The sequence below is a fragment of the Anolis sagrei genome, chromosome 2 (genome assembly GCF_037176765.1).
Source record: "Anolis sagrei isolate rAnoSag1 chromosome 2, rAnoSag1.mat, whole genome shotgun sequence".
NCBI classification, from domain to species: Eukaryota; Metazoa; Chordata; class Lepidosauria; order Squamata; family Dactyloidae; genus Anolis; species Anolis sagrei.
Window position 1 is genome coordinate 196,986,005 of NC_090022.1, and position 144,179 is coordinate 197,130,183.

The window sequence follows — 144,179 nt, forward strand, 5'->3', positions numbered from 1 at the left end:
TCCACAATAGATATGCAGAGAATTAGTTAAGACAAACCAATTCCTCGGTCATTCCAGACACAGGGTCATTTCAGAGCAAATCCCCCATGTATCAGAAGCACGTTGGCTACCTCTCACTTAATTGTCCAATAACCATAGAAAGCTTAAAGTATTTAGAAAGATATAATAACGTTATTGTTACTGTACATTGTACAATAAAGGGAAATGCTTTCTTCAACACTCATAACAAAAAACAACATACCCATCCCTTCATACTTCAACCATCAACCACCATTTCAGAAGGAAGGTCTGTTTCTGTGAATGGGTTGCTCCCCTTCCTGCATAAGGCATGCCTGCTGAGCATCTCAATCTTCTTTGAAGAAGAATAAATAAATGAAGAAGAATAAATAACTTGGCAAGTGGGCAGCTGAAGAGTGGCAGGATCATGGTGTGGAATAGAGAAAGGGAAGGGAGAGGAGAGAAAGGAGTGGGGGGGGGGACTAGAAGGGGAGGGGAAGGGAAGGGAAGGGGGAAGGGGAGGGGGGAGTGAAGGAGAAAGGGAGGAAGAAGGGACAGGGAAGGGAATGGGGAAGGGGAAAGAGGAGAGGAAGGGTAGGGAAAGGAGGGACAGGAGAAACAGAAAGGAAGAGAGGAAGGAAGAAGGAAAGAAAAGGTGAAAAGAATAATAGAAAGCAAACGATATGGAAAAAGACAGAGAAAAAGAAAAGAAAGAGAAAGAGAAAACAAAGGAGAAGACCAAAAGATCAGGAAAAAAGAAAAAGTGAATAGAGAAGGGCAAAGAGAGGAGAGAAATCGGAGAGAGAAGAGACAGAAAGAAGGGGAAAGAGTTAAGAGACGGGAGACAGATGAGTCAGATGTGTGAGGTATGTGAGATGTGTATAGTGTGTGATGAGAAAGAGATAAAAAAATAGGAAAAAATAGAAAGAAAGATTTATAAAGAAAAAAGAGAAAAGAGAAAAGTGATATGGTAAGGGTAATATGAAATGGGCAATGTGTGTGAGGTGTGCATGTGTGGTGTGTAATGTGCGATTTGTCTGGTATATGAAGTGTGTGTACTGTGTATGTGATATGTGTTCTGGGCAATATGCGTGTTCTGTGTGAAGGGTGTGATATGAAATGGGCAATACGAAATGGGCAAAATGTGTGAGACATGTGTGATGTGTGATGTGTGTGGTTTGTCTGGTGTATGAGGTGTGTGTATTACGTGTGATCCAAGATGTGTGTTCTGTGTGATAAAAATGTTCTTTGTGATGTGTGTGGTGTGTCATATATGGGGAGATGTGGAATGGGAGGGGGGAAGGAGGAGGGAGGGAGGAAGAAAGGGAAGGGAGGGAAGGGATAAAGGTTAGGGAGGGGAGGGGGAGGAGAAGGGAGGGGAGAAGAGAGGGGAGGGGGAGGAGGCGGAGGGCATGGAGGAGGGGGATTGGAGTGAGAGGGAAAAGGAAGGTGAGGGGAGGTGAAGGGGGAGAGGAAAGAGACTCAAAAGGAAAGAAAAAGAGATGGATGGAGCAGGATTGAACATACAGACTTTTGTATTAAAAAAAAAACAGAAAAAGAGAGGGCAATTCAGCCTGCCTTCCTTCAACCAGGCCTTCCACTCTCATCTCAAGATGTTTTGGGTTGAGTTCTGTCAATGACTGGCCAATACTGTGATTTCCTGGCAACCCATCAGGAAGAAGGCAAAATGCCTTGGCATAGTGTTTCTCTTGATTTCCAGTGATTCTATCTGGCTCCCACATCTGGTCTTGTCTCCTTTTGTCTCTGCATATTCACGTTTCAAAGTCTTTGCCACAGAGATCACAGCCAAAAGGCTTGAAGGTAGGAAGTTTCCGGCTGGGGTTGATGCAGCTGAAACCCTGGCTGAAATCTTTGCCATATCCCAACACTTGTGAGGCTTTTTACCTGAGGATAATGATAAGAAGGACATCACATGACACAAGACAGCTTCATCGGCTTGGTGAAGTACCCAATTTTGGGCCAAGATCTAAAATATTACACCTGTTGCATACCATCTAGCTCCCTTCCCAGATCAGAAGTCCAGCAGGGAATAGGAGTTGAAGACCCCCATGCCAGGAACCCAGCCACACTAATTCAAACTGTTTTAATGAATCAGAGAAGGAAATGCAAAAACTCCAAAAAGACTTCTAGAACAAACTTTGTAGTGTGCTGCATTTGACTCACCTAAGGAACCACTACTGAGGAATCGGGCAGCCAATGAGCTCTGAATCCAGTTTGGAGCCACCTGCATCCTTCTCCTTGTCTTTGGGATTTGAAGCCGGTATTGGGTGTAAAAGAAAAGAAAAAGTCAGTAGAGACATCCTGTCATCCTTCAACCATGGCCTTCTGCTTTCATTCCAAGACTGTTTGAGTAGGGTTCTGCCAAAAACTGGCCAACAAACTATGATTTCTTGTTTAATGAGAATGTGTACCCATTTCGTATTAAGAAAAGGAAATATTTTGTCAATTATGTTTTGATGAACCACGCACAGTGGCCATAGAATGAACAACACAAGAATCAAGTGTAGTACATATGAAGTGTAAAAGGAAAATATCCAACCTTGGTTATGCAGTAGGGCTGGGCGGTTTCGTTCGTTAATTTCGTAATTCGTTATTGATTCGTATTTAAATTAGCTTACGATCCGATATTGAGCCATGCAGGAGCAACTAAAAATCGAAACGAATTTTTCAATTTATTTCATAATTGTTTCGTAATTGGTTCGAAATCGTTTCGAAATTGTTTTGTTATTATTTCCGTATGTCTGGTGCAAGTTTTATAGTTGTTTGTTTTATCAGTGATAAAAAATAAATTATCACACCAACAGTCAACAACAGAGGGAGAGGGAAGCTTCAGAAGTTCCCCCTGTCCCATTTGGAGGTTTTTTTAGTGTATTGCGCAATCGCGTCCGCCATTAATGAATCAATTCTAAATTTACCAAATTTCGTAAATAACGAAAAAATTTTAAAGAAAAATTCGGAATTCTTTTAAAAAACGAAACGCAATGGACCCCCTAAAAACGAAACAAGTTTAGAAACAAATTTTTCCGTTGTTACCCAGGCCTATTATGCAGTAAAAGATTTTTTTTTTAAGTTTATATATGTATGAAACTGTTATACGGGGTTGCTTTATTCCTGGTTTGCTAGTAAAACTGAATTACTTTGTTGCCAAAAGGTGCATGTTTAAAAGTGTGTCACCAACATGAAAAGGCTGGAAAGCTCTAGCTCGGTGGTTTTCAACCTTCCTAATGCCGTGACCCCTTAATACAGTTCCTCATGTTCTGGCGACCCCCAGCCATAAACTTATTTTCATTGCTGTAACTGTAATTTTGCTATTGTTGTGAATTATAATGTAAATATCTGATATGCAGGATGTATTTGCATTTACTGGACCAAATACCCAATACAGAAATACCCAATACATCCAAATTTGAATACTGGGGTTGGGTGGGATTGATTTTATCATTTGAGAGTTGTAGTTGCTGGGATTTATAGTTGACCTACAATCAAAGAGCTTTCTGAACTCCACCAATGATGGAACTGAACCAAACTTGGCACACCGAACTCCCATGATCAACAGAAAATACTGGAAGGGTTTGGTGGGCATTGCCCTTGAGTTTTGGAGTTGTAGTTCATCTACATCCAGAGAGCACTGTGGACTCAAACAATGATGGATCTGGACCAAAATTGACATGAATACTCATTATGCCTAAATGTGAACACTGGTGGAGTTTGGGGACAATAGACCTTGACATTTGGAAGTTGTAGTTGCTGGGATTTATCGTTAACCTACAGTCAAAGAGCATTCTGAACCCCACTAACAATAGAATTGGGCCAAACTTCCCACACGGAACCCCCATGACCAATAGAAAATACTGTGTTTTCTGATGGTCTTTGGCGACCCCTCTGACACCGTGTCACAACCCCCAGGTTGAGAAATGCTTCACTGCATATTCTTTACAGAAACAAACTTTGAAACAAACAGACATGGAATACCTGACAAAGGTGCACATCCCACCTAAACTCTTCCCACAACGCATTTGTTGTTATATTTTACTCTTTTTTGCTTTTCCTTGTGTTAAAATTCTTATCCGTAAGACCATCTTTTTATAACATCCCTTACTCGCTAACTGTTCAGTCTTTGTGAATCTGAAACAGAATTGGATAGAGAGAATTACAGTGGTGAATCATGTTTTTTAAAAAATATTCCTCTATTTTTGAACTGACACTTGTCTTAAAAAAGAAAAGCAATATTTGTGAAATGTTTTAAAATGTTTCCCATTTTCTGTAGTTATCTCTATCCAATTCTGTACCTTCAATACTTTTATCTTTTGCCACCCCTCAGTTTGTTTTCTGATCATTTTTTAACTTCTTAGCAGATTCAAAATAACTGAGTTTCATAAGGCATCAGATTTATTGTCTGGTTCTGTGCTGGGAGCAACTTTTGTTGAGCTGTACAGCTAGAATCCCTGGTGGTGAATTCTTGCCTTGAACCTGGACTCTTGCTGGGTTGACTACACTTTCCTTGTACCTTGACTCTTCCTGGATTTCACTATGCTTTAGAAGACCGTTTGGATTTGACAATACTGTTTGGCCTGAACCCTGAACTGTACGCTGACTATTCCTGTATTTCAGGGACATTTTTTCTTTGTGTAATGAGGTTTAATGCCCTTATCAGGATTCCTGTCTAATTGACAAGACATAACTACTTCCAATATTTCCAAAACACCCAGTTTTTATATGAGGTTAATCGCTCATCCATCACTTTTTTCAAAAAATATGTTCGGTTTTCCAATGGCGCATACGCTCTAACAATTAGAATTCTTGTCCCCTGAACATGAGTTTTCATGCCGACCTTCCTAACATGTTGGTTTTAAAAGACTGTATTTCTCCATGTAAAGTTCACCACCATTCAAACCCCTTGGGGGGGGGAGCCCAGCAGCCGTCCACGAGTATGCAGGGTGTGTCAGGATCAGTGCTGAAGACAACAATGAAGGGCCTCTCTGCCTGGGATCTGAGTCTGTAGCAGTGCTGGATCAGCAAGCAGATCTTTTAAATACTAGCTCTGAAGAGGTGATCCTGGAGCTTCAAGAGAATCAGATGGATGATTCAGGGCAGGATCAGGAACCCCCAAAGGAAGAACCAGAGTTAAGTATCCCAGCTCAGCTGCAGTTGAGAACCGAGTGTATTCAGCTGAGAAGATCTATTAGGTTGGCTCAGCAAAGAGCCAACAGGTGAGACCACTTGGGAAAGTGGCATAAAGAGATGAAGGCTGGACTTGTTCTGTGCTGGGAGCAATTTTTGCTAAACTGCAAAATGTATGTCGGAAAACCTTTTTTCTTTGTGTAATAGTCCTCTTAACATTTCTCACCTAAATGAAATCTTCCTCTGCTTTGGTTTGTTAGTCGAGAATTTGAAATTTTTCCATTTTCTTAAAATCTGGTTGGGATATCTTTCATCATCAAAGGGGAAAGTGTTTGATTTTTATTATTAAACTAGCTTGGGGACCCGGCAGTGCTCAGGTTGAGAAAGGCATTGTTTGTTTTTTGAAGTTTAGTTATATCAGTTTGGTAATGTCTAACGCTATTTATTAGAAAAAAGCCAGTCTTTCCTTTTTTTTCTTCTTTTTTTAATGAATGCTCCCAATAGAAAATGTATAAGGATGTGGGTGAACTACAGTTCCTAGAATCGAGAGTCAATCCTTCCCAAACCCTGCCATTATTAAAAGTTTGCCATGTTGGGTCTGTGTGCCAAGTGTAGTCGAGATCCGATATCAGCTGGGTTCATTGATATCTATATGAGGGTGAACTACAACTCCCAGATTCCCAGGGCAATCAACCATAAACCCAGCCAGTAATCACAGTTGCCCATGTTGGTTCTGTGTGCAAAGTTTGGTTCAGATCTGTCGTCAGCTGGCTTCACTGGTGTACAGATAAGGTTGAACTACAACTCACAGATTCCCAGGGCAATCATTCCCAAACCCTGCTAGTATGCACAGTTTTCCATGTTGGGTTTGTGTGTCAAGTTTGGTCCAGATCCATTGTTGGCTGGGTTCACAGTGCTCTCTGAATGTAGCTGAACTCCAACTCCAATAAATCAAGATCAATTTCCCCAAACCTGATCATGGGGTCCAGGTCTATTATTGAAGGGATTCATAGTGTTCTGCCTTCATGCACAGTGAATTACAACTTTCATCCTGTTGAGTCAGTCCCTCAAACCCCTCCAGTCTGTTCAGTTGCTGATCAACCCCGCTGTGTTGGCTGTGTGTCACAGAAAATGGGAGGAAAGGGTTAAGAGAGAGCCAGTGGGTACTTCCGGTGGGACGGCATGGCGGCAGGAGTGCCTTGCTGAAGCTCTTCGGCAAGGACCCTCGGAGAGTGGCCGGGTAGAGCGAGTAGCTCCCCTCTTCAGCCGGATCGAGAGCTGAAGGTACGCGAAACCAGTTGGATCACCCGAAGACCCCAAAAGCCGCTATCCCCTCAAGGGTGGGGGCAGAAGGGGTCCGGGAAGAAATCCACTGGTAGCGGGCTACCCCGTGGGAAGCAGGGGGAAACCGCTGCAAGAACCTTCGCCACCCCCCACCAAACTAAGAACGAAGAACAAAGAAGACAATCTGCTATCAATAACCCCCTACAATGGAGGGGGGTAAGTAAGTAAAATCTTAGTTTTTCTGACCCCGAGTTGGAACAAGGAGACTAAGAACCGGGGCAAAGTCACTCGGCGCATCGGCTCCAAATTCATAAAGCAATAGATACCAAAGAAACAAGTAATATTATAGAGGTATCTGACCAATTTGACTGATTGGATGAATTTGAAGAAATTAAAGTGTGCAGAAGAAAATTATAAAATCTAATAATTAAAAGAATTTATCCCTCCGGAACCTCCGAAACCCCCTCCCCTCTACCCCCCTAAACCCTTCTGAGATAACTTGCAATTTATTAAATTAAAGAATACCTCATACGGAACGCCCTCGCTGAATACTAATGTAAAGAGAGTAAAAGAAAACAATTCGACCTTGGCGCCATGTTGTTTTGACTTCCCCTGCTGCCTTCTTGTAAACAATAAGGATTAGAGAGCCGAAGAAAGGAAGTGACGAGCCGGAAGAGCAGCAGACTAAGAAGCACGCTCAGAGAATTTGCGGCAGGTCGGAAGGAATTGTTGTTACACCAGAAGGGCGGAAGTGAGGCACTAAGGGCGGAAGAGAGAATTCCGCCATTGTGAGGAAGGGCGGAAGAGATTGAAATAAAGAAGGTACATTTAATACATTTAATACATTCAACGGGGGAAGAAGGAGGAAGGAGGGAGAAGGGGGCAGGAGAAAGATCGGAGGGAAAGGAAGACGTGAGGCCAGGAAAGGCACGAAGACGGAACGACCCAGCGGACCCAGTGGAGAAGTGATGGAGGAGCAACAGCAGAAGAAGGACAGGTGGAGACAACAGAAGACATTGGAGGCGAATTAGTAAAGAGAGAACGACGGAAAAGAAGATCAAAGTTAAGATCTGAAGAACTGCTTAACTAACTATCTGAATATTGAGTATCATTAATTCCAATTAGCATAATTTCAATTAATTAATGGATAATTGATTTTCTTTTCTTTTTTTAAAGTAATTAATTAGTAATTAAGTAATTAATTGGAGGAATAATCAACTCATAAAGAATTAATTTTAACAGCTCATTCTCTCTATTGACATACCTATTTAACTTACAAAGAATTAATTTTGTCTGGATTTGGCTCAGATTAATTTGAAGAAATTAATTTACTATCAAATTGGCTGACTTTAGAATTTAGATTATAAGCATTATTAAATTAAATTGAATTTTTATACCTACAATTATTTACAATGGCAACACCAAAAGTGAAGCAGGACACAGTTACAAAAATAAAACAAGACTTGAAGATTGACCAATCACTTCTACAAAGAAGGAACTCCCAGGGCTCACAGGAACCAAGCTTGAAGGATGTCGTGAAAGAAATCCAAAATCTAGCACTGGCACAAACCAACTTACAAACATCGTTTGAAGCAGGAATTAAAGATTTAAAGGAGAAGCAGGAAAAGCACCATAAAGATATCCAAAATAAATTTGATGAATTAAAAATGGAATTAAAAAATGAATTAAAGAAGGAAATCAAGGAAGAAATGAGTAAAGTAGACAAAGATATGTCCACGATGAAACAGGAGATAAAGGAACTAAAAGTGAAAACAAAAGAGAAGGAAAAGATGCAAAAGAACTTAGAGGAGAAGATATCTACGTGGGATAAACAAAGACAGAAAATGGAAAAAAATCAAGAAAGACTAGAACTGAAAGACCTGGAAAACCAGCTCCGCTTAAGGAATTTAGAAGAAAATCCAAATGAGGATATTAGAAAAATTACTCTAGAAATTTTGGCAACTGCATTAAAAAGCCCGATAGATGTTTTGGAGAAGGAAGTGGATCAAATCTATCGTATATCTACTACATACTCTAGAAAGAACAAAACCCCCAGAGATGTGATCGTCAAATTCCTTCGGAAACGGACAAGGGATGAGGTGCTCCAAATCAATAGTAAAATTCCTCTGCAGTATAATGGATCAAAAGTGGTGGTGTTAAAAGAATTCCCACAATCGACCTTGATGAAACGTAGACAGTATTTCTTTCTTACCGACGAGCTGAAGAAAAGAAACCTGAGATTCAGATGGGAGAAATCGGAAGGCATAATGACAACTTTCAAGGATCAAAAATACTGGCTGACGTCAGTAGAGAAAGCGCAGGATTTCTACGACAGCCTGATGAAGGATCAGCAGCCCGACAAACCAAAAAATAAATCTCCGAAACCGCAAAGAAAATTTGCTGCTGAAACAACTACAATAAAGATGGCCACTAGTCCGAAAAAGGGCAAAGGCAGTAAGAGAGCAAGATTTAACTCTCCGGATTATGATATTGCTGGAACGGATGATGAAGAATCTTCTAATCCCGACGAAGAGAGAGATGACCCTGGTTTGAATATAGACGATACAACTAATGGCAATTAAACAACAAATAAAAATACTTTCTCTGAACGTGAATGGTCTTAATTCTCCTAATAAAAGGAAACTGCTATTTAACAGATTAAAAAGGGAAAAGTATGACATTGTGGCTTTGCAGGAAACTCATATCATGCACAAACATATTGCTCACTTAACTAACAAGAAACTGGGTAAAACTTATTGTTCCTCTTTTGAAAAAAAGAAAAGGGGTGTTGCCCTATACATCAATGAAACATTACAATCTGATTTTACTTTTAAGGATGTAGAAGGTAGAATTGTGGCAGCAACAATTGCATCCGGCAATCAAAAGATTCTAATATGTAACATTTATGCTCCCAATGGCCCTAAATCACAATTTGTGGAGATTCTTAGAGGAAAATTGGATGAAGTGGAATTTGATGATCTTATACTCCTGGGAGATTTTAATGGAATACTTAATAGTCAATTGGACAAAACAAAAGTCCCAAAAAAAGGAGCTAAGGGCAAGACTAGTATCTTGCCAAAAAAACTGATTGATTTAAAGGAGGATCAGATGCTAGAGGATGTATGGAGATGGAAGAATCCGGTAAGGAAAGATTACACATTTTATTCCCACAGACACCAATCGTGGTCAAGAATAGATATGTGTTGGGCAACTAAAAATATTGTCACAAAGGTTTGGGACATAAATATTTTACCAAGAGACATTTCAGATCATGCACCTCTAGAAATTATTCTGAATAAAAAAAAATAACAGGAAGATGGAGACTAAATGAAAATTTAATGAAAAAAGAATCTGATATAACAAACTATAAAAAGATTATTAATACGTACATGGAATTAAACAATACCCCCGGAGTGCATCACAACATAATTTGGGATGCCGCAAAAGCTGTCCTGAGAGGTCACTTCATCCAACATAATGCAAGAAACTACAGATTCAGACAGAAGGACCGACGGGAAATACTAAATAAATTAAAAATGAAAGAAAATGAATTGAAGAATAAACCAGGGAACTAAGTAATCTTGAAAAAAATTGAAATCCTACAACAGAAAATACGTAACATAGAAGTAGAGGAACAAGCTAAACAACTAAAGTTTTTAAGACAATATCAGTTTGAAAATGCGAATAAAGCAGGCAAATGGTTGTCTAAACAAGTTCGGAAAAAGAAGCAGGCACAGAGGATAGTTAAAATTAAAACTGAGGAAAAAGAGATAACGACTGATAAAGAAATTTTAAAGGAGTTCAAAGAATATTATGAAAAACTTTATATGGGCGATAAAATCCCAAAAGAGGATATTGCAGAATACTTAGGTAAATTTAAAATTCCTAAGATTACAGAGTCTCAAAGAGAGGATCTAAATAGAGAAATTACAGAGGAGGAGGTGGAAGCTGCTATAAGGAAAATGGACGCAAATAAAGCGCCGGGTCCGGATGGATTCTCCGCAGGTTACTATAAGACCTTTAAAAAAGAACTCATGCCGTCTTTACGAACGGTGATGAATGGGGTACTCCAAGGCCAGGGAATTCCAGAGACATGGAACTCTGCGGAAATAATTGTTATCCATAAAGAACAAACAGACTCTTCGGACGTACGAAACTATAGGCCAATTTCACTGTTAAATGTGGATTACAAAATATTCACAAATATTTTGGCCCAAAGACTAAAAACTTTTTTAAGCAGTTGGATTGGAGAGGAACAGGTCGGTTTCCTACCCAAGAGAAATATGAAAGACAATTTGAGAATTGTTATTGACATGATTGAATATTTTGAGGCAAATCCCCAAAAAGAGGTGGCTTTCCTTGCCATCGACACAGAAAAAGCATTTGATAATCTTAATTGGGGTTTCTTCAAGATTTTAATGAAAGAAATGGACTTGGGATACCAATTTATCACAGCAATTGAAGAAATTTATAAGAATCAGAAGGCTAAAGTACAAATAAATGGTCAAATATCTGAGGAATTCTTAATTGGAAAAGGATCCAGACAAGGCTGCCCTATCTCCCCCTTGATTTTTATAATGTCATTAGAAATTTTGTTAAAAAATCTAAAGGAAGATGGAAATATTAAAGGGGTTAAAATTGGAAAACAGGAATTTAAGACAAGAGCATATGCTGATGATATAATTGGGATAATAGAAAATCCACGAGATAATATCAAAAATTGGTTAAATATGATTGAAAAATTTGGTAAGCTGGCCGGCTTTAAACTGAATAAACAAAAAACAACTATTTTAACGAAAAACATGTCGAAAGAAAAGCAAGCAGAGTTAAAGAAAGTTTCGGGCCTCACTGTAGTAAATAAGATGAAATACCTGGGTATTTGGATTACCTCAAAAAATGCTCAACTCCTTACGAACAACTATGAGAGACTCTGGAAGGAGATTCAAAAAGACTTGGGGAGATGGAAATATATAAATTTATCTCTTATGGGAAGAATCGCACTGATTAAAATGTCAGTCCTCCCAAAATTGCTTTATCTGTTCCAAAATATACCAATAATCAGGAACACTAAGAAATTTAACGAATGGACAAGAGACCTTATGAAATTTATCTGGAAAGGAAAAAAACCAAGAATAAAATACCAAGTTCTAACTGATAAAAAGACAAGAGGAGGGTTTGGTTTTCCTAATTTTAAACTTTACCACGAAGCATGTGCTCTAATCTGGTTAAAGGACTGGGTGGCACCGAAAAGAGAGAACCTTCTTACACTAGAAGGCCATGACCTACGTGTAGGATGGCACGCATATATTTGGTATGGAAGAGAACAGAAGGAAAGAATTTTTGGGAACCATTTCATTCGGTCATCATTAATCAGAATTTGGGACAGATATAAAAAGCATTTTTATTCTAAAACCCCTCTTTGGATTTCTCCAATGGAAGCCAAACAGAGAAGACTGTTGGGATGGACAACCTGGCCTACCTATAAAGAACTCTTAAAAAATGGCTCAACGGAATTAAAATCCCAAGCAGAAGTAAATCAGAGTTTCCCAAAAATAACGTGGTTACATTACTTACAAATAAAGGAACAATATAACCAGGATATAAAACAGGGTTTTCAAATAAAAGAAGTCTTCTGGGATAATTTTTTGAAAACAGAAACGAAAAGTATAACAAAGTTATATGATAAACTATTAGAATGGTCTACGGAGACTGAAACTATAAAAAGTTGTATGATAAAATGGGCAGAAAATTTTAAAAGACCAGTAGCCTTGTGTGACTGGGAACTAATGTGGAAGAAAAAACTTAAGTACACCTATGCAATGGATTTAAAGGAAAATTGGTTGAAAATGTTTCATAGGTGGTACATGACTCCAGTAAAGTTAAACTGTATGTATAAGAATGTATCCAAAGCTTGTTGGAAATGTGACGAACATGATGGGACCTTCTTTCACTTATGGTGGAGCTGTTTAGAATCACAGAAATATTGGAAAAACATATATGAAGAAATGCAACGTATTTTTAACAAGAAATTTCCAAGAAAACCCGAATATTATTTATTGGGAATTGTGGATAATGATATAAAATTAGATGCGAATGAAGATATTTTGTTTATATATCTGACGACAGCCGCTAGAATTGTCTTTGCCAAAACCTGGAAACAGAAAGAAATACCGGAAAAGATTCACTGGGCAAATAAAATAAATGAAATCAAGGACATGGACAAGTTAACGTTTTTATTAAAAAAAAGAACACAGGTAATATGATCAAAGAGACAAATTGGTCAATAATTGATGATTATATGGACAGAAGATATAAAGAACTATAATGGAGACCGAAGTTACTAGAAGGATATAAAATAGATTTTTTTATATCTTTTTTCTTCTTTTTTTCACAACAGTTAAAATGAAAGAAAGTTTTTGATACAACCGGTTTCAGAAGGAAGTCCTTTTTTTTTTTAATTTATTTTTTATCACCCTTCTTTCTTTTTTTGGACATTTGGGGTGTTTTGTTTTGTTCTTTCCTCTTTTCTTCTTTTATCTTTTATGCGCGTGGGATTTTCGCAACTTTCCTACTTTTCTATCTCCTCACATTATTCCCCCACTTTCGCTGTTATTCTATAAAATTCAATAAAAATTCTTTTTTAAAAAAACCCTGTGTTGGCTGTGTGTCATAGAAAATGGGAGGAAAGGGTTAAGAGAGAGCCAGTGGGTGGGGTCATGCAAATTCCACACAAGGACCCCTGGGATGCCTGCCTGTGGTGGAGGAAGCACATCAAATCTAGGATGAAATTGTCCCCGAATGAATGCATTCCTTGAGTGGTTAGTGTTTGGGGAGGACATTAGCAGCATTTGGGCTACATGTTCCTGGTGCTCACTATAACCTGCAGTGTCAGTTGAGGGAGTGCCTTTGAAGGCTTCTCAGCACCTAGAACTATAGCTTGCTTGTGGAGGTGGGAGGCTGTCTGTGTGAGTAGACACTTTGGCCACATACGCAGATACACATTTTTCACTTTTATTATGGGTATAGATCAGGCCCGTAGCCAGGATTTCGTTTCGGGGGGGGGGGGGCTAAAAAAATTTTCAGGGGGGTTTTCTGGGGGGCTGAGTTTCGGGGGGGGCTGAGTCTGAGGGAAAGAGGGTCTAGCCTAGCAAACCTTTTGTATCATTACCCCAATACCCCCATGCATATGGGATATATTGAGTATGGTGATCAGATCATGATATGAATAAACATAAGTTTAAATAATGCACCAATAAGGCCTTTTCGCGAACCACCATGAAAATTTTAGGGGGGGGGGGGCTGAAGCCCCCCGAGCCCCCCCCCCCCCCCCCCCCCGGCTACATGCCTGGTATAGATAGATTACAATGCTCTGGATTCAGTTTACCAAATGCTATTGAATGTATTTTTGGACCATAAGTGATTGAGATTCCATCCAAAAATCCAGGAAGCAGTGAGATGTCTATATAAATAAAAATGTAATGTTCATTTGCCACCTCTAGAGAAAAAACTTCAAATTTCTCAACCATAGGCACATTCTATACTAATTATATATCAGTATTAAAATGCCAGAAACATTTTACATCACAATTTTCAGTAACCTTTTCACACTTAAGATGTCAACCGTTACTTGCATGTGGCAGATTATTCTTCTACCATAGATTCCAATGTGTCATTACAAACACTTTATCGTGACATATTAAAAGATTTTATATTTATTGATTTTAATGCAAACTAATTCACAACAGAATAATCAAAATTCTGAAAGAAAAAAGTGTGTATATATAACGGCGCTCCATGCAGTCATGCTGGCCACATGACCTTGGAGGTGTCTACGGACAACGCTGGCTCTTCGGCTTAGAAATGGAGATGAGCACCACACCTCAGAGTCAGACAGGACTGGACTTATTTATTGATTTTAATAAAAACTAGTTCACAACAGAATAATCAGCATTCTGAAAGAAAAAAGAAATATATATACATATGTAATATAAATGTGTAGTCAAACTTAAACTAAACTAAAGCTCTAACATATTTCTGTACTATTATGCAAAACTATTGCACTTAAAACAACCTAACTAATCACCAACTATAGCACAAAAACTCTTGCCCCCACTCTAAATGTAATGCAAAATACAACAATTAAAACATATTAATCTACCATTTCAGAGATAGCATAATTATTTATATTATTACATGATAAGATTTCCTATTGGTCAAAATGTACACAAATTGTTTCTAATTGTTACATATTTTCTTTTAAATTACCATAAAAACTAAATTGTATATCTTTACCCCACATTTTCCCCATATGTCCATTTGTTCAAAATTATAGGCCCACCTTATATGTACTATTTTACAGATTCATTATTTGTTGGATTAGGACTCTGAGAGGTCCTAACAAATATCTAGTAATGTATCTTATATCAGATTTAAGGAGAAAAGCCAGATATTCCAAGACTGCAGGTTTCTAGGAGGAGCAATGTCAGTCTTATAATTGTCTTAATTGAGTATTTTCAAACAGTACCTAGTGATCCTTAATAGTAATTAATTCTGGTGATTTATTGGTCATACGTGCATTTATTTAGATGTGGAGAGAGATGTCTTCTCTGCCCTCTGCTGCTCTTTTTTCATGCTATGAAGTGCTGTGTCTGATGTTCATGATGTGAGCATACATTACTTTTATGATGCAAGTATACATTTTTTCAGTTTAGGATTGGTTAATATTAATATAATAGAGTGTGCAGAAGGAAACACAGACATCCAGATGCCAAGAAGTAGTCCTAGAACTCTCCCAGTCTTATTCATATTATTAAGGAAGTCAGCATAAACGATCAGAGCAATGAAATCTATGAAGTAGAAGAAAAACCAGAACAACAAAAAGGCCATGACTTTAATGTGGACCTGAGTGCTGAGGTCCTTAACACCAACAGGGGCGGCCCGTCCATTACTCGAAGTAAGCGGTGGCGGAATACTTTTTTTGCTAGGGGGCGCTGTTCTGTCCTTAGGCCACGCCTCCTCCTGCAGGCCCCATGCGCCCTCCACAGCCGCCTTCTAATGGAGAAGCGCAGGCCCCGCCCACTAGGCGAGAGGGAAGTCCTCCCTCCCTCCCTCCACGTGCTGCCAGGAGGGAGGGAGGCAGCCAGCCAGCCAGCCAGGCTCTTTCTTTCGCTTTCCCTTTCCTTCCCTGCAGCTGAGCCTGGACCCCTCTCAGGGCAGCAAGGAGGCCTGGTCAAAAGGTACTGCAAATGTCATCTTCTGTCCATGCCTCCCCCAAACCCCTCTAGTATTTGGTAATAATGGAAGTCCTATATGCCAAGCTTGGTTCAATTCTATTGTTGGTGGAGCTCAGAATGTTCTTTGGTGCTTGGTAAACTGCAATTCCCAAATGTCAGGGTCTATTTTTCCCAACCCCCTCTCCAGTATTTTCTGTTAGTCATGAAAGTCCTGTATGCCAAGTTTGGTTCAGTTCTATTATTGGTGGAGTTCAGAATGCTCTTTGGTGCTTGGTGAAGCATTCTCACCTGATGTTTCACCCACATCTATGGCAGGCATCCTCAAGAGGCTGTGAGGTCTGTTTGTAACTAGGCAAGTGGGGTTTGTATATCTGTGGAATGTCCAGGGTGGGAAAAAGAACTCATGTCTGCTTGAGGTAAGTGTGAATGTTGCAATTGGTCATCTTGATGAGTATTTAATGGCCTTGCAGCTTCGAAGCCGAGCTAGTTGCTGCCCAGGAATCCTTTGTTGGGAGCGGTTAACTGGCCCTGATTGCTTTATGTCAGGAATTCCCCCCCTTTTTTAGTGTTGCTCTTTATTTATTGTTCTGATTTTAGAGGGTTATTTTAGAGGGTACTGGTAGCCAGATTTTGGGCGAGGGGCGAGCGAGGCATTCTCTCCTGACGTTTTGCCTGCATCTATGGCAAGCAGCATCCTCAGAGGTAGTGAAGTCTATATTTATAAGGGTTTATATTTATGTGGAATAATGACCAGGGTGGGACAAAGGACTCTTGTCTGCTGGAGCGAGGTGTGAATGTTTCAACTGACCACCTTGATTAGCATTTGATGGCCTGGCAGTGCCTGGAGCAATCTTTTGTTGAGAGGTGATTAGATGTCCCTGATTGGGTTGTTGTAGGTTTTTTCAGGCCATATGGCCATGGCCTAGAGGCATTTTCTCCTGACTTTTCGCCTGCATCTATGGCGAGCGAGAGGGGCGAGTGAGGCATTCTCTCCTGACGTTTTGCCTGCATCTATGGCAAGCAGCATCCTCAGAGGTAGTGAAGTCTATATTTATAAGGGTTTATATTTATGTGGAATAATGACCAGGGTGGGACAAAGGACTCTTGTCTGCTGGAGCGAGGTGTGAATGTTTCAACTGACCACCTTGATTAGCATTTGATGGCCTGGCAGTGCCTGGAGCAATCTTTTGTTGAGAGGTGATTAGATGTCCCTGATTGGGTTGTTGTAGGTTTTTTCAGGCCATATGGCCATGGCCTAGAGGCATTTTCTCCTGACTTTTCGCCTGCATCTATGGCGAGCGAGAGGGGCGAGCGAGGCATTCTCTCCTGACGTTTTGCCTGCATCTATGGCAAGCAGCATCCTCAGAGGTAGTGAAGTCTATATTTATAAGGGTTTATATTTATGTGGAATAATGACCAGGGTGGGACAAAGGACTCTTGTCTGCTGGAGCGAGGTGTGAATGTTTCAACTGACCACCTTGATTAGCATTTGATGGCCTGGCAGTGCCTGGAGCAATCTTTTGTTGAGAGGTGATTAGATGTCCCTGATTGGGTTGTTGTAGGTTTTTTCAGGCCATATGGCCATGGCCTAGAGGCATTTTCTCCTGACTTTTCGCCTGCATCTATGGCGAGCGAGAGGGGCGAGCGAGGCATTCTCTCCTGACGTTTTGCCTGCATCTATGGCAAGCAGCATCCTCAGAGGTAGTGAAGTCTATATTTATAAGGGTTTATATTTATGTGGAATAATGACCAGGGTGGGACAAAGGACTCTTGTCTGCTGGAGCGAGGTGTGAATGTTTCAACTGACCACCTTGATTAGCATTTGATGGCCTGGCAGTGCCTGGAGCAATCTTTTGTTGAGAGGTGATTACAGATGTCCCTGATTGGGTTGTTGTAGGTTTTTTCAGGCCATATGGCCATGGCCTAGAGGCATTTTCTCCTGACTTTTCGCCTGCATCTATGGCGAGTGAGAGGGGCGAGCGAGCGGCGAGCGAGAGGGGCGAGCGAGGCATTCTCTCCTGACGTTTTGCCTGCATCTATGGCAAGCATCCTCTACTAGTGAGGTCTGTTGGAAGTAGGAAAAGGGGTTTATATATTTATGTGGAATAATGACCAGGGTGGGACAAAGGACTCTTGTCTGCTGGAGCGAGGTGTGAATGTTTCAACTGACCACCTTGATTAGCATTTGATGGCCTGGCAGTGCCTGGAGCAATCTTTTGTTGAGAGGTGATTAGATGTCCCTGATTGGGTTGTTGTAGGTTTTTTCAGGCCATATGGCCATGGCCTAGAGGCATTTTCTCCTGACTTTTCGCCTGCATCTATGGCGAGCGAGAGGGGCGAGCGAGGCATTCTCTCCTGACGTTTTGCCTGCATCTATGGCAAGCAGCATCCTCAGAGGTAGTGAAGTCTATATTTATAAGGATTTATATTTATGTGGAATAATGACCAGGGTGGGACAAAGGACTCTTGTCTGCTGGAGCGAGGTGTGAATGTTTCAACTGACCACCTTGATTAGCATTTGATGGCCTGGCAGTGCCTGGAGCAATCTTTTGTTGAGAGGTGATTAGATGTCCCTGATTGGGTTGTTGTAGGTTTTTTCAGGCCATATGGCCATGGCCTAGAGGCATTTTCTCCTGACTTTTCGCCTGCATCTATGGCGAGTGAGAGGGGTGAGCGAGCGGCGAGCGAGAGGGGCGAGCGAGGCATTCTCTCCTGACGTTTTGCCTGCATCTATGGCAAGCATCCTCTACTAGTGAGGTCTGTTGGAAGTAGGAAAAGGGGTTTATATATTTATGTGGAATAATGACCAGGGTGGGACAAAGGACTCTTGTCTGCTGGAGCGAGGTGTGAATGTTTCAACTGACCACCTTGATTAGAGGGCCCGCCAGAGTGCGTGCCTGCCTTCTCTCCTTAATAATAATTTTAATTTCTCCTCCCTATTCTACTAAATTAATAATTAAATTTTTTTTTAAAATGTATTTTATTAAATTTCCAACAAAGGAATAATAAAGGAAAAAATACAACGAAAGAGTGAGAACAATAAATTTTTTCCAAAAAGTTCGGAACGAAAAGGAGAAAGAAAGAAGAAGAAAAAGAAAGAGAAAAAAAAAAAAACACAAAAAAAAAAACCCACACACACAAACAATAAAGAACCTATCCTACTAAATAAAATTTGACTTCCATTTCACACTTCGGTTTTTTGAACATTCCTTCACTAGTGTTATTCCCTATTCCTCTTGTACTCTTATTCTTTTATCATACTCGTCAAAGAGGGTCCAATCTGTCCTCTTTATCAACTTGCCAGTATTCTTTTTCAAATAGTAAGTTAAAGTATCCATGTCTCTTATTTCTCTTAATTTCTCCAACCATATGTCAATCCCTGGGATTTTTTCCTGTTTCCAAACACTAGCAAAAGTAATTCTTGCCGCAGTTGTCATGTAAGTAAACAGCCTGTCTTCATTATCATTTAATTGTAAATCATGGTCCGTGAAGCCTAGTAAATAATATTCAGGTTTCTTTTTGTAGGATTTCTTCAAAATTTTTTGAGATTCCGCATGGATTTGAGACCAATATTTTGTGGTTTCCTTACAGGTCCACCACATATGGTAAAAGGAGCCTATTTGTTGGCATCCCTTCCAACACCTGTTTGACATATTACTATACATATGGGCCAATTTTTCAGGTGTAATATACCATCTGTGGAACATCTTTATCCAATTTTCTTTCAAGTCTATTGCATATGTATATTTCAATTTCCTGTTCCACATTTGTTCCCACTCTTTAAAGAGAATGGGTCTCCTTATATTTTCAGCCCACTTGATCATACAATCTTTTACTTGTTCCGTTTCTGTAGCCCATGATAGTAGTTTTCGGTATAAAGCAGTTATTATTTTCTTTTTCATATTCAATATTTTGTCCCAGAAGGTTTCCTCGAATTCAAAACCTATTTTTCTATCTTGTTTATAGAAGTCTTTCAGTTGAAGATAATGTAGCCAAGTAAGGCTTTTATATTTTTGTTTTATTTGTTCAAATGACTTGATCTCATCAGACCCTTTAATCAATATATCTCTATAAGTGGGCCATTCTCTCCATCCTAGTAGTCTTCTTTGATGAGCTTCCGTTGAGGATACCCATAGAGGTGTTTTTTTATAAAAGTAATCTTTATATTTCTGCCAGACCCGCAATAACGATGATCTAACGAAGTGGTTGCCAAAATTCTTTTCTTTAGATTCTCTCTCATACCATACGTATGCGTGCCATCCGACTCGCAAGTCAAAACCCTCTAAATTTAGACATTGTTCCTTATCTAGAGTCATCCATTCCTTAATCCAAAGAAGAGCGCATGCATCATGATAGATTTTTAGGTCCGGGAAATCCAAGCCTCCTCTTGTCTTGCTATCTATCAAATTCAAGTATTTTATTCTAGGCTTTTTCCCGGCCCACACAAATTTTAGTACTTCCTTGTTCCACTTTTTAAAAAGAGTTTGTCCTCTAACAATCGGGATATTCTGAAATAGAAATAGTAGTCTTGGCAAAATATTCATTTTAATCAGAGAAATTCTCCCCAAAAGGGAGAGCTTTAGAAATCTCCATTTTTCTAAATCTTTTTGGATCTTCGTCCAAGTCATTTCGTAATTATTCTTTAACAGTTGGCTATTTTTTGCTGTGATCCAGATTCCCAGATATTTCATCTTCTTTACTATCTCCAAGCCTGTGCTCTCATAAATTTTTAACTGTTTCGCCTCCTTTACATTCTTTGTTATAATTTTTGATTTTCCTTTATTCAACTTGAAGCCTGCGACCTTTCCATATTCATTAAGTTTTCTCAACCAATATTGGGCATTCTTTACTGGGTCTTCCACAATACCCAACAAATCGTCCGCAAAAGCTCTTATTTTAAACTCGTGTTTTCCAACTCTAGCCCCCTTTATGTTATCATCCTCTTTAATTTCTCTCATCAATGGCTCCAAGGCCATTATAAAAATGAGTGGAGAGAGGGGGCATCCTTGTCTAGTTCCTTTGGTTATAGGAAATTCTTCCGTCAATTGACCATTGATCCTTAGCTTTCCTTTTTGTGAGCTGTATATTGCATTGATTGCATTATTAAAATTTGTTCCCATGTCCAATTCTTGAATCAATAATTTAAGGAAGTCCCAGTTTAAATTGTCAAAAGCTTTTTCAGCATCAATAAACAATAGAGCAAGCTCCTTTTGATGATTAGATTCGTAATACTCCAATAGGTCTATAACCGTACGAACATTATCTTTCATTGACCTCATCGGGAGGAATCCTGATTGCTCCTCTCCAATCCAATCCTTCAAAAATTCTTTGAGTCTTGTTGCAAGGATATTTGCAAAAATCTTATAATCAACATTTAACAAGGAGATAGGTCTATAATTTTTGATCTCAGTTTCCAAAGTCCCCTCTTTATGTATCAGAACAACTTCCGCCTCGTTCCATGTATCTGGGATTTTTTGAGATAACAATGCCTCGTTTAAAACCTTTCTCATTAAAGGTATTAATGATTGTTTAAAAGTCTTATAGAAGCCAGCTGAAAATCCATCTGGTCCTGGTGCCTTGTCAGCATCCATTTTACTTATTGCTTGCTCTATCTCTTCCACCGTTATTTCTCTATTCAGCTTCTCCCTAATTTCGTCTGAAACCTTTTGAAATTTTCTTTCACCTATATATTTCGTAATCTCTTCTTTATCAATATTTTCCTTTGCATAGAGTTGTTCATAAAATTTCTTAAACTCCTCGATTATTTCTGTGTCTTTAGTTAACACCTTCTCTCTAATTTGGATTCTTGTTATATGTCTAGATTGTTTCTTCTTCCTAACTTGTCTTGCGAGCCACTTTCCGCTTCTATTAGCATTCTCAAATGTTTGTTGTTTCAAAAATTTCAGTTGTCTAGCCTGGTATTCCAGATCTAGCTCATCTCTTTCTTGTCTTAACCTTTTTAATTCCTTAATCAGACTTTTCTTATCCGGTTTTTTCTTCAATTCGTTTTCCTTTAATTCTATTTTATTCATTAAATCTCTCCTCTTTCTGTTTCTCTCCTTGTTTCTCCTTGCCCCCTGTCGGATCAAATGACCTCTAATTACTGCTTTCAATGCATCCCACACAATTTGCGGCTTCGTTTCCTCTATGTCATTAAAATTTAAATATTCCAAAATGTGTTTCTTAAAAATTTCTCTGTCCTCCTGCTTTTTAACTGAATTCTCATCAAATCTCCATTTCCCCCGTTGTTTCTTATGGTTTATTATTACTTCTAATGGGCAATGATCAGATAAGTCTCTTGGAAGTATATTTATTTGTGAAATCTTAGTAGATAATTGTCGTGTAACCCATGCCATGTCAATTCTTGACCAAGTCTGGTGTCTAAATGAGTAGAAGGTATAATCGCGTTTTTCTTGGTTTCTACTTCTCCAAACATCCTCTATATCGAATTCCTTTTGAAGGTCGAAAAATTTTTGGGGTAGCCTAGAGTTACCCCCTTTCCTTTTCTTTAGACTTTTATCCATTTGATTATTCATTACTCCATTGAAATCCCCAATTAACATAAGTTCGTCAAAATCCGTTTCCTTAAGTCTGGAATTCAGGTATTCTGCGAAATTGGCCTTTGAATCGTTTGGTGCATAGATATTACAGATCAAAATTTTGACATTTCCCATTATTATTTTAACTGCTAAACATCTTCCCTCTAAATCTTTAAATGCCAATTCTGATGGTATATTTTCTTTTACATATGTCACCACACCCCTTTTTTTCTTTTCATAAGATGAATAATATGTTTGTCCTAATTTTTTATTTGTTAAATAGGCCACGTGTTTATGAGAAATATGGGTTTCCTGTAGCGTAATGATGTCATAATTTAATCTTCTTAATTTATCAAATACCTTTTTGCGCTTCTGGGGAGAATTCAGACCATTGATGTTATTTGAAAAAAATTTTATTTGTGATTCTTCCATTTTAGTCATTTTTATCCAAGTCCAATCCTAGGTCACCAATATCCAATTGCGCTAAACCAATGGCCATTTCATCAGAGCCACAGGCCCCTTCGCTTAAATCCTGAAGGGGTGTTTTCCGACTTTCGTAGTTTTTAGTAGGGGAGCCGTAGCTTTTTGGAGAGAGATGTCTAGCTTTCTTGGGTTGATTACCTTGGCTAGGGGTTATGTCTTTTCTTTCTCCTTTTCTGTCTCTTGGTAAATCTTCATCCTCTTGATCTGTCATCAGATTTTCATAAAATTTCTTCGCTTTCTGTTCTGAAGTAAGCCAAAATCTTTCTTCCTTGTACGTCACCATCACCCCTTCTCCTCTCTCCCATCTAAACCTGATTCCACGTTTCTTTAATTCGTCTGTTAGGAAATAATACTTCCTTCTTCTATTTAATGTCGCTTGGGGGAATTCTTTAAGTACTGCAATTTTCGTTTCTTTGTAAAAAATTGGGTCTTTGTTACTCCTGTACAGAACGTCATCTCTTGTTGTTCGTCTTGTGAACTGTACAATCACATCTCTCGATGTCTTATTCCTCCTAGCGTAAAGAGATGAAATTCTGTAGATCTGGTCCACTTCCTGTTCGACCTCATCCTCTTCACAACTCAGATTCCTTGCCAGCAGTTCTATCATTATTTTCCTAATGTCCTCATTCTTTTCTTCTATAATGTTTTGAAAGCGTAATTGGTAATCCATTTGTCTCTGAAGAGTTTTTTCCTGTTCTAATTCTAATTTCTCATTTTGCTTTTCCAAACCTTTTATCTTCTTCAATATCTGAGATTGGACTTCTTCATTCTTCTCCTTACTACTCTTCAATTCTTTCACCTCCCCATAGAGGTGGGTAATATCCTTTTTCATTTGTGCATATTCCTCTTTCATCTCTGTCTTCAATTTCTTAAATTCCTCTGTCATAGCTTTATAGTTTGCTTCTTGTTTATTAAAATATTCTTCTTGCTTGTCTGTCATCTCTTTCTTTAAAGCTTTTATTTCTTTCAGTATATTCTCCATTTTTGGATTAATGTCTAGTGATCCTCGTCTGGCGTAGGTGCGTATATCTCTTTCTTTCTCTGTGTTCCCTTTAGCTGTCATCTGTCAATTATCTTCCAAGTTATCAAGCATCCAAATAATCAATATGTCCCAATAATCAATACCTTACAATTAACTTCATAGATTCATAAAACTGATCTTACCAAGTAATTAATTCATAAGTCCAACTTAACATAGGGTCAATTCATAGCTCAAAGGGGGGTATGGGTATGTAAATATATAAATTTTATACTATCATTATCATTAATGTTAATTAAGAAAATATTTTTTAAGGAAAGAGAAAAGAGAATCAATTTAAATTTTAAAAGAGAGATTAAAAAAAATTTCTCTAATTAATAGATTACTCAATAAGGCTCACGTAATAAATTTGGATATAATATATAAATCAATCAGTTCATTTGTTCTAGTCTCAAATTAAATATAATGAATTAAGTCTGTTATTTTATATTTAAAATAGTCCTCTCAACTGAAATGTTATAATTCTTCTTTCTCCGTATTAAATTCTTGCAGTCCCAAAATCTGCCACCAGATGTCACCTTCGGTCAATCTGTTCTCTCCCAAAATTTCGTCTGCTTCTCCTCCTCGCTCTCTTCTATTTATTCATCTGCTTCTCTTCCTGGTTGCGTCTACTTCTCATCCTCGTTCCTCACTTGGATCGTCTACTTCTCCTCCTCGCTCCTCACTTGGATCGTCTGCTTCTCTTCCTCGCTCCACACTTGATTCGTCTACTTCTCGTCCCCGCTTTAAATTTATTTATCCATTTCGTGCCTTTCTTGCCTCTCTGCAGCGTCTTTTCTCTATGGCCTTTGGAGCTTCAGTTTCCTGTTTCTTATTTCCGTTCTTCCACTTCCGCCCTTATGTAAGTCCCTTTGGAACACTTCCGCCCTTAGGCTACGGTCTCCACGTCTTCTCTGCGTCCCACAGTCACCTCCTTCTCTGACCTCACTTCCTCTCCCTGGCTTTCCACAGATTGTTTATAGAGAAGGGCGGCTTGTAGACCAAACAGTATGGCTCCAAGGTCAAGTGAGAATACTTTCTTTCTTTTTTAAGGCCTCTGGTTTTAATCTCTTAATTGTTTCTTCTGTAGTACTTTTAATTATTCTAACAATCCTTTAGCATACATTAAGCTATTTATGCTGCTTCTATTTATTTGGCTGTTCCTCCCTTTTTTTTTTCTTTCTTATTTTCGTTATCTTTCCACCTCCCAGGTCTCGCAATTCTCCACCCGCCCTCGTATATCTTCTTCTTTCCTTCAATTACAGCCCCTTCCCTTCCCGCTTCAGCGGCGGGGGGGGGGGGATAAGTCTCTTTTTGTTCCTTCTCTTACTCGCTTCTCTTTGTATAGCTTCTTCGCTCCAAAATCCACAGTATAAAAGTTAAGGATTTCTCCTAGTTACCTTGCGTGAAATCTTCTTAAGGGGATTTCACCCCTCCCGTAGGTTTCTTGTATTCTTTTCTTGTATAAAAATGGGATGGATGCGGTTAGGCGAGCCGATAGCCGCGGCTCGCTCCCTGCGGGGCGGATGTCCTTCCCGATATGGTGTGGACCCTCTTGACCCCCCCTCCTTGAGGGAAGGAAGATCGTCGGGGTCTACACACCAAATTCGGGTTCACAACACCCTTGCGCTCGATCCGGCATAGAGTGCGGGGTGTTTCGCACCCCTGAAACCGCCCCCACGCAGGTCCGTCACCAAGAGCTCCCTCTTAGCGCGGCTGTCCCGCCGCCATTACCCACCGGAAGCCCCCATTAATTAATAATTAAATTTTAAAAATATTGAAAAAATATTGAAAAAATATTGAAAAAAAAGGGCGCCATCTTTACAAAATGTTTCGAAATTTCGTAAATACCGAACTTTTTTTTTGAAAATTTTGTAATTATTTTAAATATCGAAACAAAAAAAAACCCCAATTACAAAACGATTTTAGAAACAAATTTTTGCGTTGTTACCCAGGCCTAATAGATAGATAGATAGATAGATTTTGTAAGGAAGATGAGACTGGCTATGATTCTACTAAGAGACGAAGCGGATTTTTATGTAGTTTGTATTTGTCGTATAGTTATATGTTGTTGATACTGGCCTTTGTAACTGTCTTTTTATGTGTACTGTACACCGCCATGAGTCGCCCGTAAGGGCTGAGAATGGCGGTTAATAAGTGCATCAAATAAATAAATAAATAAAATAAATAGATAGTGATTGGTTTTTGGGGGGGGGGGCGCCAAAATACTGTTTGCTTACCATTGAAAATTACCTAGGGCCGCCTCTGAACACCAACACCACTTTTCTTGAGATTTCTTGTGTGTCTCCACAGAGAGACAAGCAAAAGAATGGATGCAATTGTACTTACACACAAATTTATGACATAAAAAGAAAATTGCATGGGAAGAAAAATAATGAGAGCGATGACATAAACATCTCTTCGGCTGGCATTTTCCGGCAGAGTCTCTGTCAGATTGTACCACTTTGTGTGTCCAAAATAATCAACAAGTGAAGGAAGACAAGAGACTGTGAAAATGGCTACGGACAGTCCAAGCAGCCTGGGTGCAAGCACATTGATCCTTGCTTTCAGCCAGAGGAAGAGGGGGTTGGCAAAGTTGGCAACCTTTACACAATAGAAAACACTCAGCCACGTGGCACACCAGTTGCTGATCGTGTTGAAAAACATCCACCAAAAGAAAATAACATCCCCCAAGAAAAGCTGTAAATTAATATTTAGAGTGAAGTACAAAATGTGGTATATCAGAAAACCCAACTGCATAATAAACCTGGAGGAACTCAGGCTGGTCAGAAGGAAATCACAAGGGATCATCTTCCTGTTTTGGAACCATTGGTGTCCATTCACAACTATAATAAATCCATTTTCCAAAATACCAATAAAAGACACAATTTCAAAAATGGTCAAAAAAATGATTTCAACTATAGGCATTTTGATTATTGTTACTGCTGCTTTCTGGAAAGGAAATATCGCGTTGTATTCTCTAGGCTTCTACTGGATGTCTGTTAGAGAACACTGCTCTTTAGTTCATTTGCAACAATGAAATAATAGAGATCACTGCTGTTTAGTTCATTTGAAACAGTCAAATCATACTATGGAGTTCAATGCAAAACTCAGGAAAATTGTGTTACTAAACATGCAACCTGGCATCATGTGACTGATAGGACATAACCATTTTTCCAGGTAAACAACTTGGTTATTTGTAGACTAGTATCATTTATCTTAAGAAAAAGTAGATTGAGATGAATAGGTTAAATTATTTATCTTTGGTAATTGTTTTTATGCCAGGGTGATCACTAAAACACAGTCTGTGTACACTCCAGCGCACATCAAATATGTAAGGGTGTGTCAAAAGTTACCCACACTCTAGAATTTATTTTAATCAACTTTCAGAAAAGACAAATACATCATTTTTACATAATCTCCCTGTTTTCAGAACATTCTGTCTATCTGTCAACAAGCTTTCATTTTCCCTTATTAAAAATGTTTTAGGCTGAGCTGATGAAGAAGTGAAGACAGTGGTGCAACCGTCTCGCTAGGACTCTCATCCTGAATGACTCTGGATTCCATCTGATATCATTGCTAGTTGACTCTTCATCATGACAGGAAATTCAATAAACTATCATTGGAGAGTTGTCAGTCTTTTTGTTGATCCATCTCTCAGAAAGGCATGTGGTGTAGGAATTGCCAGTGAGGCTATGATGGGCATTATGGTTTGGCTCCAGTGGATACTATGGCGTTAGCCCAGAGTGCACAATGGGTGCTTGAAGGTGATGACCATTTCACTGGGTGTTATGAGGATGAGGCTGGTTTGAGGTATGGGAGATATTTCCCACTGATAGCCATGATCTTATCAAGAGATGCAGGGGAAAAATCCAGGTGATACGATGTAAGTTCATTATGTGCTCCCCCCCCCCCCCCCGCCCCCATATCTACCAGTCAATTGTGAGGGGATTATAAAATTTAAGGAATCATTTCCTGGGGTCTGGATAGAATTGTAGACAACATTCCAGGGTCAATTCATAAAGGGATTACTACAGGGCAAAGGCATGCACACTCGTATTCCTAATGGAGCTGTGTTTATAAGTTCATATAATGTATATATAGGCCACTAGTGGTCTAAGGCCATCTAATGACAAGATCCTCTTCTGGGTGACATGCCAGTTTGGTTCTGAATATAATTTCAGACTGCCAGAGTATATCTCTTATTGGTATTATTTCTATTACTTCAGAAATATATATTGGACATTCTCTGCCATGCTTGGTGAGAGTATACTAAACCAGATAGGCCAGGATCGAGAAGTCAAATAAAGGATGCAAAGTCAAATAAAGGATGCAAATAAATAAAGCAATTTACTTCAAAATGTACAAGCATAAACATACAGAGAAATATGTCTTAAGAAGGGCTCGACAACATTATTAGCTCACTATCTGAGACCACTAGCTGGACACACACAGATATGCTGTCCTGCTCTCCTTTTTAGGAAGCATTTTACCTAATATTCAGAATGCGAGCAGCCATTTCTTTCAGTTTGGGATTAGTCAATATTAATATAATGCAGTGTGTGGAAGGAAATGAAGTTGCCAAAATATCAATTATAAATGATTCAGGACTATTAGGCTTAAAATCATTAGTTGCTCCAATTATTAAAGCAGTGAGAAATGCAAGGTAAAAAAAGATATAAGAGAGCACCACTATTATGACATTCATGTGAACCTGAGTGCTGATGTCTTTACTACCTAGACCACTTTTTTTCAGATTCCTTGTGTGCTTCCATAATGAGGCAAGCAAAAAAGTGGATGCAATTATACTTATGCAAATATTTATGGAAGTATAAGACAGCTGCAGATGAAATGCATATTTCTTATAAGGCTCATTTTGGCTGACATTCACTGGTAAGATTACAGTCAAGTTGCCATCCCTTATTTGTCCAAGATATTTAATGACTGAAGGAACACAGAAGATACTGGAAATGACTATTGACAATCCAAGCAGCCTGGGCACAAGCTTGTTGATCCTTGGCTTCAGCCAGAGGAAGAGGCAGTTGGTAAAGTTAGCAACCTTCACACAGTAGAAAACACTTAGCCATGAGGCAGACCAAAGGCTGGCCAAATTCATAAAAGTCCAGATAATCGTTCCATATGCAATTTTTTGAGAAGGCAGACACCTCTCTGTGGAGGTGAAATCCAGAATATAGCTCATGGATTTCAACCACAGCATCATAAATCTGGAGGCACTTAAATTAATTAAGAGGAAATCACAAGGCAAAATCTTTCTTTTTTGAAGCCATTGGTGACCTTGAACAACTGTGATAAATCCATTTCCTAAAAGGCCAACTATGTTTCCAATTATTGTGATGCTCCACATAAGGATATGAAGTGGAGAAGTTGAGTTGCAATCCATTCTTGATGTTGACTAGGAAAAAAAGCTGAGAAGATTTATCTATTTGTGATTTTCCTTTTTCCTCTGGTATCCAACACAGAAAACCTTGCTTTTGAGCTTCTTAAATAACTAGAACAATGAAAATACTATGGAAAACAATGCAAATTGTAGGAGGATTCTGTTATTAATGGCCCAATCAATTGTCAGTGATGAAGAGGAAGCTGAAATAATTCCAAAATAACTTCTCATGTTTAACATGAATCTCCTTGCCCTTGGAACATCTATTTATTTTTCTCCCATTAGATAACACAATAGTAATACATTTCTACAGCATAAAAGACAATACTTTAAGCTGAACACACAAATGGATGGAGCAACATAAAAGCTTTAATCTTTCCTTAGGAAAGGTGTTTCTACAGTGTCATAGCGACATCAAGTGTGCCCCTAATTTTAGTCCAGACTTTACAATGCATCACCTTTGATGACCCCTTTAAAGTTTGGGATAAATCAAACTTTGTTTGTTTGTTTATTTACCATATTTATATCCTACCCTATCTCACACCCAAGGTGGACTCATGCTGCTTTCAGAAATGATCAAAAGATTATTTCAACTATAGGCATATTGGTGACCATTACTGCTGCTTTCTGGGGAAATTCACTGAAAGGAAATATCGAGTTGTACTCTCTAGGCTTCTGCGGATGTCTGTTAGGGAACACTGCTCTTTAATTCATTTGAAACAGTCAAATAATGCTGCAGAGTTCAGTGCAAAACTCAGGAGGATTGTGTTATTAATTACACAGCCTGGTATCATGTGGTCGATATGAAATAACTATTTTTCCAGGCAAACAACTTCAGTTATTTGTGGATTTGTATCATTTATCTTAAGAAAAAGTTGATTGAGATGAATAGGTTTAATTATTTATCTTTGGTTATTCTTTGTTATGCCAGGGTGATCACTAAAACACAATCTATGTACACTGCATTGCTCATCCAATACAAAAGGGTGAGTCAAAAATTTCCCACACTCTGCCTGTACAATTATTTTTCAGAAAAGACATTTTAAATGAAATCTCCCTTCTTTTCAATATATTTTTTCTGTCAACAAGTTTTTGTTTTCCCTTATAAAAAATGTATTAGACTAAGCTGCGACAACAAAGATGAAGAACCTTCTTTTTCTACCCCCCCCCCCCCTCCATCTCCCCGAAGGGACTTGGGGTGGCTTACATGGGGCCCAAGCCCAGGCAGAATACAATTAAAATAAAGCAATAACAATTAAAACAGCATAAAACAACATAACAAAAATAGCTAGGAACGACAATAACAGCAGACTAATTTTGGAGGGGGGAGGAAAACCACTATGTGAACTAGTTAAAGTGGTTTAGTAAGGTAGATAACAATGTATTAAGGCAGGGGTCCTCAAACTAAGGCCCGGGGGCCGGATGTGGCCCTCCAAGATCATTTACCCGGCCCTCGCTCAGGGTCAACCTAAGTCTGAAATGACTTGAAAGCACCTATAGACCAATCTCCCTGTTGTGCCACCTCTACAAAGTTCTGGAGAGATTTATTTTGCATAGAATTACGGAAAAAATAGACCCATGTATGATTCCACAGCAAGCTGGCTTCAGGAAAGGGAAAAGCTGCACATCGCAAGTGCTGAACCTGACTCAGCACATAGAAAATGACTTTGAAAGGCAGAAGATCACAGGAGCTGTTTTCATAGACCTGTCAGCAGCTTATGATACTGTAAACCACTGCCTCCTCCCGAGAAAAATGTATAATATCACAAAGGACTATCACCTCACTCGCCTCATAGGAAACCTGCTAAAAACAGGAGCTTTTTTGTTGAGTTTCAGGGCCAGAGAAGCAGATGGCGGAAACAGAAGAATGGTCTGCCTCAGGGGAGCATGTTTGCTCCATCCATGTTCAACATTTACACAAATGACCAGCCACTGCCAGAAGGAATGGAGAGCTTCATTTATGCTGATGATCGTGCCATTTCTGCTCAAGCAGGGAGCTTTGAGATGGTTGAACAGAAGCTCTCTGAAGCTCTAGGTGCTCTTACTGCCTACTACAGGGAAAACCAGTTGATCCCTAATCCATCTAAAACACAGACGTGTGCTTTTCATCTCAAGAACAGACAAGCATCCCGAGCTCTGAGGATTACCTGGGAAGGAATCCCACTGAAGCATTGCAGCACACCCAAATACCTGGGAGTCACTCTGGACCGTGTTCTGACCTACAAGAAGCACTGCCTGAATATCAAGCAAAAAGTGGGTGCTAGAAACAATATCATACGAAAGCTGACTGGCACAACCTGGGGATCACAGCCAGACACAGTGAAGACATCTGCCCTTGCGGTATGCTACTCTGCTGCTGAATATGCATGCCCAGTGTGGAACACATATCACCATGCTAAAACAGTGGATTTGGCTCTGAATGAGACATGCCGCATTATCACGGGGTGTTTGCGCACTACACCACTGGAGAAATTACACTGTTTAGCCGGTATTGCACCACCTGACATCCTCCGAGAAGTAGCAGCCAATAGTGAAAGGACCAAGGCAGTGACATTCCAGCTCACCCCGTTTGGGTATCAGCCAGCATGTCAATGACTTAAATCAAGAAATAGTTTTCTAAAATCTACAGAGACACTCGCTGGAACACCCCAGAAAGCAAGAGTCCAAAAGTGGCAGGCTCAAACCCAGAACCTCAATCAATGGCTGATACCAAATGAGAGACTCCCCCCTGGGCACACAGAAAACTGGGCAACTTGGAAGGCACTGAACAGACTGTGCTCTGGCATCACGAGATGCAGAGCCAACCTTAAGAAATGGCGCTACAAAGTGGAGTCCATGACATGCGAGTTTGGAGAAGAGCAAACTACAGATCACCTGCTGCAATGCAACCTGAGCCCTACTACATGCACAGTGGAGGACCTTCTTGCGGCAACACCAGAAGCACTCCAAGTGGCCAGATACTGGTCAAAGGACATTTAATGAACTACCAAGTTTGCAAACTTTGTGTTTTGTCTGTCTGTTTGTTTGTTTGTTTTGTTAAAAATGTAATACAACTGTTTGGTTGCCCCTGACACGATAAATAAATAAATTGGAATCTATTATAGAAGAATGATTTGCCACATGCAAATAATTGTTGGCATCTTAAGTGTAAAAAGGTTGCTGAAAATTCTGATGTAAAATGTTTCTTGGATTTTAATACTGATATATAATTCATATAGAACGTTCCTATGGATGAGAAAAAGGAAGTTTTTTCTCTAGAGGTGGCAATCTTTGGGGACAGAGGAATTTAAGCAAAAAAGGAAAACAAAAATTGACATTAAGTAGCCTGTTTATCCAATGATACATTATTGATATCTGGGTTATTGGATGGAATCTGAATCACTTATAGTCCAAAAATACATTCAGTTGCATCTGGTAAACTTTGAATCCAGAGCATCGTAATTTAATAATAAAGAATTAAACACTCATTGCCCTTTGATGATGAAGAACCTCCCAACCAGTATGGTAAGAAAATGGCAAATTATAAATTACAAATTATTGACTAACAAACCAAAGCAGAGGAAGATTTTATTTAGGTGAGAGATGTTCAAAGGACTATTAGGTAAAGAAAAAAAATTGCCTGAAATAGAAATCAGAGCTGGCTGGGACTGGGGCTCTTCCTTTCTTACCACCAAGGATGGAGGAGCCCCAGATGGGTCCAGTTTGTTTGTTTTGTGAGATGACCTTGACAGTCTTGGTTCTCTGGGAGGGGGAGGTGTCCTCTCCTCCCTGCCTCCCACCCTATCAAGAACTTATACAGGAATTCCTGCTCAATATTCACAATGTCAGTTAGTCCAGAATCATACATGGTTATCCATTCTCAGACGCAAGGCACAGGAATAGTCAGGATACAGTCCGGGGTTCAAGCCAAGCCGTATCACAATAAAAGCCCTGGTAGACAATGCAAACAGGATCTGCAAACCCCTTCTTCTCCAGTGTGAACCCAACCACTTAAGCTGGACTCTACAGGCCAGGAGCTACTCTGCGACAGACATCAGAAGAGCTGCAACACCACGAACAAGCCACGAGAGTAAAGACAAAGATCCACCTGGAAGAAAAGTGTTCTTACCATACATCAAGGGAACTACTGACTGATTGGGAAAGCTAATGAAGAAACACAACCTATAAACAATCTACAGCCATATCAAGAAAATTTAACAAATGCTACATTCAGCAAAGGATAAGAGGGATCCTCTAACAGAAGACTACCATATACCATGTAATTGGTGGTCTACATAGGGACCACCAAGTGCAGCGCCCAGACACAAATCAAAGAACATGAAAGGCACTGCAGACTAAGCCAATTAGGGAAGTCCGCTATAGCACAGCACTTGATGAACCAACCTGGACACAAAATATTATTTGAGAACACAGAAAATCTAGACCACTCTGACAACCATAATGTCAGACTACACAGAAAAGCCATTGACATCCACAAGCATGTGAACAATTTCAACAAAAAAGAGAAAACCATGAAAATGAACAAAATCTTGTTACCAATATTAAAAAACCACCAGAATAAAGACAGTAAATAATGTACACTATCAGAATGGGAAGAGATTTGGACAAGGAAGCTAAAATTTACATATTCAATTGAATTCAAAGAAACTGGTATAAGTTATTCTATAGGTGGTACTTAACACCAGCACAGTTAGCTAAATTTAATAAAGGAAGAACGGATGGGAAAAGTTGGAAGTGTGGCAAACATACAGGAAACTTTATCCACATGTGGAGGAAATGTAAGAAAGTCAAGAGCTTCTGGCATCAGATCTAAAAAGAAATGTGACTTTAAACCTGAATATTTTGTTAGGTATTACAAATTTTGGTATGGATAAGAACACAAATAAAATATTGTTCTATTTAATAACAGCAGCGAGAATAAAATTAGCCCAGTTATAGAAATCCCAAGAGACCCCCACGATAGAACAATGAATTCTGAAAACCTTAGACATTATGAATATGGACTTACTTACCCAAAGACTAACACAAAGCAATGTTAAAACTAATACAACGAATTGGGAAAAAATTCTTAGAATTCCTAGAAAAGGAAAACAAAGGAATCCACATCCTTAAGCTGTGAAAGAAATGAGAGAATGCATCTCTACCAGACCGAAGACATAAGGATAAGAAGAGAAAAAAGACTCAAAGTCTGAGGAATAAGATGATTTACGCTGACCCTGTGTGACCTGGAAGTTTCTTGGGGTTTCTTTGTTCCTTCTTTCCCCCCCCCCTTTTTTTCCTTTTTTTTTGTTTTTTCCCCTCTCCTTGCTTTTCTCCCCTTTGCAACTTTCCTGAGCACATTGTTCCCCCACTTTTTATGTATCCATATCACTTTTTTATCTCAATATCCACCAATATTCTTTCCAATTATGCTCCACTCCTGTGAGCAAATTTTATTCTCAATAAAAATACTTTAAAAAATAAAATAATGTACATCACTGAAAAACAGGGAACTCCAGACGGTTAACAATCAAATTGCCAGTTAACACCCCTCAAACAAAGGATATCTTCAGGCAATAACAGTGAGGCTATCTCTATGCAGATACACTCACTGATTGACTTTGCAACTTCCTGGCTACTCGATGCTATTCAAGCTTGCTAACTGCAACATGCACACTTGCTTTACACAGACAAATGTTCTTCCTCTCATCCTGGACATTCCACAGATATATATATACTAGCTGTGCCCTGCCACGCATTGCTGTGGCCTATAGTAAAACTTATCAAAGTTGAGGTAGATATCTGGACTATTATGAAAGAGAGGTACCTACCTATTCCTTCCCCCTTTTCCTCCCCCTTTCTCTCCTTTCTTCCTTGTCTACCTCTTTCTTTCTTTCACTACTTGGTTTCATCCTTCTCTCTTTCCTTCATTCCCTCCTCCTTTCTTCCTTTGCCTTTCTTCCCTCCCTGTTTGCTTCCTTCTTTCACTTTTTATTTCCTTTTATTTTACCACCATCATAACAATAACAATAATGCAATGCATTGCCTCTGGGACCTGACACCTCTCCCATTCCCCCTAAAAGGGTCTCAGAGGAACAATAGCATAATAATAATAATAGAAATAACAACCTTTACCCGCCACGTGTTGCTGTGGCCAATCTTCCCTCTTTCTCTCCTTCTTTCCCTCCTTCCTTCCTTCCTTCCTTCCTTCCTTCCCTCCCATCTTTCCTTCTCCTCTTCTTTCTCTATCTCTTTCCTTCCTTCCCCCTTTTTCTTTCTTTTCTGCTGTCTCTCTTTTCTTTCCTTCCATCTTTCCTTTTCTTTCCTTTTCTTCTTCCTTCTTTCTCTAACTTTCCTTCCTTCCCCCTTTTTCTTTACCTCCCTTTCTCTTTCTTCCTTCTTTCCTTCCTGTCTTTCCTAGATTTTGACAGGGCGGGAAGGGGCGGGGTGGGGTTTGGAGGGGGCGTGAAGTAAAAGGAGGAAAGATTGGGCTGGGGGAGTGATGGAGCGTGGGGTTGTGTGTGTGTGTGCAGCGGCAGGGGGAGTGATGGAGCGTGGGGTAGCGTGTGTGTGTGCGGCGGCGGGGGGGAGTGATGGAGCGTGGGGTTGTGTGTGTGTGTGTGCAGCGGCGGGGGAGTGGGGTTGCGTGTGTGCGTGCGGCGGCGGGGGGAGTGATGGAGCGTGGGGTTGCGTGTGTGTGTGCGGCGGCGGGGGAGTGGGGTTGCGTGTGTGCGTGTGGCAGCGGGGGGAGTGATGGAGTGTGGGGTTGTGTGTGTGTGTGTGCGGCAGGGGTGTGTGTGTGTGCGGGAAGCAGCGTGGCGGGGCTTGGAGTGGGCATGGTTTTCGCAGAGGGAACGTTGGCCGGAAGGGCATGTGCGTGCGCCAGGGAACTTGCGGCTGGGTGCCAATGCGCATGCTCAGTTGTTTTGCCGTTTTGTGAGTGTGTTGTTGTGTTGTTTTTCATTTTGAGTAGATACGTTTGTACCTTGTGGGTTGTGTTATGTGCACGGGAATTTTGGTTAAGTTTCGTTGGGGTTTTTTTTAGGGTTTTTTTGCCGTTTTGAGTGTGTTGTTGTGTTGTTTTTCATTTTGAGTAATATGTTTGTACCTTGTGGGTTGTGTTATGAGCATGGGAATTCTGGTTAAGTTCCGTTGGTTTTTTTTAGAGTTTTATCCTTTTGCCGTTTTGTGAGTGTGTTGTTGTGTTGTTTTTCATTTTGAGTAGATATGTTTGTACCGTGTGGGTTGTGTTATGGGCATGGGAATTTTGGTTAAGTTTCGTTGGGGGATTTTTGAGTTTTCTTGTTTTGCCGTTTTGTGAGTGTGTTGTTGTGTTGTTTTTCATTTTGAGTAGATATGTTTGTACCTTGTGGGTTGTGTTATGGGCATGGGAATTTTGGTTAAGTTTCGTTGGGGGCTTTTTGAGTTTTGTTTTTTTGCCATTTTGAGTGTGTTGTGTTTTTTTTCATTTTGAGTAGATATGTTTGTACCTTGTGGGTTGTGTTATGAGCATGGGAATTTTGGTTAAGTTTCATTGGGTTTTTTTTGAGTTTTATTCTTTTGCCGTTTTGTGAGTGTGTTGTTGTGTTGTTTTTCATTTTGAGTAGATATGTTTGTACCTTGTGGGTTGTGTTATGGGCATGGGAATTTTGGTTAAGTTTCGTTGGGGGATTTTTGAGTTGTGTTGTTTTGCCGTTTTGTGAGTGTGTTGTTGTGTTGTTTTTCATTTTGCGTAGATATGTTTGTACCTTGTGGGTTGTGTTATGGGCATGGGAATTTTGGTTAAGTTTCGTTGGGGGATTTTTGAGTTTTGTTCTTTTGCCGTTTTGTGAGTGTGTTGTTGTGTTGTTTTTCATTTTGAGTAGATATGTTTGTACCTTGTGGGTTGTGTTATGGGCATGGGAATTTTGGTTAAGTTTCATTGGGGGATTTTTGAGTTGTGTTGTTTTGCCGTTTTGTGAGTGTGTTGTTGTGTTGTTTTTCATTTTGAGTAGATATGTTTGTACCTTGTGGGTTGTGTTATGGGCATGGGAATTTTGGTTAAGTTTCGTTGGGGGATTTTTGAGTTGTGTTGTTTTGCCGTTTTGTGAGTGTGTTGTTGTGTTGTTTTTCATTTTGAGTAGATATGTTTTTACCTTGTGGGTTGTGTTATGGGCATGGAAATTTTGGTTAATTTTCATTGGGGGGTTTTTGAGTTTTGTTTCCTCGTTGGATGCCCTTAACAAATTTATATATATAGATGATTAGATTTCCTATTGCTCAAAATGTACATAAATTGTTTCCAATTGTTACATATTTTCTTTTAAATTACCATTCAAACTAAATTGTATATCTTTACCCCACATTTTCCCCCTACGTCCATTTGTTCAAAATTATAGGCCCACCTTATATGTACTCTTTTACAGATTCATTATTTGTTGGATTAGGACTCTGGTGGGTACTAACAAATATCTAGTATGTATCTTATATCAGATTTAAGGAGAAAAGCCAGACATTCCGAGAGTGCAGGTTTCTGGGAGGAGCAATGTCAGTCTTATAATTGTATTAATTGTGTACCACCGTCCCTAGTGATCCTTAATAGTAATTAATTCTGGTGATTGATTGGTGATCTAGATGTGGAATGTCTTCACTGCGCTCTGCTGCCCTTTTTTCATACTATGAATCATTGTGTCTAACGTTCACGATGTGAGCATACATAATTTTTATGATGCAAGTATACATTTTTTTCAGTTTAGGATTGGTTAATATTAATATAATAGAGTGTGCAGAAGGAAACGCAGACATCCAGATGCCAAGAAGTAGTCCTAGAACTCTCCCAGTCTTATTCATATTATTAAGGAAGTCAGCATAAATGATCAGAGCAATGAAATCTATGAAGTAGAAGAAAAACCAGAACAACAAAAATGCCATGACTTTAATGTGGACCTGAGTGCTGAAGTCCTTAACACCAACACCGCTTTTCTTGAGATTTCTTGTGTGTCTCCACAAAGAGACAAGCAGAAGAATGGATGCAATTGTACTTACACACAAATTTATGACATAAAAAGAAAATTGCATGGGAAGAAAAATAATGAGAGCAATGTCATAAATATCTATTTGGCTGGCATTTTCCGGCAGAGTCTCTGTCAGATTGTACCACTTTGTGTGTCCAAAATAATCAACAAGTGAAGGAAGACAAGAGACTGTGAAAATGGCTACGGACAGTCCAAGCAGCCTGGGTGCAAGCACATTGATCCTTGCTTTCAGCCAGAGGAAGAGGGGGTTGGCAACGTTGGCAACCTTTACACAATAGAAAACACTCAGCCACGTGGCACACCAGTTGCTGATCGTGTTGAAAAACATCCACCAAAAGAAAATAACATCCCCCAAGAAAAGCTGTAAATTAATATTTAGAGTGAAGTACAAAATGTGGTATATCAGAAAACCCAACTGAATGATAAACCTGGAGGAACTCAGGCTGGTCAGAAGGAAATCACAAGGGATCATCTTCCTGTTTTGGAACCATTGGTGTCCATTCACAACTATAATAAATCCATTTTCCAAAATACCAATAAAAGACACAATTTCAAAAATGGTCAAAAAATGATTTCAACTATAGGCATTTTGATGATTGCTACTGCTGCTTTTTGGGGAAATGAAGTGAAAGGAAATATCGCATTGTATTCTCTAGGCTTCTGCTGGATGTCTGATAGAAAACACTGCTCTTTAGTTCATTTGCAACAATGAAATAATAGAGATCACTGCTGTTTAGTTCATTTGAAACAGTCAAATCATGCTATAGAGTTCAATGCAAAACTCAGGAAAATTGTGTTACTAAACATGCAACCTGGCATCATGTGACTGATATGAAATAACCGTTTTTCCAGGTAAACAACTTGGTTATTTGTAGACTAGTATCATTTATCTTAAGAAAAAGTAGATTGAGATGAATAGGTTTAATCATTTATCTTCGGTTATTCTTTTTTATGCCATGGTGATCACTAAAACACAGTCTGTGTACACTCCAGTGCACATCCAATAGATAAGGGTAAGTCAAAAGTTATGTGTACCCTAGAATTTATTTTAATCAACTTTCAGAAAAGACAAATACATCACTTTTTACATAATCTTTCTTTCAGTACATTCTGTCTATCTGTCAACAAGCTTTCATTTTCTCTTATTAAAAATGTTTTAGGCTGAGCTGATGAAGAAGTGAAGACAGTGGTTAGGACTCTCATCCTGAATGACTCTGGATTCCACCTGGCATCATTGCTAGTTGACTCTTCATTGGGACAGGAAATTCAATAAACCATCATTGGAGAGTTGTCAGGTTTTGTTTTGTTTTTTTGTTGATCCATCTGTGAGAGGGGCATGATCAGAAAGGCATGTGGTATAGGAATTGCCAGTGGGGCTATGATGGACTTTATGGTTTGGCTCCAGTTGATACAATGGGGTTAACCCAGAGTGCACAATAGGTGCTTGAAGGTGATGACCATTTCAATGAGTGTTGTGAGGATGGTGCTGTCTTGAAGTATGGGAGATTGGTCTTTCCCACTGACAACCCTGATCTTATCAAGGGATGCAGGAAAAAAGATCCAGGTGATCTGACATAAGTTCATCATGTGCTCCCCTCACATCTACCAGTCAATTGTGAGGGGATTATGGAATTCAAGGAATCATTTCCTGGGGTCTAAATAGAATTTTAGATAACAATCCAGGGTCAATTCATAAAAGGATTACTACAGGACAAAGGCATGCACACTCGTATTCCTAATGGAGCTGTGTTTATAGGTTCATATAATGTATATATACGCCACTGCTGGTCTAAGGGCATCTGATGACAAGATCCTCTGGGTGACATGCCAGTTGGGTTCTGAATAGGATTTCAGACTGCCAGGCTATATCTCTTATTGGTATTATTTCTATTACTTCAGAAATGTATATTGGACATTCTCTGCCCCTAGACCTCTTCAGATTTAGTTGGGTCATATAGTTGCTTTCAGTGCTCTTTGAGGCCTAAATTGTTTCCCAGGGGACAATTTACATTAGGAACAACTTTTATGGCCTTTTACATCCAAGCAGATTACAGCAATTCTTTCTAGGTGAATTCATGAAAACTAAACTAAAGTTTTCAAGGGATATTCAGTACAGGCAGTCCCAGAGCTACAAACATCCAATTTATTCTTCTTATTGACATAGATTTAAAGCATAATCCCAAGATGACACTATCTGAAGCCAGGCAGTTTTAATTTTATAAAAGCATTCCTTCTATTCTGCACAGATATTTTTGCTCATTAGCTGAGATCTTATTGAGTGGATAAGTAGGACCACAGGTAAGAGGATCCATGCTTGGCTAGTGTATACTAAACCAGATAGACCAGGACAGAGAAGTCAAATAAAGGATGCAAATAAATAAATAAATAAAGCAATTTGCTTCAAAATGTACAAGCATAAACATACAGAGAAACATGTCTTAAGAAGGGCAGTATTGTGGCTCGACAACATTATTAGCTCACTATCTGAGACCATTAGCTGGACACACACTCAAAGAACACATATCTGCTGTCCTACTCTCTGTTTTAGATAGCAATTTACCTAATATTCAGAATGCGAGCAGCTAATTCTTTCAGTTTGGGATTAGTCAATATTAATATAATGCAGTGTGTGGAAGGAAATGAAATTGCCAAAATTTCAATTATTGATGATTCAGGACTATGAGACTTAAAAACATTAGTTACTCCAATTATTAAAGCAGTGAGAAATACAAGGTAAAAAAAGATATAAGAGAGCACCACTATTATGACATTCATGTGAACCTGAGTGCTAACGTCTTTACTACCTAGACCACTTTTCTTCAGATTCCTTGTGTGCTTCCATAATGAGGCAAGCAAAAGAGTGGATGCAATTATACTTATGCAAACATTTATGGAAGTATAAGTCAGCTGCAGATGAAATAAATGTTTATTATAAGGCTCATTTTGGCTGACGTTTACAGGCAAGATTACAGTCAAGTTGCTACCCCTTAATTGTCCAAGATATTCAATAACTGAAGGAACACAGAAGATACTGGAAATGACTATTGACATTCCAAGCAGCCTGGGCACAAGCTTGTTGATCCTTGGCTTCAGCCAGATGAAGAGGCAGTTGGTAAAGTTAGCAACCTTCACACAGTAGAAAACACTTAGCCATGTGGCAGACCAGAGGCTGGCCAAATTCATAAAAGTCCAGATAATTGTTCCATATACGTTTTTATAAGAAGACAGACACCTCTCTGTGGAGGTGAAATACAGAATATGGCCCACAAAACTCGAAAGCTGCATCACAAATCTGGAGGTGCTTAAATTAATTAAGAGGAAATCACAAGGCAAAATCTTTCTTTTTTGAAGCCATTGGTGACCTTGAACAACTGAAATAAATCCATTTCCTAAAAGGGCAACAATGTCTCCAATTATTTTGATGCTCCACATAAGGATATGAAGTGAAGAAGTTGAGCTGCAATCCATTCTTGATATTGACTAAAAAAAGGAAAGCTCTGAGAGGATGTATCTGTGTGTGATTTTCCTGGCTTCTGTCTGATGTCTAACATAGAAAACGCTCCTATTTTGAGCTTCTTAAATAACTAGAACAATGAAAATACTATGAAAAACAATGCAAATTGTAGGAGGATTCTGTTATTAATGGCCCAATCAATTGTCAGTGCTGGAGGATGCTTAAATAATTCCAAAATAACTTCTCATGTTTAATATGAATCTCCTTGCTCTTGGAACATTTATTTCTCTCCCATTAGCTAACACCATAGTGGTACATTTCTACAGCATAAAAGACAATACTTTAAATTGAACACACAAATTAATGGAGCAACATTAAAGCTTTAATCCTTCCCTAGGAAAGGTTTTTTTCTACAGTGTCATAGCAACATCAAATGTGCCTCTAATTTTAGTCCGGACATAACAATGCATCACCTTGGATGACCGCTTTAAAGTTTGGGATAAATCAAACCTTATTTATTTATTTATTTATTTATTTATTTATTTACCATATTTCTATCCCACCCTATCTCACACCCAAGGGGGATTCATATCGGCTTACAACTTGGCACAATTCAATGCAACATCAAACTTTTTTTTTAATGTCAAAGGTGGCTTGAGAAACTGCAAGTCGCTTCTGGTGTGAGAGTATTGGCCGATTGCAAGGACATTGCCCAGGGGACACCTGGATGTTTTGTTCTTTTACCATTCTTGTGGGAGGCATCTCTCATGCCCCCACATGGGGAGCTAGAGCTGACAGAGGGAGCTCATCAGCGCTGTCCCCAGAATCAAACCTCAGACCTGTCAATCTTCAGTCCTGCTAGCACAAGGGTTTAACGCATTGCGCCACTGTTGGGTCATCAAACATAAACATAAGCCAAGATTTTACTTGTTTTCTAAATGTCAGGAGGGAGTAGGCTAGTCTCACATCACTAGGAAGGGTGTTCCACAGTTGAGGGCCCACCACTGAGAAGGCCCTGTCTCTCGTCCCTATCGGCCACACCTACAAAAGAAGTGGGGCCAAAAGCAGAGCCTCCCCAGAAAATCTTAACATCCATCCTGGTTCATAGGGGAGATGCGTTCAGACAGGTAAGCTGGGGTGGAACCATTCAGGGCTTTATAGGCTTTGAATTTGAATTGTGCTCGGTAGTAAATTGGTAAGTGGAGCTGTGTTCGGTAGTAAATTGGCAGCAAGTGGAGCTAAAGTAACAGGGGTTGTGTGCTCCCTGTATGCCACTCCAGTAAGCAATCTGGCTGCCACCGATTGGATTACTTGGAGCTTCCGAACAGTCTTCAAAGGCAGCACCACATAGAGTGTGTTGCAGTAGTTTGTATGAGATGTAACAAGAGCATGGACCACCGTGGCCAACTCTGGCTTCTCAAGGTATGGGCACAACTGGCGCATGAGTTTCCATTGTGGAAAAGCTCCCCTGGCTACTGCTAAAACCTGAGATTTCAAGCTCAGCAATAAATCCAGGTGAACGTCCAAGCTGTGAACCTGTGACTTCAGGAGGAGTGTAACTCCATCCAGGACAGGCTGTAATCCTATATGCTGGTCAGCCTTTTGACTGACCAGAAGAACCTCTGTCTTGTCTGGATTCAATTTCAAGTTGTTCACCCTCATCTAGACAGTCACAGCCAGCATGCACCAGTTCAGGACCTGGACAGCCTCCTTAGCAGCAGGTGGAAAGGAGTGATGGAGTTGGACGTTATCTGCATACAGATGACATCGAACTCCAAAACTCTGGATGATCTCTCCCTGTGGCTTTATGTAGATGTTAAAAACATGGGGGACCCCACGGGGCAATGGCTGCCGGGCCGAGCAGGTGTTTCCCAGCAACACCTTCTGAGACCTGCCCTCCAGGAAGGACTAGAGCCACTGCAGGACAGTTCCTCCAAGTCCCATTGCTGTGTGGCGTCCAGAAGGATACCATGGTCTACGGTTTTGAAGGCTGCTGAGAGGTCCAAAAGAACCAACAGGGACACACTCCCTCCCTCTGTCAAGTTCCCTGCGCACATTGTGCACCAAGGAGGCCTGTCTCAGTTCTATGTCCTGGTCTGAAGCCTGACTGCAACAGATCTAGATAATCTGTTTCTTCCAAGAACACCTGGAGTTGTGAGGCAACCACACATTCCAAGACTGCCCAAAAAAGGGGGGATTGGAAACTGGCTAAAAGTTGTTCAATTGAGTGGTGTCCAGTGATTGGTTTTTTCAACAATGGTCTTATGATGGCCTCCTTTAGGCCCACCAGAATATTTCAAGGAGGAATTAACCATCACCTTCATCCACTCTGCCAATCCCCCTATAGACCAAGTACATAGAATTAGAACCAGGACATGTATAAGGGAGTTCCCAAGAAATGTTTTCATAAAATTTTGGAACTACTACAAGAAAGATAGTTCCCCAGGTTTCAGCGGTGACCAGGGGAGCATTCATACAGTTAAAACTTGTGCGCCAGCTGCGCCCGTACCTTGGGAAGTCTGACTTGGCCACGGTAGTCCATGCTCTGGTTACATCCCGTATAGACTACTGCAACACTCTCTATGTGGGGTTGCCTTTGAAGACTGCTCGGAAGCTTCAAATAGTCCAGCGTTCGGCAGCCAGGTTGCTAACAGGAGCGGCACTCAGGGAACATACTACTCCTCTGTCGCGCCAGCTCCACTGGCTGCCAGTTTGCTACCGGGCACAATTCAAAGTGCTGGCATTAGCCTATAAAGCCCTAAACGGTTCTGGCCCTACTTACCTCTCCGAATGCATCTCCTCCTATGAACCGGCTAGGACACTAAGATCATCTGGGGAGGCCCTGCTCTCTGTCCCGCCTGCATCACAGGCACACTTGGCGGGGACGAGAGACAGGGCCTTCTCAGTGGTGGCCCCTCAGCTGTGGAATGCCCTGCCTGCAGATATCAGCTCGGCCCCCTCCCTGCTGGCGTTTCGGAGGAAAGTGAAGACCTGGCTGTTCGAACAAGCATTTGATTAAACAGTGTAATTGAACATAGGAATACGGAATAATGGATGATGAGACTGGATTCTGATTTTACTGTTGAGGCGCTAATGATTATTATAGGGATGTTTAATGATTTATGTTACAATTGTTTTTAATTGCCCTATACTTGTCTCATGGTGTTTTGTATTGATGTTGTTCACTGGTTTGGGTCGCCTGAGGGCTGAGAAAAGCGGTATATAAGTAAAGTAAATAAATAAGTAAAGAAATAAATAGTTTGTTATAATACATTAGAGATCATGAGGAGGCATGAAACATGGAAGGAAAAGGGTTTTTTTTTCCAAGATTGAAGTTACGAAACCTTGGCCTGAAGGAAAAGTTTGATACCTGTCACAACTATTCTTCAGAAGAAAAGTGTTCGTGACTCATAGGGATTTCCACTCTTATTCAGCATGAAGGAAGATGTGAGACTATGGAAGTGGCTTTAGACATGAGAATGCAAGGCATCATAACTCAATACAAATCAAAGGAAGAAATGGAAAAATTTCAAAAGGAGGAACTGGAAAATGATCAGGAAATGGTCAAAGACCCCGTGGAGATGGGGAAAAAGAGGAGAGGGAGATAGAATAGACGCAGGAGGCTGTTGAAGTGATTATGGGAGGAATCTTTAATAAACACATATTAGAGCAGTGTTTCTCAACCTGGGGGTCCCGACCCCTACGGGGATCGTTAGGCCATTTCTGAGGGGTCGCCTCCTCCCCTGCAATGGCTGACAAGAGAGCACCACTATTATGACATTCAAGTGAACCTGAGTGCTAAGGTCTTTACCACCTAGACCACTTTTTTTCAGATTCCTTGTGTGCTTCCATAATGGATGCAATTATACTTATGCAAACATTTATGGAAGTATAAGTCAGCTGCAGATGAAATAAATCTTCCTTATAAGGCTCATTTTGGCTGGCATTCACTGGCAAGATTACAGTCAAGTTGATACCCCTTATTTGTCCAAGATATTCAGTGAGTGGAGGAACACAGAAGATACTGGAAATGACTATTGACAATCCAAGCAGCCTGGGCACAAGCTTGTTGATCCTTGGCTTCAGCCAGAGGAAGAGGCAGTTGGTAAAGTTAGCAACCTTCACACAGTAGAAAACACTTAGCCATGTGGCAGACCAGAGGCTGGCCAAATTCATAAAAGTCCAGATAACCATTACATATGCTATTTTATAAAAATACAGACACCTCTCTGTGGAGGTGAAATACAGAATATAGTTCACAGAATTCAACATCAGCATCACAAATCTGGAGGTGCTTAAATTAATTAAGAGGAAATCACAAGGCAAAATCTTTCTTTTTTGAAGCCATTGGTGACCTTGAACAACTGTGATGAATCCATTTCCTAAAAGGGCAGCTATGTTTCCAATTATTGTGATGCTCCACATAAGGATATGAGGTGGAGAAGTTAAGCTGCAATCCATTCTTGATATTGACTAGAAAAAGAAAAGCTCTGAGAGGATGTATCTGTGTGTGATTTTCCTATTATTTTGAGCTTCCTAAATAGCTAGTACAATGAAAATACTATGGAAAACAATGCAAATTGCAGGAGGATTCTGTTATTAATGGCCCAATCAATTGTCCGCGCTGAAGAGGAAGCTGAAATAATTCCAAAAGAACTTCTCATGTTTACAATGAATCTCCTTGCCCTTGGAAAATGTATTTATTTTTCTCCCATTAGATAACACCATAGTGGTACATTTCTACAGCATAAAAAACAATACTTTAAGTTGAACACACAAATGGATGGAGCAACAAAAAAACTTTAATACTTCCCTAGGAAAGGTTGTTTCTAAAGTGTCATAGCGACATCAAATGTGCCCCTAATTTTAGTCCGGACTTAACAATGCATCACTTTCAATGACCCCTTTAAAGTTTGGGATAAATCAACCTTTATTTATTCATTTTTGTTTGTTTATTTACCACATTTCTGTTCCACCCTATCTCACACTCAAGGAAGATTCATATTGGCTTACAACTTGGCACAATTTGTTGAGACAACAAACTTTTTTTCATGTCAAAGGTGACTTGGGAAACTGCAAGTCGCTTCTAGTGTGAGAGTATTGGCCATTTACAAGGACGTTGCCCAGGGGATACCTGGATGTTTTGTTCTTTTACCATCCTTGTGGAAGGCATCTCTCATGTCCCCTCATGGGGAGCTAGAGCTGACAGAGGGAACTCATCAACGCTGTCCCTGGATTCAAACCTCTGACCTGTCAGTCTTCAGTCCTACTAACACAAGGGTATAACGCAGGGGTCCCCAAACTAAGGCCTGCAGGCCGGATGCAGCCTGCCAAGGGCATTTATCTGGCCTGCGCGGCCTGGCCTGGCCTGGCCTGGCGCAAAGCCCCTCGCCGTTTTTCTTTCTCCCTCCAGAACGACTTCAGGCGGGGTCGCGCCGGACCAGGCTTCTCCCTCTTTCTTTCCTTCCTTCCTTCCTTCCCCTTACCCTTTTCTCTCCCCTTCCCCTTCCTTCTTCTTTCCCCTCCCTCCTTCCCTCCCTTCCTTTCCTTCTTCCTTCCTTCCTTCCGTGTGGGAGGGAGATGCCGGCCCAAGGAAGCCAGCGTTGCCTGGCCACGCCCACCCGGCGCCACCTCTGCTTGTTCTCCTGGTGTGGCTGGGAGGGGAACAGGAGGCGCCTCATGGCCGTGGATCTTCTTCTGCTGTGCTCTCTTGTTCTCCATGGCCACGAGGCACCGCCTGCTTCCCTCCCAGCCGCGCCAGGAGAACAAGTGGAGGCAGCACCTGGCCCGGTGTCCCCACCCGGTAGGCTGCTCCCTCCTACATGGGAGAAGGAAGGAAAGGAAGGGAGGGAAGGATGGAAGGGAAGGGGAGAGAAAGGGGGAAGGGGAAGGAAGGAAGGAAGGAAGGAAGGAAGGAAGGAAGGAAGGAAGGAAGGAAGGAAAGAGGGAGAAGCCTGGTCCGGCCAAGTTTGGTCCAGATCCAACATTGTTTGAGTCCACAGTGATCTCTGGATGTAGGTAAACTACAACTCCAAAACCAAAGAACACTGCCCACCAAACCCTTCCAGTATTTTCTGTTGGTCATGGGAGAACTGTGTGCCAAGTTTGGTTCCATTCCACCGTTGGCCGGGGGGTGGGGGGGGTTAAGAATGTTCTTTGATTATAAATCCCAGGAACTACAACTCCCAAATGTCAAAATCATTTTTTTGAGTGAAGGACATACATTGGGTTGTTAAGTGTCCAGTGGTTTTTGATTTCTGTTAATCCCACAAATGAACATTACATTTTTATTTATATAGATTTATTTCCTATATTTATACCCTGCCCTTCTCCCCCTGAAAGGGGACTCATGCTTACATATGCCAAAAAACCACTTTCAAAATGACAGAAAATACATTTTTTCCTCATTTTCATTGGAACTATTTTATTTTGGCCGAAAGCGAGGAGGAGCTGAGGAGCCTTCTAATCAAGGTGAAAGAAGAAAGCGCAAAAGCCGGGTTGCAGCTAAACGTCAAAAAAACAAAGATTATGGCAACAAGAATGATTGACAACTGGAAAATAGAGGGAGAAACCGTGGAGGCCGTGACAGACTTTGTATTTCTAGGTGCAAAGATTACTGCAGATGCAGACTGTGGCCAGGAAATCAGAAGACGCTTAGTTCTTGGGAGGAGAGCAATGTCCAATCTTGATAAAATAGTAAAGAGTAGAGACATCAGACTGGCAACAAAGATCCGCCTAGTCAAAGCCATGGTATTCCCTGTAGTCACCTACGGATGTGAGAGCTGGACCTTAGGGAAGGCTGAGCGAAGGAAGATCGATGCTTTTGAGTTGTGGTGTTGGAGGAAAGTTCTGAGAGTGCCTTGGACTGCGAGAAGATCCAACCAGTCCATCCTCCAGGAAATAAAGCCCGACTGCTCACTGGAGGGAAAGATACTAGAGACAAAGTTGAAGTACTTTGGTCACATCATGAGGAGACAGGAAAGCCTAGAGAAGACAATTATGCTGGGGAAAGTGGAAGGCAAAAGGAAGAGGGGCCGACCAAGGACAAGATGGATGGATGGCATCCTTGAAGTGACTGGACTGACCTTGAGGGAGCTGGGGGTGGTAACGGCCGACAGGGAGCTCTGGCGTGGGCTGGTCCATGAGGTCACGAAGAGTCGGAGACGACTGAACGAATGAACAACAACAAAATTTTATTTTCAGAAATGCTAAAGCTATCTTTTTCTATGTATTCATATATTGCTTTCAGCAGCCCATGGTTGGGTGTGTGTAAAGTTCTCCTTTTATTTATGGCGGCCCCATGAATTTAATAGGGTTTTCTTTGAGAGGAAATACTCAAAAATAGTTTTGTCAGTTTCTTTCTCTAATACTAACCAGAACTGGCCCTGCTTAGCATTCCAGGTCAGAGACATTTAATCTTCCATTGACTTTGCCAGGTATTATTCTTCTGTACAGTCGTCTCTGTGACCCAACCTGGACAGGCAGTCCCCAAGTTACAAACGCATTATGTAGTTTTGTCCTCACTGAGGGCTGAACAGTAAACATATTCATGGATTCCCTGCTGTTATATTAAGACTGTTACACATGCTGTGACATGCTTGAAATCAAAATTTCATTTATTTCTAATTAGAAATAAATGTTTCACAATGTATACTACATATTGTTTTTGTGATTAATCACTAAGCTTTATGTTCAGATTGTAACAACAAAAATACATCCTGCATATCAGACATTTACATTACGATTCATAACAGTAGCAAAATAAGACATGTGCAGTGTGCATAGGAATTTGGTCATTGTTTTTTTAAAAAAAAACTATAGTCCGGCCCTCCAGTGGTCTGAGGGACAGTAATCTGGCCCCCTGTTTAAAAAGTTTGGGGACCCCTGGTATAACGCATTGCGCCACTGTTGGGTCATCAAACATAAACATAAGCCAAGATTTTACTTGTTTTCTAAATATCAGGAGGGAGTAGGCTGATCCCACATCACTAGGAAGGTTGTTCCACAGTTGAGGGTCCACCACTGAAAAGGCCCTGTCTCTCGTCCCCATCAGCCACACCTACAAAAGAGGTGGGACCAAAAGCAGAGCCTCCCCAGAAAATCATAAAGTCCATCCTGGTTCATAGGGGAGATGCGTTCAGACAGGTAAGCTGGGCCGGAACCATTCAGGGCTTTATAGGCTTTGAATTTGAATTGTGCTCAGTAGTAAATTTGCAGCCAGTGGAGCTAAGGTAACAGGGGGGTTGTGTGCTCCCTGTATGCCGCTCCAGTAAGCAATCTGGTTGCCACCCATTGGACTACTTGGAGCTTCCAAACAGTCGTCAACGGCAGCACCACATAGAGCGTGTTGCAATAGTGTATGTGAGATGTAACAAGAGCATTGACCACCGTGGCCAAGTCTGGCTTCTCAAGGTAAGCGCACAACTGACTCACGAGTTTTCATTGTAGAAAAGCTCCCCTGGCTCCTCTAAAACCTGAAAATTCAGACTCAGCGATAAATCCAGGTGAACTCCCAAGCTGTGAACCTGTGACTTCAGGAGGAGTGTAACTCCATCCAGGACAGGCTGTAACCCTATATGCTGTTCAGCCTTTTGACTGACCAGAAGAACCTCTGTCTTATCTGGATTCAATGTCAAGTTGTTCACCCTCATCTAGACAGTCACAGCCAGCAAGCAACAGTACAGGAGCTGGATAGCCTCCTTAGCAGCAGGTGGAAAGGAGTGATGGAGTTGGACGTTATCTGCATACAGATGAGATCAAACTCCAAAACTCTGGATGATCTCTCCCGGTGGCTTTATATAGATGTTAAACAACATGGGGGACCCCACAGGGCAATGGCTGCAGGGCTGAGCAGGTGTTCCCCAGCAAAACCTTCTGAGACCAGCCCTCCAGGAAGGACCAGAGCCACTGCAGGACAGTTCCTCCAAGTCCCATTCCTGTGAGGCATCCCAGAAGGATATCATGGTCTACGGTGCTGAAGGCTGCTGAGAGGTCCAAAAGAACCAACAGGGACACACTCCCTCTGTCAAGTTTCCTGCGCACATCGTGCACCAAGGAGACCAAAGCTGTCTCAGTTCTATGTCCTGGACTGAAGCCTGACTGCAACAGACCTAGATAATCCATTTCTTCCAGGAACACCTGGAGTTGTGAGGCAACCACACATCCAAGACTGCTCAAAAAGGTGGGGATTAGAAACTGCCCAAAAGTTGTTCAATTGAGTGGTATCAAGTGATTGTTTTTTCAACATTGGTGTTATAATGGCCTCCTTTAGGCCCGCCGGAATCTTGCAAGGAGGAATTAACCACCACCTTCACCCACTCTGCCAATCCCTCTGCAGACCGAGTACATAGAATTAGAACCAGGAGACGTAAAGGGGACTTCCCAAGAAATGTTTTCATAAAAGTTTGGAACTACTAAAAGAAAGATAGTTTGTTATAATACATTCAAGACCATGAGGAGGCACAAAACATGGAAGGAAAAAAAATTCAAGATGTAAGTTACAAAACCTTGGCCTGGAAAAATGTTTGATACCTGTCACAACTATCCTTCGGAAGAAAAGTGTTTGTGACTCATAAGGATTTATTCAGCATGCAGGAAGATTTTGGAGAAGTGAGACTATGGAAGTGGCTTTAGACATGAGAATGCAAGGCATCATAACCCAACACAAATTGAAGGAAGAAATGGAAAAATTTCAAAAGGAGGAACTGGAAAATGATCAGGAAAAGGTCAAAGACCATGTGGAGAGGGGAAAAAGAGGAGAAGATAGAATAGAGGCAGGAGGATGTTGGAGTGACTATGGGAGGAATCTTTAATAAAGACATATTAGAGGGTAGAAAAGGGGGTATTATGTGTACAAGTACATACTAGGCATGTTTGATCCAAAAACAAATTGTTCAAAACTCATTTCGGATGTAGGGGGCACTGGTAGTTCGGATCTGAAGTCAATTCCGATTTTCACAGAAAAAAATGTTCAAAACTTTGCAAAGCTTCTGAGACTTCCGAATCCTCTGTTAATTGTTTCGAAGTGTTATTTCCTGTTTCATTGGGTGGTCTTTACTTTGAAAGTAGTTCTTTTACTCCAGAAGCTGGGGCCGGGGGAGTGGGGGAGCAAAGGGGGAAAAATCCATCCACTCTGGTTAAAGCCGCTTCTCTTGCTTAAGACTGAAGCAGGGGGGGAAGGAAAGGAAGGGAATCCATCCACACTGGTTAAAACTGATACGAGAGGGAAAGGAAAGGAAGGGAATCCACCCACACTGGTTTAAATTGATGTGGGAGGGAAAAGAAAGAAAGGGAATCCATCCACACTGGTTTAAACTGATGCGGGAGGGAAAGGAAAGGAAGGAATTCCATCCACATTGGTTAGAACTGATGAGGGAGGGAAAGGAAAGGAAGGGAATCCATCCATACTTGTTTAAACTGGCGCGGGAGGGAAAGGAAAGGAGAGGAATCAATCCACACTGGTTAAAACTGAAGCAGGAGGGAAAGGACAGAAAGGGAATCCATCCACATTGGTTTAAACCAACGCTTAGACTGACACAGGAGGGAAAGGAAAGGAAGGGAATCTATCCACACTGATTAAAACTGACGTGGGAGGGAAAGGAAAGGAAGGGAACCCATCCACACTGGTTAAAACTGACGTCGTAGGGAAAGGAAAGGAAGGGAATCTATCCACACTGGTTTAAACTGATGCAGATCTATTCACACTAGTTAAAACCATTTCTCTTACTTAAGACTGATGCGGGAGGTAAAGGAAAGGAAGGGAATCCATCCACACAGGTTTAAACTGAGCGGATCCATCCACACTGGTTAAAACCGCTTCTCTTGCTTAAGACTGACGTGGGAGGGAAAGGAAAGGAAGGGAATCCATCCACACTGGTTAAAACTGATGCGGAAAGCAAAGGAAAGAAATTAAATCCATCCACACTGGTTTAAACAGTCACGGGAGGGAAAGGAAAGGAAGGGAATCCATCCACACTGGTTTAAACTGACGCGGATCCATCCTCCTCGGTTAAAACTGCTTCTCTCGCTTAAGACTGACGTTTGAGGGAAAGGAAAGAAGAGAATTCATCCACACCGCTTTAGAACGCTTCTCTGGCTTGAACAGAGGCCAGGGTACAGAAGCAGGGGGAAAGCTTAATCATTTCCGACACACTTACCAATTCATAAGAGAAATAGCAGAAAATTTATTTATTATTTATTTATTTAGCAATTTTGTATACCGGTCTTCTCCCCTCTATTGGCGGACTCGGGCCGGTTTCCAACAATAAAATCACAAAACAATCATTAAAAACATCATATAACATTTTCAATTAAAATGATATAATAGCAAAATGCAATCACATAATAACAATGGTCAGTCGTCATAGTGAATTCGTTGTCCATCATTCATTGTCATCTATCCGATCACAGAAATATTGATTCACTCGTCGAAAGCCAAACCCCATAGCCAGGTTTTCACCCATTTTCTGAACGACAGAATGGAGGGGGCAGTTCTGATCTCCAGTGGGAGAGAGTTCCAGAGTCGAGGGGCCACCACCGAGAAGGCCCTGTCCCTCATCCCCACCAGACGCACCTGAGAGGCCGGTGGGACCGAGAGCAGGGCCCCTCCAGACGATCTTAACAACCTAGATGGTTCATAGGGGAGAATACGTTCGGACAGGTAAACTGGGCCGGAGTCGTTTAGGGCTTTATAGGTTAACACCAGCACTTTGAATTGTGCTTGGAAGCTAATTGGCAGCCAGTGGAGCTGGCGCAACACAGGAGTAGTATGCTCCCTGTACCCTGCTCGTGTTAGCATTCTGGCTGCCGCACGTTGGACTAGTTGGAGTTTCCGGGCAGTCTTCATAGGCAACCCCACGTAGAGAGCGTTGCAGTAATCTAAACGGGATGTAACCAAAGCGTGGACCACCATGGCCAAGTCAGACTTCCCAAGGTACGGGCGCAGCTGGCACACAAGTTTTAATTGTGCAAAAACTCCCCTGACCACCGCTGAAACCTGGGGCTCCAGGCTCAGCGATGAGTCCAGGATCACTCCCAAACTGTGAACCTGCGCCTTCAGGGGGAGTGTAACCCCATGCAGCACAGGCTGTAACCCTATGCCCTGTTCGGCCTTTCGACTGACCAGGAGTACCTCTGTCTTGTCTGGATTAAGTTTCAATCTGTTGTCCCTCATCCAGTCCGTTACAGCGGCCAAGCACCGGTTCAGGACTTGAACAGCCTCCTTAGTAGCAGGTGGAAAGGAGTGACAGAGTTGGACATCATCTGCGTACAGATGACACCACACCCCGAAACTCCGGATGATCTCTCCCAACGGCTTCATGTAAATGTTAAACAACATAGGGGACAGTATTGAGTCCTACGGGACTCCAAAGTGCAATGGCCATGGGGTCGAGCAGGAGTCCCCTAGCAACACCTTCTGGGATCGACCCTCGAGGAAGGACCGGAGCCACTGCAAAGCAGTACCCCCAAGGCCCATTCCCGCGAGGCGTCCCAGAAGGATACCGTGCTCGACGGTATCGAAGACCGATGAGAGGTCCAGCAGAACCAACAGAGAGACACACTCCCCCTGTCCAGTTCCCGGCGAAGATCATCCACTAAGGCGACCAAGGCTGTCTCCGTACCATGCCCTGGCCTAAAGCCAGACTGCACCGGATCTAGATAATCCGTGTCTACCAGGAACTCCTGGAGTTGCGAGGCCACCACACGTTCCAGGACTTTGCCCAAATAGGGGAGATTGGAAACTGGCCGGAAGTTGACGAATTGAGTGGGGTCCAGTGATGGTTTTTTCAACAGCGGTTTAATAACAGCTTGTTTTAAGCTGGCTGGAATGTTGCCTTCCCAAAGGGAGGCATTAACCACCACCTTTACCCGCTCTGCCAAACCCCCTCTGGCTTCCTTGACCAGCCAGGATGGGCAGGGTCCTAGGATGCATGTGGTAGGCCTCGCCTCCCAAGAACCCTGATGACATCGAGTTGAACAGATTGAAACGAATCCATCAAAACTGGACAAGCAGATGCTTGAGTTACATCCTCAGAGACTGCCATTAACGTGGTGTCAAACCCCGAACGGATCAAAGCAACTTTGTCCGCAAAGTACTGAGCAAAAGCTTCACAGCGAGCTGCTGAGTCGTCAGGGGACCCATCCTGAGAGGTGGGGTTCAACAACCCTCTGACTACTCGAAACAGCTCTACCGGACGGTTCTTTGCAGACACAATATTAGCCGAATAGAAGGAATTTTGTGCGGCCTCTATTGCCGCGCCATACGCCCTTTGGTAAAGGCGCAGGCGTGTTCGGTTTGATTCGCTAGGGTCTTTTCACCACACGCTCTCTAGCTACCTCTTAGTTTGCTTCAGCTCCACCAACTCCTCGTTGAACCAAGGAGATGGTTTAGTTCAACTACTTAAGAGGGGGCGCTCCGGAGCAATCGTGTCTATTGCCCTAGTCAACTCACTATTCCAGTGGGAGACCAGGGCACCGACAGAATCACCAACCGAGGTGACAGAAAAATCCCCAAGAGCCGTCAGGAGTCCCTCTGGATACATAAGCCTCCTGGGGCGGACCATCTTAATGGGTCCACCACCCCTGTGAAGGTTAGAAGTTGCAGAAGAGCAAAAAGACTTCTGGTTTCCTTAAAAACATCAAAATCGTTTCAAAAAGGGAAACGTTCTCAATTTATTCTGAATTACGAAGATTCCGACCAAACCTAACCATGTCTCGTATATACCCAAACACATAACATCCCTTTTTCTACCCTCTAAAATAAGAAAATATATTACAAAGGACCACAGTGTATTTATAAAAAGAAGACAAATGTCAGATTTAATAAGAAGGTTACTAAACATAATTCACTGTACAAAAGAAAAAGAGATAAAAGCTGGAATAATATCACTAGATATTTTTAAAGCCTTTGACTCAGTAGAATGACCAATATTTTAAAAATCAGTTTATTTTGTAGTCTGGCATGTACCAGAGGATTTTTCTGAATATTCAGAGGATGAGGGGGATGATGGGTTCCAAAACAAGGAGTCTGTGAGTGTTCGGGGGGAATTGCAGGCATTCAAGGCTGATGTTTTGAATTCTTCACCTGGTTCCAAGGCAATGGGGAAAATTGAAAGTTCCCTTGAGAAAAAACTTTGGGAAGCCGAGGAGTTTTCAAGGGAGTGTAGATTAGACCTAGGAATATAGGATGTGAAAAGCAAGTAAACTAGATATTCTCGGAGGACCTTGAAATCCAGATGTGTTAGACATGAAGTCATGGTTGCCTGGGTAGGCTCAAAATAAGTGGTTTTGATTTCAGGCCTTTCAGAGGAGACAACGTTGCTAATGGGGAATGGTCTCCTGTTAATGATTCCAAGTTTATCGTTCCCATATTGTCAAGATTCCTGTTTCTTGCTCCTGTTTATGCCTATGTACCTTTGGAGAAGTTACCTTGGAGAGGTTCTTGTTTTCATGTCAATGGATAATATACCTTTGGATTGGTTCTGTGGTTTTAGATTCCTTGGTTTTGGTTTTTAATCTGGCATTTTTGGATTACTGCTACTGTACTCTGGCTTCTTTTGAGTATTGCATTTTATACCCTGGCTGTCTCTTTTGGATTTGTCCTTTTCCCATTTTATATGCTTTTTATATAAACATTCTTTTATTGGATCATTGGACTCTAATGTGATGTAAGGTGAAATACATGTTCCAGAGCTAGGGTAAAAAAGTTGGTCTCCTCTCACAAGCCCACACCTTTTTTCACCCTTTGAGCATCATGGATTTACAGTCATTGCACCAGCAGCTTGAAACTTTACAAGTGGAAGTGGCGACCCTGTAGGATGCACAAGGCCACACTGGCCAAGCAGCTTGACACCGGAAAACACTACTAGTGCTCCCTGAAAAGCTGGGTCAATCCTCAAGGAGTTTAGGGACCACATCAAGCTGACCTGGGGCAGCCCAGGAATACAGGAAGTGGCTGACCACAAACTTCAGCAACTCGCTCAGCAGATGGCTCCCTTGGCACAGTATATCATAGATTTCTGCATCTTGGCCCAACAATTAAAGTGGAATGATGAGACATATCTGCAAATACATACACCGATGCACGCAAGAAAAACAGTAGAATTTACAATTATATTGTGACATGCTGTACCTCAAAAAAGAAACCCATAGCAGAACTTGTTCTCTTGACATTCTGCTCCCTGCAAACAAATCCTGCCCCCTCCCAGCTTTCTAAACAGGAGCCTTTTTTCTGAATATCTGACATGGATTTTTATTAGCAGTACTTGAGTTAGAACATCTTAAGAAACCCTTCATTCTTGTTCCTGTGCTGAGAAGTGTTTCCACTTCATAAAGTGTTAAGATTTCCCAATATATAATCAATAGTCAAGTGTATTTCAAAATGCTAATCCCCATCACTCGTGACTGGTGGCAGTGAGACATTGTGTTGATGACACTAGCTGACAGTTTCAGAAGGCTAAAATGAAATACAGGATTTAAGTTTTCATAAATTTTGGGCAGGATTATTTCAGATATGAATTCATTCAGGTGCTTCATGACAAAGGGCCGCCTTTCTACTACTACTACTACTACTTTTTCTTCTTCTTCTTCTTAGATTTATTTAACCCCACTTTATCTCTCTCAAAGGGCACTCAAAATGGCTTCACATAAAAGAATTAGTATACAATTCAAAATACACAATTAAGCAAACATTAAAACAGAACAGCACTAAAAACTTCACAGTTTAAATCTATCAAAACATATATAATTTGAAATATACAAACATGCAAACATTAAAACAGAATTAAACACAAATAGCATTAAAATTGACAATTAAAATCGATCAAAACATATTCAAAATTAAAAGCATGCTCTGATAAGATCTTAAACACCTTCATCTTTATAAGCCTATCTGAATAAAAAAGTTTTAACCTGCTGCTGGAAGGACAACAGGGTGAGAGCGATTCTGGCTTCATTAGGCAAGGAGTTGGATTTAGGGCCAACTCTCTTAATGGTTCCTTGTTTTTCACACATTCGTAGACAAATATACATTTGTCCAGGCTGTGACTCCCAGTTTTGTTATATGCTTGTTATCAACATAGATTTTTAGTATAATCCCAAGATGACACTATCTGAAGCCAGGCAGTTTTAATTTTATGATTGCATTCTTTCTGTTCTGCACAAATATTTTTGCTCATTAGCTGAGATCTTTCTGTAGTGGATAAGTAGGACCACAGATAAGAGGATCTATGCCTGGCAAGCATATGCTAAATCAGATATGCAAGGATAGAGAAATCAACTCACTAGGTTGAAGACAAGCCACAGATATTTATTATGGTTTGGCCAAAAATGATACAAATAAAGCAATTTTCTTCTAAATATACAAGCATAAACATACAGAGAAATACATCTTAAAGGGCAGTATTGTGACATGACAACATTATTAGCTTGTTAGCTGAGACGATTCGCTGGACAAATATCTGCTGTCCTGTTCTCTTTTTTTAAGAGCACTTTATCTAATATTCAGAACACGAGCAGCCATTTCTTTCAGTTTGGGATTAGTCAATATTAATATAACTGAGTGTGTGGAAGGAAATGAAGTTGCTAAAATATCAGTTATTAATACTTCAGGCCTATGAGGCTTAAAAACATTAGTTACTCCAAAAATTAAAGCAGCGAGAAATGCAAGGTAAAAAAAAACATAAGAGAGCACCACTATTATGACATTCATGTGAACCTGAGTGCTAACGTCCTTACTACCTAGACCACTTTTTTTCAGATTCCTTGTGTGCTTCCATAATGAGGCAAGCAAAAGAGTGGATGCAATTATACTTATGCAAACATTTATGGAAGTATAAGTCAGCTGCAGATGAAATAAACGTTTATTATAAGGCTCATTTTGAGTGGCATTCACTGGCAAGATTACAGTCAAGTTGCCACCCCTTATTTGTCCAAGATATTCAATGAGTGAAGGGAAACAGAAGATACTGGAAATGACTATTGACAATCCAAGCAGCCTGGGCACAAGCTTGTTGATCCTTGGCTTCAGCCAGAGGAAGAGGCAGTTGGAAAAGTTAGCGACCTTCACACAGTAAAAAACACTTAGCCATGTGGCAGACCAGAGGCTAGAAAAATTCATAAAAGTCCAGAAAATTGTTACATATGCCTTTTTGTAAGAAGGCAGACACCTCTCTGTGGAGAAGAAATGCAGAATATAGTTCACAGAATTCAACATCAACATCACAAATCTGGAGGCGCTTAAATTAATTAAGAGGAAATCACAAGGCAAAATCTTTCTTTTTTGAAGCCATTGGTGACCTTGAACAACTGTGATAAATCCATTTCCTAAAAGACCAACTATATTTCCAATCATTGTGATGCTCCACATAAGGATATGAAGTGGAGAAGTTAAGCTGCAATCCATTCTTGATATTGACTAGAAAAATAAAAGCTCTGAGAGGATGTATCTGTGTGTGATTTTCCTGTATTGTCTCTGGTGTCCAAAACAGAAAACCCTGCTATTTGAGCTTCTTAAATAAGTAGAACAATGAAAATACTATGGAAAACAATGCAAATTGTAGGAGGATTCTGTTATTAATGGCCCAATCAATTGTCTGTGCTGAAGAGGAAGCTGAAATAATTCCAAAATAACTTCTCATGTTTACTATGAATCTCCTTGCCCTTGGAACATGTATTTATTTTTCTCCCATGAGATAACATCATAGTGGTACATTTCTACAGCATAAAAGACAATACTTTAAGTTGAACACACAAATGGATGGAGCAACACAAAAGCTTTAATCATTCCCTAGGAAAGGTTGTTTCTAGTGTCATAGCACCATCAAATGTGCCCCTAATTTTAGTCCAGACTTAACAATACATCACCTTGGATGACCCCTTAAATGTTTGGGATATATCAGTCTTTATTTATTCATTCATTTATTTGTTTATTTACCATATTTCTATCCAACCCTATCTCACACCCAAGGGGGATTCATATCGGCTTACAACTTGGCACAATTTGATGCGACATCAAACTTTTTTCATGTCAAGAGTGGCTTGAGAAACTGCAAGTCGCTTCTAGTGTGAGAGTATTGGCCAATTTGCAAGGACGTTCCCCAGGAGACACCTGAATGTTTTGTTCTTTTACCATCCTTGTGGGAGGCATCTCTCATGTCCCCTCATGGGGAGCTAGAGCTGACAGAGGGAGATAAGTAGGACCACAGATAAGAGGATCTATGCCTGGCAAGCATACACGAGTATTGAAGGAACTAGCGGAAGTCAACTCGGAACTATTGGCAATCATCTTTGAGAGTTCTTGGAGAACGGGAGAAGTTCCAGCAGATTGGAGAAGGGCCAAAGTGATCCCAATCTTCAAGAAGGGAAAAAAGGATGACCCAAACAATTACCGCCCGGTCAGCCTCACATCGATACCAGGCAATATTCTGGAAAAGATTGTTAAGGAAGTGGTCTGCAAACACTTAGAAAGAAATGCGGTCATCGCTGGTAATCAACATGGATTTATCAAAAACAAGTCATGCCAGACTAATCTGATCTCTTTTTTCGATAGTTACAAGCTGGGTAGATGCAGGGAATGCCATGGATGTAGCGTACGTGGATTTCAGTAAGACCTTCAACAAGGTCACCCATGACCTTCTGGCAAACAAACTAGTCCAATGTGGGCTAGGCAAAACTACGGTGAGGTGGATCTGTAATTGGTTAAATGGACGAACCCAGAGGGTGCTCACCAATGCTTCCTCTTCATCCTGGAAAGAAGTGACGAGTGGAGAGCCGCAGGGTTCCATCCTGGGCCTGGTCATGTTCAACACCTTTATTAATGACTTAGATGAAGGGTTAGAATGCAGGATCATCAAGTTTGCAGATGACACCAAATTGAGAGGGACAGCCAATACTCCAGAGGACAGGAGCAGAAATCAAAACGCTCCTGACAGGTTAGAGAGAAGGGGCAAAACTAACAAAATGAAGTTCAACAGTGACAAATGCAAGATATTCCACTTGCAAGATGCAAAGATGCAGAATGGGGGGCGCCTGGCTCGAGAGCAGTATGTGTGAAAAAGATCTTGGAGTCCTCATGGACAGCAAGTTAAACATGAGCCAACAATGTCATGTAGCTGCAAAAAAGGCCAATGGGATTTTGGCCTGCATCAATAGGAGCATATTGTCTAGATCTAGGGAAGTAATGCTATCCCACTATTCTGCCTTGGTTAGACCACACTTGGAATATTGTGTCCAATTCTGGGCACCACAATTGAAGAGAGATATTGACAAACTGGAATATGTCCAGAGGAGGGCGACTAAAATGATCAAGGGTCTGGAGAACAAGCCCTATGAGGAGCGGTTTAAAGAGCTGGGCATGTTTAGCCTGAAGAAGAGAAGGCTGAGAGGAGATATGATAGCCATGTATAAATATGTGTGGTGAAGTCACAGGGATGAGGGAGCAAGCTTGTTTTCTGCTTCCCTGGAGACTAGGAAACGGAACAATGGCTTCAAACTATAAGAAAGGAGATTCCATCTGAACATTAGGAAGAACTTCCTGACTGTGAGAGCTGTTCAGCAGTGGAACTCTCTGCCCCGGAGTGTGGTGGAGGCTCCTTCTTTGGAGGCTTTTAAACAGAGGCTGGATGGCCATCTGTCAGGGGTGCTTTGAATGCAATATTCCTGCTTCTTGGCAAGGGGTTGGACTGGATGGCCTATGAGATCTCTTCCAACTCTACGATTCTATGATTCTATTATTCTAAGTGTATGCAAATCAGGATAAAGAAATCAACTCACCAGATTGAAGACAAATCACAGAGATTTATTATTATTTGGCTTAAAAAGATGCAAATAAAGCAATTTGCTTCAAAATATACATACAAGCATAAACATACTGAGAAATACATCTTGCGGGGGGGGGGCAGTATTGTGGCTCACCAACATTATTAGTTCTTTAGCTGAGACCATTAGCTGGACACATATCTGCTGTCCTGTTCTCTCTTTTTTAGGAAGCACTATCAACATAGATTTCTTAGTATAATCCCAAGATGACACCATATGAAGCCTGACAGTTTTAATTTTATGATTGCATTCTTTGTATTCTGCACAGATATTTTTGCTCATTAGCTGAGACCTTTCTGTAGTGGATAAGTAGGACCACAGGTAAGAGGATCTATGCCTAGCGAGTGTATGCTAAACCAGGTAGGTCAGGATAGAGAAATCAACTCACTAGGTTGAAGACAAGCCACAGAGGTTTATTATGGTTTGGCCAAAAAGGATGCAAATAAAGCAATTTCCTTCTAAATATACAAGCATAAACATACAGAGAAATACATCTTAAGGTGGGGCAGTATTGTGGCTCGACAACATTATTAGTTCATTAGCTGAGACCATTAGCTGGACACATATCTGCTGTCCTGTTCTCTTTTTTAAAGAAGCACTTTATCTAATATTCAGAATATGAACAGCCATTTCTTTCAGTTTGGGATTAGTCGATATTAATATAATGGAGTGTGTGGAAGGAAATGAAGTTGCCAAAATATCAGTTATTAATGATTCAGGACTATGAGGCTTAAAAACATTTGTTACCCCAATTATTAAAGCAGCGAGAAATGCAAGGTAAAAAAAGATATAAGAGAGCACCACTATTATGACATTCATGTGAACCTGAGTGCTAAGGTCTTTACTACCTAGACCACTTTTTTTCAGATTCCTTGTGTGCTTCCATAATGAGGCAAGCAAAAAAGTGGATGCAATTATACTTATGCAAATATTTATGGAAGTATAAGACAGCTGCAGATGAAATAAACGTTTATTATAAGGCTCATTTTGGCTGACATTCACTGGCAAGATTACAGTCAAGTTGCCATCCCTTATTTGTCTAAGGTATTCAATAACTGAAGGAACACAGAAGATACTGGAAATGACTATTGACATTCCAAGCAGCCTGGGCACAAGCTTGTTGATTCTTGGCTTCAGCCAAAGGAAGAGGCAGTTGGTAAAGTTAGTAACCTTCACACAGTAGAAAACACTTAGCCATGTGGTAGACCAGAGGCTGGCCAAATTCATAAAAGTCCAGATAACCGTTACATATGCCTTTTTATAAGAATGCAGACACCTCTCTGTGGAGGTTAAATACAGAATATAGCCCATGGAATTGAACATCAGCATCATAAATCTGGAGGCGCTTAAATTAATTAAGAGGAAATCGCAAGGCAAAATCTTTCCTTTTTGAAGCCATTGGTGACCTTGAACAACTGTGATAAATCCATTTCCTAAAAGGCCAACTATGTTTCCAGTTATTGTGATGCTCCACATGAGGATATGAAGTGAAGTTAAGCTGCAATCCATTCTTGATATTGACTAGAAAAAGAAAAGCTCTGAGAGGATGTATCTGTGTGTGATTTTCCTGGTTTCTCTCTGGTGTCCAAAACAGAAAACACTGTTATTTTGAGTTTCCTAAATAGCTAGAACAATGGAAATACTATGGAAAACAATGCAAATTGTGGGAGGATTCTGTTATTAATGGCCCAATCAATTGTCCGTGCTGAAGAGGAAGCTGAAATAATTCCAAAATAACTTCTCATGTTTATATGCCAAGATGTCAGGACCCAATTTTCAGGGCCTGGATTATAGCACCAGAAATCAGGGCCACTGACATTAAACACTGATAAGGCACCTGCAACATCTGACCCTGAAAGGAAACGGCTAATGGATTTGGTGGGTGGATTTCGCGGGGTTTTCTCTTGGTGGGAATTCTATCTATGAATGTGGGGGAGGGTATATAAGGGAGTGCTAACCACCGCCTGGCACTCTCCTCTTTTCGTATGCTAATGATTCCTGTAGTAAAGTTTCCAGTGATACCAGAAGCGTCCTGTGTCTTCATTTGGGAGCAGCTGCAGTGATCTGACACCAAGACATGTAATATGAATCTTCTTGCCCTTGGAACATGTATTTATTTTTCTCTCATTAGATAACACAATAGTGGTATATTTCTACAGCATAAAAGACAATGCTTTAAGTTGAACACACAAATGGATGGAGCAACAAAAAAGCTTTAATCCTTCCCTAGGAAAGGTTGTTTCTACAGTGTCATAGGGACATCAAATATTCTCCTAATTTTAGTCCAGACTTAACAATGCATCACTTTGGATGACCCGTTTAAATTTTGGGATAAATTAACGAAAATTATTTATTTACCATATTTCTATCCCACACCCAAGGGGGATTCATATCAGCTTACAACTTGGCACAATTCAATGCAACATCAAACTTTTTTAAATGTCAAAGGTAGTTTGAGAAACTGCAAGTTGCCTCTGGTGTAAGAGTATTGGCCGATTGCAAGGACGTTTCACAGGGGACACCTGGATGTTTTGTTCTTTTACCATCCTTGTGGGAGGCATCTCTCATGTCCCCTCATGGGGAGCTAAAGCTGACAGAGGGAGCTCATCAGTGCTGTCCCTAGATTCATACCTCTGATCTGTCAGTGTTCAGACCAGCTAGCACAAGGGTTTAACCCATTGCGCCACTGGGGGCTCATCAAACATAAACATAAGCCAAGATTTTACTTGTTTTCTAAATGTCAGGAGGGAGTAGGCTGATCTCACCTCACTAGGAAGGGTGTTCGACAGTCGAGAGTCCATCACTGAAAAGGCCTGTCTCTCATTCCCACCAGCCGCACCTACAAAAAAGGTGGGACTGAAAGCGGGACCTACCCAGAAAATTTTAATGCCCTCCTGGTTCATAGGAGGAGATGCGTTCAGACAGGTAAGCTGGGCTGGAACCATTCAGGGCTTTATAGGCTAAAGCCAGCACTTTGAATTGTGCTCGGTAGTAATTGGCAGCCAGTGCAGCTAAGGTAACAGGAGGATTGTGTACTTCCAGTATGCCGCTCCAGTAAGCAATCTGGCTGCCACCCATTGGACAACTTGGAGCTTCTGAACAGGCAGCACCACATAGAGCGTCTTGCAGTAGTCTATACGAGATGTAGCAAGAGCATGGACCAATGTGGTCAAGACTAGCTTCTCAAGGTATAAGCACAAGTGGCGAATGAGTTTTCATTGTGCAAAAGTTCTCCTGGCTACTGCTAAAACCTGAGATTTCAGGCTCAGTGATAAATCCAAACGAACTCTCAAGCTGCGAACCTGTGACTTCAGGAGGAGTGTAACTCCATCCAGGACAGGCTGTAACCCTATACACTGTTTAGCCTTTCGACTGACCAGGATAACCTCTGACTTGTCTGGATTCAATTTCAAGTTGTTCACCCTCATCTAGAGAGTCACAGCCAGCAAGCATCAGTTCAGGACCTGGACAGCCTCCTTAGCAGCAGGTGGAAACGAGACAGAGTTGGACATTATCTGCGTACAGATGACATCAAACTCCAAAACTCTGGATAATCTCTCCCAGTAACTTTATGTAGATGTTAAACAACAGGGGGGACAGTACTGAGCCCTGTGGGATCCCACAGGGCAATGGCTTCCAGGCCGAGCAAGTGACCCCCAGCAACACCTTCTGAGACTGGCCCTCCAGGAAGGACCAGAGCTACTGCAGGACAATTCCTCCAAGTCCCATTCCCATGAGGCATCTCAGAAGGATACCATGGTCTACGGTATTGAAGGCTGCTGATAGGTCCAAAAGAACCAACAGGGACACACTCGCTCTGTCAAGTTCCCTGTGTAGATCATCCACTAAGGAGATCAAGGCTGTTTCAGTTCTATGTCCCAGTCTGAAGCCTGACTGCAACAGATCTAGATAATCGGTTTCTTCCAAGAACATCTGGAGTTGCGAGGTAACCACACATTCCAAGACTGCCCAAAAAGCGGGGATTGAAAACTGGCTGAAAGTTATTCAATTGAATGGTGTCCAGTGATTGTTTTTTCAACAACGGTCTTATGATGGCTAACTTTAGGTCCACCAGAATCTTGCAAGGAGGCATTAACCACCACCTTCACCCACTCTGCCAATCCCCCTCTGACTTCTTTTCTCATCCAGGATGGGCAAAGATCCAGGATGCATGTGGTCACCCTCGCTTCTAGATTATATGTTCTCTGATTCTGAATATCTCATCAATGGATAATCTAGCACTAAGAATTATCACGAGTAAAACAAATCTTCCCTGTGGTGCTATGATGAAAGAGGACAACTGAGACAAAGTGGCTGTCCCTACTATGTCCCTACTAGGATGGTGGCCCCTCCAGGCTAAAGGTGGTGCTGTTCAATGCCAGGTCGGTAAACGGAAAAACTTCCATCATCCAAGATCTAATCCAAGAAGAACGAGCCGACCTGGCTTGTATAACAGAAACCTGGCTGGACGAGGGGGGAGGGGTTAATCTCTCCCAACTCTGTCCACCAGGCTATTCTGTTCAGCACCAACCAAGGCTTGGAGGGTGGGGAGGCGGAGTCGCAGTAGTCTATAAGGATTTTATCCCACTGATCAGGCGTCCCATCCCACAATCATCTTCCTTCGAGTGTGCCGGCTTTAGGATAGGTGACCAGGACAGGATAGGGATTCTGTTAGTGCACCGACCACCCCGCTGCACTACAGTCTCCTTACCTGAGCTAGCAGGAGTGGTCTCGGACATGGCGTTGAACTCCCAACGGCTTTTGGTCTTGGGAGACTTCAATATCCATGCCGAGGCCCCTCTTTCTGGCGCGGCTCAGGACTTCATGGCCGCCATGGCAACCATAGGCCTGTCCCAGTTAATATCTGGTCCCACCCATAGTGCCGGACACACCTTAGATTTGGTCTTCACCCAGGGATGGGATGAGGGTGACGGGATGGAGGAGCCGACCATCGCTCCTTTGCCATGGACCGATCACCACCTGATCAGTTTTAGACTAACTGTGCCTTCCAACCTTCGCAGGGGTGGTGGACCCATTAGAATGGTCCGCCCCAGGAGACTTATGGATCCAAATGGTTTCCTGACGGCCCTTGGGGATATTTCCACCTCCTTGGCTAGCGACACTGTCGACGCTCTGGTCTCTGGCTGGAATAGTGAGCTGACCAGGGCAATCGACACTATCGCTCCGGAACGCCCCCTCTCGAGTAACCGAGCTAAACCAGCCTCTTGGTTTACTGAGGAGCTGGCAGCAATGAAGCGAAAGAAGAGGAGGTTAGAGTGCGTGTGGCGCCTGAATCCCACCAATCCAGCCCAAAGACATCTGAATGCCTTCCTAAGGTCCTACGGTGTGGCAATAGCGGCGGCTCAGAAAACATTCATCACAGCCAATATTGCATCCGCGAAGAATCGTCCAGCGGAGCTTTTCCGAGTTGTCAGAGGCCTGTTAAATCCGCCAAAAAGCGAGGCCTCGGATAACTCGGTGGCTCGCTGTGAAGCATTTGCTCGATCCTTCGTGGATAAAATTGAGCGGATTCAGTCAGGTTTTGACGTCACATTAACGGCAGTCTCTGGGGATGTAACGAGAGCATTTGCTTGTCCAGTTTTGTTGGATTCGTTTCAATTGGTTCAGCTTGAGGATGTGGACAGGATCCTTGGAGAGGTGCGACCCACCACATGCATCCTAGACCCCTGTCCTTCCTGGCTGATCAAGGAAGCCAGAGGGGGTTTGGCAGGGTGGGTGAAGGTGATGGTTAATACCTCCTTACAGGAAGGAAAATTTCCAGCGAGCTTAAAACAAGCTATTATAAAACCGCTGTTGAAGAAACCATCACTGGATCCCACCCAATTCGACAACTATCGGCCAGTTTCCAATCTCCCCTATTTGGGCAAAGTCATGGAACGTGTGGTGGCAACACAACTCCAGGGGTTTCTGGTAGACACTGATTATCTAGACCCGGCACAGTCTGGCTTCAGGCCGGGACATGGAACTGAGACAGCCTGTTAGTTCTGCTGGACCTCTCAGTGGCTTTCGATACCGTCGATCACGGTATCCTTCTGGGGCGCCTCATGGACATGGGGCTCGGAGGCACTGCTCTGCGGTGGCTTCGATCCTTCCTTGAGGGACGGACCCAGAAGGTGTCTTTGGGTGACACCTGTTCGGCTCCGCAACCGTTGTTGTGTGGAGTCCCACAGGGTTCAATTCTGTCCCCGATGTTATTTAACATCTACATGAAGCCGCTGGGAGAGATCATTCGGAGTTTCGGACTAAGATGCTATCTCTATGCAGATGACGTCCAAATCTGTCACTCCTTCTCACCTGTCACCAAGGAGGCTGTCCAGACCTTGAACTGGTGTTTAGCCGCTGTATCGGACTGGATGAGAGCTAACAAATTGAAATTGAATCCAGACAAGACAGAGGTCCTACTGGTCAGTCGCAAGGTCGAACAGGGTATAGGGTTACAGCCTGTGTTAGACGGGGTTACACTCCCCCTGAAGACGCAGGTTCGCAGCTTGGGAGTGATCCTGGATTCATCGCTGAGCCTGGAACCCCAGGTCTCAGCGGTGGCCGGGAGAGCTTTCGCACAATTAAAACTTGTGCGCCAGCTGTGCCCATATCTTGGGAAGTCTGATCTGGCCACGGTGGTCCACGCTCTTGTCACATCCCGGTTGGATTACTGCAACGCACTCTACGTGGGGTTGCCTTTGAAGACTGCTTGGAAACTTCAACTAGTCCAGCGAGAAGCAGCCAGATTGCTCACCGGAGCGGCGTACAGGGAGCATACCACCCCCCTGTTGCGTCAGCTCCACTGGCTGCCGATCCAATTCCGAGCACAATTCAAAGTGCTGGTTTTGACCTACAAAACCCTATACGGTTCCGGCCCAGTGTATTTGTCCGAACGAATCTCCCTCTATGTCCCACCTCGAAGCTTAAGATCTTCTGGGGAGGCCCTGCTCTCGACCCCGCCACTCTCACAAGTGAGGTTGGCGGGGACGAGGAGCAGGGCCTTCTCGGTGGTGGCCCCTCACCTGTGGAACTCACTCCCTGGGGAGATTAGATCGGCATCCTCCCTCTTATCATTCAGGAAAAAACTGAAGACCTGGATGTGGGACCAAGCCTTCGGGCATTCTGGCAGCTAAAGGAAAAAACCCGACGATGAGCAGGAATTGATGAAACGGAATGGACACTCGTAACTCTAAACACTGAGCATGAGACTGTTTATGTTTTGATATTGTATTGATGTTTTAACCTGTTAATTTGCTTAAATTGTTTTGTATGTTTTGTATAATGTGATATAGGCATCGAATTGTGCCTTCGCTTGTAAGCCGCCCTGAGTCCCCCCTCGGGGGTGAGAATGGCGGGGTAGAAGTAATTGAAATAAATAAATAAATAAATAAATACTAGATTTACTTACTGGAAAAACATCAACTTTTCCTCTGGCACTTTACTGAACTCTTTGCACTCTGTGAGATAGAGAAGTCAGGAAAAGAGAGAAGGTGGGTCTGTTGTTTTACTTTATAAAAAAGTAAATATTTACCCAGGAACCTTCAACCTGCTTAGGAATATGGAGAGGAAGAGAGCATAGTTAGAGTTTTAAAAAATAATTTTAATGTGATTGCACAGTGTTGTGGAATTTTTTAAAAATTGTGAGTCTATCATCATTACAATAGCTGCCACTATTTTGAGGAAACTTCCAACATTTGGGGGTTATGGCGAGAGTGTGGAAAAATTCAAAAATGAGAATTCAGGGCATGTCTCCAACCCCTCCATGAAACAGCATTAGCAGGAACAGCCACTGCTCAGCTTTTCAGGAAAAAAAATGAGATCTCTAAGGATTAACTAAACACTTCTGTGGTGAGTTATGTCTGCTGAGAGATAAACTTGAGCAACAAAAATGACAATTTAGAGGGAGTTGAAAGAGTTTGTTTAAACATTGGCAGATAAAGATGAGACATTAAGAGAGCATTTAAAGTCTTGGTTCCTGGTGTTTGGAACTAAGCCTCATATCTTGTTCTTTCTGGGGTGGGGGGGTTGACAACACTTAAAATTGATAACAGCTAATTAACCTCTATGTTGGAAACAGAGATGGAAAAAGAGTTGCTGTTAGTATATTGTTTGAAGAAGAGATTGCTTACCTCTTTGAGTTTTTTTCTTAAAAGATTGTTGATTGTTGAATAGTAGAGTACTATTGTGTAGAAGCAAGAGGACTTTCTTTTATAAAAAGAAAATAAATAGAATCAATTAATCTGAGTAACAAAAGAAAATGGTGTATAGGGCATAGGAGAAATTCGTTTCCTGTTAAAAGTGCCCTATTGTGGTAAAAGCTTAATAGAATTAATGACATAATCAAGAGAAAATCTTAGGAAGAAACCGCCCCATCCTAGACCGTCAGATAAGAAGTTAAGAATACTTCAAAAAGAGTGTGTGGAGGTGGGAAAAAAGAGTGTGGAGGAGGAAGAAACAGTAGAAGCTATGGCACAAGAACAAGAATGGTCTTGTGTAATTAAAAATGTTGAATGAAATGATTGAAAAGAACTTCATAGATGCTAAAGGAGAAAGAATGGGATTACAACTACAAATGATACAAAACATTCAAGAGGAATCTCAAAAACTTAAACAAGAAATTCAAAAGGTAAAAGGCAAGTTCTCTGAATTGGAAGAAACTACTAAAAGCAATACAAAAAATATTTGAACACAAAATAAAAATAGACACAAACTATAAACAAATCATGCAACTCAAGGATTCTAATAGAAGAAATAATCTAAGATTGCATGGAATAGAAGAGAAGGACTCAGAGGTCTTGAGAAACAGAATTTATTCCTGCCTTAAAACTTTAAAAATGGACGTGGACTGGCAAATGATTGATATAGACTGAGTACATAGAATTAGAACCAGGAGAAGTAAAAGGGACTTCCCAAGAAATGTTTTCATAAAATTTTGGCACTACTACAAGAAAGAAAGTTTGTTAAAATACATTACAAATCATGAGGAGGCACTAAACATGGAAGGAAAAAGGATTAATTTTTTTCAAGACTTAAGTTATGAAACCTTGGCCTGGAGAAAATGTTTGATACCTGTCACAACTATCCTTCAAAAGAAAAGTGTTAGTTACTAATAGGGATTTCCACTCTTACTCAACATGCAGGAAGATTTTGAAAAGTGAGACTATGGAAGTGGCTTTAGACATGAGAATGCAATGCATCATAACTCAACACAAATTGAAGGAAGAAATGGAAAAATTTCAAAAGGAGGAACTGAAAAATGATCAGGAAATGCTCAAAGACCATGTGGAGATGGGGGGAAAGAGGAGAGGAAGATAGAATAGATGCAGGAGGATGTTGAAGTGACTATGGGAGGACTCTTTAGTAAAGACATATAAGAGGGTAGAAAAAGGGATATTATGTGTATGGGTATGTGTATATATGCATATGTGTGTGCAAATGTGAGTATGCACATAGAAAAATGATGTGTGCACATACGTATGTATACATACACAGCTTAGAGAGCTAAACAATGTATACTATTGATGAGTTCTAGTACAATAAGTTTTTTTATTAAAATATAATAAAATTTAGTATATTGAATGGATTTGACCCATAGCAAATTTAAATCATGAATAGAAAAATCCAAATATTGTGTGGATAGTTATGTATAGATGAGATAGGTTGTAAAGGAAAAGAAAGCTGAGCAGCTGGCGAGGGAATGACCTGAGAAAATATGGGAGAATCAGGTGTTCGTCTGTGTCCCCCAGGTACATTTCGGCAAAGAACTGGGTGAGGAAGCCTGTAGAGTGGAAGGGGTTAAAAAGATTAATGTGTGTGGGATATAGTTTAAGGTGGTGAGAAGAGAGAATATGACTGTGTTACATGTTTAGGTATTAATGTTTTGATGTTTATGTTTATACTTAAATGTTATTATATTAAGTTGGAAAATAGAATAGATAGTTCTCAAGATGAGACAAGAAACAGTTGTTGAAACAATTATAAGGTTTTTTTGGGGGGGGGGGGGAGTCAAATATATAAACCTGGAATGTTGGAGAGTTGGGTAGCGTATTAAAAAGACAGAGTTGAAACACAATTTACAAAGGAAAAACTAGATATAATCTTTCCACAAGAAACACATAAAAAAGAACGGACTTAACGAACTGAAGCTAAACTGGATTGATGACTATGAGAAATCATATGGGACTTCGAAAGCCAGTGGGGTAACAACACTGATATCTAAAACAAATGGGGTTATGATGGAGAAAATAAAGAGAGATGATAAGGGAAAATACTTAATGACACAAGGTCAAATAAAAGGCAAGGATATCACATTAGTAAACATGTGTGCACCAAATGAAAAACAGAGTGATTTTTATATATATGGTGGAAAAGCAAGTAGAAAGAAAGAGTAAAGGAATGATTATAGTAGCAGGATATTGTAACACAGTGGTAGATAAGAAAATAAACAAACCGAATGTATCAATAAAAGAGATGAAACAGAAAAACGATGCTTGTTGACAAAAATTATAAATGCAGATATTGGGGTTATAAAATTAGTGACCATTCAATAATGAGTATTCAAATGAAAATAAAAAGTCATTAGAAAGAAGCTAAAAGATGGAAAATGGATGTTAACAATCCTAGAAAAGAAGAAAGAATGGAGAAACTAGAGACTGGATAGAATTAAATATGGCAAATTAATGATAATGGAGAAGTAGAGCAAGGACTATATTGGGATTCAATGAAAGCAGTTATAAAAGGGTTAAGCATTAAAGAAGCCTCAATATTTTTAAAAAAGGAAAAAAGGAAAAGAGGAATAGCTGGAATGGAAGATAAAAGAGCTAAAGCGAGCTTTTATTATTAATAGAGATAAAAATGTATGAATGAAATATTAGTGTTAAAAAACAATTAGAAGGAGGTGATTTGGAAAAGGTTCAGATTAATTTAATTTACCTAAAAAGAGACTATTTTGAATATGCTAACATATTATGGGGGGTAAAAAACTATATTGAGAAAAATCTAAATATTAAACTGCAGGAGGATGACATAGAAAGATTAGAACAAAACTTTATGAAAGGAGAGGTAGAAGAAGTAATAAAGAATTTGAATTTGGGGAAAACACCTGGATAAGATGATTTAGGTATAGATTTTTACAAAAAGTTTGAACATTTTTAACTAAAAAGCTGGAGAAACTATTCAATAGCATTCTAGAAGGAGGGGAGATCCCACCATCCCGGCCAAACTCTACAATAATTTTGATTGTAATACCAGGAAAAAATAAATCAGAAATTGATTCATACAGACCAATTTTATTAATAAACCAATATGTGAACATATTTACAGCGGTTATTGTGAAAAGACTGAATGAGTTTATAGGAAAATATATTATAAAGGACCACAATGTATTTATAAAAAGAAGACAAATGGCAGACTTTATACGAAGGTTATTAAACATAATTCATTATACAAAAGAAAAAGAGGTAAAAACTGGAATAATATCACTAGATATTTTAAAGCCTTTGACTCAGTAGAATGGCCAATATTTTAAAAAGAAGTTTATGTTGTAGTCTGGCATGTACCAGAGGATTTTTCTGAATATTCAGAGGATGAGGGGGATGATGGGTTCCAAAACAAGGAGTCTGTGAGAGTTCGGGGGGAATTGCAGGCAGACAAGGCTAATGTTTTGAATTCTTCACCTGGTTCCCATGCAATGGGGAAAATTGAAAGTTCCCTTGAGAAAAGACTTTGGGAAGCCGAGGAGTTTTCAAGGGAGTGTAGATTAGACCTAAGAATGTAGGGTGTGAAAAGCAGGCAAACTAGATATTCTCGGAGGATTCATGATAAGACCTTGAAATCCAGATGTGTTAGACATGAGGTCATGGGTGCCTGGGTAGGCTTAAATTAAGCAGTTTTGGTTTCAGGCCTTTCAGAGGAGACAGTGTTGCTAATGGGAATGGTCTCCTGTTCATGATTTCAAGTTCATGGTTTCCATATTGTCAAGATTTCTGTTTCATATTCCTGTTTATGCCTATGTACCTTTGGAGAAGTTACCTTGGAGAAATTCCTGTTTTCATGTTCATGGATAATATACCTTTGGATTGATTCTGTGATTTTAGATTCCTTGGTTTCGGTGTTTAATCTGGCATTTTTGGATTACTGCTACTTCTTTTGCGTATTGCATTTTATACCCTGACTGTCATTTTGGTTTTGTCCTTTTCCCCTTTCTATATGCTTTCTTTAATAAACATTCATAGAATCATAGAATCATAGAATCAAAGAGTTGGAAGAGACCTCATGGGCCATCCAGTCCAACCCCCTGCCAAGAAGCAGGAATATTGCATTCATAGAATCATAGAATCATAGAATCAAAGAGTTGGAAGAGACCTCATGGGCCATCCAGTCCAACCCCCTGCCAAGAAGCAGGAATATTGCATTCAAATCACCCCTGACAAATGGCCATCCAGCCTCTGCTTAAAAGCTTCCAAAGAAGGATCCTCCACCACACTCCGGGGCAGAGAGTTCGACTGCTGAACAGCTCTCACAGTCAGGAAGTTCTTCCTAATGTTCAGATGGAATCTCCTCTCTTGTAGTTTGAAGCCATTGTTCCGCGTCCTAGTCTCCAAGGAAGCAGAAAACAAGCTTGCTTCTTCCTCCCTGTGGCTTCCTCTCACATATTTATACATGGCTATCATATCTCCTCTCAGCCTTCTCTTCTTCAGGCTAAACATGCCCAGCTCTTTAAATCGCTCCTCATAGGGCTTGTTCTCCAGACCCTTGATCATTTTAGTCGCCCTCCTCTGGACACATTCCAGCTTGTCAATATCTCTCTTGAATTGTGGTGCCCAGAATTGGACACAATATTCCAGATGTGGTCTAACCAAAGCAGAATAGAGGGGTAGCATTACTTCCTTAGATCTAGACACTATGCTCCTATTGATGCAGGCCAAAATCCCATTGGCTTTTTTTGCCGCCACATCACATTGTTGGCTCATGTTTAACTTGTTGTCCACGAGGACTCCAAGATCTTTTTCACACGTACTGCTCTCGAGCCAGGCATCACCCATTCTGTATCTTTGCATTTCATTTTTTCTGCAAAAGTGGAGTATCTTGCATTTGTCACTGTTGAACTTCATTTTGTTAGTTTTGGCCCATCTCTCTAATCTGTCAAGATCGTTTTGAATTCTGCTCCTGTCCTCTGGACTATTGGCTATCCCTCCCAATTTGGTGTCTTCTGCAAACTTGATGATCATGCCTTCTAGCCCTTCATCTAAGTCGTTAATAAAGATGTTGAACAGGACCGGGCCCAGGACGGAACCCTGCGGCACTCCACTTGTCACTTCTTTCCAAGATGAAGAGGAAGCATTAGTGAGCACTCTCTGTGTTCGTCCACTTAACCAATTACAGATCCACCTCACCGTAGTTTTGCCTAGCCCACATTGGACTAGTTTCCTTGCCAGAAGGTCATGGGGGACCTTATCGAAGGCCTTACTGAAATCCAGGTACGCTACATCCACGGCATTCCCCGCATCTACCCAGCTTGTTGCTCTATCGAAGAAAGAGATCAGATTAGTCTGGCATGACTTGTTTTTGATAAATCCATGTTGACTATTAGCGATGACTGCATTTGTTTCTAAGTGTTTGCAGACCGCTTCCTTAACAATCTTTTCCAGAATCTTGCCCGGTATTGACGTGAGGCTGACCGGACGGTAGTTGTTTGGGTCATCCTTTTTTCCCTTCTTGAAGATTGGGACCACATTGGCCCTCCTCCAATCTGCTGGAACTTCTCCCGTTCTCCAAGAACTCTCAAAGATGGTTGCCAATGGTTCCGAAATGACTTCCGCTAGTTCCTTCAATACTCTGGGGTGTAGTTGATCTGGCCCTGGGGACTTGAACTCATTAAGAGCGGCCAGGTATTCCTGGACGACTTCTTTCCCAATTTGGGGTTGGATGTCCTCTAATCCCTCATCCACTCCATCTTGCTGAGGTTGAAGACTCTCTTTTTGTGAGAAGACCGAGGCAAAGAAGGCATTAAGTAGTTCTGCCTTTTCCCTATCCCCTGTCAGCATTGCCTCCTCGAAGAGGTCCTATCGCCTCCTTGTTTTTCCTTTTTCTACTGACATAAGAATAGAAGCCCTTTTTATTGTTTTTAATGTCCCTGGCAAGTCTGAGCTCGTTTTTTGCTTTAGCCTTGCGGACCTTTTCCCTACAGGTGTTGGCTATTTGTTTGAATTCTTCTTTGGTGATTTCTCCCTTTTTCCACTTCTTGTACATGTCTCTTTTGTGTCTTAGCACAGTTAGAAGTTCTTTGGACATCCATTCTGGCTTCTTTGCACTTGTCCTATTTTTTCTCTTTGTTGGCACGGTTTGCAGTTGCGCCTTGAGTATTTCACTCTTGAGAAATTCCCATCCATCCGTAACTCCCTTGTCTTTTAGTATCTGTGTCCACGGAATGCTGCTCAGTGTTTCCTTCATTTTTTGGCTCTCCTAAAGTCCAAAATGCGGGTTTGACTTGTCTTAGGTTCGGCCTTCCTTTGTACCTGAAATTGCAGGAGCACATGGTCACTTGCCCCTAAGGATCCTACCACTTCGACCGCATCGATCAGGTCCTCCGCATTTGTTAGGATGAGATCAAGAGTAGCCAATTCCCTTGTTGCCTCTTCTACCTTCTGGACCATGAAATTGTCTGCAAGGCAAGCGAGGAATTTGTTGGACTTTGTACTCTTGGCCGAGTTTGTTTTCCAGCAAATATCGGGATAGTTGAAATTGCCCATGACTACTACATCTCTTCTCTGTGCCTGCTTGGTCAACTGTTGGCAGAAGACTTCATCAAGTTCTTCCTCCTGGCTTGGAGGTCTGTAGTAGACTCCTACAACAAGATCTTTTTGAGTCCCAGTTCCCTTGATTCTTATCCAGATGCTTTCAAGCTGGTTTCCCGGATTGCTGTCATGTATTTCTTCTGCAGCATAAGAGTTTTTGACATATAAGGCTACTCCGCCTCCTCTCCCCTTTGTTCGGTTTCTGTGAAAGAGGTTATAGCCCTCGATGTCTACATTCCAGCGATAGGAGTCATCCCACCAGGTTTCAGTGATGCCTATGATATCATATTTGTGGTGTTGTGCTAAAAGTTGGAGTTCGTCATGTTTATTTCCCATTCTCTGTGCATTAGTATAAAGACATGTGAGCCCCTGAGATCTTCCCCTGAGCTGTTTAATTGGGATTATTGTGCTTTCGGTACTTGGTCCTTTTTGTGTTTGTGCAGCCCTCCGTTTAGCCTTCTGGCAGTTTCCTGACATTGTGGGTAAAGTAGTGTTCGCAAGGCTGTTGTCCCCCTCCCCCGGTGGGCCTAGTTTAAAGTGCGCCTAATGAGGTTTGCGAGTCTGTGAGCAAAAAGGTGTTTTCCTACTTGTGTGAGATGCACCCCATCCCTTGCCAGTAGGCCATCCTCCTGGAAAAGCAGGCCATGGTCAAGGAAGCCAAAACGTTCCTCCTGACACCATTTTCTAAGCCAGTTATTGACCTGTACTATTTTTCTGGCCCTTGTAGGACCGTGTTTTATGACTGGGAGGAGGGATGAAAAGACCACCTGTACATTACATTGCTTTAGCTTTGTTCCTAGAGCTCGAAAATCATTTGTGATCTTTTGAAAAGTATGCCTAGCAGTATCATTGGTTCCTACATGAATCAACATGAGGGGAGGACGGTGATGGGGCTTGAGGAGACTGGTGAGCCTCTGAGTGATATGGTGTATTTTTGCCCCCGGTAGGCAGCATATTTCTTGAGCCATCCCATCCGGTCTGGAAATGACGGCTTCCTTTCCTCTAAGGAGGGAGTCGCCTACTACCAAGACCTGTTTACTTTCAGGATTGGCAGGGCCCCTTTTGCGCAATGTAGTGTGTAGGTCCCCAGAAAAGTGATCCTGTTGGTGTGAATTGTGTAGGTGTAAAGTGTTGTCCTCCTCCTCGACATCCCCAGTGCATTCATCAAGGACAATCCATTGAGATTCGTCCAAGAGCCTAGCATTCTCCTGTATGTGTTCCTGTTGCACCTGGTCTATGGTTGGAGATGGTACACCTGCATGATTGTGTAAGTGTGAATGTTGTGAAGTGTTGTCCCAATCAAGGCTATCCCCCACACACTGATCAAGGACAAGCCACTGATCAGTATCTAAGCCATTCTGGTCTTCCTCAATGTGTTGTGTTTCTTGGTCAAGTGAAAGCTGTGTGAGAATTTGGAATGTATTGTGTAACTGCAGCTGAGCAGAAGTATTCTGAGGAGCCTTCCGGATCCTGTGTCTCTTTCTAAGGGTGACATTCCTCCAAGCCTGAGGGTTGTCCACATCTGAGGTGATCTCCTCTTGAACCTCCCCATAATGTTGATGTGACATATCACATCAACATTATGGGTAGGCTCAAGAGGAGATCACTGCATGTCTAGGACAGCATGCTGCGTATCTAGGACAGCATGCTGTGTGGTGTCTAAGAACGGCTCGAGTTCCTGAATGCCCTTAAGGGTCTTAATACGGTCCTCGAGTTGTCGGATCCTGTGTTCCTTGTGAGTGATCTGTTTACACTTGGGGCAAAGGTAATTGAGTAATTGTAGTGTGAAAAAGCTGAACATGCCACAGCTTGTGCATGCGACAGGAAGATTTCGTGTTTGTTCCATCTGGAGGTTGCTAATTACCTCCTCTTGGTGTGTGTTTTATGTTGTTGTCTGAATGCAGGGGTGAAAGTGTAGGTTACTGAGAGAATGAGACAAGACAAAGCTTATCCTGAAGCAGAAGGGAACAAAATGGATTCTGCTTCCTCAACTTCTGTGGTAGCCCAACTGCTCCTTGACTTCAGGCCCTGGTTTATATAGGGTAACCAGGAAGCAGAACAGGAAGCCCCGCCTCTCAAACAAAGCAACACCCAAAGCAGCAAATTTTAAACACAGGAAGCTCCGCCTCTCAAACAAAGCAACACTCAAAGCAGTTAATTTTTAAACACAGGAAGCCCCGCCTCTCAAACAAAGCAACACTCAAAGCAGTTAATTTTTAAACACAGGAAGCCCCGCTTCTCAAACAAAGCAACTCTCAAAGCAGTTAATTTTAAACACTCACTCAAATTTCTAGTGCCCTCTAAGACAAAGCTTATCCTGAAGCAGAAGGGGACAAAATGGATTCTGCTTCCTCAACTTCTGTGGGAGCCCAACTGCCCCTTGACTTCAGGCCCTGGTTTATATAGGGTTACCAGGAAGCAGAACAGGAAGCCCCACCTCTCAAACAAAGCAACACCCAAAGCAGCAAATTTTAAACACAGGAAGCCCCACCTCTCAAACAAAGCAACACTCAAAGCAGTTAATTTTTAAACATGGGAAGCCCCACCTCTCAAACAAAGCAACACTCAAAGCAGTTAATTTTTAAACACAGGAAGCCCCACCTCTCAAACAAAGCAACACTCAAAGCAGTTAATTTTTAAACACAGGAAGCCCCGCCTCTCAAACAAAGCAACACTCAAAGCAGTTAATTTTAAACACTCTTTTTAAACATTCTTTTATTGGATCATTGGACTCTGGTGCAATGCTAGGTGAAAGAGATGTTCCAGAGCTAGGGTAAAAAGGTTGGTCTCCTCTCACAAACCCACACCTTTTTTTCACCATGGATTTACAGTCATTGCACCACCAGCAGCAAACTTTAAAAGTGGCGCCCTGTAGGATGCACAAGGGCACACCGGCCAAGCAGCCCGGCACTGGAAAACATTGCTAGCGCTCCCTGACAAGTTCTCTTGGGAGGCCCGGCTGCTAGACGCTTTTATGTGCCAATGTGACTATTATATCACCTCCCTGGTAGCAGAATTCCTGAATGAGAATGCTAAGGTGGTCTTTCAGCCTGCTCTCCAGACCTGTGCTACTGTGGGCTTCCAGTTTGAAGTTGGTTCAATCCCCAAGGAGTTTAGGGACCACATGAAGCTGACCTGGGGCAGTCCAGTGATACAGGAAGTGGCTGACCACAAAGTTCAGCAACTCGCTCAGCGGATGGGTCCCTTGGCACAGTATATTATGGATTTCTGCATCTTGGTCTGGCAATTAAAGTGGAATGATGAGACATATATGCAAATACATACGCCGATGCACACAAGAAAAACAGTAGGATTGACAATTATATTGTGACATATTGTACCTCAAACAAAAACCCATGGCAGAATATATTCTCTTGACATTCTGCCCCCTCCAAACAAATCCTGCCCCCTCCCAGCTTTCTAAACAGGAGCCATTTTTTCTGAATATTTGGCATGGATTTTTATTAGCAGTACTTGAGGCAGAACATCTTAAGAAGCCATCCATTCTTGTTCTTGTGCTGAGAAGTGTTTCCACTTTACAAAGTGTTAAAATTTCCCAATATATAATCAATAGTCCAGTGTATTTCAAAATGCTGATCTCCATCAATCATGGCTGGTGGCAGTGAGACATTGTGTCGATGACAGTAGCTGCCAGTTTCGGAAGGCTAAAATGAAATACAGGATTGAAGTTTTCATAAATTCTGTGCAGGATTATTTCAGATATGAATTCATTCTTCTTCTACGACTTCTTCTTTTTAGATTTATTTAACCCCGCTTTTTCTCAAAGGGCACTAAAAGTGCCTTCACATAAAAGCATTACTATACAATATAAAATACACAATTAAGCAAACATTAAAACAGAACAGCACTAAAAACTTCACAATTAAAACACATTCAAAGTTAAAAAGCATGCTCTGATGAGATCTTAAACATCTTCATTATTAAAAGCCTGTCTGAATAGAAAGGTTTTAGCCTGTAGCCTGAAGGACAACAGGGAGGGACTGATTCTGGCTTCCCTAGGCAAGGAGTTGGCTTTAGAGCCAACTCTAAGTGGTTCTTGGTTTTTCACACATTAGTAGACAAATATACATTTGTCCAGGCTGTGACTCCCAGTTTTGTTTTATGCTTGTTATCAACATAGATTTTTAGTATAATCCCAAGATGACACTATCTGAAGCCAGGCAGTTTTAATTTTATGGATGCATTCCTTCTATTCTGCACAGATATTTTTGCTCATTAGCTGAGATCTTATTGTAGTGGATAAGTAGGACCACAGAGAAGAGGATCTATGCCTGGCAAGTGTATGGAAATCAGGATAGAGATGTCAACTCACCAGGCTGAAGACAAGCCACAGAGATTTATTATGGTTTGGCTAAAAAGGATGCAAATAAAGCAATTTGCTTCAAAATATACTTACAAGCATAAACATACAGAGAAATACATCTTAAGGGGGGGGGCAGTATTATGGCTCAACAACATTATTAGTTCATTAGCTGAGACCATTAGCTGGACACATATCTGCTGTCCTGTTCTCTTTTTTTAAAGAAGCACTTTATCTAATATTCAGAATGCGAGCAGCCATTTCTTTCAGTTTGGGATTAGTCAATATTAATATAATGGAGTGTGTGGAAGGAAATGAAGTTGCCAAAATATCAAGTATTAAAAATTCAGGACAACAAGGCTTCAAAACATTCATTATTGCAATTATTAAAGCACTAAAAAATACAAGGTAAAAAAAAACATAAGAGAGCACCACTATTATGACATTCATGTGAACCTGAGTGCTAAGGTCTTTACCACCTAGACCACTTTTTTTCAGATTCCTTGTGTGCTTCCATAATGAGGCAAGCAAAAGAGTGGATGCAATTATACTTATGCAAACATTTATGGAAGTATAAGTCATCTGTATATGAAATAAACGTTTTTTATAAGGCTCATTTTGGCTAACATTCACCGGCAAGATTACAGTAAAGTTGCTACCCCCTTTTTGTCCAAGATATTCAATGACCGAAGGAACACAGAAGATACTGGAAATGACTATTGACAATCCAAGCAGCCTGGGCACAAGCATGTTGATCCTTGGCTTCAGCCAGAGGAAGAGGTAGTTGGTAAAGTTAGCAACCTTCACACAGTAGAAAACACTTAGCCATGTGGCAGACCAGAGGCTGGCCAAATTCATAAAAGTCCAGAGAATCCTTACATATGCATTTTTATAAGAAAGCCGATTTCTCTCTGTGGAGATGGAATATAGAATATGGCCCACAAAACTCGAAAGCTGCATCATAAATCTAGAGGTGCTTAAATTAATTAAGAGGAAATCACAAGGCAAAATCTTTCTTTTTTGAAGCCATTGGTGACCTTGAACAACGGTGATGAATCCATTTGCTAAAAGGGCAACGATATCTCCAATTATTGTGATGCTCCACATAAGGATATAAAATGAAGAAGTTGAGTTGCAATCCATTCTTGATACTGACTAGAGAAAGAAAAGCTCTGAGAGGATGTATCTGTATGTGATTTTCCTGGTTTCTGTCTGGTGTCCAACACAGGAAACCCTGTTATTTTGAGCTTCTTAAATAGCTAGAACAGTGAAAATACTATGGAAAACAATGCAAATTGTAGGAAGAATCTGTTATTAATGGCCCAATGAATTGTCAGTGATGAAGTTCCCACATTTTTATGCCAGGACATTTAATGTAAAGCTCCTTGCCCTTGGAACATTTTTCTCCCATTAGATAACACAATAGTATACATTTCTACAGCATAAAAGACAATACACACAAATGGATGGAGAAACATAAAAGCTTGATCATGGAAGGGGCAGGGAGCCCTTCCTAGGTGGAGTTGCTTCTACAGTGTCATAGGGACAGCAACTGTGCCCCCGATTTTAGTCCAGACTTTACAATGCATCACCTTGACTGGCCTCTTTAAAGTTTCGGCTAAATCTCAGAAATCCACAAAGTTACTAGATTATAGGTTGTTGTAGGTTTTTCCAGGCTATATGGCCATGTTCTAGAGGCATTTTCTCCTGACGTTTCGCCTGCATCTATGGCAAGCATCCTCAGAGGTAGTGAGGTCTGTTGGAACTAGGAAAATGGGTTTATATATCTGTGGAATGACCAGGGTGGGACAAAGGACTTTTGTCTGCTGGAGCTAGGTGTGAATGTTTCAACAGACCACTTTGATTAGCATTTAATGGCTTGGAAGTGCCTGGGGGAATCTTGTTGAGAGGTGATTTGATGTGCCTGATTGTTTACTCTCTGTTGTTTTGCTGTTGTAATTTTTGAGTATTATTATTATTATTATTATTATTATTATTATTATTATTATTATTGTTAATACTGGTAGCCAGATTTTGTTCATTTTCATTGTTTCTTCCTTTCTGTTGAAATAGTCCAAATGCTTGTGGATTTCAATGGCTTCTCTGTGTAGTCTGACATGGTGGTTGTGAGAGTGGTCCAGCATTTCTGTGTTCTCAAATAATATGCTGTGTCCAGGTTGCTGTGTCCAGGTTGGTTCATCAGGTGCTCTGCTATAGCTGATTTCTCTGGTTGAATTACCTGCAGTGCCTTTCATGTTCCTTGATTCGTGTTTGGGCATTGCTGTGTTTGGTGGTCCCTATGTAGACTTGTCCACAGCTGCATGGAATACAGTAGACACCTGCAGAGGTGAGAGGATCCCTCTTGTCCTTTGCTGAACGTAGTATTTGTTGGATTTTCTTGGTGGGTCTGTAGGTGGTTACTAGATTATATGTTCTCTGATTCTGAATAGCTCATCAATGGGTGGTTACTAGATTATATGTTCTCTGATTCTGAATAGCTCATCAATGGATAATCTAGCCGTAAGAATTTCCACCAGAGAAAGAAATCTTCCCTGTGGTGCTATGTTGAAAGCGAACAACTGATACAAAGCGGCTGTCCTTACTAGGTTTACTTACTGGCAAAACCTCAACTGCCTTTTCCTCTGACACTTTACTGAACTCTTTGCACTCTGTGAGATAAAGAAGTCAGGAAAAGAGAGAAGGGGGGGGGGTCTGTTATTTTCCTTTATAAAAATTAAATATCTACCCAAGAACCTTCAACCTGCTTAGGAATAGGGAGAAGAAGAGAGCGTAATTAGAGTTTTAAAAACAATTTTCAATTCAGTTGCACTGTGCTGTATAATTTTTTAAAACAGTGAGTCTGTCATAATTAGGTGCCACTATTCTGAGGAAACTTCCAATGATACATATGATACAAAACACTCAAGAGGAATCTCAAAAACTTAAACAAGAAATTCAAGAGGTAACAGACAAGATCTCTGGATTGGAAGAAACTACTAAAAGCATTACAAAAAATATTGGAACACAAAATAAAAATAACAGATTGTGCAACTCAAGGATTATAATAAAAGAAATAATCTAAGATTGTGGGGAATAGAAGAAAAGGACTCAGAGGTCCCGAGAAACAGAATTTATTCTTGTCTTAAAACTTTAAAAATGGGCGTGGACTGGCAAATGATTGATATAGACTGAGTACATCAAATTGGAATCAGGAGAAGTAAAAGGGACTTCCCAATATATGTTTTGATAACTGAAAACTTTAAAAATGGATGTGGACTGGCAAATTATTGATATGGACCAGGCATGGGCAAACTAAGGACCCTTGGGCTGGACACTGCCTTCTTATGCCTGGCCCTCCAATTTTTCCCCGTCTTTTGGGCAAAAGGAAGCAGCAGCCCACCATATTTTTATGCCAAAAAGACAAGAGAAGATGCCATGCAGCAGCTGGGAGCCCTCTGAAGCAGCCCCGTCCTGATGCTGGGAGAAGCCTCACCTGGGGAAGGAGGCAGGCAGGGGTCGAGGGAGCTTTAAAGCCCCCTTGCCCATTGCCTGACTCTCCCTTCTCCCGGCGTCAGGATGAGGCACGGCATCCTGATGCTGGCAGAAAGGAGAGGCAGGCAGGGGCCAATGGAACTCCAAAGCCTCACCCTCCTCCCAGCATAAGAATGGGGCGAGCAGCACCATCCTTATGCTGGCAAGAAAGCCAGAGGGTGATCTGCCCCGGCACTGGCCCTCCATCACCCTGTTCCATCCCAGCCCTGCCTCCTCCCAGACCTACCTCGCACTCCCTCCTGGCCCAGCCCTCCCTCCCAGCCTGACCGTCCTGGCCAGGCCTAGCAAACGGCCCCAAGGCAAAAAAAGTTTACCCATTCCTGATATAGACCGAGTACATAGACTTGGAACCAGGAGAAGTAAAAGGGACTTCCCAAAAGCTGTTTCCATAAAATTTTGAAGCTACTACAAGAAATAAAGTTTGTTAAAATACATCAATGATAGGAGACACTATGCATGGGAGGAAAAGGATTAAAGTTTTCCAAGATTTATGTTACAAAACCATGGCCTGGAGAAAAAGTTTGATGCCTGTCACAACTATTCCTTCGGAAGAAAACTGTTTGTTACCCATGGGGATTTCCACTTATCATGAGGGACTGTTCTGTATGCAAACAGTAGTTGTTGTAGTTTGATGTCTCAGTTGTATGGTCTCTTCTGGCTATAAGATTTGATCATCTTATAGCCACATAATCAATAACTTCTGTACACCACTCTTCTTAAGAATTCAACATGCAGGAAGATTTTGGAGAAGTGAGACTATGGCAGTGGCTTTAGATATTATAAGAATGCAAGGCATCATTGCTCAACAAGAATGAGCGGAAGAAATGGAAAAATTTCAAAAGGAGGAACTGGAAAAATCTCCCTTGTGAGGGACAAACATTACTTCAACATGAAATTGTTGCAGGCAGGCCTGTAGCGAGGGGGGGGAGGGTTAGGGGTTCAACCCCCTCTCCCCCCCCCCCCCCCCCGCCGCCGAAATGTTTCAGATTTTTTGAAAAACCTGGTTTACTCATGAATTTTAACTGGTTAACCAAATCCCCATGCTAAGTCTATGAGATGCAAAAAATAAAGAGTCCCTCCAGAACTGCAAGCACTATCTCAGGCAAATATTGACAATTAATTCACACTGTCATTACTTGCAGTAATAGCCAATGTAGTGAAGCAACCAAGTTGTGTGTGTGTGTGTTGAATGTTCTCATTAAGGAGGCCAGACTTGGTGGAGGTGGTTGACAGGGGCGGAGCTGCAGGCTATGGAAGGCTGCTTTGCCCTCTGCTGTGCTCTTTGCTTCAGCGTGAGCTAAGAGGCAAGTTTCAAACCCCCCACTCCCCTACGAAATTTTCAACCCCCCCCCCCCCAAATTTCAACCCCTCCCGAATTTTTTTTCTGGCTACGGCCCTGGTTGCAGGGGTTTCATGAAGATGCTAATTTTCTTCCTCACAAATAAATGACACTATTGGTGGATTTTTCCTCCATAGGAGAAGGAGATGACAGTGGCAATCCAAAGACAAAGAGAAAGAAAGAGCCACAGACTTGCTAAGGCACTTGTTATTTTCCTCAGAAAAGGACTGCAACTGTTGTCGAACACAGCACTCCCACCGCAAAGAATTTATAGTTTCCTAAAGGACATAAAGGCAGAATGAGATAAAGTGGCATCCTTCCTTTTATATAAAGTCTTTGCCACAACAGACCAGCAACAGCTAGGCTCCCTCCTCAATTTATATATGTATCTTTTATTAAGGTTGCTATGTGCATCTATAGCAAAATTTGTATATTATTTCTTTCAGAATTCACCAGGTGAGTCACCTTTTACTCACCCCAGAGAGGAATTTCCTGAACTCTTGAGGGTGGGATAATCCTCAAACAAAGATTCACTGTGTAGGTTTTATATGGACACTGAAGTAACATCCAATACTTTATTATATATTTTAAAAATCAGTGCTTGGGCATTTCACACCAGCTGCTAACACCCTATTCCTATCAGTTTCAGATTATTAAATTATGATGCTCTAGTTTCAGAGTTTACCAGATGCTATTGAATGGATTTTTGGACCACCAATTATTCAGATTCCATCTGAAAATCAAGGAAGCAATGAGATGGCATTGGGTAGAAGGCTACTTGCTGTAGTGTCACTTTTTGTAATTTAGTATGCTGCTCCTATTTATAGAAATCTCATTACATCATGTGCAAATCCATTTTGGAATTGCTCTCAGAGCACCTATTACTACAAGATTTCTTTTCCTATTTTTCGCTTAAATTCCGCTATCCCCATGAATTACCACATCTGAAAAAAACTTCCTATTTCTCAACCATGTGCACCTTCTATACTTATTAGAGGTGTGCATTTTTTGTTTGCCTTGTAATTCGGATCAAATTTGTTAAATTTGTACTTATGAGGCAATATCCGATACATGGGCACGGCCCACACCAAAAGTTTAAGAATCAAAACTTATGCTATACTTTTTAGTTTTAGTTTTGTAAATCTCGGAAGGCTCCCAAAGTCAGTTTCTTATTCAGTGCAAGGAAACAAAGCTGAAAGCAAAGCCAAAGGCCTACTTAGTGCCTTGTCTATCCTCTGTAAAATAAAGGAGTCCCGGTATTAGGAATGGGGAAAAGAGGGAGCAGTGTTTTCTGAGAACACCACACAACTCTGTGAAACGTAGTTTGAGAAGGGAGTAGCACTATGCCAAACAATTCAAAAGGCCCTGCTCTAAACTACATTTCCCAGAATAACAAAATACTAACAAAATTTCATTATTCTCATTATAGTAACTATTTTTTCTAATTATACTTTAGAAACACTTTAGAAATGAAACACCAGCACCCCCTCCCCAAGTTTTTAAATGAGTTCTAAACCATTTTATATTCTAATTATCTATCAGTGTTGAAATCCCAAAAACCTTTTACTTCACAATTTTCACACTTAAGATGCCAACAGTTATTTACAGGTGGCAGATCATTCTTCTACCATAGATTCCAAAAATTAATTACAACCACTTTATCATGACATTTTAAGAGATTTTATATTATCTAATTCACAACAGTATAATCAACATTCCGAAAGAAGAAGAAAAACTATACATTGATAATATAAATATATAGTCAGACCTAAACTAAACTAAAACCTTAACATTTCTGTACTATCATGCTAAACTATTACAATAAACACAACCTAACTAAGGCACAAAAAACTCTGCGCCCCCCCCCCACTCTAAATGTAATGCAAAATACAACAATTAAAATATATTAATCTACCATTTCAGAGATAGCAAATAATTAATATTATTAAATTAGATTTCCTATTGCTCAAAATGTACATAAATTGTTTCCAGACTTTCAGAAACTCTTCAATTTCAAAATCTTTTGAAGATCACATCAATTTAGCAACCTGGGCAAAGCAAACAACCTCATCAGTGCATTCTTCATCATCAATGGTTCTCTTCATTTCCAAATTTGGACAAACAATATTATTGTTGATGTCATCATGTATCGAAGAAATATTCCATCCTTTATATTCAATTCTTTATCAATAATGCAAAAGCTTTTAAATGTCTGCATTAATATATCAATAGATATATAATAGATCAACAACTTTTACCCTATTGGAAGTTCATATGCGAAAAAAAGATATTTCCTTATCATGACAACCTCAACATTGATTAGAAACATTCAACATCCTATTTGAGGTTAAATAGCATCCTATACATCACCTTATACATATTTTCTTTTAAATTATCATACAAACTAAATTGCATATCTTTACCCTACCTTTTCCCCATACATCCATCTGTACATTATGTTCTAAATTTTAGGTCCACCTGTCATGTATGAATAGGTTTACAGATGCATTATTTGTTGGATTAGGACTTTGGGAGATCAGGGTTCAAATCCCCACTCTGCCATGGACACTCATTGGCTGACCTTGGGCAAGTCTCACTCTTAAGAGGCAATGGCAAACTCTCTCAGAACAAGGCTTGTAAAAAAAAAAACATTCATGATAGGCTTGCCTTACGGTCATTGCAAGTTGGAAATGACTTGACAGTACAAAACAGAAACAATATCTACCAATGTAACTTACATCAGATTTCCATCTTATATATGTGTAATTTCAAGATGATTAGGATTTGTGGAAGTCCCAATGTTCCCAATGATTTTTAATACGTAGTTATTCAGTTCTGGTTATCTACTGTCCATACATATTAATACATGCACAATTATATACACACACTTAAATGGGGAGGGAATGTCTTTTCCTGTCTGGTACGGAAGGCCCTTTTTTCCATGTTCTGTGCCTGATGTCTATGATGAGCAAACATTTTTTAATGACGTAAGCATACATTTCTTTCAGTTTAGGATTGTTTATTATCAATATAATAGAGTGTGCAGAAGGAAAAGCAGACATCAAGATGCCAAGAAGCAGTCCTTGAACTTTCCCAATATGAATAACACGGTCAGTATATACTGTCAAAGTAATGAACTCTACAAAGTACAAGAAAAACCAGAACAGCAAAAAGGCCATGACTTTAATGTGAACCTGAGTGCTGAGGTCCTGAACACCAACATCGCTTTTCTTGAGATTTCTTGTGTGTCTCCACAGAGAGACAAGCAAAAGAATGATTGCAATTGTGCTTGGGCACAAATTTATGACATAAAAAGAAAACTGAATTGGAAGAAAAATAATGGCAGCAGTGACACAACTCTCTCTTTGGCTAGCATTCACCGGCAGAGTTTCTGTCAGATTGCACCACTTTGTGTGTCCAAAATAATCAACAAGTGAAGGAAGACAAAAGACCACGAAAACAGCTATGGACAGTCCAAGCAGCCTGGGTGCAAGCATATTGATCCTTGCTTTCAGCCAGAGGAAGAAGGGGTTGGCAAAGTTGGTGACCTTTACACAATAGAAAACACTCAGCCATGTGGCACACCAGTGGCTGGTCATGTTGAAAAACATCCAGGAAAAGAACATGACATCATCTGAGACAAAATGGACATCTAGACTGAAGTACACAATGTAGTTTATCAGAAGACCCAACTGCATGATAAATCTGGAGGCACTCAGGCTGGTCAAGAGGAAATCAGAAGGGGTCATCTTCCTGCTTTGGAACCATTGGTGTCCATTCACAACTATAATGAATCCATTTCCCAAAATACCAATAAAGGACACAATTTCAAAAATGATCAAAAAAAGGATTTCAGCTATGAACATATTGTTAACAATTACTGCTGCTTTGCTTCCTGTGGAAATTCACGGAAAGGAAGTATCTAGTCCTATTCTCTGCCTGATGTCTGTTAAAGAACACTGCTGTTTACTTCATTTGAAACAGTCAAATCATGCTACAGAGCTCAATGCAAAACCCAGGAATATTGTGTTACTAATTATGTAACCTGTTATTATGTGGCTAATATGAAATAATCATTTTTCCAGGTAAATAATTTCATTTATTTATAGACTTGTATCATTCATCTTAAGAAAAAACAGGTTGTGATGAATAGCTTTAATTAGTTATCGTTGGTTGCTGTATTCCTTTTTTATGCCAGGGTGGTCATTAAAACACAGTCTATGTTCACTGAATAACTCATCCAAACATAAAACAAACAGATCTTTATTACAGTTATAGAGCAGCCTAAGGAGAGTGGGGTACAGCCTCATTAAATAAATAAATAAATAAATAAATAAATAATACTTTATTTGTAACCCGCCCTATCTCCCCGAGGGGACTCAGGGCGGTTTCCAACAAAATGGCAAAGTGGCAAACATTCAGTGCCAAAGACAGCCAAATGACAAATCAAATCAAAAACAGGGAATAAAACAATCTCAATATGAACTTATAAAACTAACAAAAATCATTATAGATTCAAATCATTAGAATCTATACTAAAGGCTAAAATACAGAAATATATTACAAGACTAAGATACAAAATACTATTTAGAGCAGCTTTTCTCAACCTGGAAGTTGGGACCCCTGGGGGCGTCGAGAGGGGGCGTTGTCAAGGGCTATCAGAAAGCAGTATTTTCTGTTGGTCATGGGGGTTCTGTGTGGGAAGTTTGGCCCAATTCTATCATTGGTGGTAATCACGGGGTTCTTTGATTTTAGGTGAACTATAAATCCCAGCAACTACAACTCCTAAATGTCAAGGTGTATTTTCCCCCAAACTCCACCAGTGTTCACATTTGGGTATGTTGAATATTTGTGCCAAGTTTGGTCCAGTTCCATTGTTTGAGTCAATAGTGCTCTCTACATGTAGGTCAACTACAACTCCAAAACTCAAAGTGCCCACCAAACCTTCCAGTATTTTCTGTTGATCATGGGAGTTCTGTATGCCAAGTTTGGTTCAATTCCATCATTTGTGGTTCAGAATGCTCTTTGTTTTAGGTGAACTATAAATCCCAGCAACAACTCCCAAATGGCAAAATCAACCCCCCCCCCCCCAACTCCACCAAGATTCAAATTTGGGTGTATCAGGTATTTGTGCCAAATTTGGGCCAGTGAATTAAAATACTTCCTGCATATCAGATATTTATATGATGATTCATAACAATAGCAAAATTACAGTTGTGAAGTAGCAACAAAAATATGAGGGAGTGTAAGGAGGGAGGGATACAGTCAGGCACAGGTCTAGGCAGGCATGTAGCCAGGGGGGGCTTTAGGGGCTTCACCCCCCCCCCGAAATTCTCAAGGTGGTTCGCGAAAAGGCCTTACTGGTACATTATTTAAACTGTTATGTTCATTCATATCATGATCTGATCACCATACTCAATATATCCCATATACATGGGGGTATTGGAGTAATGATACAAAAGGTTTGCTAGGCTAGACCCTCTTTCACTCAGACTCAGCCCCCCAAAAAAACTCAGCCCCCCCCAAACCTCCCCTGAAAAAAATTCAGCCACCCCCCCCCCCCCCCCAATCGAAATCCTTGCTACGGGCCTGGGTCTAGGGGACTAGGGCATGGGAGCACTAAATATCTCCAGTTGCAATTTTCTTATAAGTTAGAATGCTCTATATGTTATAACAGAGTTGGTATCTGAAAGCAACGGGGTGGTGTAAAATTGTCCTGAGCGCCCGGGTGTTTGTATAGCAATAAAGAGATAAATCTAATTTGAATGTCTCTGTAAAACAGGCACTGGAGGAGCACATATTCAGTTGTTTCTCTCTGTCCAGAGTCCCAGGAGCAGAGTCTCTCTGGGTAGGGGGTCTTCCAATATTGACCCTCAAGTACAGCTGATGGAAGGACATGACCTCATGCCAGGGTCAAGACCCTCCGATGGTTGGGAATCTCTAGATTTGTTAAGTATGCCATAGGAGAAGTGGGGTATCTACTGGCTTCACTGATTATAAATGTTGGGGCGCTAGCTAGATCCAGTCGACTTTCTGTGTCTGAAATGAGTGCTTAGGCTTGATCGTATTCCATACCCAGACAATTTTAATAATGATTTTTGATTTTTGTTTGTGTGTTTTGATGTATATTTTGTGGAAATATATTTTAATATTAATATGTGTATTCTATGGAGTAGTTTTAAATGATTACGTGTTTTGATTATGCATTTTAGCAGTGTTGTAACCCACCTCATGTTGTGAGGAGAGGTGGGGGAGAAATAAAAATTATATTATTATTATTATTATTATTATTATTATTATTATTATTATTATTATTATTGGTAGCAACCCTGGAGAAAAGCCCAGAGTTGAGATTTTAGTTGCTACTGCCTGTTTTGGTGTGGACTGGAAGTCAACCCTCATAGTAAATAGGAAAAGACCAAGGGGAGAAAGGGATAATCTCAGCCAGTAGTTGAGTATGATGCCTTAACTTAACTTTTAACTTAATCAAGTTTTAATTGTGTTTTAATGTATGTTCACTATTACAGAAGTTTTAGGACAGTGATTGGTGTCTATTTATGTATTTTCTTGTTTTTTGCCTTTTACTGTTATATAGGAATAATTACAGAAAAGTACAAAACAGAACTCTGTGAACTAATCAATAAACTTTACTGACTTGTGAGTATGTTGCCACACCTTGGTGTTCACTTTCAAGAAATCTGTCTCTAGCCGCAGCATGGCATTAGAGACACACTTTGGTACTTGCAGTGCCAGTCTTAGACATTTTGATTGTACAAGTACTAGTGGGGCAAAATTGGAGAAGTGGTCTAGCTGGGCTCCATACAGGAGTTGTGCTACAGGTTTGGCTTAAATTAGTTTGAGAGTTTCATGTATGAAGTGGACTCCTCTTAACTTGAGATATTTTAGAATGAGCAAAGAAGTTGAACTTCTTTGCTCAGCCACGTAGTCTCCCTGGACTTTTCTGCTACTGCTAGAGTGCAGAACTACTCCCAGGTATTTGAAACATGGAACCTGCTCATCCAATAAATAAGGGTGAGTCAAAATTACCTACTCTCTGCCTGTGGAATTTATTTTAATCAACTTTCAGAGAAGACAAATACATCAGTTTATAACATAATCTCCCTGCGTTTCAATACATTTTGTCTTATCTGTCAACAAGCTTTCATTTTCTCTCATTAAAATGTTTTAGGCTGAGCTGTGAATCACAAATGCACCACTGTCTTCACCTCTTCATCAAACATTAATCATCACCTCTGGAATATTGTCCAGTTGAACCCAAGACCTCAGCCTCAATTTCCATAATCTCCTCACAATGGGCTAGGAGACAGAGGAGAAATTTTCAATGGGTGTACATCAGAGTGTTTACTGCCCCACCGATGAGATCAAAGTTATATGTGGAAAAGCAACTGGCACCCATGCCTCAAACCAGCTTCACCCACTGAAATGGTTATCACCCAAAGTATCCATTGTGTAGACTAGACATTCTATTGTGCCCACCAGAACTAACCCATTAAGCCCATCACAGACTCTTTTGCATATTGCCACACCATATTCCTTTCCAAAGCACCTCTCTCAGAGGTGGACCATTAAACAGCTGGACACTCCAATGACAGTTTATTGAATTTCCCAAGAACCAATCAGCAAGCCGCTCCACTGATTTTTCATCCAACTGGAGCACGAATGCTAGCTGGACTGTTTTCAACCAGTCAGGAGCTGGTGCAGGTTTCTTGAATGGCAGTTGGATGAAACAAAAATACTCTGTATTATGAATTATGGTGTGTCAGTGTTTGGAAGCACAGACTCATCTGACATCTTTTTTGCCCAGGAAGAATAAAAACCTCTGCTTTTGCCATCTAAAGTGTCCTGATTTGGCCTTCTGGAGTAGTTAGATGTACTAGTCTTCCGAACCATGATTTTGTGGTAGCTGAAATTACTCAGCACTATGATCAGTGGTTTTGGGGGTGGTAGGAGTGATAATACCCCTTTAAGTTCTGTGATTTGTTAGGAAATCTCCCAATCCTTTCAGGCAATAATCTGGATAATGCCTGAGTGCATGGCTCCTCAAATCTCCCAGTCTTACTGCAAGCAGAAATTCCTGCTTTGTACATAATGCATAGTGAGAAGCCACACTTCTAGAGATTAGAGTTGTGCACGGAATTTGTTCCTACTATTTCTACCGTTTCTTTTGTGTCTTCCATTTCTTCAGGAGCACAAAACGGGAAACCCCCTCCCCACACGAAAATCTTCTCAACATGAAAGCCTGCTTCCATGTGCAACCAAACTTGCTTTATGATGTTGTGATTTTAATTTGTTTTCATTTTATTTTATTGTATATGTTTTGCTCTGTATTTCAGGCTTGTCCCCTTGTAAGCTGCCCCGAGTCTCTTCGGGGAGATAGTGGCAGGGTATAAAATAAAGTTGTTGTTGTTGTTGTTGTTGTTGTTGTTGTTATTGCCCCCTTGCCTTGGAAACAGAGTGCATGTGTGTTGGGGTGTGTAGGCAAGCCCGGATCTCAGCTACAGATCTAAAATTGAGATAAATCTATCTCTAGGAAGGGAAATTCACTCCTGAAAGCGTTATCATGGGGAAAATGTTTCTCAACTGAATCTTTATCACTAATCCTTGTTTACATTAGCCAAATTTTTCAAAATTCAATTATCACAGGGACAAAAAGGAGCAAAGGCAGCAAAACAAACTCCATAGAGGTGTTAACCCTATGCTATCGAAAGTCTCTGTGTATGTGTGTATTTGGCTAGTGTTCCCTGCTCTGACTTACAAACAGTCAGGATAGAGAAATCATCACCAGGTTGAAGACAAGCTAGAGATTTATTGTGGTTTGCCTAAAAAAGATGCAAATAAAGCAATTTGCTTTCAAATGTACAAGCATAAACATACAGAGAAATACAAGTTCACAACTTTACAACCTTATCCTTTATACCTAACATTTTCAATTATACTAAAAAGAAGTTGAAAACAGAAAAAGGAAAGAAGAAACCCCCTCCAAGTCACCAATCAGCCTATTATAAACAAAAAGAACAAATGAAAAAGTAGCTAAAATTGTATTTAAGTGCTAAAATCAACTTCAAAACTTAGAAAAACTATTAAAATTAACTTCCCACCTACCAACTCAAAGACATTTTTATAAACACATTAATGGCCCATCTACACTGCCATGCAATGTAGTTTCATAATGCAGGTTTAATGCATTGAACTGCACTAAATGGCACCATGGACTCAAACAATGGAAATCAATGCAGTTAACCTCCATTATGAAACTGCATTATATGACCATATAGATGGTGCCTAAGTCTTACTGTTAAGTAGAATTTAAAAATTTTGATTTCTACCCTATTTTACATAGCTGCTGTCTTCAATCTTCAAACCCCACAAGCTTCTGCATGTGTCTTATTTTTATATGTTGTATATAAATGTCACAAAGGGTTTCAAAACATTTGTGAAATTTTCTGCCATCCTCTCCTTTATCATACTGGCTAATCTTAACTACCCAGTTTTGTCTTATTGGTGATTGTTTATTCTTTCACTTTAGGGCATAAGATGTTCTTCCCTTTAGAAGCATATACTGTAACTATTTAAAATTAGAATGCTTAATTTGTGTACATAGGGGTTCAAATAGAAACAGAGATCTAGATCCATTTTAGTTTTAAAATTTTCTTGCATTAGATTTTGAATCTTTTTTTTTTTTTTTTTTGCTTTATCACAAAAATGCAACTTTGCAAAAAAGGCATTGTTGACATTCTTTTTTTTTCCTTTTTTGATAGTATTCCCATTCCGGAAATTTATTCTTGAGGACACACAAGCATGAACACATCTGGACACAAACACAAAAAGTGCATATCTGCTTTTCTTTTTCCTCTTTAGGAAGCTCTTCGTGTGATATCCAGAACATGACCAGCCATTTTTTTTAGTTTGGGATTAGTCAGTATTAACATAATGCAGTGAACACAAGGAAATGAAGTTGTCAGGATGTAAATAACTAGCATTTCAGGACTTCCAAATCTGAAACGATCAGCTTCCAAAAATATGAAACCAGTGAAATATAAAAGATAGAAGAAGATATAAGACAGCAACAGTATAATGACATTCATATGGACCTGAGTGCAGAGATCTTTGCCACCTAGACCACTCTTCTTCAGATTCCTAATGTGCTTCCACAGTGAGACAAGCAAAAGAGTGGATGCAATCACACTTATGCAGAAAGTTATGGAAACATAAAGCAGGTGCATATCAAGAAGAACAATGAATCCATTTTTATATTCTTCACTTTGGTTGGCACTCACTGGCAAGTTTCTAGTTAGACTGTCCCACTCTTTCTGTTCAAAGTAATCCATGACTGAAGGAACAAATAAGATACTGGAAATGATTATTGACATCCCGAGCAGCCTGGGTACAAGCATGTTGATCCTTGGCTTTAGCCAGAGGAAGAGGTAGTTAGCAAAGTTAGTGACCTTCACACAGTAGAAAACACTTAGCCAGGTTGCAGACCACAGGCTGATCATGTTGAAAAAGTTCCAGGAAATATGTACAACATCCTGTGTATAAGTACCCATGTAGGTCTCTGAGATGAAATACAGAAGATAGTTTGCTGAATCCAGCATCTGCAACATTAATCTGGAGGTGCTCAAACCTATCAAGAGCAAATCATGAGGCAATATATTTCTCTTTTGAAGCCCTTGATATCCCAGTCCAATGATGACTAATCCATTTCCTAAAAGAGAAAACACAGATACAATTCCCAGATTGGTCCACACAAGGATATCAAGTGGAGAAGTTGAATTGCTAACCATTGTTGTTGTTTTCTAGAAAAAGAAAAGGTCTGAAAAGATGTACCTCTGTGTAATTTGTCTAGTTTTTCTTGTGTGTCTAGCAGAGGAAACCTTGCTATTTGAAACTTCTTAAACAGCTATAACATATTATGGAAAACAATGCAAATCTGTGGATAGTAATTAAATATTTTGAGAATGCTTCCTCGTTCTTATTTAGCAGATTTGTCCAGTAAATTCCTGATATACATGGTTTTGTTTATGATTCAAATGAAATCAAAGTTTTACTGTAATCCTTGAAATTTGCTTCACGCTACATTTCAAACACAGAAATGTTTTAAATTGAAAGCCACACTTACCCATCAGTCAAAAACTGAGGGAAAATTGTCAGGACAACAAGATAATTCAAGTACATTGTTTGGGCAAAACTGATTCACAATATTATTTCAAACTGGTGTTCTAGGGCAGAAATGCAGAGACCTTAAATGCTTGTTTGTGAGTCTCCTCAAATAGCTATCAGGAAAGACATTTTTTTGTTCCCTTTATACACCAACTGTAGATTTATACAATATTAGAGGCAACACAGTATTATACAATATTAGAGACAATATTCAATGACTGAAAGCGAGGAGGAGCTGAGGAGTCTTCTAATCAAGGTGAAAGAAGAAAGTGCAAAAGCAGGGTTGCAGTAAAACATTTTAAAAAATCAAGATTATGGCAACCGGATTGATGGATAACTGGGAAATAGAGGGAGAAAACGTGGAGACTGTGATCGACTTTGTATTTCTAGGTGCAAAGATTACTGCAGATGCAGACTGCAGACAGGAAATCAGAAAATGCTTACTTCTTGGGAGGAGAGCAATGTCTAATCTTGATAAAATAGTGAAGAGTAGAGACATCACACTGGCAACGAAGATTCACATAGTCAAAGCAATGGTATTCCCATAGTAACCTACAGATGTGAGAGCTGGACCATAGGGAAGGCTGAGCGAAGGAAGATAGATGCTTTTGAACTGTGGTGTTGGAAGGAAGTTCTGACAGTGCCTTGGACTGTGAGAAGATCCAACCAGTCCATACTTCAGGAAATAAAGTATGGAGGGAAGGATAGTAGAGGCAAAGATGAAGTACTTTGGCCACATTATGAGAAGAAAGGAAAGCTTAGAGAAGACAATTATGCTGGGGAAAATGGAAGGAAAAAGAAAGAGGGGCCGACCAAGGGCAAGATGGATGGATGGGATCCTCAAAGTGACTGACTTGACTCTCAAGGAGCTGGGGGAGGTGACGGCCAACAGGGAGCTCTGGCGTGGGATGGTCCATGAGGTCACGAAGAGTCAGAAGCAACTGAACAAATGAACAACAGAGGCAACACAAGACAAAATAAAAGTTTGATCATGGAAGGGATGGGGACCTCTGCTTTCGTGTCACTCTGATAGTGAATATGCTTCTGATTTTAATCCAGATTCAAAGAACATGTGCAAGGGTTTGAACCTATACTGAGATTTTGGTCCTCTACCTTGGAAAATTCCTTTGAAATTTGGACCAAGTTCCCATTTACGCTGCCATATAATGCAGCCTCAAATTTCATGATATGGTCAATGTAGACTCATTTATGTATTTATTTACAGTATTTAATAATTTATATACCGCTTTTCTCACTCCTGGCGGGGGGGGGGGGAGGATACTCAAAGCAGTTTACACAGAAATAGTGGCAAAATTCAATGCCTTTCAAACATACACCAAATTACAATCAACACCATCACAAAGTATAAAATCAGTGGGGCAATTCATCATTTAAAGACATTTAAAACATTAAATATAAGAATTAATACACCTCATAAAAACATTAAAATCATGTGATCCAAGTACGTATATAAGGCAGAGGTTTGCCATTCCAGATGATGGCAGCATAATTGTCTTGCTCTGTTACCTCCCTATTCAATAATAACTACATTAAATAAACCAAGATAGTCAGAAACAATCAGCTGAATAATTAGCAGAAAGAAGTAGGACGATGCCAAAGAAAAAGAAATTACCAGCAGGATCTCAGCAGAAGCAGATTAGCTCAGATGAGGATAGAGTCTCTCCTAGATGAAAAGATGGGAGTCACAGAAAACACAAGCTGGCTTCAGCTGGACTTGCAACTGTAAGTTTTGATAAAGGCATTATAGAAAGAAAACCTTGAGAGAATGATTTATCTAAGGGCGCTTCCAGACAGCACTAAATCATGGGTTTTAAACAGGGGTGGGAGGAAATCCCAGGACTTCAGTGAGGTTCACATACAGACCTGTTAGTCCCAGGATTTCTGCCTCCATTGCTCAGACTTGATGCTTTGTTGCGAGATTTAGAGGCATCCAAGATGGCCACCACAAGAGTTCCGCTGGAAACTTCGGCATTTTTTTAAAAAAAAACTCAAGATGCGGGTATGCAGATATTTGGAGAATCACTGCAGTGAATCACTGCAAAAGTTCCAACCTTTGTCCTGGCCAGAGAAAATGTGCCCTCCAGGTGCTTCATGAAGTATCTGCCACGCAGACCAAGTTTATGGGGTAGGGCCACTTCTGTCCAAGTTAGCACTGCACAACCAAACAGGAACACACTCTTTCAAGCCAGGAACAGAACTTTGTCATTATTGACACTTTTTAGTGCCTGGTTGCTTGGCCATCTGTCCAGACAGATCTGGTTGTGTACTTGTGGTATCAAACAACAGGGTGCTGTTTTTGGGTATACATGGCTATTTTTGATTGCTCTTCTTATGAAAAGATGGACAACATTGACAAGGGGACCACAACTTTGTCCTGGCCAAAGAAAATGTACCATCCATATGTTTCATGAAGTTTCTGGCACAAAAACAAAGTTTTTGCCTCCTACTCAAGTGTCATCTCCTTTTAAAGAACTGACCAATCAGGAACAAATATCTAAAACCCAGGAACAAACCCAGATAAAAAGCCCTGTGATTTCCGATTGCAAGGACATACGGACATGCGAAAATCTGCATATTCGGCTCAAAACAGTGATATTCCCGCACCTGAAATCTCGCGTTTTTTGCCTTTTGTAGCAATTGCCTCCGCGTTTACAGGGAATAGCATCTGGCCACCCTCCTGTTTGCTATGGAAGCTCCTGGGATAAAGGTAATGTCTGGACGGGCCCTCTTAAAGTCAAAGTTTTCTGAAGCGATAAAACCTCTAATAATCTTAATAATTTTTCAGAAGATGATAAACCAATCTCTTTCAAACCCTTGTTTTTGGTACCATGAATCTTTGCAGAGACTTTATAACAAAGTTTGCCAGATTTTCTAAAAGAAGACACAATAATAGTATTGAGAAATAATAATTACTTGGAGTATAAAGGGGAAAAGATTGATATGTATCAATACTTGGCAGCTAAATCTGTTTTTAAGGTGAGACTTGAAATTCTTGATGAGATTCTGGCTATAAGTGACTTCTCCTTCAAAACAATGATATATACTAAAGATAACACCCAAATAGCTGATATAGAACACAGATTAATCCAAATTTTGATGGTTAAACTAAAAGTAATGATTTGGAGATTAAACTTTCAGGGAAAGGCACCTGGAAGTGGGGGCGGCTTGGTGTCTTCATTTTTAGGTCTGCTCCTGGGATGATTTTGGGTGCTGATTCAGAAAATTGCATTGGATAGACCACATCAGCTCTAGATTATTAAATAGTTTTTCTGTGGATGAGCAGATGGTGACTACTAGATGGCATATGTTCTATATCAAAAACTAGAGCTGATATGGTCTATCCAATGTAATTTTCTGAATCAGCACCCCAAATTACCAAACTGAATCTAAAGTTGACCAAAAACTGATTCATAACCCTTTTGGTACTATTGTTGGAGAGTGGTCCCTGGTCAAAGTGGTCCCTGGTCAAAAAAAGGTTAGGAATCACTGGTTTATGTAAACAGGCCAATTGCCATTCAAATTAAAGACTGTCACCTTTCTTGGATGTAACCATCTCAAAGAGTTAAGTCCCACTCCTTTGGCTTCCTTTCTATTTAAGATACCTCTGTTGCAGTTAAATTTGGTACACTGGATTCTGCCAATCCGTAGACTCACTAAGGCCCCTTCCACACTGCCATGTAATCCATACTGCCATATAATCCAGGTTATCAAAGCAGATAATCCACACTATCTGCTTTGAACTGAATTATCTGAGTCTACACTGCCATAAAATCCAGTTCAAAGCAGATAATCTGGAAGTTTCATGGTAGTATACAAAAGGTCAAAGTTTCAACCATGGTATGTTGAACCCATACCTAAAAAGATGATGATACACTAAGGTTGGGGTGTGCCTATCGTTGCCATTTAATACCAAAGGTGTGGCAATCTTTATTTTTTGCTCTCCTTGGGGGGGATCCAGAACCCACATATCTGGAAAGCCCCCTGTATCTTGAAATCTAGAAGAAGAAGAAACAGGAAGTGGCCTTCCAGACCATCTTAACTAATAACAGAAGTAACAACTTTGTATTTTTAACATCTTCACCTGAAGAAGAAACCAGTGGAGTTTCAAACTTTGCATGATGGTTTTTGTGCTGCTTCTTATAAAGGAATCTCTCTTTTATGGACTTTGTTATATTTGGCTGCATGACTAGAGTGACCAGCCCCCATATTTCTGACTATCTCCCATCTTTCAGCTCTCCTGGCTAGAGATGTAGAGCCCTAAACATAGATGAAAATTGAAACACCAACCTATTTTCCATGCAAATGTTTCCCTACAGTTTCAAACCAATGCAATGGAAATTCTGGAGAGATTCTATTTCAGCATTTCCAAGTTTTGCCTAGCATCATTGAGTCTGGATATATTTAATAAATGCATCCAAATTACTGAATTTGCATGCACCTCAAGCGTGGTATTGTGATAAAGACAGGACTAAGGGTTGCTCCATTTCCAAATAGTCAATTGTAAAGATGTAGTTCTTTAAGTGGGAGACAAAAAGTAAAACTCTTTCAAGCAGGGTATTTCACTGCCTTATTTATTAAAATATTTCATCCTGTCCTTTTATTGCAAGATCCAGGGCAGCTAAGACAGAAAACATAAACATTTTAAACAATTCCAGATTAAAATCAATGATGATATCCAGGGCACCAATTTTAGCTTTGCTAAAACTGTAGGTTTGGGGCTCAGAATGTCAAAATACCATGAGACCAAATGAGACACAGTCTGGATCTACACTGCTCCCTATTCCAGAATCTGATCTCAGATTATCTGCTTTGAACTGGATTATATGAGTCTATACTGCCAGATAACCTGAGATTAGATCCTAGGATAAAGGCCAGTGTAGATCCTGCTAGTAGCCATAATCACAGATTATTACATTCCTTATTCCTTTTGTAGACACAGAAACAATAATTAGTTGCCACCTCCCTCTTGCTTCTGTGATTCTGCTTCTGTAGAAGCGTTTGCTGTGAACTAAGACTTTGAGATGCTTTGTTTTGGTGCATTGAGCTCACTTCTCTTTGTCAACAGACTTTTTTTTCTTTTTAAACTTTTTATTCAGGACTCTAGTCCCTCTTTTTGGTTTTTTTCAAACTGCACTGATATTTTCAGAATTCATTTTACATACAGCACAATTAACAAAAAGATACAGCACAGGAAGTTTCATATATACATGGAAAATGTTTAGCTCTTCTTCAGTATTACTATGTATTACGACCAATATATATATACACATACCATATATATACTCACCTATAAGCTGAGGCACCTAATTTTACCACAAAAAACTGGGAAAACAGATTGACTCGAGTATAAGTAGAAGGTGGGAAATGCAGCAGCTACCGGTACATTTCAAAATAAAAATAGATACCAATACAATTACATTAATTGAAGCATCCTAGGTTAAATGTTTTTAAAACATTTACATAAAACTGTAATTTAAGATAAGACTGTCCAACTCTGATTAAACTATTATTCTAACCTTCTTCAATGTATTTGTGCTTTTGTATCCTTCCAATAATAATAAAGAGAGTAAAATAATCAATGTAGTAATAACAATAATAAATAGAGTAAATAATAAACATAAAAATAACAACAATAATAAAGTAAAATAATAACCTTGACTCGAGTATAAGCCGAGGGGGACTTTTTCAGCCTAAAAAAAGTCTGGAAAACTAGGCTTATACTCGAGTATATACAGTATATTTGCAGCTTTCTGCCTGAGGTGCCCAAGTAATGTATGAATGAGCTCCATCTATTCTTTACTTCAAAAGCTATTTATTTATTTACAACATTTATATACCGCCCTTCTCACCCTGAAGGGGACAATATATTATATTATTAGCATAGTACAATATTAGTATTATTATTAGCAATCTCTGTTATTTGACAGTAGAATCTAATACAGCAATATGTTCATCCCACTATTTCTAAATGGTAATCATATTAGTCCTTTGTACAAAAAGAAAAAAAATCAGCACACCCCCTTCCCATGGTTCATAATTTTAAACATGACATATGAAGTTGTTGCATGTTTCTACATTCTGCTTTTACCAGCTTAACAGAAAATGTAACGTTGGTTTACAGTGTTGCCACACTTTACAGGTGGAAATGTCTGGGTAAACTATGAAAGTCATTTGGGTTTCTAGGAATGAGTACATCATGGGCAAGATTTTGGAGAGCAGTCAAAACATCTCAGGAACACAGTGACATAGAAAAGCCACAATAGGAGCCAGTCCATTCATAGATTTCACTGTATTGTCAGGATTGTAAAAAAAAAAAAGCTTTTATCTTCTTTGTTTTATGATGACTCCTGGTCTCAACCATCTTTGAACCATCTTGACTGTATATCCATATTTTTACATTTATTCTCCATGCGTGTGATACATCCATACGGTTTGCGTGAACATGTGTTCCATCATCTCATCTTCCTGTTTGAGAAGTCCATCTTTTAGTACATCTTCTATATATTTGTAAAAGGAAGATAGTGAAGAAAGCTGACAGGAAGAAGTTTACCTCCTTTGAAATGTGGTGCAAAAGATGAATCCTACAGATTCCATAGAAGGCCAAAAATGACAAATAAATGGGTCCTGGAATTAATCTTGTACTCTCACTAAAAGCCAAAAATGACTAAACTGAAGCTATCATAAAGCGGAAGGCAATAAAAGAAGATAGATTAATTCAATCATGATAACCAGGGCTTATAAATGTCTCTAATTTATAGGGTCCCCAGAAATCAAAACCGCATTGACAACAAAACAATCAATGAACTTGTGTGTGTGTATGTATACACACACCCATCATACAAAATGTGGGACATAAGAGAAAACAGTGCTTGTTTGGGTTGTTGTAGGTTTTTTTGGACTATATGGTCATGGTCTAGAGGCATTTTAGACCATGGCCATATAACCTGTAAAAAACCTACAGCAACCCAGTGATTCCGGCCATGAAAGCCTTCGACAATACAATGTGCTTGTTTTCTTCTATCTTTCATGAAGCTCGTTGTCTGATTTTTAGCATGCTAGCAGCTACTTTTTTTAGTTCAGGATTGGTCAGTATTAATATTGTGGAGTGTATGAAAGCATACAGAGCCAGTACTATATCAGAAACCTGTCGCTCAGTTCTTCCAAATTCATAAAAATCACCTATAGCTACCACAAAAAAAGAACAATATAAAACATAGAACAAGGAAGAGACCAGCAAAGGCATCATAACTTTGATATGGAGCTGAGTGTTAAGATCCTTAAAAGCAGCCCCACTTTTTTTCAGATTATTCACATGTTTCCACAGAGAGGTGAGCAAAAGAAAGGATGCGGTGAGGGTCAAGATGGAATTTACTGAAGCAACAAAAAACTGCGGAAAATTAAAAACAACGAAAACGTTCTTGCAATCCTCCCAATGGCTACTGTTCCTCATGAAGCCATCTATTGAATTGCACCACGCTCTCTTTACAAAATAATAAGCTGCTGAAGGAGAAAGGAAAACTGTAGAGACTATTATTGACATTACAAGTAGTCTGGGTACAAGCACATTGATCCTTGGCTTCAGCCAGATGAAGAGGCGGTTGGCAAAATTAGTAACCTTCACACAATAGAACATAGCAAGCCATGAGACACTCCAGAGGCTGATCACGTTCGAGAACATCCAGATAAAATTGACAACTTGTGTTCTGGATTCAGCTAGATAGGTCTCTTTCTGGGCCTCTTCCGAGATGAGATACATAAAATAGCCCGTTGTGGAATCCATTTGCATCAGAAATCGGGAGGTGCTCAAACTAGTCAAGAGGAGCTTGCAAGGGATCATCTTCTTGCTCTGGAGCCACTGATATCCATTCACCACTATGATAAATCCAGTTCCTAAAAGAGCCATGATGTTCAAAATTCCAAAAGTAGCCCAAATAAGAATGCCAGCTGGAGACGTTATGGGAGCCATTGCTGTTCCTTTCTGAAAGAAATGTCTGAAAGGAATTATGTTGTGGTGCCGGAAGAATAAAATTCCCATTTGGGGTTTTTAAATGATAAATGCAAATCTCAAGAGGATTCTGTTGCTAATGACTCTACTAGCTATCATGTCTCATTGGAATATATTGTGACCTGCTCAACAAAAGTTTTGTTTTTTGTTGTTGTTTTTGTCAGGAGAAAGAGAAATGATGTGGCCCAGTGATGCTGGCAATCTGGTTATGGCAGCAGCAGAGGCAGGAGCCACCCATCCCAGATGAAGAACAAGGGGCAGAGGAGGCAGACGCAGAAGCACTTCAACCTTTTGAATGAAATAAGTATATGACTTGATAGAATCATAGAATCAAAGAGTTGGAAGAGACCTCATGGACCACCCAATCCAACCCCCTGTCTAGAAACAGGAAATTTGCATTCAAAGCACCCCTGACAGATGGCCATCCCGCCTCTGTTTAAAAGCTTCCAAAGAAGGAGCCTCCACCACACTTCGGGGCAGAGAGTTCCACTGCTGAATGGCTCTCACAGTCAGGAAGTTCTTCCTAATGTTCAGGTGGAATCTCCTTTCTTGTAGTTTGAAGCCATTGTTCCGTGTCCTAGTCTCCAGGGAAGCAGAAAACAAGCTTGCTTCCTCTTCCCTGTGACTTCCTCTCACGTATTTATACATGGCTGATATGGCCATATGTGTACAACACCCATGCCAACACGCACATGCATACGGTATATTCTGTTACAATATATTTATCCAATTATTTATTTAGTTATTTATCGTGTCAGAAGCAAATTGAGAATACAATTATAATGTATAGAGAAAAAACCACAAACAAAGTTAAAAAGTTGGCATTATACTAGATTTCCGTTGACCAGAAGCTGGCCACTTGAGTGCATCTGGTGTGGCTGTAAGGAGGTCCTCCATTGTGCATGTGGCAAAGCTCAGACCACATTGTAATAAGTAGTATGTGGTTTGCTCTTTTCCACACTCGCATGTTGTGGACTCCACTTTGTAGCTCCATTTCTTAAGTTGGCTTTGCACCCCGCTGTGCCAGAGAGCAGCCTGTTCAGCACCTTCCAAGTCGCCCTGTCTTCTGTGTGCCCAGGAAGGAGTTTCTCATCTGATATCAGCCACTGATTGAGGGTCTAGGTTTTAGCCTGCCACTTTTGGACTCTCGCTTGCTGAGGTGTTCCTGCAAGTATCTCTGTAGATCTTAAGAAGCTGTGTCTTGATTTAAGGCATTGGCTTGCTGGCTGATATCCGAATAGAGGATAGGCCAGAGATGTCAATGCCTTGGTCCTTTCATTACAAGCTGCTACTTCCTGACAGATGCCAGCTGGTGTAATACCTGCTAAAACAGTATAATTTATCCAGTGATGTGGGGTGCAGACATCCTGTGATAATGTGACATGTCTCGTTAAAAGCCGCATCTACTATTTTAGTGTTGTGAGATGTATTCCACACTGGGCATGTGTATTCAGCAGCAGAGCAGCAAAGTGCAAGGGCAGATGTCTTCACTATGTCTGGTTGTGATCCCCAGGTTGTGCCAGTCAGCTTTTGTATGATATTATTTCTAGAACCCACATTTTGCTTGATATTCAAGCAGTACTTTTTATAAGTCAGAGCATGGTCCAGAGTAACTCCCAGGTATTTGGATGTGCTGCAATTCTCCAGTGGGATTCCTTCCCAGGTAATCCTCAGAGCTCGAGGTGCTTGCCTGTTCTTAAAATGAAAAGCACACATCTGTGTTTTAGATGGATTAGTGATCAGCTGGTTTTTTGTGTAATAAGCAATAAGAACACCTAAAGCTTTGGAAAGCTTCTGTTCATCCATTTCAATGCTCCCTGCTTAAGCAGTTATGGCACCATCGTCAGCATAGATTAAACTCTCTGTCCCTTCTGGCAGTGGCTGGTCAATGTGTAAATGTTAAACATTAATGGAGCAAGCACGCTCCCCTGAGGCAGGCCATTCTTCTGTTAATAATTAATTAATAATCCAATTTGTTAGTATACAATTTTCACGCTAGTTAATAGAGGTGTTTGCAGAACACAAACTCTTCATTGCCTATATTATGATTCCATCTTGGGCATTATTAAATTGGCACATCTACATACTTCACGTGTTGAGTGGCAGCCCATCTCAGCCATTCAGTTCATCAGCCATGTCTATTTCACAAGTGTGAGACTGAAGTGAGTTGGAAAGTGAGGGAGATGGCTAAGCTAGGGATGAAAAGTTAAGTTGGGATGGGTGTAAGTATCTATGGAAGGAGGGGGTAAAAGCATTTGTGAGCCAGAGGTCAGATTTTTCACTGGGGCAGCAGTGAGTGAGTTGGATGAAAGAAAGGGCTGAAGGCATCTTGGAGAGATGTGATTTTAAGTCGGGACAGGAGTGAGTGAGAGGGAAGGCCAGGGGTGGATGGGGAGGGAGCATGTGGTGCAGCAAGTCAGCAGAGGTACATTTTTGGTTTCTTAAATTTATTTTTAAGTGAATCCTTGCATAGAGAAGCTCCCCAAAACAGCTTCCTCTTTCTCTAGTGTCCTTCTACCTAGGACACTTCAGCCTCTTTTCAAGCATGGAGAGGCACTGAGCTCTTCACATGAGTTAAACTACTTCTGGCTATCATACATAGACCTCTGTGGTTGAAAAGAGGCAGAAGTGTCTGAAAAGCGGGAACTCTGGCAATCGACCTCATCACATTGAGAAATTTCCCCTTGAAAGGACACTTCAGCCTCTTTCCAAGCATGGAGAGGCGTGGAGCTCATCACATGTTCCAGGGTTGAAAAGAGGCAGAAATGTCCTGAAAGGAGGGAACTCTGAACATGAGCCAGCAATTGTGTTAGAACTCCTACCTCTTATCACATTTTACTCCCATGTTTACAACTGAAAAACAAATTTCCCATCATGTTTCATTGCCCAACCATCAGCAATGGTTTTAATTTGGATCACTGTCTTTTGCATCCTATGAGCTTTGATGCAGAACCATAGGATTCATTGGAAAGCAATGGTTTTAATCTGAATTATTGTCTCTTGTATCCTATGGGCTTTGATGCAGAACTATAGGATCTCATGGAAAATAGTGGCTTTCAACTTTAATACTGTATAAGGGGCTTTGGTCAGGGCAAGGAATCTCTTGGTTTTTTGGATATTGTTGTTTCTCCTGATTAAAAACAAAAAAGTAATACTGACCATGTGATGAATGTAAGATTAATGTATTGACAGCTCTTAAATTTCTGCGTGTGAGTATGAGTGTGTGCATGAATGTGAACGTGAAACAGGATTGTTGACAATATAAGAGGGGCAATTCTCTACTTTTAAAGGGACGGTCACCCATGCTTTCCCCTCTCAATGTGATGAGATAGATAATCCAATGCTCACCCCACTGGTTTGAAAGGTATTGATTGCACCAATAATAAAGGTGAATAAGACTTTTTTTAAAGGACTAACATATATGAAGGGCTAGCTATGAAACAAATGGTTGTGAATGGTCAGTGAAAATATGATTAACGTATTGCTGAATTCTTGTGTTTCATCACTTGTGATGATGTGTTTAAAAATAAAACAAAAAACTGTCTAGGCTCTTTAAAACACTCTTGAAGTGAATACCCAGAGGAATGAAACTGATTAATAAAATCATTTTAAAATCACAACAATGAAGTGATACAATGAAAATGCTTTATAATAATTTATATGTAATAGGATTTACTCCCATCCTAACTAAGCTCCATCTAGAAATGTGAGCAAAATCTGCCACTGAATCCACAGGTATCAGATTTTCCCTGTTTTGAAGTCCTGCTATGCTGGAATGCCTTGTCTCAACAGAAATAAAGAAATAATGGCATGGCATGAAGGATTCACTTTCCTCAAAATTTACATTTTCATATGTCTTCCTAGAAAATATTGTGCTACTTTGCAAGTGATAAATGATAAGGAAAGAAAGGGGAGAAGAAGTACATTTTTGAATATACATATCTGATCTTGACAAATGTGTAGAACTTTGCATGTTATTTTCTGCCCCAATATGATAGTGTCATTAGTATTATGAGTCATTAATCTGAAGCAACAAAATGCCACTAAACTTTCTCTCTGTTTTCAAAAGTCTTGTTTTTTATCTTCACTCTCATTAAATTCATTTATTTATTTATTTACCGTATTTATATACCGCCTTTCTCAGCCCGAAGGCAACTCAGGGAGGTTTACATTCGGCACAATTCAATGCCCCCCAACATATAAGTACAATTAAAAACATTAACATATAAAACATGAATTCATAAAAAGTCAATAAAAGCATAAATTCTTAGTGTCTCCTTACTGAAATCACTATTCCATCGCACCTGACAAACCATCCTCAGAAGAGAGTTGTTTTTCAGAGAAAGACTGTTGAGGGTCTCTCCCAGGAATGTAACCTTGTGAATCTGTAGGAGAAACACCTAGGGCTGCTCACCAGGGCTTAAATCAGGCCCAGGAAAACCCTCATTGCCAGTGCCAACAGACCCAGGCCCAGAAAAACCCATCAACCCCATTACCATCATGAACATCAGACACAGTCACAGGCTGAACTATAACAAACTGCCATAGTTATATGATATGTAATTATGGGAGTTAATGTTAGCCTTCTCTGCTTTGGTATTGTTTGCATAATTCTATAGCATTGAACCATGGAAGTTAAAGGGGTGTCAAACTGTATCCATTCTACCATGTATATGCAACCTAGGGCCCTTCCAGACAGACCTTACATCCCAGGAGCTGATCCCTGCTATGAACCATCACAAAGTCCAAGACTGACAGGAGAGGCCCTGCTCTCGGTTCCACCATCCTTGCAAACATGACTGGTGGAGACAAGAGAAAGGGCCTTCTCAGTGGTGGCCCCTGGCCTGTGGAACTCTCTACCCAGTGACATTAGATTTGCCCCCCTCCCTTTTATCCTTTAGAACGAAGCTCCAAATCTGGCTATGGAACCAAGCATTCGAACAGTAGAGGCAGCAATTTAGAATGAGACCCAATTTGTGTGAATGATAATGGACTGACCTGGACTATGATTTCAAACCTACATGATTTAAACAATGTTTTAGTATTTTTAAAGCATTAACTAAATGTTTTAATTGCTTTTATCATTTATTAATAAATGATAAAAGCAATTAAAACATTTAGTTAATGCTTTAAAACATTGACTGAATGTCTGCTGTGAAGCTGCCCTGTCCCCTCCGGGGGTGAGAAGGATGGGATACAAATATGCAAAATAAATAAACAAATAAATAAATATCTGTGTAGTGATGTTGGTTATGCATATGTATCTCCCATACAGGATCCCAGCTGTAGAAATCTGTTGAAAAGGGAGTTAGCAGAACAATATGGAACACTCACCATTTAATTCTCCTTATTTGAACAAGAACCTCACTAAAAACATGAGAACAGTGGAATGGTTCATTTCTCCGCTCCAGTTGCTAATGCAGCAGTTCTATTTAGTTGCTAATTACACACTGAATTTTGAATGAATTATTATTTTAAAAGTAGTGATGGAAAACAACAGGTCAAAGTCCCATGTGTTGCGGTTTGTTAGTTTATATTGAAATTACACAGCAGTCTTCCCAGCTCCAGGCCCCAAGTTGAAGTACACAGAGTATAAAAGGAAAAAAATGTCTTTACTCTGGAGTAGTTAATATATGTAGCTTTATAAAGAAAAATACAGCAGCATTGAAAACACATTGTCCATCGCAGGAGAAAGGAAACTTACAACGCAATGTATTAGTCTGCTTCTTTCCAGCAATCTTTGTGGAGTAGTTCCATCTCTGATCATTCCATCTCATCTACTATTTGCATCAAGAAAACCTTCACCTGATATACATTCACCTTAACTTGATTGCTACATTGTTCATGTGTTCTTCCTCAACACACATATAAGCAAGAGATGATTCTTGTCAAGACTTACAAAATCATATACTGTAACACTCCTCCTTGTGTGTAGAGGAAAACACAATACATAATACAATTACATGGTACACTCAAAAATTCCCAAATCATTCAAAACATTCTGATGTTTCTGTACACTCAGTGGTTTAGTTAGCACATCAGCTAGATTTAGATTTGTATTACAATATACCACATCAATTTCACCATTTTTCACTGCATCCCTTACACAACTGTATTTAATATCTACATGCTTGCTTCTTTGTTTTACTCTGGCCTGTGTTGCCATTGTGATGCATGTCTGATTATCCTCATATATTGTTGTTGGATCTTCAACAGGTATTTGCAAGTCTTTAAGCAGTTGTTTGATTACACATCTCTGTATATGCTAAGCTAAGTGCACCAAACTCAGCCTCACTGGAACTTAAGGCTACATAACTCTGTTTCTTTGACTTCCAGTCAATTACAGCATTAGAAAACTTAACTAAAACCCCTGTTGTCGATTTCCTATCAGTACAGTTGCCGAAATCACTGTCTGTATATACCTGCAAAGATAGCGAATCATCTGGATTTAATGCCAAACAAAAATCTTGTGTTTGCTTTAAATATCTTGCCACCCTCTTAAGTCCATTCCATGCAGCAATGGTTGGGTTGCTTGCATACCTGCTTAGAAAATTCACAGCAAATGCAATGTCTGCTCTGGTGTAATTACATATGTATAATAACTGACCAATAATGCTCTTGTATAAGGCTTTCTCTTTAAATATTTCAGCATTTTCCACTTCGTTTTGAAAACCTAAAATCATGGGTGATTTAACTCCTTTACAATCTTTCATGTTTAGTTTTTCCAAAATCTGCATTATCTTCCCTTTTTGGCTTAACACAAAACCTTGTTCAGTTTTCATAATTTGTACACCAAGAAAATATTGAATTGGACCAAGGTTTCTTAACTTAAAATGTTTTCCTAACTCTTCTGCAAACTTGTCAATTTCTGCTTGAGTTTCAGCCAAAAATGATACATCATCAACATATACAAACAATACTTGATAATCATGTTGTACATTTCTTACATACACACATGGATCTGCTCTGCTTCTCTGGAAACCCATTTTGGTCAAAACATCATTTAAACAATCATTCCAGACAAGTCCGGCCTGTTTCAAACCGTATAAGGCACGATTCAACTTAAAATACGTATTGGTATCTCTGTACTTTGAACCTGGTGGAGGTACAATATATATATTCTCCTTTAGAGTAGCATTCAGATATGCTGTACTTATGTCAAAATGATATACCTTTAAATTCAAACATGCTGCAAGAGTTAAAATCAATCTTACAGAATTAGGACTAACAGTGGGCGAATACACCTCTGTGTAATCTATGTCCTTAACCTGTGTAAACCCTCTAGCAACAAGACGCGCCTTGTACCTTACTTGACCATTAGCATCAATCTTTTGCTTAAAAATCCATTTTGTGTCAATAGGATTACTCCCTCTTGGTAAATCTGCAGGTTCATACACATTTAGCCTTTTCATGCTTTTCAGCTCTTCATCTATAGCCTCTAACCATTTTTCTTTCTCTTCTTGTGGCAAACTTTCTATTTCCTCAAAAGTTTGAGGCTCATAATTAACTAAACATACTCTTACATTTTGTATTGTGAATCTGTCAGGTTTCTTTCTGGTTCTCTCACTTCTTCTGAGTAAAATTTCCTGACTAGTTCCCTCTCCAGGATCTTCATTCACCTCATCATCCTCATCTGAGGGCCTAGGCCTCTTAAATTTTCTAATTATAGGCTTACTTATGAGTTGAGGTGTAGCAGCACTTTCTTGCTTTGTGTTTTGTCTCCCTTGCTCATGAGTTTCCTCTTTTGAAATAGGAAAGAAAACTTCCTGATTAGCATGAATCTTATCCCAATTCTGGCTACAGGCAAAGTTAGCAGATCTTGATATAACAATGTTTCCTTCATTATCTAAAAATCTCCAAGCTTTGGCTCCCTGTGCATAGCCAACCATTGTTAATCTCCTGGCTTTATCTTGGCCTTTCCTTCTCAATGGTTTGGGTATGAACACCCATGCCTGTGTCCCAAAATTCCTTAAATGCCCTAATGGAGGCTTCTTGCCATATAACATAAAATAAGGAGTGTTCTGAACAGGCTCACACCAGAGTCTATTAATTAAATAACATGCAGTCATTACTGCTTCTCCCCATAGATTTTGAGATAATCCAGAATCTTCTAACAAAGAATCTTTCACTGTTTGAACTTTTCTTACTAGTCTTTCTATCTTTCCATTTTCTGCACTTTGATAAGCACATGTGAGTCTGTGCTTTATCCCCTCTTTCTTCAGAAAATTTTCTAAACTATGTGAGGTAAACTCTCCTCCTCTGTCAGTTTGGAGAGCCTTTACTCCTACTCCAAATTGTCTCTTCACATATGCCACCCAATTCTTAATAATCTCAAAAACTTCACTCTTTTGTTTCAACAAAAAACACCAAGAAAAACAAGAATAGTCATCTAATATACACAGTATATAACAGGCTCCACCCTTACTCGGTTGAAACGGTCCGATTAAATCAGCATGTACTAACTGAAACTTTTCCTCTGAATTTCTTAAACTTTTCTTACTAATTGGAGCTGACTGTGCTTTAGTTTTCTTACATACATTGCAATCTAGAAACTTCGTGCAATGTTTTAATTTTATGCCTTCACTAAACTCTGGCATTTTATACAACACTTTGAAACTTGGGTGACCTAATGTTCTATGTAAATCATGAATGCATCCCTGGTGTAATGGAGCATTCTTACTTACTACATTTACATCACTTGTGTTACCTCCTGAAGTCAACACATACAAATCCCCTTGTAATACACCAGTTCCACATAACCTATTCCCTTTCAAAATTCTAACTTTTCCTCCAGAAAAATTAACTTCATAACCTTCTTTATCCAGTTTTCCAACTGATAATAAATTGTAATCAATCTCTGGAACTAAAAATACATTCCTTAATGTTTTACCCAAATGCTTAACATAAACTTCCCCTTGCCCCTGTACTTTGTACTGTTTTCCATCTGCAAGGGTAACATTTGAACATTTAGGATTTACAGGATTACAAATCAAACTTTTGTTGTTCACTATATGCTGTGAACATCCAGAGTCCACATAAAATATGTCTTCATCTGTTGGACTCCCTTGGGACTTCACAATGCTGACATGCGAGGAACTCCTCCTCTGGTTCACCTTCTTCTATCCTTGCTTCTTCTGCTGCTGCTTTGGACAATTCCTCTTTAAATGTTTTGGAGACCCACAATTAAAACACCTTCTCACCACACAAACTTTCTCCGTCTCCTCCTCGAGTGCAACTCCGGCTGACTGCTTTCCTTGAGAACGCCCTGCTGTGTTTGCAGTCTCCAGGAAACGATCTCTTCGCCTTTCGCAATCAGCAAGAAGTCTAGCACAAATATATTGGAGGTTTAATTGTGCTTGTGGGAGTGATTCCAAGGAATTTACTATCCCGTCAAACGAATCATCCAAGGATGACAGGACAATAAAACATTTGTTTGGCTCTGTGAGATGAAAGTCTCTCTCTCCCAATTGCAAAAACAAACTCTGCAATATCTGCAAATGGTCTTTCAGACTTTCATTCTTCTCCAATCTCTTCCTGTAAAGTCGCCTTGCCAGTACAGCCACTGTTGCTGCCGAACTGGAAGCATGTACTTCTCTGAGTCTCACCCAAATTGCGTTGGGAGTTGGCAGGCTGCTTATATGAACCAATTGTTCATCGTCAATTCCTAACATCAGAGTAGACCTTGCTCTTTCCAGAGCTCTCAGCTGCTCTGCTGTAGCTGGCTGCTGCACTGGGTTCTCTGTGCATTCCCACAAGGATTCTCTCCTCAAATAACTTTCCATTCTGACTTTCCAAATGGAATAGTTATTGCCATTTAACCTGGCCATAGGGAAAGCAAAATTCATTCCAGTATCCATCTTCTTACTTTGCCAACAAAACACACAATGCAAAACCAAATGTCTTCAAAACTGGAACTGGAGAAAAATAATATCCAACTGGGCAATCTGGTCAGACTGGGCAAGCTGGGCAAGCTGGGCAGACTGGGCCCATAACCTGTTGCGGTTTGTTAGTTTATATTGAAATTACACAGCAGTCTTCCCAGCTCCAGGCCCCAAGTTGAAGTACACAGAGTATAAAAGGAAAAAATGTCTTTACTCTGGAGTAGTTAATATATGTAGCTTTATAAAGAAAAATACAGCAGCATTGAAAACACATTGTCCATCGCAGGAGAAAGGAAACTTACAACGCAATGTATTAGTCTGCTTCTTTCCAGCAATCTTTGTGGAGTAGTTCCATCTCTGATCATTCCATCTCATCTACTATTTGCATCAAGAAAACCTTCACCTGATATACATTCACCTTAACTTGATTGCTACATTGTTCATGTGTTCTTCCTCAACACACATATAAGCAAGAGATGATTCTTGTCAAGACTTACAAAATCATATACTGTAACACCATGTCCCTCATCCTGGAGCAACCAATGGACCATGTAGATCCTGTATACTAGTGTAGTGCTGCCAAAATTTAGTAGCAGATTGCAGAAAGTCAAAGCACCTTGGAATTGGGTTGTTGTAGGTTTCCCGGGCTACATGGCCATGTTCTAGAAGCATTCTCTCCTGACATTTCGCCTGGATCTATGGCAAGCATCCTCGGAGATTGTGAGGTCACAACCTCTGGAGGATGCCTTCCATAGATGCAGGTCAAATGTCAGGAGAGAATGCTTCTAGAACATGGCCATATAGCCCGAGAAACCTACAACAACCCAGTGATTCCAGCCATGAAAGACTTTGACAATGCACCTTGGAATTCTTGCTTCAAATGGATTGTTCTGTCTTTCACTGAAATTCAGAGGCCAACCAAACAAAAAAGGGTATTTCCTACTTGCTTTAAAAGGCTTTTCATAGGATGGTTTTGGGTAGGGCTGGAGTGCCCCTTTCCACTCCAATATAGCCTTGATGTTCTGGATGGAATTTGTGGCCTGTATGCTGACCTTGGATTTTTAAGTATGGCCTGATCTGATGCCATAAACAGAAAGGGAAGGAAGCATCGGATTGTTGTAGGTTTTCGGCTATATGGCCATGTTCTAGAAGCATTCTCTCCTGTCATTTGACCTGCATCTATGGAAGGCATTCTCAGAGGTTCTGAGGATGCTTGCCATAGATGCAGGCGAAATGTCAGGAGAGAATGCTTCTAGAACATGGCCATATAGCCTCAAAAACCTACAACAACCCAGTTATACCGGCCATGAAAGCATTCAGCAATACATGGAAGAAAGCATAGTTCAAGGCACACAACACTATGTAACTTTATTTTTATTCCTGGGTATAAATGCCATTTCCTAATTGCTTCTATCATAAAAACATGGGAAACGTTTATTAAACTGCAAAAAAAAAAAAGCTTTTGCTATAGTTTTTCAGTGAATATCTCACAGAGTCTCAACCAATTCAACATAGTTAGTGGCAGCCACAAAAATGAAGTTTCTGGAATATAAGAACTACTTTCAAAGTAACTACTACACAATTAAACAGGAAATAACAGTTTCAAACCAGGAACAGAAAATGTTTCAAATTTTGTTACATAGTGTGATACTCTCCAGTAAGCGCTAGGTGAAATATAGCTGATTGCTTTTCTGGAACCAGGGGTGCATCAGCTTTGCAGAATTACTAATTTGATACCACTTTAACTGACATGGTTCAATGCTATGGATTCTTGGGATTTGTAGTTTTGATTAGGCACCAACATACTTTGGCAAAAAAGGCTACAAACTTTGAAAACCTACAACTCTCATGATTTCATGCCATTGATCCATGGTAGTTAAAGTGATGTCATACTGTATTACTTTTACAGGGTAGTAGATGCACCCATAAATGCATCTACAATATACCGTATATACTCGGGTATAAGCTGACTTGAATATAAGCCGAGGCACCTAATTTTACCACAAAAAACTGAAAAAACATATTGACGAATATAAACTGAGGATGGAAAATGCAGCAGCTACTGATAAATTTCAAAATAAAAATAGATACCAATAAAATTACATTAACTGAGGCATCAGTAGGTTAAATGTTTTTGAATATTTACATAAAACTGTAATTTAAGATAAGACTGTCCAACTCTGATTAAATCATTATTCTAACCTTTTACATTATTCTAAAATGTAATAGTAAAAATAGAGTAAAATAATAGAATAAAAACCATGGAGGAAGATAATAAATGGAATAATAATAATAATAATAATAGAGTAAAATAATGAATGGAATAATAATATAATAGATTAAAATAATAACTGGAATAAAATAATAATAGAGTAAAATAATGTAAAGGTAATAATAATAATAAATAGAATAAAATAATAAATGTAATAGAAACAACAACAACAACAACAACAATAATAATAATAATAACAGTGTAAAATAATAAATAAATTTGACTCATGTATAAGCCAAGGGGGGCTTCTTCAGCCTAAAAAAAGCTGAAAAACTCAGCTTATACTCAAGTATATACGGTAATAAATGCACCATTAGAAAGAGGCTACAGCACTGGACTTGATGGGCCATAATAGGGCAGGATGCTGGCATCTTTGGAGAATTTTAATCCAAGCCCCTTTCACATCCTTGTTCTTCAGGCTGTATATTATGGGGTTGAATAAAGGAATGACAATGCTATAGAAGATAGAGATTATTTTATCCTGGCCTGGGGAATGGCTAGATTCGGGTCTCATGTACATATATATGGCAGTACCATAAAAAAGGGCCACCACAGTCATGTGGGATGCACATGTGGAGAAAGCTTTATGCTGACCTTGTACAGATTGGATTTTCAAAATGGAGGAAATAATGAAAATATAAGTCATGATGATGAAGGCGATAGGGATGAGTAGTGTGAAAATGCATCCCACAGAAGTGACCTTCTCAACAATGTAAGTGTCAGTACATGCCAGTTTCAGTAATGCTGGGATTTCACAGAAAAAATGGTCAATTAAATTGGGCCCACAGAATGGTAACTGCCAGGTGAGGACCATGTGTGCCACTGGCAAGATAAGTCCACTTGTCCAGGAGGCTGCAGCCAGGTTAATGCACACTTGTTTGTTCATGATAGATGTGTAGTGCAGTGGATGACATACCGCCACATACCTATCATATGCCATCACTGCAAGGAGGAAACATTCCGTTGTGGCTAAGATCAGGAAGACATACATTTGTACAGCACAGCTAGCCAGTGAGATGGGTTTGCTTGGACTCTGGAGGTTAACCAACATCTGAGGGACTGTGCTGGAAGTGTAGCAAATGTCCACGCAGGCAAGGTTGCTCAGGAAGAAATACATGGGTGTGTGCAGTCGTGAGTCCAGGCAGATGAGCATCAATATAATGGCATTGCCTGCTAGAGTGATGGCATAGGCTGTAGAGAAAAGTCCAAACAACAAGAGTCGGATCGTCAGGCTCCTGGCGAGTCCAAGTAGGAGGAATTCAGTCACAAATGTTTCATTGGTCATGATGCCTCTCCGGTCTCATTTCTGGTTAGAAAAAAAAAGATTGCACAATGCCTTGATTCACACCTGTAGCATGAAAAGTACTGGTCATACTTACAGGCATAATTCCCATCTTGAGGCGATGTCTTTGATACATTCAGGCAGTGTAGAAGGGTCCTAAGAGTGGTGGTGGGGTGAGAGAGAGGGCCTCCTCGGTGGTGAGCCCCCACCTCTGGAACGCCCTTCCAAGGGAAATAAGACAGGCCCCATCCCTCCCCTCCTTTCGTAAGAGCTTGAAGACCTGGTGGTTTCAACAAGCCTTTGAGAATGACCCGTTCTAGTCCAACCCAAACATTGTTGAATATGGCCTTGCACTCTTACCTATTACCCCGATCATCCCTCTAATAGGCCCTGGAAATGAGCAGCCACAGACCCATACCTGCTATTGCCGTTAGCCTGTTATAGCACTGCACTTAATTCCCAGCCACTTCATATTTTGAGTTTGCACTATCCTTGGCCCGGCTTTTTAATTGCTCTGAACAGGCAGGATTATTTTTAATATACATGTGTTATTGTGATAATGTTATGCTTATGTTGTTTTGTGAATTTTGTGTTATGCTGTTTACTTTATATGTTTTGGTGATGTTACTTGGAAACCACCCTGAGTCCCCCTCGGGGAGATAGAGTGGTATATAAATAAAGTTTTATTATTATTATTAATATCTCACAACCACCATGTCAGACTACACAGAGAAGCCATTGAAATCCACAAGCATGTGGACAATTTCAACAGAAAGGAGGAAACCATGAAGATGAACAAAATCTGGCTACCAGTATTAAAAATCTCAAAAATTACAACAGCAAAACAACAGAGAGGAAACAAACAGACACATAAAATCACTCTCAACAAGAGATTTCCCCCCAGGCGCTTCCAGGCCATTGAATGCAAATCAAAGTAATCAGCTGAAACATTACCCTGGTCATTCCACAGATATATAAACCCATTTTTCCTACTTCCAACAGACCTCACTTCCTCTGAGGATGCTTGCCATAGATGCAGGCGAAACGTCAGGAGAAAAATTGCCTCCAGAACATGGCCATATAGCCCGGAAAAACATACAACAACCCAGTGATCCCGGCCATGAAAGCCTTCGACAATACAAAGTTTTTTTTATTATTATAAGAGTGAATAAAGTATAGTAACTACTGTTTATGCCAAGCATGGGCAAACTATAGCCCTCCGGGTGTTTTAGGCTTCAACTCCCACAATTCTTAACAGACTCAGATCCCTTTTCCCCTGCTAGGAATTGTGGGAGTTGAAGTCCAAAACACCTGGAAGGCTGAAGTTTGCCCATGCCTGGTATATACTCATGTATAAGTCTAGAATTTTTATCAAAAACTTAACATCCCCACCCCCCAATAAAAAAACTGCACCAATTTATCCACAGGTCAATGTAACTCTTATAAATAATGAGCCACCCCTGAATAGAGTGGTGAAAGACAAGGGGTTAGTCCTTCACAGGAGAACCTAGAAGAAGCACTGACCCTCTCTACTCTCTCCACCATGATGCCTTTTTGAATGCAGGGAAATGGTGGCCACAGTAGCCAGTCGCTAGTCTCCTGGGGAGACAAACATGAAAAAGATGCTCTTTATATTAACTATAATAAACGTTCTTCCAGGTTGCTAGAGCTGATGCGAACTAAATTTTTTAAAGTGGGGGAGAGAAAGTAGAGGGAGGACAAGAGATCTGTATTGCTTCCTGTCATAAAAAGGATATGCCATACACATTTTATACACATAGCATTAAAGTAATTTTATACACAATACTTCAAAAATGTTGTGCATGAAACAAAATTAATGTACTCTGAATTGTCAGAAAACAAAACTGTCACTATCTCAGCCTCCCATGTCACTTTCTCAGCCACCAATTGTCACTATCTCAGCCACCGGATTTGGAGTATTTTGGATTTTCAGATGAGAGATACTGATTGCATCTCTTTTCCTTGCTGCATTTCATGCACAAGACAACAGCAAAAACAGGTCGACATACAAGCCATATTTTCATATCCTTGCCCTACAAATAGACTATTACCTGGATATGTCAGACAGGAACCAATTCCAGGAATGATTTCTCTCCTGGCTGAAAAGCTTCTGTTTGTTTGTGGTGCTCCTCTAGTTACTCTCAGGGTGTTCCAGCAAAAAGAGTGACAGAAGCTGTGTAAACCCAGTCTTTGTCTAAAGCTGAGTTTTACTCTGATTCCTCAGAGATTTTGTCTCATAGGCCATTTTTGAAATACTGTTTTGCTAAGTGCAAAACACTTACTGTTTTGTATTTATTATCTCTGTAAAGAGTATACAAATTAACAAAGCACCCACCCCCATTCCCCATATACCATATTTACATGAGTCTAATGTGCCAAAATCAAATCTAGTGTGCATCTCGCTTTTCAAAACCCTAAAACCAAAAAAGAAAAGGATTTGCTGCCAAATGTAATGTGCAGCAGCAAAAAGTACACTCTTTGCAATTTAGAAGATGAAAGATTCCAGCAATAGAAAGGAAAACCTTGGATGTATTTCTTCTATAGAATAAATTCACTTTAATTGCCTTGATTCAATACTATGGAAATAAGGGGGTTATAGTTTTACAAGTTCTTCAGCCTTCTCTGCCAAAGACTGCTGATGCCTCACTTAACTACACAACCCAGAATCCCATACCATTGAGTTGTGGTCATTAAATGAGAGATAATGTCCCTCAAAGAGGAGCTCTAGGGCCCTTCCACACAGCCATATATAACCCAGAATATCAATGCAGATAATCCACAATATCTGCTTTGAACTGGGTTATTTGAGTCCGCACTGCCATATAATCCACTTCAATGTAGATTTTATACAGCTGTGTGGAAGTGGCCCCAGGGACTCCTGAATCAGCTTCCCCATTGGCTTTGGTTCAGCACTATGATTACCATATTATGCTAATCTAATGTGTACCTTAACTTTGGAGAGGTAATTTAGTCAAAAAAGGTGAGTATTACAATCAAATAAATATGATAGTTATCTCAATACCTCTACAATAAACTAAATGGATTTTTTTCCATTTCAGAAGCAACTTGAGAAACTGTAAGTCACTTCTGGTGTGAGAGAATTGGCTGCCTACAAGGACGTTGCCCAGGGGGTGCTCAGATGTTTGATGTTTTACCATCCTTGGGGGAGGCTTCTCTCATGTCCCTGCATGGGGAGCTGGAGCTGACAGAGTGAACTCAACCTGCTCTTCCTGGATTTGGACTGCTGATCTGTAGGACAGCAGTCCTGCCAACGCAAGGGTTTAACCCATTGTGCCACCGGGGGCTTTAACTAAATGGTAGAAAGATTACTAGTCAAATCATGTTGATTCTTGAGATCCTTTGACCTCAAGAAAGTGCTGTTCATGGAAATGAAAGGGCAGATCTGGTCAGTAGAAATACAGCCAAGCGATCCTTATAGGCAGGGATAATTCTATTTAATTTGATACAAAATTCCCTTTAAAAAGTGGTGGTGATTATGACAACCCTAAAGCAACTCTGAACAGAGGGTTAACCACTCTTTCTACAAGTGGGCAAAGCTCTTTTTCCTCTGGAAAGCTTTGAGAAGTGACTTTGCAGGGCCTTTTACAATGTCCCAGATGCATATGTAAAATGAGTTAGATGTGTATGTATGCAATTGGTTTTTTTATTAGTTGTTAAACTAGTTTTAGATTTTATGGGAGAGCTACCATGCTTGCATAGATTCAGAAAGTGCAGTTACTCTCCTGGATTCTGGGGCCTTTGTGTTTACATGGTCACCATAGCAATGAGGTTCTGAGCCAGTCCAGGGCTGCTCATTCCCTTTCCTGACTGGTGGTCAAGGCACAGTGGATTTTTTTCTCCTATTCAGGCTTGTTTTTGGAAAATCCGGACCTTCACAAAAGAAGTTGCCTTTCGGAGACTGCTCAGAGTAAGTGCTTTGCATTAGTGGGACAGAAAGCAGGCACTGGACAGAGAACCAAGGGGCACCAGCTATATTGGCCTTAAGAAGCAGCCCAAGAACCACTCCAAAAGGGACCAGGAGATTTAAAAAAACTACTCCAAGAGCAAGGGAAATGAAGGATTTGAAGGAGGAGACTCCATGGATAAGGAAGAAAGAAGGTGTGTGCCTCCACTGGTCCCTTCCACCCCCACCTGCCCAGTAGTTCCTCGCATCAGTCCTTGTAGGAAGAGTTTCCATCAGATAACAGAAAAGTAAGGGAAGCAAATCTTAGCACCCTGCCAGACTACATTCTGAAATCTCAAAGTATGTCCCATTGGAGAAAGTGGGACATTTTCCACTAATTTAACCCCCAAAGAAGGGTAACTGTAGGTGGACTCAGGAACAGCCTGGCATTTATTTGCCCCATTGTATCTCTATTCAGCAGCAAAGCCAGGCAAAGTAGGATTCTTCACCTGGCTTGTGTGATAAGGTAGTAAGAAGCTGTCAAAAAAAAGGGACTGCCTTTTGATGATGATGCTTTCTCAGATCTCAACATTTTTACCAGTGGACTCTCCTGCTCTCTGCAGAACGGAGGCCCTCACTCAGTGGGGAATGAAAACCCTTCCACACAGGTGCCTTGCCTCCTACCTAAGACTTAAAACAGTGTTTCTCAAACTGTGTTCCCCCAGGTGTTTTGGATTTCAGCTCCCAGAAATCCCACCCAGCTTACCAGTTATTAGGAACTGTGGTAGCTGAAGTCCAAAACATCTAGAGGAGCACGGTTTGAGAGACTCTGGCTCAAAAGAAGGATTTTTAATGGGGTTTTAGATACACAATATTAACACAGAGAAGCAAAAGACCACAAAAAACCAATAATTTCTAAGGAAGAAGACACTGACTTTTGCTGTTGTTGTCTTGGATCTCAGCTTTTTCATCTGTGGACTCTGCTGCTCTCTGCAGGACTGAGGGCCTGACTTGGCAGGTAGTCAGTACCATCTATCACAGCTGCCTTCCCTCCTGTCTAAGACTTAAAATAGGATTTCTACAGATGCAGGTCCACTGCCAGTGGGGTTATGACCAAAGAGGGTTTCCCCTTTTGTGGGAGCTTCACCTTCATGCCACACCCAAAGTGGGTCCCTCACCAGGGCATATTTTGTCCAACTGAGGCAAAATTCATTACCAATTTTTAATAATAATAATAGTAGTAGTAGTAGTAAGACTGGCACAAACTAGTCAAGGTGGTCCCAATGGTGATCGGCACATTGGGTGCAGTGCCTAAAGACCTTGGCCTGCACTTAAATACAGTCGGTGCTGACAAAATTACCATCTATCAGCTGCAAAAGGCCACCCTACTGGAATATTAACCAATACATCACATAGTCCTAGACACTTGGGAAGTTCCAATGTGTGATCCAATACAACAACCAGAATAGTGAACTTGTTTGATGTGTTCTAATCTTGTTGTGTTTATTATTATTATTATTATTATTATTATTATTATTATTATTAGCCAATACATCACACAGTCCTAGACACTTGGGAAGTGTCCAATATGTGATCCAATACAACAGCCAGCAGAGTGATCTTGTCTGCTGTGGACTCATCTTGTTGTGTTTCAAATAGCAATAACGATGATGATGATGATGATGATAACTTTATTTATATCCCACCAGCTTAGAATGGTGCCACACAACATATAAAATACAATACATTCGCCTATATCAAATCAATAACACACTGATTTACATAAAAACCACATCATACCAAAATTAACAAAGCTCATCTCACATTAAATAAAGTGCTCAGTACAACGCAGGAGTAGTCACTAATTTAAAAGGGGCCATACCATCAATTGAACAAACCCAGTTAAAATGTCAACACTAAAGTGCCAAAGTGAACAGCAATTTGTTTAGCTAGTAAATAAACATTTTCAAAGGCCTGCACAATTTTTCCTTGTTGAATTGTGCATAGGTTTGTCTTTAATAGCTACTTTTTAGCCTGACCAATATAAAAAGGATGTTTTCCAGAGATTAGAGAAGGCACAGATCCATGGGGTAGCATTATAGTCATATAGGGCTCATGCAGACGCGCAGGGAGAAGATGATTTCTGTGTCACCAAATTAGGAAGAAGAAAAGGTCATCAGGAGACCTTCCTTCATTCCCATCACCATCCTAAGTATGGTTGTTGGAGATGTGAGAGAAGGCCTTTCTGAATGGTTGCCCCTGAGCTCCAGAACTCTCTGCCTAAGGAATTCAGAATTGCCCCCTCCCTGTTATCCTTCCAGCAGCAGGTTAAACCCTTTCTGTTTAGGCAAGCTTTTAAAGAATAAAGTTGTTTAGAGTGAGCCAGGATGGTGCTAGATAGTACTTTAAGTATTTTAACTGTTTTTAAGTGACTTAAACCAATTTATACATTTACTCTTATTTTATTACTTATATTTATATTATATACTATATTCTGGCAGTTTTAATTTGTATAGTTTTTTAATTGTTGTGACCAGCTTTGCATCTCAGCCATACAGATAAAAGCAGAGTACAAATAAATAAAGAAGAAACAGAAGTTCATGTGCATCCAGTGGTGCTTTTGTGGCAATTACAACACTTGTGAAGGAAGGAGAAAAGATCCTATGGTGAGTTAATTACATTTTCACTTTCACTTGGAAATTCAAAGATTCTTGTAAGGTAGTATGCACATCTGGTAGGACTCTTCATCTCATTCAGCATGGTTGCAGATGGTTCTGTTGCTGACACCTTGTGGTGTTCTTTTCTCAGTGCCTTTAACCTACAAGAAGAGGAGTATTGTGGGATCTCCACCCCAAAATCCTATGCCCACTCTTGGGTAAGGAGTGAAAGGGAGGAGCATTACACTTGGCCTGGGCAGGGAAATGGCAGCTGCCCTCTGGAGTGGGATTGGTGCTTTCCCCTTTCTGCAAAATGATGCCGGCTTATCCATGAATCAGAACAAAATCCATAATTTTGGCCCCAAAACCTGCCCTTGACTTATACATGGGGTTGATTTATACATGATGAATGTATAACATTTTTGCAAGTAGGTTTTTCCACTTTCTCAAAAGTTCCTAACTCCACAAATTGTGGAGGGCCAACTGTGTTTCTTTTGCAGCCAATGAAAGGTTTATAGTTTTAACTTGTTCCAATTGTACAGGTCTTACCATTTAAAAATATGTCCTTTATACTGGCCATTCCTCTTTCTTATCAACCTTGAAATTGTTTGTATTTGCTTTTTTGTTTTAATACGTGATGGCCTCTGTTCCTCCCCTCAAGGTTTGTCTTCTGCCATCCCACTTCTCAATTGGCACTCTGGGCTCCGTTTCTCTATGCTGCCAAACCAGAGTCCCATAAAGTTCCACCAGAAGTTGCCCTGCATCATGTGATGGACTCCATGGGAGTCCCAAGGTTGCATGGAAATAAAGCCCATAATCCATGGGATGATATACTAAATTGAAGTGTGAGCTCTGGCAATTGCAATGCTGAATATAGTTACTATGCTTTGGCAGTGTAGAGAAATGGGGAGAGGACATAGAGAAAACTGCATTTGTTGATGTTTTAAGAGTTTGGGAGATGGGTCCATGGCCCCATCTGCTCAGGCACTATATACTGGCTTGAAGTCGGGATGTCCTGATTGCCTCCCACCACCTCAATGGAAGCTACATCTAATGTCCATGCTGAAACTGCATGATAACAAGACTCATCAAAAAGCCAAATTCCATCTGGAAGATCCAATGAATCTCTAAATAAAGCAGAGGAAGGAGCAAATGTGAAAGGTGGAACACAAAGATAAAGCCCAGCAGAGGCAAGAGGGTGAAGCCTTCCCCTGTAAGATCAGTGTTTCCATGCTTTGAGAGGTCAATGTTTCCAGCAATCCTTGGTGAAACTATTTGTCCTAAGGTAAGAACAAAAGCAAAATATATCTCTGAGTTTTGAGTGAGTCATTTAATCTGGATCAGAATGTGATTTCAGCAATACAGTGGGTATGTGGACTGTCTTTCATCTTGCACCCAGTTGGTATTTATGCAGGTACTCCAGAGTGAACGGGATCTCATAAATCCACATTCTGCTGTGAAATGAAATAGCTGGGTGGAAGGGCCCTAGGTGTTAGGGAAAGAAGGGAAGTGTGTGCCTCCACCAGCCCCTTTCACAGTTGCCAAGTAGTTTCCCACTCTAAGCCTTTGTGGAAGTTTCTTTGACATAGCAGAAAAGGCAATGAAGGGGTGGGGGTGAAATCTAGTACCCTGAAATCTCACTACAGTAGCAATAATATCTCTTCCAGTAAGCTGCAAGTGTTGTTTTGAAAACAGCCGCCTTTTGGAAACCGGAGTTCTGAGGCAATGCCTCCAAAGTGGAGAAGAACATTGCAGTAGCCATGATACCTCTTCTGGTGAACTGCAACTGTAACTTCAAAAACAGCAGCTTGAAGGCAATGGCTTCAATGTGAAGAAGAGCATTACAATAGCAATTATGTTTCCCTTGGAAAGCACCAACTGCCATTTTGAAAATGATAGCCATTTTGAAAACTGGAGCTCTAAGGCAATGGCTCCAAAGTGGATAAGAACATCACAGTAACAATGATATATCTCCTGGTAAGCGCCAACTGCCATTTTGAAAACAGCAGCTTGATGGCAGTGGCTCCAAAGGGGAGATAAAGTAGCAATTATATATCCCCTGGTTTCTCTGCAACAACCACTTTGAAAACCATGGTTCTAAAGCAGTGTTTCTCCAACTCTGCTCTTCCGGGTGTTTGCCAGTTTACCAGCTATTAGGAATTGTGAGAGTTGAAGTCCAAAACATCTGAAGCAGCACAGTTTCAGTAACTATGTTCTAAAGCAGGGGTCCTCAAACTACGGCCTGAGGGTTATTTACCTCCAAGGTCATTTACCCGGCCCTCACTCAAGGTCAACCTAAGTCTGAAATGACTTGAAAGCACACAACAACAATAACAATCCCATCTCGTCAGCCAAAAACAGGCCCACACTTCCCACTGAAATACTAATAAGCTTATATTTGTTAAAATTGATCTTCATTTTAATTATTGTATTGTTTTTAAGTGTTTTTGCACTACAAATAAGACATGTGCAGTGTGCACAGGAATTCATTCATTTTTTTCAACTTATAATCCAGCCCTCCAACAGTTTGAGGGACTGTGACTTGGCCCTCTGTTTAAAAAGTTTGTGGACCCCTGTTCTAAAGCATCACCATCATCTATTTCAATAGCCCCATCAGCATATATATAGTTTTACTTGGCCACTTAACTTGGCCTCAGGCTTACAGTTTATAAAGAGAGGAAGCAATGTTAGAAACCAGGAATGACCACGGGCTGTCAATCGCAGGAAGGGAATTGCCCTCCAAAATAAGGCATAGTTAAAATACTGAGCTCATTTGACAGAGTAGTTGCAGGTTTTTACAAAGTGCTTCATTAAACTATAGTTACCAGGATTCCATAGCATTGAACCACATCAGTCCGAATTCCATTTTTTTTCATTAGCAGTTTCTGATTTGCACCTAATTTCAACAACATCAACACAGATCTCTCATGGGGAAGTTGTAAGATATAGATAAGTCTCAGTGGGCTTCGTCAGAAGACTGTGTTTTCATCTGGGAAATAATACAGCAGTGCCAAGCAAAATAAGGTGTATCAGGAGATCTTACTACCAAGCCAAGTGATGTTGTTTATAGGAAAGTCTACTCTGGCTAATTACAATAATTGGGAAAGTTTTTGTTTTATCATGTTGTTTTAGCAACATGAAAGGGAAGAATAGAAATATATAAAATCAGATAAATGTAAACAAATCCCTATGTGGTTTCTGAAAATGTAATGCATAAGTGCTACCAACTCAAATTAAAAATCCAAACAGAGGGACAATTCAAGGTCAAAATAGATACAGTGATGTTCCCTCAAGCGGTGAAAGATGTATAACCACAAGAGTATGCTAATTTTCTCAAAAACACATCACAATTTCCAAGGCCACATTAAAGTTTTTGTAGGCCCTTGGCACTCTTGTGTTCGACTCCCTGCCTTGCCCTGAAATACTATTAGGAATGGACAGACATTATTGCAAAATCTGTGCTATCAACCTCTATAGATGTCAAAATGTGCATATCTACAGCATTTGAAATTGGTTGTCTCCCCTCCAAGTACTAACCAGGATTTGCTTTGCTTTCCTTCCAAGACCGGACAACCAGTTTAACTTTTCCAGTGTGGGGAAAACACTACATTCTGAGAGGTACAAGGTTTGGGAAGGAGGGACAGAAGGGTAACAACACAGAGAAAATAAGCTTGATCCAATATCCTGACCTTGGTAAAAGCCCAAGAAGCACAATGGAGAATGGTAAGCTACTCACTGCAGCACCATGAAGAGCTCCAAGCAAACATCTTAATCTACCGCAATCTAGGGGCCCTTCCAGACAGTCCATATACCCCAAGATCTGAGCCTAGGTTTTCTGTTTATCCCAGGTTATCTGGCAGTGGGGACCCATGTAATCCAGTTCAAAGTAGAAAACCTGGGATCAGATCCTGGGTTATAGGATCTGTCTGGAAGGGCTCTTAGACTGCACTCTTTGCTATTATCAGGATAGCTCTCTCTTCCCGGGATCCTAGGCCTGTCTCTTGAGGGGAGAAAGTCCTTAACTAGGACTAGGCCTCTTTTTCTTCCTGCTCTCACTCCATCATTGTCTGTATTGACAATCTATCATGGGGTTACTTATGCTCACTAATGTGGAATGGGACAGTTCTTCCATAGCTGGATATTTCAAAAGTATAGAGTCCAGAAATCCCAGTTTAGTGACCCATGACTCAAGAAATCCCAATGAGAACCTTGATGTGTTCTCCTTTCCAGATGGCCTCCATAAATGGCCAGTGTTGATAAATATTGATGAATATTACTTAGTTAATGTACTTACCTTTACTCAAGTTACTCCAATTTGATTGGAAGCAGATTCAGATATGTGATGTGTACACGCCGTTTATGTTGCCTATCAACTTATGGTAGGGTTTCTTTGAACAAGGAATCCGCAGAGGTGATTTTGCCAGTTCCTTGCTCTGAAATCTAGCATACAGCACAGCACCTAGTATTTCTTGGTGGTCTCCCATCCAAGTACTAACCAGGGCTGACCTTGCTTAGCTTCCAACATCAGACAAGATCTGGTGCATTTTGGGTAGTAGGCTTAGAGCTCTGTCTCTTACCGTAAATGTTTTCATTAGTTTCAGTTATGTTCAGCAGATGGCAGTATTGCCTTTTTCAGCTCTTCATTGATTTTTCTTTTTTAAAATATAAGTTTAACTTTAGAATGCAACTGCTGGCACAAAGAGGCCTCCTGCCAACTTCTATTGTTCCTTATCTGGAGGAGTTTTAGGATTATGTCCTCAACCTCTGTGTCATAGAAACTACTACTGTCCCTGCTTAAATTATACATTGGGCCTGGTCCCTGATTTTTTTTTAAATATCATCCAGCCAGTTGTCTAACACTCCACCCTTAGAATTTGCAATGGTTGATATGGAGAGCTTCCAGAAAACAGTAAGTAAAGAAGTGAAAGTATGCCAGATGTTCCAGAAACACAGGGAACCACTGCGCAAAATACAATATACTGTACATGTCATAAACTCTGGAGCCCCTGGTGGCAAAGTGGGTTAAACCACTGAGCTGCTGAACTTGCTGACCAAAAGGTTGATGGTTCAAATCCAGGGAGTGGGGTGAGCTCCTGCTGTTAGCCCTAGCTTCTGCCAACTTAGCAGATCGAAAACATGCAAATGTGAGTAGATCAATAGGTACCACTCTGATGGGAAGGTAACGGTGCTCCATGCAGTCATGCCGGCCACATGACCTTGGAGTTGTCTACAGACAACACTGGCTCTTTGACGTAGAAATGGAGATGAGTAACATCCCCCAGAGTTGGACACGACTGGACTTAATGTCAAGGAAAACCTTTACCTTTACCTAAACTCTGGTTTTCAAAAAAAAGATATGTAACTATTTTGTTCTCCCTCTTTTTAGTTGAAAAACTATTGTAACTGCAAATTTTTGTGATCATGAGAATTTAAGACCCTGAGGAGAAAAGATTATGCAATATCTGTTTTTGCTCTGTTGGAAAAATACAATGTAACCTTTGTATTTAAGGGCTAAAACTTGGGCCCACTTTCAAGCAACATCTTGTGAAATGACTCGCTTCTGGTTTCTGTCATCACAAAATACATGGCCAACATATGTATCCAGAGAAAGCGTTGTCCCTGTAACTGGAAACTGTTATTGCAAGAAAGATAATATCTTACAGAATAGTGTTCTGACACATCATCCAGAACCAGTTGGCTCCAGTGGCAATGCAACTACTCCAGTGATGACAAGTAGAAACAGGCTACAAGTGGTAATAGCAGGAGAGGCTGCAGTCTTTGTGCGGCCTATTTTCCAAATATCAATCTTCAATTGGAGGGGTGAGTAGGGGGTTTAAAGTCAGGATACTAAAAGATAGCACAAACAATAGTTTAAGTTGTTGATGAACTGGTGCAGCACTGAGGATACCTAGAATCATAGGACTTTATCACACAAAGGTGGCAGACTGGCAAAAAAGCAAACTACAACTCCTATGACTCCATAGTATTTAGCCATGACAGTTAAAGTGGTGTCAATACATTGATTGTACAGTGTAGAGGTACCCTAAGATACAGGGCAATGGGTTGAAGCTGATTAATATCTCCTGGCAATGCTTTCAGTACAGTGAGTAGCACTGGCATGGTGTAATGGTTTAAGTGCTAGACTAGAACTCTGAGATAATAGTGTTTGAATCCATTCTTCACCATGAAAATCCATCGAGTGATCTTGGGTAACACATGTCAGCTAAAAGAAAGGCAAAGACAAGCTACCTTTGAAGAAATATTGCCAAGAAAACTCCATGATAAGGTTACCTGGGGTTTCTGTAAGTTGGAAATGGCTTGAAGGCATATAACAACACACAATACATTAGCTTGTATAAAAACTTAGTGGAATCACTAAGAATAAACTGCCTTCAATAAAGAGATGTTCTTTAAAAAGGAACTACCTATTCTGGAAAGTGGAACATGAGGTCTGCTACCATTGATTAGTTTGTGAAGTAGTCAGAAATGCAGCCAACACTAAGGCCCTCCCCCGACTCCCTTTTGTTCTATTTCGCTGGCAATCACGGGCGAAACAGAAGATGCACGTAGTGCCTCACAATGGCCTGCATGCCCTCCTTCCTTCCCCCACCACATGGGACCATCGGGACAAGGCACACTGACGCCCTGTCCTTTCCCCCATCAGATGGGGGGAAAGGCCAAAAACAGTGAGTAGCTACCCAAAAGTCAATTCCCTTAATGTGGTTGGCAAGGGAGTGGCTTGCAATGCTTCCTCGCCACTTCAGCCATCAATGGAGCAAGGCCACAGTCTGCGTCATATGATGGTGGAAAGAGTGTATGTTTAGAGGTGAGAGAATAATAATAATAAACTTTATTTATATCCCCCCTGTGGGGACTCAGGGTGGTTTACAACAGGCAGTGGCAAACACACAATGCTGTAAGGTGCAGCTAAAAAAAAACCCACCAAAGTCACCCAAAGCAAAAAGTGATAAAGATATTACCACAAAAAAGGCAATGACATAACAGAATAACACAAGCACACCCAAACATTAAGGAAACAAACTTAAGGCTAAGAGAGAGCAAGGAGCAGACTAGACAAAAGCAATTATGATAACCTTTATCTAACTTTATTGACTGGTTGAACTCCCGATGGTTAAACCCTTGTGCTGGCAGGACAGTGGGGTGAGCTCCAATCTATCAGATCGCTTTTCCATGTGGGGACATGAAGAAGCCTCCCACAAGGTGGTAAAACATCTGGGCATCCTCTGGGCAATGTCCTTGCAGATGGCCAATTGTCTCACACCAGAAGTGACTTGCAGTTTCTCAAGTCACTCCTGACACGAAAAAAAATGCCTGGTGGATGTGCACAATCACATGTGAAACTATTGTGCATTTTCTCCCAACACAATGCACAATTGGCTTATCAAGATAACAGAAGCAATTATTTTTCAGTTGACAGTGGACAAGGCAGTGCAAGAATAGATGCAATGGAAAGCTGAAGACACCAATTGAATTCTCCTGATATGTACTCCCTATCCTTTGCTCTGACTTATGGCTCAAATACAGTGGGCAGGTTAGTCTGGTGTAAATCTGGCCTGGAACAAACCTGGATCCAGCACGCATGCCAGCACAAAAGTGACTTGGATATTGCACCAGGTAAATTGTTGCATTGTGGCATGATCAGGGGCTACTGATAGGAATGCCCATCAATAGCTGGGGATGATTTTGTCACAAAGAGGTAAAGGATTGGCAATGGATATTGTGAGACAGCGAGTCACGTAGAAGCAAAAAGAGCATTGACTCTTCCAAAGGTGAATCATCCCAATCTATGCTGTAAGGAGCATTTCATAGTCTACAAGTATCATGTATCTCACTGTAGGGCCAAGAATGAAGAAAATCCTTCATTCTAACTCAGTAGAACAGGTATACTTCACAGTTAAAACAACAGATGCATGAGTTCAAAAAGTGGCAATGAAATCTGAAAACCACTTTAACTCACCTCAAAGAATATCTACACAGCTGTGTACTCTGGTGAATTTTCAAAACATTTCTCCAGATTTGGGGCAGATGTCAAAGAAGATCCAAGTTACTTGTTCATCCATGATATTTCCAATGCATCTATTTCTAGACTAGCAAATATTTTTAAATATTTATGAAGAATGGCAGGCTTGGTTTGCTGTAGGTTTTTTGGGCTATATGGACATGTTCTAGAAGCATTCTCTCCTGACATTTCGCCTGCATCTATGTCAAGCATCCTCAGAAGTTGTGAGGTCTCACAACCTCTGAGGATGCTTACCATAGACACAGGTGAAACGTCAGGAGAGAATGCTTCTAGAACATGGCCATATAACCCAAAGAACCTACAACAACCCAGTGATTCCAGCCATGAAAGTCTTCGACAATATAATGGAAGGCTTGTTGAAATATTGGTGAAAATGTGAATAAAGACATACCATAGATGTCATGTTTTAATTTAAAAGGTAGACAAACCTGTCCAATGAATGAGAAGTGGGACAAAAAGATTTAGCATTGGGTGGGTACATTTGTCATGTAAACTGCAGAACCAGATTCGACCTGTCACTGAAGAATCCATGGAAAGGAAACCCCTCTGAAGAACTGTGTCTGTTTTCACTCAAATAATGCAGTGACTGGTAATTCCACTGTGTTTGGTTTGGGTAAGATAGTAATCTGCTAAGTTTTTACCTGTTTAAAAAAGGACAAAGTATTCTGAGATGTGTTTGCACAGGAAGATCAAAGAGATTAGCATAATTCTCATATATGTATATGCATTTCTTATAATATTACTAAACATATACATGTCCTAACTTGATTTAAAGCCCATGTTGTATGGCTTCATTGTATACCATTTGAGATCGTAAGCCAAAAGGTAAACAGACACAGCCAAGGTGAGTTTGTTGGTTCTGGTGCAGGTGTTTGCATCTCCCTCTCAGTCTCAAGAAGGAAGGAAAAGAGGAGAACCACATCACCCCTGAACCTCTGGCTTCTCATTGGTTCTGGTGCAGTTGTGTAGATTGCTTCCTAAGAGTTTGCATCTCCCTCTCAGCCTCAAGAAGGAAGGAAAAAAGGAGAACCACATCACCCCTGAACCTCTCATAGCTTTTACCAGGCTTCCTCTGTTAAGATATATAACCCCTACCTGAAAGGGGTTTGCTTTGTATCACTCTTGCAAAAGAATAACTCCAGCACCTTGCCTAGGAGTTTTAAGGTCCATGCTAGCAAAACAAGGGAACAGTGCAGATCTGGGGATTATCTGCTCTTCAGGCAGTATCAGCATTCAGTCAAAGGGACATGAGGCTACAGGCAGTCTAAAAGTTATGAACAAGATAGGTTCTGTAGGTTTGTTCTTAAGTTGTATTAGTATGTAAGTCAGAGATATATATACACACATACATATACAGTATACATACATACACAGTGGAAACTCTACTTAAGATCATCCCAACAAGAGCATTTTGAGTTAAGAACTGTCACTCAGTCCTGGTTTTGCTTTGACATAAGAGCAACGTTTTGAGTTAAGAGCTAACATCAGAGGAAACTCTAGCGTGAGAGTACAGGGCTTTTGGGCTTCAAGGGAGAGAATTCAACTGAGATAAATATGAACAACTTTATAAAAGATATACCATTATCTGAATTTGAAATTAATTTATGCACAAATGATGTCCACTTGATTGGAAAACATATAAACTTTTACTGAAAATGGAATCAGAAGAAGAAGTGAAATAATTTACAATTAAATGTGCACTGGTTGCTCAGTCCAGGTGTTTTTCTGTCAATGATGAATTACTCTGCCCATTATTACATGGCCGAGAACCAGGAAATACTTTTTAATGGGCATAAGGGAAAAAGCAACCACAAATAATCACTTATTTAACACTGGTGTGCCATGTGAAAATTCTCCTGTGGAGGAATTATTTTTCTTGGCAAACAAAGGGACAACAGCACATTCTGGCTGCCCTTGACCAACTCAATATTTGAAGAGAAATGTGCCACAATAGAAGCTCCATGTTGTGCATGAAGACAGCAAGTGATTTGGTTGCTTGCTGAAATAACTACTCATTTTTGTGCCAAGGTCACGGTCCCAGGTCTGTGCCCATCCCTGAGAAATGAGAGCAAATTGCAGAATGTTGTGACCCTTTAAGAGTCCTGAAGTTGTGTCCTCCAATAAGAATGGTGCCCACCCAAGTGGAATCCCATAAATTATTCCAGATGGAAGCATGGCAAATGGCTCACCAACCAGCATACCAATTTGGAACTATGTGGGTGCCAGGCCTATTTGCTACTCAACCTACAAAACTAAAATATAGTAGGCACAACTGCAGCTTATGTTGAGACATGCACCTGAGTGACTTGGCAGCAAAAACTTTTTCAAACTTTTTCCATAATCAGCTGGTAAGTCTGGAAGGGAGAAGGAAGTGGGTGGAACAGTTATATGATGAGGAAGAAAGATGTAAGCCTCAGGGCAAATGTTTTGTGAGCCACTCTGAAAGCTTTTGTGCCAGAAGAGCAGAGTAGAAATACCCAAAATTAAATTAATTAAATTAATACTTAATTAAAGAATTGGAACAGAAATGGAATAAAATCTGAAGAGTTTGGGAGACCATTTTTCATGACTTTGTAATGATGCCAGCATTCATTCAATCAATCATTATAGTGCACCTTTGCACAGGTTTTGTTTTCTCAAACTCAGACCCATTGTGTAGGTAAAACCAGACATGGCCAGAAAAAATATTTTTTTAGACTACACCTCTCTTCCAGCCAGCCTGGAAAGTGGCCAGATTGATTAGAAAATTCTGGAGATATTGTCCAGAAATAACATTTTCAAAGTCTGTCCTTGTATACCAGCATAGGGAATTCATACGTTCCACTTGAAGTGATAGCCTGCATTGGAAGATCAAAAAGTGACTTGCTCTTCTTTCATAGTACACAACTAGGTTTCTCACTGGATCAGGCTGTCTAGTAGAACATTCCTTTCCATAGAACAGGTGGCCAGACACCCTCTGTTCCATGGAAACTTACAGACAGAGCTAGATGACATTGTTTGCAAGTTTCTGCTTTGTTTTAAAGTCTATAAGGTTGGCCACAGACATAAGGCAAATATCAAAGCATTGCCCTTTAGATAACTGGAGACCCATGAAGAATGAAGTCTACAGCATCATATACTGGAGCAGGGGTCCCCAGGATAAGGTCCACAGGGCAGATGTGACCCTCCATGGTCATTTACCTAGCCCCCACCCTAAACTTTAGACTTAACATTGACCTAAATCTGAAATGACTTGAAAGCACACAACAGCAACAATCCTAATTAACTTGACTATGTTATCAGTTTTTGTTTTTTGGGGTTTTTTGTTTGTTTGTTTGTGTGGTTTTTTTGTTTGTTTGTTTTTTGCACTACAAATAAGACATGTGCGGTGTGCACAGGGATTCACTCATGGTTTTTTTCAAACTATAGTCTGATCTTCCAACAGTCTGAAGGACTGTGACCTGGCATTCTGGTTAAAAGGTTTGAGTACCCCGGTTATAGACTCTAAAGGGTTTATTTTAAGGCCTTTCCAGACGTGCCCAAAAATGTGAGACCTGTCGCATTTTTACCTGAGGTATTCAAATGACACCTCAGATAAAAGCGAATTAATTTGGAATAACCATGGTTATTCCAAATTAATCAAATATCCCATTAGACCCAAGCCCCGGGTCTAATGGGAATGGGATATTTGGTCTGTGGGGACTCACCCCTAGGTAGTTCCAGGACCAACCAGAATTACCTGGGATGAGTACTGTTGTCATCTTGTACCTTCTGGGCTCTACCCACCCGCTCCCCCCAAGCCCCCCAAAAGGAGCCTTACAACTAAGAAAAACTTACTGGGCCACCATTAAGCTGCTCATAGAAATGATGCACCAAGAGATGGGAGGCAGGAGCAAAATGCCCCCCCCCCACCCCCAGTCTAGTGGTACATCATTTTTATGTGCCAGGAGGACTCACAGAGCAGCTTAATGGTATAGTTTATTATTTATCTTATGGCTTGTTTTGGGGGGCTTGGGGGGGGGCTGAGTGTCATCCTAGTAGTCACCAGGATGGCATTTAAACATCTCCCCCCACCCACCCACCCACCCACAGGAAAGCCCAGGTTTTGGGGGGAGACTCAAATCCGCACCAAAGCAGGTTTTAAAAACACACTTTAGTGCAGATTTGGGTGCTGTCTGGAAGCACTCTTAGGTTCCTTCTACAATACCATATAAAATCCGGAGTACCTGCTTTGAATTGAATTATATGGCAGTGTAAGGTCCTATGATATAGTTCAAATAAAATAATGTGGATTATCTGCTTTGATAATCTGGATTATATAGCAATGTAGAAGAAGCCTAAATTGCTTAGCTGTTTTGGGTTTCACATTAGGAGAGAAACAGCATACACATCTAAATAAACAAACCCTGATAAAATCTTTAACAGCTTGGGCAGGCATGTAGCTGGGGTGGGGGGGGGGGGGGGGCTTGAGAGTAAGGCCTTTTCGCGAACCACAATGAGAATTTCCCCCCCCCGAAATTCTCATGGTGGTTCGCGAAAAGGCCTTACTGGTGCATTATTTAAACTGTTATGTTTATTCCTATCATGATCTGATCACCATACTCAATATATCCCATATGCATGGGGGTATTGGGGTAATGATACAAAAGGTTTGCTAGGGTAGATCCTCTTTCACTCAGACTCAGCCCCCCCGAAACCCTCCCTGAAAAAAAATCAGCCCCCCCCCCCCCCCAAATGAAATCCTGGCTACGGGCCTGAGCTTGGGCAGTTCCTGTAAAGTTCAGACTAAAACATGGACTAGATTCTTTAATTGCCACAGCTTGTGAAAACCACCCTCCTTTTCCTGGCTGACAGGGTTTTGTTAAATGCTACTTTCACTGCCTCTTAAGCACACTTGTACGTCACAGCTTCACACAGGAGAACATATTTACCAAAGTACTCTTGCAAATATTTACAAGGGGGCAGAAAGACATGAGAACTGCAACCCTTTGAACTGAAAACTACTTCCTGAAGCATGGGCCATAAATGAACTAGCTAGCACTATTGAAATGGAAGAGACATTTCAGGGTCAACCCAGGACTGAAAACTTGCAGCAACACAAGCATGAGCACAGCCTTTTTTTTTTAAGGGAGACCTATGCAAGCCAAACTTCCTAGTGGATTCTACAGTCTACTACTTGTCCACATGGACTCTGAAACCAGCTGCCTGAGATAGGCTTTTCATTTTGCTATGACAAGGTGCTGGGTTATTGCAATTTGTGAAATGAAAACAGTGCCACAAGGAATTCTTCCAAACTGGCAGATCACCACAACACCCATATATTACTCCTCAGGTTTTTTGCCAGGTCAGCAGCATTTCTATGCCCTGAAATTTCAAGAATCTTGGGTATATCCTTCTAATGCCACAGAGATGAGACAAGCAAGATTTAGGAACATCCGAACTGGTTCTGGGACAACTGACTGTGGGAAAGTGTATGAGGGGCATCTGGATAAATAGACCTAGAATCTGCTGTAATGCAAAGTTAACTTTGATAACCAACAGGTGGTAAAGAAAATGAAGCAACTGCACCATTTTCCAACATTCATATTATTATTATTATTATTATTATTATTATTATTATTATTTTACTGACACAAAAACACAGTATGTCACAGCAAACGAGATCTATATGCTGGATTTCGTATCACAAAATCACAAGTGGAACACTTCCCAAGCGTCTAGGACTGTGTGATGTATTTTTGAATGATGCATGTAGATCTGGGTAAGGTGGCCTTTTGCAGTTGACAGATCATCATTTTGTCAGTGTTTATTGTTTACAAATACCAGCTGAGATCTTTTGGCATGGCACTCAGTGTGCCAATGACCACTGGGACCACCTGTACTGGTTTATGCCAGAGCCTTTGCAGTTCGATTTTAAGGTCCTGACAACGGCTGAGTTTTTTGTGCTGTTTTTCCACAATGCAACTGTCACCCGGTATGGCAACATCAATAATCCAAACTTATTTCTTTTCCACAATTGTGATGTCTGGTGTATTGTATTCCAAAACTTTGTCAGTCTGGAATAGAAAAGTCCCACAGTATTTTTGCATGTTCATTTTCCACTATCTTTGCAGGTTTATGATCCCACCAATTCTTTACTACTGGTAGGTGGTATTTGTGACATTATTATTATTATTATTATTATACAGCTATTATTATTATTATTATTATTATTATTATTATTATTATTATATAGTTGGAAGAGACCCCATGGGCCAACTAGTCCAACCCCTGCTGTGCAGGAACAGCACAATCAAAGCACCCCTGATAGAGGTCCATCAAGCCTCTGTTTAAAAGCCTGCAAAGAAGGCCAGAACTTTTTACAAGTCCTCTACCTACCACTAAGTTTAAGGGCAGTATGATGCTCTTCAAGATTTAGGATAAAATAAGTAATATTTATGCTTATTTTTAAAAGATACGGATGTACTATATAAAAACTTGCAATAATATCAAAAAATTATATCAAAGTATATTTTCTAGCTTTTGTCGACAACATTGTTTCAATAACGTCAGTGCTGTGATTTGTGAGCCCTATTGCTGCACAAGCCTGGATATCAGTACTGCAGGATCTGAGTGGGTGACTGGGACTCCCCATTGGCTGACACTGAGTTTTACATCTTTGTTTTTCTTTTTCCTTATCTAGATATTTAACAACACCGAGTCCCGTCTATCATTACAGCCTGCGCTTTCTCTGGAGAACATTGCGCCCATGTAGAATCACAGAATCATAGAGTTGGAAGAGACCACATGGGCCATCTAGTTTAACCCCCTGCATTGCAGGAAAAGCACAAAGAACCCCCAACCGGGTGGCCACCCAGCCTCTATTTAAAAGCCTCAAAAGAAAGAGCTTTCATCACACCCTAAGGCAAAGAGTTCCATTGTTCAAACGTTCTTATAGTCAGGAAGTTCTTCCTAAAGTTCAGGAGGAATCTCCTTTCCTGTAAGTTGCGTCAGGTTCTTTGAGTCCTAATCTGAAATGCAAATCCTAAAATGAAAAAAGCTACATAAAGTTGACACTGTATTGTCGAAGGCTTTCATGGCCGGAATCACTCAGTTCTTGTGGGTTTTTTCGGGCTATATGGCCATGTTCTAGAGGCATTTCTCCTGACGTTTCAGCTGCATCTATGGCAGGCATCCTCACCTCTGAGGATGCCTGCCATAGATGCAGGCGAAACATCAGGAGAAATGCCTCTAGAACATGGCCATATAGCCCGAAAAAACCCACAAGAACTGAAAGTTGACACTGCTTTACCACTTCATTATTATTAATTTTGTGTGTGTGTATCAGGAGCAACTCGAGAAATTGCAAGTAGCTTCTGGTGTGAGAGAATTGGCTGTCTGCAAGGACATTGCTCAGGGGACACCCTGATGTTTTGATGTTTTTACCATCCTTGTAGGAGGCTTCTCTCATGTCCCTGCATGGGGAGCCAGAGCTGACAGGGGATGCTCATCCACGCTCTCCTGTGAAAACTTAACAGGCAAAATTCTGCATGACTCTTGAAGATATGGGAGTCCATACAATACAGTGCCAGTAAATAATAAGTGTCTAAGCAAATCTGAGACTTTTTCACCCTTGAACTTGTGAAATTCTTAGAAAAGACGTTTCAGCATTGCTTCTAACACTCAGAAGTCAAAACTCCATATATTTGTTCCCAACTAGATCAGTTACCCTTTGACTCATTGACATTTAAGAATGAGATCTACCTGGTCAAAAGCACAAAGTCATATCCGTTGCCCCAAGGAGCAATATCCAAGCGCTTCTGTTGTGAGCCAGCGCTGAATTATTTTAATGTTTTTTTTCCCACTCTCCTGATTCAGTCATGATCTCTTCCTCATTCCAGTTTCAGAAGTACTACATAAAATACCTGCCAGGAAACCTGTTCTCTTATACCCTCTCTCAATATTTTTCTTCAAGTAACTGAAGCATTAAAGTCATCCAAGGGCAGATTCCTAGTAGTAGTTCTTGAATAGTTGGGGGCAAGGTGCCAAAAGACCAGGGATATGGTAGATGTTGCTTCTCCTGCTGTGAAGATGGTCCAAATGAAATTGTTATTAAAAGTGCCTGAATCTGGCTTGTTCTTCTCTGCTTCCCATCCCATAAAGATAAGAACCCTACTTATAATTTTGTAGGAATGAGGAAAAATAGGGGAGAATCTATTGTAAATAAATACATACAAAACTCTCTTTTTTCATACTGTAATGAAGAGTTTCTAGCTAATCTCTTTTCCTGGAAGGACCGGTGCTAAAACAGTTGAGCTGTTTGTCTTTGGCATCCTGATAGGCTGAGTTCCCAATCTTATTTGATTCTTCTCGGTGAAGTGATTCAAACACAAGCTGGGCAAAAATCCCAAGGAAAAACTCAGCATTTCAGTCCTTAAGCGCTTTTAAACCCAAAGGTATTTCCAAAGGATGCATCACTAAAGTCACAATGCATACAAAATGAACAGTGCAACAAACTTACATAGTCCTTGTAAGAAATACAGAACCCAAAGAGCTTGGCACAAGCTTCAAATGAGCAGCGCAAATGGTTGAGCAAAACGGTGTGAGCAAAAGACTCCTCAGAGCAAATGCTTCTGAGCATTTGCTACATTGGAACAGTAAAGACAAATATCACTTAAGTAAAATAAACATTAAATATTAAATAACCAGAAAAATTTAAAAAGGTGTAAACACTAAATCTGCAGAGTATGCAGAAATCCAAAACAATTCTGAGGTGTAAAAAAGGAACATCTAAAGGAGGTGGCCATCCTGGATTACTCTTCCCTGGTATCTGGTCTTGAGAAGCAAATTGCCACTAGAAAAAAAATCCTCTGAGTTGGTCTTTCTAATCACATATTAAGAAGGTCATGAAGGAGGAGGTTTTACTCATTGTTTGTCCACGGCAAAATACGAGTATGTCTGAAAGCCTCCAGGCAAACAGGAACACAAGCCTATCCAAGTTGTTGGACAAATAAAGGCTTCTACATCTGCCATCCAAACATTCTTTCAAGCTTTTGCACAAAGGAGATTAACATATAAGTCTGTAAAGCACATTGGAGCTTCCCCAGACATAACTAAAAACACTTATTACTACATAATATCATTTTCATCTCATCCCAGGCCAAGCTTCAAGTCATGCTACAGTTGTACACCGCCAGAGCTCTGCAAGTGCAGCATTTTTCCGAATGAAGCAGAGAGTGTTTGAGGACTGGGACATCTGTAGGGAGACCAAGGTGCTTGTCTATAAAGCTATTGTCCTCCCAATCCTGCTATATGCCTGCAAAATGTGGACTGTCTACAGGCGTCACATGCAACTCCTGGAACGATTCCATCAGCACTGCCTACGGAAAATCCTGCAAATCTCTTGGGAAGACAGGCGGGCAAACGTCAGCGTGCTGGAAGAAGCAAAGACCACCAGCATTGAAGCGATGGTCCTCCACCATCAACTCCGCTGGACTGGCCACGTTGTCCAGATGCCTGACCACCATCTCCCAAAGAAGTTGCTCTATTCCGAACTCAAGAATGGAAAATGGAATGCTGGTGGACAGGAAAAGAGATTTAAAGATGGGCTCAAAGCCAACCTCAAAACCTCTGGCATAGACATTGAGAACTGGGAAGCCCTGGCCCTTGAGCGCTCCAGCTGGAGGTCAGCTGTGACCAGCAGTGCTGCAGAATTTGAAGAGGCACGAATTGAGGGTGAAAGAGAGAAACGTGCCAAGAGGAAGGCGCGTCAAGCTATCCCCAACCGAGACCGCCTTCCACCTGGAAACCAATGCTCTCACTGCGGAAGAAGATGTAGATCAAGAATAGGGCTCCACAGTCACCTACGGACTCACCGCCAGGACACCGAACTTGGAGAACCATCATCCTTGGACTATGAGGGATCGCCTAAGTAAAGTACAGTTGTATTAAATAAGAACATTTCCCTGTCCCCTTCTTCCCCTTCTTTCAGCTTCTGCATGCATATTCAAAGAACTTTAGGTAGTGGGTTTTGCAATTTAGTAAGATAAATCTGCTTTAGTCATGTGGAGTCTGTGACATCCATTCTGTGCTGTCCTTCTTGGCCACAAATCCACTAATCCTCCCAATCACTTTATTTTGTGGTTGAATTTCAACTATCCACTAAGACTGTGGATTGTGGTCCAGTGCCTAGCATCAACTAGTCCAATGGCCAAATTAACACAAGAACAGGGTTTGAAGACAACAGGAACATAGGTTTATTACTTTCAGAACCAAAAGAATGTCAGATACAGTTTTTGAGTTTTCAAAAGGTCTGGCTAAAGCATGCAGCAGTGTACAAAACATTTTATCCTCTTTGACATCCTTTCAAAACACTGCACCTTCCCCTGATTGGCTGAAAAGTTGGCCCAAGTAGAATCTTGGCATTCATTAGCTGGGGATTCCTTCTGATGTCACTGGTGGTTGGGGTTTCCTCCGTGGCAAGAAAAACAAACAGTTGTCATTTGTGGATTTGAAGTCGCGTCTGTTAAAAGGTCTGCCCTGAGAATGGTGCGGGCCATTGGAATGCGGTCAGGCAATATGTAAAACAGTCCATGATGAGATTAACTGCCTGGTACAGTTTATGCGTAGGAAAGACCTCAGAGAACACAATGTAATGGGTTTTATGCGCATCCAGTTACCTTTTATTAATAAGCATATATGTCAAGATCACATAAGAATTACAAAGGACACTGTATAAGTTTATGAGCGATTCTCCAGGAAATGCATGAACAGCTTTGAAAATGTAGACAAGGCCTCTTTTGTTTAAGGGTTTTCAGTGTATACATAGGAAAAAAAATACCAGTCTGGGGTTGGGAGATAGGTGGGCATTTCCTGTTTCACCTCCTCTAAGGCAATCTCTGTGTTACCGTTAATGTTTATTGCTTATTTTCTGTTATGAGTTTTATTTTTATTGTTTTGTATTACTTGTTGTTATTGTTTTTATTATTGATATATTGTGGGCTCGGCCTCATGTAAGCCACACCGAGTCCCTTGCGGAGATGGTAGCAGGGTATAAATAAAGATTATTATTATTATTATTATTATTATTATTATTATTAATCTGTTTATAGGAGATAAACTCATCTCTTTTAGAATGTGTAGTCCATCTGCCCCTCCAGACAGGGTTACTGGGGGAAAAGCAAAAGGCGAAGGGGGGAATGCTACCCTTCGGGAACTGCTCAACTCTGTATAAAATACATAAAATAAAATGAATTTCATATTTGATCATGTTAAATTCATGTCAACTTCATATTTTGATGAGGGGGTCCAATTTTTAGATAACACTTTTAAAATTAAAAAAGTAAGGCAAAAAACTGCAATGGACCTTGCCAGCACTACTCCCCTAACATTAATTTCCCATTAATTGAATGTTTCCTTTTCTTGCAAGGCGACAATCTTTTGCAGAACTTCTGGCTCACACATGCTTTTGTTCCCAAGCAAAAGCTTTAAAGGTTTTAAGTACACCTCTCATTTGTGAAATAAACACAATACAAAAAGTATTTAAATTGCAAAATTCTTATTTTTTAATATTTTAAGATGCATATGATCA

The 144,179-nt window shown here is 40.5% G+C and overlaps 10 protein-coding genes and 1 pseudogene across 10 annotated transcripts; all 11 read right to left on the reverse strand.

Annotated features, from left to right (window-relative positions):
- Window positions 1-15,055: 15,055 nt before the first annotated feature.
- On the reverse strand, window positions 15,056-26,624 carry LOC132765430 (taste receptor type 2 member 143-like). The gene is given in 3 exon segments (XM_067464849.1): window positions 15,056-15,123; window positions 15,126-15,339; window positions 25,950-26,624. Coding segments are annotated over 3 exon segments (957 nt in total).
- Window positions 26,625-28,185: 1,561 nt separating this feature from the next.
- LOC132766497 (taste receptor type 2 member 10-like) lies at window positions 28,186-29,097 on the reverse strand. Its single transcript, XM_060760849.2, has one exon. It carries the CDS (start codon window positions 29,095-29,097, stop codon window positions 28,186-28,188), a length of 912 nt encoding a protein of 303 aa, XP_060616832.2.
- An 8,631-nt stretch (window positions 29,098-37,728) lies between these two features.
- Window positions 37,729-38,643, reverse strand: LOC132765429 (taste receptor type 2 member 119-like; the record flags this gene model as incomplete). Its single annotated transcript, XM_060759717.2, has 1 exon — window positions 37,729-38,643. A coding segment is annotated over one exon (915 nt), but the record flags the coding sequence as incomplete, so codon positions are not given.
- A 2,000-nt stretch (window positions 38,644-40,643) lies between these two features.
- Window positions 40,644-41,555, reverse strand: LOC132766495 (taste receptor type 2 member 7-like). Its single transcript, XM_060760848.2, has one exon. The coding sequence runs from the start codon at window positions 41,553-41,555 to the stop codon at window positions 40,644-40,646; it is 912 nt and encodes a 303-aa protein (XP_060616831.2).
- Window positions 41,556-45,191: 3,636 nt separating this feature from the next.
- Window positions 45,192-46,002, reverse strand: LOC132766494 (taste receptor type 2 member 60-like; annotated as a pseudogene).
- A 12,028-nt stretch (window positions 46,003-58,030) lies between these two features.
- LOC132765428 (taste receptor type 2 member 10-like) lies at window positions 58,031-58,942 on the reverse strand. Its single transcript, XM_060759716.2, has one exon. The coding sequence runs from the start codon at window positions 58,940-58,942 to the stop codon at window positions 58,031-58,033; it is 912 nt and encodes a 303-aa protein (XP_060615699.2).
- A 3,014-nt stretch (window positions 58,943-61,956) lies between these two features.
- On the reverse strand, window positions 61,957-66,308 carry LOC132766493 (taste receptor type 2 member 8-like). Its single transcript, XM_067464850.1, has 3 exons — window positions 66,249-66,308; window positions 64,443-64,535; window positions 61,957-62,877 (listed from the first exon to the last, which is right to left on the reverse strand). The coding sequence occupies exons 1-3, from the start codon at window positions 66,306-66,308 to the stop codon at window positions 61,957-61,959; spliced, it is 1,074 nt and encodes a 357-aa protein (XP_067320951.1).
- Window positions 66,309-80,706: 14,398 nt separating this feature from the next.
- LOC132766492 (taste receptor type 2 member 8-like) lies at window positions 80,707-81,618 on the reverse strand. The gene has a single exon (XM_060760847.2). The coding sequence runs from the start codon at window positions 81,616-81,618 to the stop codon at window positions 80,707-80,709; it is 912 nt and encodes a 303-aa protein (XP_060616830.2).
- Window positions 81,619-88,254: 6,636 nt separating this feature from the next.
- LOC132765427 (taste receptor type 2 member 116-like) lies at window positions 88,255-89,232 on the reverse strand. The gene has a single exon (XM_060759715.2). It carries the CDS (start codon window positions 89,230-89,232, stop codon window positions 88,255-88,257), a length of 978 nt encoding a protein of 325 aa, XP_060615698.2.
- A 6,009-nt stretch (window positions 89,233-95,241) lies between these two features.
- Window positions 95,242-96,171, reverse strand: LOC132766491 (taste receptor type 2 member 10-like). Its single transcript, XM_067465572.1, has one exon. It carries the CDS (start codon window positions 96,169-96,171, stop codon window positions 95,242-95,244), a length of 930 nt encoding a protein of 309 aa, XP_067321673.1.
- A 15,851-nt stretch (window positions 96,172-112,022) lies between these two features.
- Window positions 112,023-118,011, reverse strand: LOC132765426 (olfactory receptor 2A1/2A42-like). Its single transcript, XM_067464324.1, has 2 exons — window positions 117,121-118,011; window positions 112,023-112,182 (listed from the first exon to the last, which is right to left on the reverse strand). Exons 1-2 carry the CDS (start codon window positions 118,009-118,011, stop codon window positions 112,093-112,095), a joined length of 981 nt encoding a protein of 326 aa, XP_067320425.1. The 3' UTR covers window positions 112,023-112,092.
- Between the last annotated feature and the right edge of the window lie 26,168 nt (window positions 118,012-144,179).

Excerpts from the sequence above, each read along its gene's own strand:
- LOC132766493 (XM_067464850.1), bottom strand. The coding sequence starts at position 66,308 with ATGGTCGGCTCCTCCATCCCGTCACCCTCATCCCATCCCTGGGTGAAG. Across the intron at positions 64,536-66,248 it reads GGGTGAAGACCAAATCTAAG|CTAGTCTTGACCACATTGGT; the intron begins GTGTGTCCGGCA and ends TACCTTGAGAAG. Across the intron at positions 62,878-64,442 it reads TGCCTGTTCAGAAGCTCCAA|TCAATATCAAGAATGGATTG; the intron begins GTTGTCCAATGG and ends TTCTTTTTCTAG.
- LOC132765426 (XM_067464324.1), bottom strand. The coding sequence starts at position 118,011 with ATGACCAATGAAACATTTGTGACTGAATTCCTCCTACTTGGACTCGCC. Across the intron at positions 112,183-117,120 it reads AGAACAAGGATGTGAAAGGG|ATCCTGGAGAGGGAACTAGT; the intron begins GCTTGGATTAAA and ends AGGTGAATGAAG.
- LOC132766492 (XM_060760847.2), bottom strand. The coding sequence starts at position 81,618 with ATGGATTGCAACTCAACTTCTTCATTTTATATCCTTATGTGGAGCATC.
- LOC132765427 (XM_060759715.2), bottom strand. The coding sequence starts at position 89,232 with ATGTTCATAGCTGAAATCCTTTTTTTGATCATTTTTGAAATTGTGTCC.
- LOC132766495 (XM_060760848.2), bottom strand. The coding sequence starts at position 41,555 with ATGGATTGCAGCTCAACTTCTTCACTTCATATCCTTATGTGGAGCATC.
- LOC132765428 (XM_060759716.2), bottom strand. The coding sequence starts at position 58,942 with ATGGATTGCAGCTTAACTTCTCCACTTCATATCCTTATGTGGAGCATC.
- LOC132766491 (XM_067465572.1), bottom strand. The coding sequence starts at position 96,171 with ATGGTTAGCAATTCAACTTCTCCACTTGATATCCTTGTGTGGACCAAT.
- LOC132766497 (XM_060760849.2), bottom strand. The coding sequence starts at position 29,097 with ATGGATTGCAACTCAACTTCTCCACTTCATATCCTTATGTGGAGCATC.